Here is a 144,179-nt window from a genome sequence, read left to right on the forward strand (position 1 = left end):
ATGATAATAAATTTGCAAATAGCCACATTTATTATCTGTAAATGACAATAAATAGAAAATAACCAAATTGATTTCTTGTCTGTAAATGATAATAAATACCAAATAACCAAAGTGACAAATGCTGAAAAGTAAGTGTTAAAAATATCCCCAAGATGACAACTACTTGTTGGTATACGGTTGTTGAGAGAAAAATACTGAATTTTCTGTAATGCTCCATTGGTGCTAGTCAGCAGTTCATAAAATGCTATTTATTATTGCTTTTAAACAGAAATGTGAATTTTCCAGAGCGTTTTAAGAGCATATTTCAAGTGCACAACCTAAAATTCCTTTTTTTGTTGCAGATCTGGGACATGAGCGATGATGAAACAGTTTGAAATCAGGTGCTGAGGAGGAGGAGGATGCTCTGGGGTGCAGCCCTGCCTTTTATCTGTGCTTGGAGGAGTTAATGATTGCTTTCCCCTCCTGGCTGCTGGAAAGACAAACAAACAGAGCCCACGTCCTGCCACGAATAACTCCTCTGCAACAGCAGCTCTTCTCTTATGGACAGAGCTCACCATGTTTTCATTTTTATTGTGTAAATAACTGCAGCAATGGCCTTGTGTTTAAACCTGGTCTCTCTTTTTTTTTATTGTTTTTTTTTTTTTTTTTTAAGCTTCTAAATATGGCTTACATCTAAAAAATGCTGCTTAAGTAACTTTGGGTGGTTTGTTTGGGCCAGGTTTTATTTTGCTTCTCAGTGGCCATGTCCAAGCAGCATTTCTGAATGGCTTGTTTCATCTCTCTCAGATTTGGGCCACTTCAGTGGGAATTTGTGAAGATTTCTGCTCTTGGGAGTTAAATTCAGTGTTTAAAGGTGGGGAGGAGTGGGGAAGGAGCTGAACCTGCTGCCTCCACCACAGGAATTATTTGCAAACACGAATTTCAGGTGCAGTTGTTCTGGATGTGTCCATGGAGTTGTTGTTATTCCCTGTGAAGATCCCATCTTTTCATGCTGTGGGAACAAAGCAGTTTGGCTGATTTTTGCCCAGGAAAGACCAAAATACATTTATATAATGCTTAGGCTCCCCTGAAGCTCAGAGAAATCTCTGTTCTATGGTAAAAAATCACTTTAGGAGGTGGTGGGTCACTGATTCAGTCAAATGCTTCAGTGAAAAGAGAAATTTGTTCCCTGACTTTGCTGTTCTTGGGTGTGCTCATGCAGAACCCTGCAGGTGTTCAAAAAGAGAAATTCTCTTTTTGAAATTGGTTGCATTTTTTCAACTGGCTCCATAAGCAAAAACAGGAGTTTGAGAATCCTGGAGTTTTAAAAACAGCTTGAGAAAAATGGAGTTTTGAAATCTCAAAGCACATTTTACTGCAAAATTGAAAGTGAATCTATTGGGCTTAACTTGGAATAGGTTTTAGAAGGAAATTGAAATCCCTTTCATAGCTTTATATTGTGGGGTTTATGAGTTAACTCACTTAGAAGAAATGCAAATCACTTTATCTGCCAAGCAGCCTCTATTTCCCAGATATATTATCAAAATTAGTTGGTCAATCCAATTATTTTAGTTCCTTCCTTAACATAAGCTGTGAATATTTTTATTTTGTAGAGAATTTCCCAGTCAAAACAAGTTCAGTCAGGTCAAGAATATGCAACTCCCATCTTCTCATCAGAAATTATTTATTGAAACCTGCTGAGCTTTGCACCAAGTGTCTAAAATAGCCATTATTGTCTAAAATAGTTATTATTGTCTAAAATAGCAATTATTGTCTAAAATAGCCATTATTATCTAAAATAGCTATTATTTCTATTTATTTATTATCATAATCATTATATTTACATGATTTCTTACCTAGGGGAATGTCTGGTGAAATATAAAAGTGAAAATATAAAAAATATATATGAATGCAAGATATTTGGTAAATCTGAGCTGGTAATCAGAGCGAATCATCTCTTGGTGGTCAGGCACTGAAGACTGACACTGAAACCCTGAAATGTGCAATGTTAAAGCTTTTTTTTTTTTAAACATGGTTTTGCAGCCATGGTTTTAGCCATGCCATAGTCCAGCTGGAGCCACGAGCTGGTGCCAGGAGAGTTTAAAGGGAATAATCTGCTTTTTTTATCTTTGAGAGCTGCTGAGCGTGGAGTGTGAATGGCTTTGCACTTTGGGGTTATCTGAGACTTGAAAGCTGCACATCTTTCTGGGCCTGGTAAACATTAATGATGGTTTGGAGAGCCAAACTCAGCCTGGGAGGTGTCTGTGCAGGGAGGTTCAGGGTCAGTGCCAGGTGTCCTTCCCTCCCTCTGCCACTGCCTGGCCTCTGTCCTGCCCTGATGTCAGAAACTCCTCACTCTGCCTTGGAATATCTGCCCTTGTCTCACTGAAATGTTGTTTTTGTTCTCCTTGTGGCCCAGAATTGTTCTTGTTCCAGCAGAGCTGCTGGGATTGTTTCCTCACTGGAAAAGAGGCAGAAAAGTTTCTATGTCTGTGGTCTTGTAACATTTGAACTTTGGGGTTTGATGGGTTTTGGTGTCCTTTCTTTTCTCTTTCCTTTTCTCCTTTTCTCCTTTTCTCCTTTTTTCTTTTTCTTTTTCTTTTTCTTTACCTTTTCCTTTTTCCTTTCCTTTCCTTTCCTTTCCTTTCCTTTCCTTTCCTTTCCTTTCCTTTCCTTTCCTTTCCTTTCCTTTCCTTTCCTTTCCTTTCCTTTCCTTTCCTTTCCTTTCCTTTCCTTTCCTTTCCTTCCTTTCCCTTCCCTTCCCTTCCCTTCCCTTCCCTTCCCTTCCCTTCCCTTCCCTTCCCTTCCCTTCCCTTCCCTTCCCTTCCCTTCCCTTCCCTTCCCTTCCCTTCCCTTCCCTTCCCTTCCCTTCCCTTCCCTTCCCTTCCCTTCCCTTCCCTTCCCTTCCCTTCCCTTCCCTGAAATTTCCTGAAATTTCCTGAAATTTCCTTTCCTTTTCTCTCCATTCCCAGTCCATCTCCATTTCCAGAGGCAGATTTCCCCCACATTAGCAGGGATGGATTCTCCAAAGCAGGCTGTTGTAAATTGCTGCTTTTTTCTGAATTTCTGGGCATTTACTGAGTGAGAATCCATTCCAATGCATGAATGAATGTACATTCAAATACTAACAACAGATAAACACATTTATTTGCTGCCTTGTAATCACTGGCTGCAGGATTTCTGCACAGAGCCCACTCCAGTGCTTGCTTTTTACTGGGACAAGATAAACTATCCCTTTCCTGGGATTTTAATGTTATTTGTGCTCCACTATGGCACAGGGAAGAGAAAAATACTGAATTCTCTCCATTGGTGCCAGTCAACAGTTCACAAAATGTTGTTTATGATTCCTTTTAAACAGTAAATATAAACAATAAACAGTGAAGAACCTGAACTCCCATTGGAGAGCCCAGCCAGGGCTTTCCAGGTGTTGACCCAACCTGTTGGGAGGAGGGAATGGGAGCCCTCAGAGGATCCTGCTCACATTCCTCATTATCTAATAGGAATTTACTGGCATTTTATGGCAGCCTGCAGCTGTGACACCCCCTTGCCTCATCTGGGGACATTAATTGTGTTAAATTAGGTCTCAGTGGAGAGCTCTGACAGCACTTTTGTACTTGAGCATTAAAGGAACTGATGGAATGAATGGCAGCTCCTGTTGTCATTTCCCGCTTGTGCCAGCTGGGATTTTGCTCCTCCATCACCCCTGCAGTGTGTTCTGCTGCCTGGGGTGTAGGATTTGGGAACCATCCATCAGAGGGAGGAGTGTGAGATTCTGGGGGATGGATTCCCTCAGGGACACCTGGGACTGTCCTGGTGCCACCACAGCTGTGGCCACTCTGAGGCTGGAGCCTTCAGCTCTGGGATATTTGCCCAAATATTTGCAAATCCCACTGAGATCCAGGGAGGAATGTCCATGGTGGCCCAGACAGGTTGGTTGAGAAGGAACCACAGGAGGTCCATTCCCAAGAGGAGATTTTTCCTCAGCAGAAGGTGTTTTGGCACAAACTGCAGTGGTTGTTCCAGGCCATAAAACCATGGAGTTTGAGCTTGGAAAAATGTTTGCCCTTCCCTGTGTCCTCAGAGAAGCCCACTGAGGTAAACTAAAATTCCCATTTTGTCATCTTGGATACTTTCATCCAACTTTCTGCATGTCCCTGCCCATGGCACTGAATCATCTTCAAGGCCCTTTCCAATCCTTTAAGAATATGTGACTCTAATCTTGTTTCATGTATAAATTCTGGCTGCTCACCTTAAACAGATGCAACAGAAGTATTTGCAAAATGGACTGACTCTGCCATCTACAATCCCTTTATTTTAGTTTTTCACTTGTGCTCTTATTTAGAAAACTCACTGAGATGGGGTTTATTTCTGAGCTTTGCCCTGTGGAACCATTTGCTAACTCTTGTTTCTGCCTCTTAGTGAAGCAGTTCCTCCTGAATCTCTGTTAACTTGCCTGACTGGGGTGGGTGATGGAGTGTTTTGGTTTGGAAAGCCAGGAGTCTGCTAAGGAAGGCAGGAGCCTCCCCTGAAATGGAGAATGTGAACCCTCCCCTCCCAATTGCTATAAATTTTAAATTAAGGGGCTCTCAGGCAAAAATATGGGAGCAGGAAATAGCAGTTCTTTAATAGGGAAAGGAAAAAAAGAATAAAGGATAAAATGAACAATGCAGTGCACTAAAACAACACTGACAGAGTCAGAACCCAGCCTGACACCCTGTGGGTCAGGCTGTTGGTGGCAGTCCCATTGGAAATGTGGCTCAGCCCTCCTGCAGTGTCAGGGGTGGTTCTGCTGGAGCAGGGATCCTGTAGAGAAGGATGCATTCTTCCTCTGAAGATCCAGTGGGAGGAGAGGCAGCTGCTGTTCCTCTGGGGAATCCCGTGGAGAAGCCGTGCTGGTGTCTCAAACCTCTGGATTATATCTGGGTAGCAATGCTTGGCTCCTCCCTCTGGATTATATCTGGGTAGCAATGCTTGGCTCCTCCCTCTGGATTATATCTGGGTAGCAATGCTTGGCTCCTCCCTCTGGGCTCACATCTCCCAATGGGATGCTGTAGTTCTTATCAGCCATGCAGTGACATTCAGTAGCTGTTATCAGCAATGTCCCCTCCCCAGGGAGGAGTGAATGTGGTCACTCAGAGAGAGAGATAAGGCAAACTGCCCACGTGGCAAAGGGAATCTGCCATACAGATGGGAATGGATAACATCTGCATGGCAATCTTCAACATGGAGCCAGAGAAGCATTTGGTTGGAAAAGACCCTTTGATCACCAAGGCCAAGGGTCCTGCAGCCCTTCCAGCTCTCCATGCTCTGGGGCTCTTCTGGGCCACAAAGAGTTTACCCAGCTCCCAATTTCCCTTTGAGTTTATTCCCTTTTTTCCAGCCCCACCATAAAAGCAGTGAGATCCTGAGATGGTTTTTGGGAGCAGACTTTGCTGTGCAGGATTCTCACCAGGGCCAGGGTTGGTGAGATCACTGCTCAAGGACACTCTGCCTCTCACACAACCCATGAGTTTATTTTTATATAGCTCCCCTTCAAAGAAGAACCAAATTTAAAGAGTTCCAGGTGAATCCCAGCTCTCAGTTCTGGTGGGAATAGGAAGGATTGTCACATTCCTGCAGAAGGAAATCCATTTCAAGCTGGCACAGCCCCAGCCTGTCTGCTCCCTCCATGTGCTCCAGGCCACTCTGGTGTCCCTGATTGCTGCTCTGGGACTTTGCATTCAGGGTGCACACAGGGAGAGAGAGCAGGAGCAGCTCAGTGGTGAGACTTTACTGCCAGATTTTGGATTTCTTCTTGAAATAACAATGCAAGGCTTTTCTTAGAAACAAGTGAGCACTTATACTCCAAAGAGAGCCATTAAAGAAGAATTTGCAACATGGGAAATTTTAGCTGGCTTCATAAGAAGCAGAGTCTGGAAGATGTCTCCAGCCTGTTACCATTTGGCTTCGTTAATTCCTTTTTTGCTTTTTCTTTTATTTCACTTTCAGTGCAGCTGATGTGCTCGTGCACATCCTGCCAGGATGAAACTTTCCTTTTCCAGAGGCTGTTGTGCACCTTTGCCCTTGCAGAGCACCTGGATTAACTGTTAGGAAAGGTACAAACACTACACTGGGAGGACTTTGGACTGTGCCAGGGTGTAAATCCCCAACCCATGGAAACCCTGCCCCATTTCCAGCTCTCCTGGCCTTCTGCAGAGCCCAGAAACATGCTTTAGGTTTGAAATTCATTCAGGCCATGCTTTAGGTTTGAAATTCATCTGAGCTGCCCTCTCTGCTGCCTCTTCAGCTTCCCAGTACAATAATTTGTGGAAAGTTCATTTTCTTACCTCTGCAGCACCTGGCAGGTTTGAAAGTAAAAATACCCTAACAGTTTATTGATATTTTTAATCTCTCATTTTACTTTTATTGCTAATTTGTCAATAATCTCTCTGAGCTTTGTTCTCAGTTTCCCTGGCTCAGAACTGTTGTTTTGTGGCCATGTTGAAGGCTCAATAACCAGGCTGTGGCTCCTGCTCCCCTTTCCTTCATTGCCACCCAGCAATGCCCATCCTTCCACCAGTCCAGCTGGAAAGGAATCCCTGGATGAGGCACCTGGGGATTATTTCAGCTCCTCCCAGGAGAATGAGCAGCTCCAAGCTGCAGTGGCAGTGCTTTAGGTACCCTCAGCTATTCCATGGCTTGGGGCAGCACTTTGCTCACCTCGTTTCCCAGCCCAGGATGCTCCAGCTGTATTTGAATTAAAGCTTTAATTGCAGCCTCACTAATTACATTATCAGCCTGTTGTGACTTAATTTAGCACTTTCCCAAATGCACTGGGATTATATAGGAGAGATTTTCAGAACCCACCAGTTATTTATCAGAATTTAACCAGCACAGGTTCTTTTTGCTGAATCAAGCCAGACTCTCTTGCTCCTTGGGCTTAGGGAGAAAAGAACATTTTTTTTTTTTCTAAAACCAGCCTGGGCTGTGTTTCCTGGCTGGCAGGGAGCACCAATCCTTCCATCCATGTCCCTAAATGCCTGTTTCCTCCTGCTCCTGCTGCAAGTTTGTGTGGGACACTGATAGGAAGCACAATGGGCTTTGTCTCTGCAGTGAAGGTCACATGCACACACGTGCCTTTCATTTTCAATGTAAAAAAATGTCAAATTGCTTCTTAACAAAATATTGTAGTGAGCTAACAGGAAAGCACAGGAGCAGCTGTGCTGCTCCAAATCAAAAAAGAGTTTTCAAAACTGATTCCTTGTCATTTCCCTCCAGTCCCTTTCTGTTCTTGCATTCCTTGGCTGTGGCTGGCTGCTTCAGTAGTCTGAGCATGCAAAAACTCCGGCTCGTGTGGAACTCCAGCCTTGGCACTGGGACCTGGACTTGTGCGAGGTCCCAGCAGGATGATTCATTGTTGGGTTTGTCAGTGAAATCCCGCTCTGCACTGAGGAACCAGGACAGGACAGACATTAAACTGGGCAGCTGAAGGGTTCTGCCTTCATTTCTCTTTGGTCTAAAGGTTTTCATGGTCCTCTGATGGTCTTGACTCATCCCTCAGGAGCTGCACTGGTGCATCCTGCAGGCTCAAGGCACGTGAAATGCAGGCTGGAGGCTCCTTGCTGGGATGGTTTGCTTCTCAGTGTCTGGAGCGGAGCTGCTGGGATTGTTTCCTCACAAGGAGGGAAGCTTCCATGTCTGTGCTCTGAGAGCGTTTGAACTCTGGGGTTTGGTGGCTTTTGGTGTCCTGTCTTTCTTCTTTTTATTTCTTTTCCCTCTCTCCCCACATCCCCAGTGCTGCAGGCTCCCTGCAGGGGAGCTCTCAGTGACTTCATCTCCATTCCCAGTTCATTCCCAGTCCATCTCCATTCCCAGTTCACAGAATCCCAGAATGATGAGGTTGGAGGAGACCTCTAAGATCATCAAGTCCAACCCATGCCCTAACACCTCAGCTATAGTGTAGCACCAAGTGCAGTGTCCAGGCTTTTATAAAACACATCCAGAGATGGTGATTCCACCACCTCCCCGGGAAGAGCATTCCAGTACTTTATTATTCTGTCTGTGAATAAAGTACTGGAATGTACAGTTCATTTCCATTCCCACCTTCATCTCCATTCCCGTCTCCATTCCCATCCATCTCCATTTCCAGTGGCAGACTTCCCCCACATTAGCAGGGAGGGATTCTCCAAAGCAGGCACGATTTTCCTTGAGGTTTTTCCTTCGTCTGGGAGTGTTTTTATTTTCATTTTGTGCTCCCAGGGCTGCCTTTTCTCCAGCAGTTCCGTAGGTGTTGCCACTTCCTCAGGAACCTGTGAGTCAGGCCACGATAAACGCCCTGACAGCACAGCGTCCCCTGGAGCTGCTGCTTCCCTGCACAGTCCTGGCTCTGCTCTAGCACTGCCAGCTCTGCTCTGTGTCACTGCCACTGTGTCACTGCCACTGTGTCACTGCCACTGTGTCACTGTGTCACTGTCACTGTGTCACTGTCACTGCCACTGTGTCACTGCCACTGTGTCACTGCCACTGTGTCACTGCCACTGTGTCACTGTCACTGTCACTGTGTCACTGTCACTGTGTCACTGTCACTGCCACTGTGTCACTGCCACTGTGTCACTGCCACTGTGTCACTGTCACTGTCACTGTGTCACTGTCACTGCCACTGTGTCACTGCCACTGTGTCACTGCCACTGTGTCACTGTGTCACTGTCACTGCCACTATGTCACTGCCACTGTGTCACTGTGTCACTGGGTCACTGTCACTGTCACTGTGTCCCTGTGTCACTGTGTCACCGTCACTGTCACTGTCACTGTGTCACTGCCACTGTCACTGTCACTGTCATTTTCACTGTGTCACTGCCACTGTGTCACTGTGTCACTGTCACTGTGTCACTGTCACTGTCACTGTGTCACTGTGTCACTGCCACTGTGTCACTGTGTCACTGTCATTGTGTCACTGTCATTGTGTCACTGCTACTGTGTCACTGTGTCACTGTCACTGTGTCACTGTCACTGCCACTGTGTCACTGGGTCACTGTCACTGTGTCACTGTCATTGTGTCACTGTCACTGTCACTGTGTCCCTGTGTCACTGTGTCACCGTCACTGTCAATGTCACTGTGTCACTGCCACTGTCACTGTCACTGTCATTTTCACTGTGTCACTGTCACTGCCACTGTGTCACTGTCACTGTGTCACTGGATCACTGTGTCACTGTCACTGTGTCACTGTCACTGTCACTGCCGCTGCAACAGGAGTATTGGTGATATTTCTGCCTGATGTCAGGGAGGAATGATGCATTTGACTCCATCCTACCAGAAGGCTAATTAATTACTTCATTACACTGTATTATTCCATATTAAATTACATTATATTACATCTACACTGAATCTGCCAAGCACTGCACTGCACAGAATTGCGTGACAGTCAGCCCACAGTCCTGACACACACACCCCTGGATTTAATTGGTCAGTGAATAAAACACTGACACCAGAATCCAATTATTAGAATGTAATCTAATAATCTAATTATTATTATTTATTTCCCTTCAGGTAAAGAATCTTCCACAATGCAATGCACTTGTGAACAACATAGAAGCAGCAAATGAGATAGGAATCATTTTCCTTTCTCTCACGTTCAGAGAATGTGAATCCCAGGAATATTCTTGGGAAGTGACACCTTGGCTTAGATGGATTCAATTGGCCAATGAACCACAACACTCACACGAGAATCTAATTATTAATTCCCTTCAGATAGAAAATCTTGCACAATGCACTCTGCTTGTGAACAACAGAGTAGTAAATGATATAAGAATTTTCTTCCTCTGAGACTCAGAGAATGTGAATCCCAGAAATTTCTTGGGAAGTTGTGTCTTGCTTTTCTCAGTGTACGGAAATGCAAGCGCAGCAGGAGCTGCAGAGGAGGCAGGGCAGGGGTGCTGCCCTCGGCAGGGATGTGTGTGAGTGCCAGGCCATCACCCAGCTGCTCCTGTGCCTGGCCCTTGCCGGGGGCAGCAGCAGCTTTGGGGGCTGGCAGAGCCCTGCAGCCTTTGGGGGGCTCTGCCTGCCCCGTGGGAGCCCCCAGGCAGAGCCTCTGTGCTGGCATTTAAAGCAGAACTCAAAGGGAAATGGGCTCAGGGCTGCTCTGGGTCATGGGCTTTCTTCCAGTGATGCCAGACTCTGGCTCTATTATGAATTAAGGTTATTTTTCAGATGACACGTTAGGCCAAATTTCTTTTTAAAAAGGATCTCTTCTGCATCTCTTTCTACTTTTTCAGGTTTTTTTTAATACATCTCACCTTCCTAAAGTTGCTGTTGAGTCCTGCTGCTTGGGTCCTTTATTTTCTAAATTACCTTATAAATTCCTTTTAACATAAAGCTCTCACTGAAGTCCCACCCAGAGGATTGATCCTATTTCTACATCCCAGTGATTTCTCATTTCTGGCACCAAGCTGGGGACACTGAGATGCAGGTGGTGTGAATGTGATACCATCACCACTATTTACCTACAAAAAGTCAATTTTCCTCTAATTAAAACATTTGCAGTTGCATGTCTCTTGCATGCATTTAGGCCCTATTTGTGATGTTTTCTGGGGCAGTAGTTGGGAGGACTGAGCTGTAAATTCTGCCCTATGAACTCAGTCTTTAGCAACACCACAAACTTAAGCCAGGGTTTTTTAGCCCTGATTTTCAAGGCAGGGATGGAGCAGTCCCAGCTTTGCCCTGGGGCTGGACAGATCCTGGTTTCACTCCCAGCCACGATGGGATCTGCTCATTCCTTTTCCTGTGGATGGTATTTGGAAATTTCATTAAGAGATTCAGTGAGATAACAACTTCAAGACTGCAACTCCTAAAATTCCTGTGGGAGCAGAGAATAACAAAATACCTGTTGATGTCAGATACTGGAGAAGAATGGGACTGAAATGTCACAGGGGGTGACACTCAGGACATGGGGACGTGCAGCACAGCACGATTCAGGGCATGACCAAAGCTCTGCTCTCAGTTATTCCCTTCCTTTAGTTGAGGGTGAATTCAGACATTTTCTAAGCCAAGGTGTCACAGTTTGGAGTGCAATGTCATGAATTACTGAGGTTTTTTGAAAACACTGCTATTTAAAGCACCTCTGTCCTCTCTGTGGCTGCCACAGGAGATTCTTTGTCTGTCCAGAGCTGCCTGGGCTGTGAGAGGCAGGAAAACCCTGAGAGTCTGAGCAGCTTCAGAGGGCTGGGCACAGCAAGCCCAAGCTCATGGAGGCACTGGGCAAGAGGATAAATAATGCAGATTGTGGGGGTGATGCAGCTCTGCCTCCCCCTCACTCTGTTACTGCCCTGCAGCTGCACTGGGACAACTGCTCCAGAGTTACTGGAATTCATTGGCCTCAGTTTTGGATGCCCAGCTTGGGATGCTCCTTGATCGTGTCTTAAACTGGGTTTCAGAGTTCTGAGAGAAGTCTGATGTCAAATGTCAAGACAATCTTCCCCCAAGCATGTATTTTTAAGAGTTCTGTGTGTGAAAGAGGAATAAATAAATAAAGCCGCTCTTACCTTGTCATTGCTCTCTGAGTTTGGTTTTTCCCTGCAGGTGTGTTCTGGGCTCTGTGGGACAAATCAGCTGAAATGGAGTCCCCAAAGAGCTTTGCTGTTCTTATGGAATACAAACATCAAGAAGGGAAATGTCATTTCATGCTCTTGTTTAAAGGGAGTTTCTGGTTTTGAGGCTCGTGGTGTTTGTTCCCCATCTCAGTGCAGGAGTTTGGCTCTGTCCCAGTGATCCCAAGGGGGTTGGGATCCACACTCAGCTGGAATTGGGGTGCTCAGAAACCCAGGCTGAGAGGGCAGGGAATGGAGGCTGAGCCCTCCCAGGCCTGGCTGGCATTGCAGTTTCTGTCCCCAGGAGCCAAAGCTTTGGATCCATTTGGTGCCTTGACTTTGGTAATGGAACAGAATTCAGAAACAAATAATTTGGCTTGGGTTTTTTTAAAATAATTCTTAATTAACAAGCATTTCTTAATGCTGATCCTATATTATAAATATACACCAGAGGAGAGGAAAAAAGGGGGTTTGTTCCCCTCCTGAGTGAACTCAGTACAAAGTGTAAATAAGTTGCCATGACCTGTAATTTGTTGGGCTCTACAGGGGTGTTACTGATATTTTTGTGTTTTACAAACCTTCCCAATGTTGTCATTGGCTTTTCACCAGTTAAACTTTTCACTAAAAAAAAAATACAAAACTTCCATTATGAGAGAAGAGCAAACGAGCTGAGAAATCCTTTGAAAGCCTCACCCACTGCCCCAAATCTCTGCTGCAGCGAAACTCCAGCAATTATTGTTGTCATTCCATGTTCATGTTCTCCTTCCCTCCCTTGTTCCAGCTCTACGTGGGAGATGTGGAGGTGCAGAAGAGGAGGAGGAACCTGGAGGAGAGGCAGGAAAAGCAGCTGGAAGGAGCCCAGTTTGGAGCTTTCCTTGTGGAGCTCCAGTTCATCCCCCAGCCCTGGCACATCCCTTTGTCTCTTTGTCTCTGGGCAGCTCTCCTGATCCTCAGCATCAATTTTATTTTTCTTTTGGGGTTTCCAGATTTTGTGGAGCTACAGGAGCAGCGGCTGTGAGGCTTTGGAGAGTCCCAGGCAGCTCTCAGCTCCTCTGAGCAGAAATGAAATGCAATTTCTTTCTTGTTACCCAGCTCTGGTGCTCTCTAAAAGGACAGGAATCTTCTGAATTTGTACCTACAGAGAAATTAAAGCCACAGATTTGCTTGAGCAGAGTCGCCAGCCCTGAGCTGAGTCAATAAATGCCGTTCTGGAGGGCTCATTTGTGATTTTGGAGCTCAGTGAGCAATCCCTGGGCTCCCAATCCCCATCCCCATCCAGGCTCTGTTTGGGTTTGAGGTTGGGCTGGAGCTGTTCCCACTTTGGGATGCAGAGCTCAGCAGTGCAGGTTTCCTGAGGGGAGAAGCTTTGCTTTTCATCAGCCTGGGGAAATTGCAGCTTTCCCAACTCTCAGAATGCTGCTGCTCTCCCAGAGCTGGGGTTTTGTTCTTTTGTGCTCCTCCAATTCCCGAGGATCTGTTTTCTTTTTTTTCTTCCATTTCAAAACGAACCCATCTGTTTTGTGGCCGTGTCAAAAAAGGCTTGAAAATGTGAAGCTAAATGCCTCAAGAACAGAATTAACTCCAAATGTCAGCATTCAGAATAACCTGATTTCCATTTTGCTCCTGAAAAATTGGAGTGAAATATTGGAGTGAAAAACTGGAGTGAAAAATTGGAGTGAAAAATTGGAGTGAAATATTGGAGTGAAATATTTTCTGAGTGTTGGGAGTGCACAAAACAGTTGTGAGATATCTTCTAGAATTGATCACATGAGTTATATCCCAAATATCTGATGGTAAAAAAGCTTTTCAGGCCCTGCAGCACTTTGATGTTTCTCTGTTTGCTGTCCCTGGTTCTGTGCAGGACAAGCTGCCACAGAGCAGTGGAGATTTGTGCAAGCAATATAATATAATATAAAAGCAATGCTCTGTATCTTTCTTTAGCATTAAAAAGGCAAAAAACCAATTTTTGGATGGCTGGGGAATTGTGTAAAGAAGTCTCCATAGTGCAGAGTGATGTGTGAGCTGATTTAGCTGTGCTGGTAAAATGGTCAAATGGTCAAATGGTAAAATGGACATTTCTCTTAGGGAAATCCATGGGATTTGTTTGGGGATGTGTCCCAGAATGGAGAGGAGATGGATCTGCCATGGGGCAGTGCTAAAAGCAGCAACATTTTCCTCTAAACAAAGAATATTTCCTGCCTCCACTTTGTCTGTAATGATCCCTGATGGGTGGATCTGCATTGGGTTTGATCCTCAGCCTCTGCCCCAGTGTAATTCACATTTCCTGTGAGAATTGCTGGGACCAAAACTGCATCAGCTGCCACAGGGCAGAGCAGGAGGAGAATCCCACACTCCTCTTCCTGCATTTCCAGGCAGAAATTGTTTATTTGTTGGATTAATCACCACTCAGAGGTACAGACGTGTCAGCAAAGGCAGGATCTGATTTACTGCTGCTGATTTTGCATCATCCTCAAAGGTCAGAGCTTGACTCACAGCCTGCATTTGTCAGCCTGGCAGCAACCAAAGCATTATTTTCTGTTGTGAGGAAATCTGGTGAAAATCTTTCAAACCAGCCCTGGGATTGTTTTCAATGATGGCTTTGCAGTTCTTGGGTTTTTTTTTTTTTTCTTTTCTTCATTTTCCCACCTGAAAACTCCATGTTTGAGTTAATTCCATTAATTACTTTGACCAGACCAGGGACTGGAGGCTGAATTAGCTGTCAGAGGAGGGGACAACAAAGTGCTCTGAAATGGGACAATTTATGCAACATTTTTAAAAGCTGAAGTGCATTTTACCTTTCTGGGGTTGATTCTGAACCCTGTCCTTAGCCTGCCACATCTTGATCAGAGCAAAGAAAATATCTGCAGTGCTTTCAGATATTGTTTTCCTCTGGGCACTTTCCTGATGTATCCTTGGGGCTTTCTCTTTTTTATGTACCTGGGTATTAATGTGCTGAGTTCTAGGGAGAAATGAGAATATTGCTTGCATTTAACAATCAGGTCTGCTGGTCATTGCTGTTACTTTATTCATGGGACCTGCAGGTTAATAAATGACCTCTTTTAATCTTGATTTTCCAATTCCTGAGGGAGGTATGAGAGCCACTGGGAAGGAAAGACGAGTGCCAAAAGGTTGGAATTAAGGTGAAAAGCTTCACAGCAGAGGGTGACTTCGTTTTTAGCAGTTCTGATTTGAGGTGTGTTTGTGTCAGGGCACGGAACAGGACAGGGCAGTAAAAATTGAAAAATTGCATCAACCTCAGCCCAGGTATGTCAGGGAAATCAAGAGAAAAGCCTTTGTTCCCTGGGGGGCTGTTTGAAGCCACCCACACTTTCCTCTGGGGAAGTTGATAAACTGAGATTTTCTGTAGGGTTTTTTTAGCAGGAGCCCAAGAATTCACCCCTTGGAAGGGAAAAGGAAAAGGAAAATCTCTTGCTTTGATCTGTGAGTATTGTTAGCTCTTCCCACTATTTTCATCTCTATTTCCCCCGCTAGAAAACCAGGTAAGTGAATATTGCAGTGTGGCAGTGAGAGCAGGGAAATATAATTATATTAATTATATTATATTAATTATATTATATTATATTATATTATATTATATTATATTATATTATATTATATTATATTATATTATATTATATTATATTATATTATATTATATTATATTATATATCTTGGGAAAAATTATTTTTTAAATGTATTGAAAATTTTTTTTCCTCTGAAAGCAAAAACAATCCTGTATTTTTAACTCCCTAGAACTACTCTAACCCCAGTTGTACATTGTTTATATTTTAACAAATATATAATATAATAAAATATAAACACATTGTTTATATTTTAACACACAAGCCAGATGTCATTAACACAACCCAGAGTATTTTGCTGTTTTCAGGAAGCTGGAGATGACAGCTTTGTGTTTTCCTGCATTAGAAAAGGTAACTTTGATTCCCCAGGAGCAGAGGCTCTCAGAGGGGCTCTGTGTGCAGAGAATTTCCCCAAAGTGAGTGAACACTTGGGAGATAAGCAGATTTTGACTCTGAAATGTAGCAGGGTTTGGTGTTGACAGATGCCTTTGTGCCTCCCTGTGATGGAGAGAAGACAGATGTTCTCCCTGGCATTTCAGAAAGCTGCTGCTTAGCAAAATAAGATGTGAAATTTGGCTGAGCAGAGCAGCAGTGAAACTGGCTGAGCAAGGAAAGGCTGAGAGGATCTCGTGTGCCTGCAGTGAGAGGAGGCAGGAACTGCTTTGTCACGGTGGGAAATGAGCCTGTGGAAAAAGAAATTCCGGTTTTTCCAAATGCATTCCAGGGGGAATATCCAGGTGGAACTGATCCCATGCCAGCATTCCCAGCAGAGAGGAACATCCCTGGCTGTGGATGTCCCAGTGCCACAGCAATCAGCAGCTCCAGACCCCTGAACCTGCCCTTGTTGGCTGAACTGGGCTCCTGACCCTTCCCAAAGGAGAATTCCATCTCTGGTGCCGCTGCCTGGGACGGGGACAGTGCCCACCACAGGGAAGGGCAGCTCAGGAGCTGGGAATGTGCTGGGAATGGGCTCCTGCTGGCCACTGGTCCCACTACAGCCTAAAAATCCACATTTACATGATTTTGGCCGTCTTAGACCCAAGCAAGCACTTGAGGCAGCTGTTGCAGAGAGGGGCAGAATGCTCCCATTTCAAAAGAGGTGAAAACAATTATTAATGGATATAATTAAATGGATATAATTATTAAATGGATATAACTTCCATCAAGAGCTGCTCAGGGATAAATGTGCTTTATCCTACCTTGCAATCCAGCTGTGGAATCCCTGTGTGCCCAGGGAGCAGAGCTGGAGACTGGGAGCACACCTGGGGCTGGGACAGGGACCAGGAGCAGGCAGAGGGCTTGGAATTTCTAGAAGGATCTAAAGATGTGTGAGCAGCCCTGGGCAAGGCCGAGGGTGCCACCCTGGGGAGAGCACCAATGGCACTGGAAATGACACTGGAAGTGCTGCTGGGGGTGGCACACTGAGAACAGGAGCTGGTGGCACTGCTGGGACACTGGAGGAGTCTCCATTGACAGGGAGCCTGAGCAATGCCACTGCCAGGCCCCTGAGTGCCACTGCCAGGTCCTGAGTGCCACCCCAGTGCCACTGCCAGGCCCCTGAGTGCCACTGCCAGGCCCTGAGTGCCACTGCCAGGTCCTGAGTGCCACTGCCAGGCCCCTGAGTGCCACCCCAGTGCCACTGCCAGGCCCCTGAGTGCCACTGCCAGGCCCTGAGTGCCACCCCAGTGCCACTGCCAGGCCCCTGAGTGCCACCCCAGTGCCAGTGCCAGGCCCCTGAGTGCCACTGCCAGGTCCTGAGTGCCACCCCAGTGCCACTGCCAGGCCCCTGAGTGCCACTGCCAGGCTCCTGAGTGCCACTGCCAGGTCCTGAGTGCCACCCCAGTGCCAGTGCCAGGCTCCTGAGTGCCACTGCCAAGCCCCTGAGTGCCACTGCCAAGCCCCTGAGTGCCACTGCCAGGTCCTGAGTGCCACCCCAGTGCCACTGCCAGGCCCCTGAGTGCCACTGCCAGGCCCTGAGTGCCACTGCCAGGCTCCTGAGTGCCACCCCAGTGCCACTGCCAGGTCCTGTGTGCCACCTCAGTGCCACTGCCACACTCCTGAGTGCCACCTCAGTGCCACTGAGTGCCACCCCAGTGCCACTGCCAGGACACTGAGGTGCCCTCAGCCCAGGTGGGCAGCCCAGGGCTCACTGCGGGCACTCAGTGTCACTGGGCACAGCCGTGGGGCCCAGGCAGCCACACAGGGCTGGCACCTGTGCCACCACTCCAGGGCACACCAGCACTGGACGCATTTGCCTGCACAGGTGATTTTCACACCCAAACCAGCCTGAAATGCACCCAGAGCACACTCAGGAGAGGGCACTGCCCGAGCTGGGCATCCCTGAGAGTGTTTGTGCTGCCAGCTCTGCTTTCTGACTCCCCGATTTCAACCCAACATGGAAATGGTTGGGCTGAAATCAGCAAAGGTGCCTCTCATTCAGCTCCCAGAAGATGCCACTACAAACACCGAGACATTTGATGAAACACTGAGTGTCTGGTGGTTCCTCCACGGTGCCAGTTGGAAAAGCCCTTTATTCATGCAGGAAATGGAGTTTGCTGTGAGTTACTGACCTGGGAGCCAGCAATGAGCCTGGCCTGTGTCATGGAGCCCCCAGATTTTGGGTGCAGGGACATTTTCCCTTTCCCTGGAGGGTGTCCTTGGTCTGCCTCCCACACCCTCGCAGGGATCTTCAGCAGGGAAATGCTCCAGCTGTGTTCCACCAACCCTGCTGAAGTGTTCTCATGGCATCTCCCTCACCCTGAGCCATGTTCCCAAACCTGCTGAGCCAACAGGAACTTTGTGTCTCCTTCCTTTTAGGGCTTTTTTTTTTTAATTTTGGAGCCCCTTTCTTGCCCTGGCTCACAGGGCTTTCTCAAACTCAGGTAATTAGAACCATTTTTTGAGAATTAACAATCTCCAGTGCCATTTGAATGCTCACCTGGACCAGAGGACAGTGGATGAACCAGAGGACAGTGGATGTCAAGATTTGAATTTCAGCTGTTTTCACCAGGGAGGGATTCCCTGAAGAAGTTGAGGGACAAACAAAATGCCACAAAATTGGTCTTTCCAGGAACAGAAATGCAGCACCAGCTGGTGTTTTCCAAACCAGTGCCTGTCCAGGTGATTGCAACCACTTTTTGAGAATTAACCACCTCCAGTGTATTGGAATGTCACTCACCTGGACCAGAGCATGGTGGGTGTCGATATTGGAAATTCAGCTGCTTTCACCAGAGAGAGATTCCCTGAAGAAGTTGAGGGACAAACAAAATGCCACAAAATTGGTGTTTTCAGGAACAGAAATGCAGCAGCAGGGTTTTTATTGCTGTAAAGGATTTCCTTGGGGTTATGGTCCTAAAAAAGGTAGGGATGCTTGGAAGGAAGACAAGACATGGCCAGAGGTTTGCTTCTGCCTCACACACACCAATTCCTGTCTCAGCAGGCAATACAGAGGCTTAGGAACACACCTGTGATTTAAGAGCACTTTATTGTTCTTTAAGGCTACTTTTAAGTACAAAAAAAAAAGATGGCCTGCCAAACCTTTTTTTTTTTTTTTTTCCAGGTGAAACAAGGCCACAAAAGAATGGTATATTACAGATTTACAAACACAGAGAGAATCTTTCAAACTGACCTGTAGATAACCTGGCTCTGTGAAGAAGATGATGATGAGTTCAGTTTTGTGTCCTTCCACCTCCCCCCAACCCTTTGGCTTTTGTGACATTGTTGTGCCCAGTGTTTGCTTTACTGGACGTAGCACATTAAACTTTATTGCCCTCAAATCCATTTACCTATCTCAGATAAGTAAATGTAACCTTGTAAAACAGCTATTATTGAAAATATTAGCTTTAAAAAACATTATCTTGTGTTTACAAAGAAATAGAGGAGTCACATTTTCCACAGAGTCCATCTACAGTATTAGTATTGACTGTTATACTGCTCAGTAGCCTGTAGCAATAACAAACGAGTGGCTATTAATGCTAATGCAGTGTCCTCATAGAATAACTGTGTTCCTGCACTTTTTACTGTATTACAGACAAATCTACAACAAAAAAAAAAAAAAAGATCAACTTTTTTCTCCAAACAAATGAACAAAAAAGAAAAAAAAAAAAAAAGAATGATTACAATAAAGGAAAAGGGAAAAATTAAATAGCTACATATCATTAACAAATTAATTGTTCCTCAAAAAATACCTACAAATTTCTCTGTACATTCTTTACGCACAGCGTAACGATGGTCTTAAAGTTACCTATATAAAAAAGTGTTCTTTTAACAATCTTCCTACAGAGAGTAGGGTACTGAATGCCAAAGCAAGGAAGCATTGACTACCCAGTAAGATGGTAGTGAAATGTGTAAAACTGGGGGGCTTAGGTGTTGGGTTGGGGTTTTTTTGTGGTTTTTTTTTTTCATTTTTTTACAGAAAATTGAGCAGCCACCTTCTCACCAAGAGTAAGAGCCAATCTCCCGATCTCTTTCTACCCTGCACCTTTTCCAAATTAAATAGCTTAACTTTAAAAAAAACCAAACCAAAACAAAACAAAAGCATAAAATAAAAGCCACAATGGACCCAATACTGTAACATAGTCCTTAATACATCACGTGGAGTTCATCTTCCAACCAGTTCTCACTTCCTACACTGAGCCCATCCTTTCAGGGAGCCCAGCATAAAAACCAAGCCCTGGCTGCAACTGTCCTTGGAAGATGGAATGTACTGGGGAGAGTAGTTACATTTAACAAGAAGAAAGAGAAGCTCTTAGCACTAGCACAGCTGTGGTTTTATGCCTGCCTCTACTGCCTAATTTCTAGTTAGTAGCTATTAATATAGCAAATGATAATAAATGCAGTAATACCTGTATAAAACCTACTGGAGGAATGTATGCTGCGACTCGGCGTAGGCTGACGGATAGGCTTTAAAAAAAAAAAACCAACCAAAACAAAAGAAACAAAGGGAAAGATCATCTTTCACAAACTGTAACAATCTGTTGTCCAGCCAGGATGTGTAAGGGTAGCAGTTCCTGCAGCTAGTTCAGGGTGGGTTACACAGACTGGGGGTTGGGAAGCAGATCCCTGTGAAGCAGCAGTGCTGCACGAGGCCTGTCCTGAGCTGCCCTCGGTGCTGCTGCCACTAAAGTGAATAGCAAATACAAATATCATAGAGTACAACTGTACCAGCAGTAAGTATATCTAGGGTTGTTACTGACAAAAATAAACTAATTCTGAAGAGAAGCTAATAAGTATTATGATTCTTACTGTCTATACATTAATAGATACCAGCTATTTTTCATAAAACATGCATCGTTAAGCACTATGGAACCCTCCAACCTCAGCTCTATTCTAACAAACTGCAGTGTTTAGGAAAAAATGCCCGTGTTCTGTAAATTATGCAGTCCAGTTGCAAGCACTAAGCACCTGAAATCTAAAGAGAGAAAGACCTATAACCTGTATGAGACTTCCCCTTCCAAAGCTGTTTTGCTCTAAGAAAAAATCAAACTGATAGAAATGTCATCCTTAAACCCTTTTTTCAGCAGTTTGCCCTCAAAATATTTAGCCTCTTCCAGAAAGTTGCTGTGCAACTTCAGTCCTCCTCCAATAGTGCAAATCATACATGACAGTTCTTTTCAAGTATATACATACAAAATTACTTCACAGAGGGAAAAAAAAAAAAAAAAAAAAAAGCAATGTAAGCAAACCAGACAAATTCTAGTCTTGAGAAAAGCTAAGAGAAGCAAAAAAAGCACTTGGGTCAACCAACTAAGTGTAATGGCTTTTGTGGATTAGCGTGCATTGTTTTTTTAAGGGGCAGCAGATTTGCATCAGAGGTTTCTTTGGTAATTGAGGCAGGAAGAAAAGGATGCTACATCGTATGAATCTTTATGAAATAGTTCCTGCTATCATCTTTAACGGCACCCTTTTACAAAAAAAAAAACAACAAAAAAACCAACAAAGCGAGTACACAAAACCGTGTGCTGCGAACTGACCTCCCCTCCCCAGCACTAGTGAAGCACTTGTTCCGAGCTCAGTCAGAGCACGCAGCTGCCGGCGGGAAGGGCTCTGTCCTCAGGAGGCCACGGAGGGCGAGTGGCTGTGGCTGACCATGTGTGAGGAGGGCGACGCCCGGCCCCGCCGCGCCTCGGGGCTGCCGCCCACGGCGTCCTTGGCGGCCTTGATCTGCAGCCACGTGTCCCCCAGGGCTTTGGCAAAGTGATCATCCACCGAGCCCGTGATGGACACCGAGTTCGCCACCGGCTCCGGCTCCTTGTAGTTCTTGCCCAGGCTCCTGCGGAAGTGCTCCTCCACCACCGGGTCACACGCAGTGGTGGCTGTGGGGACAGCAGCACACAGGGGCGCTTCAGACTCTGCGCTGCGCCCACAATCTGCATTTCCAGCCTGCTTTGTCTCACACATCTTGGAATGGCCTTAAAGCTCAACCCTCAACTACCCCCAACCACACCTTCCAGGGTTCCAGGCTGCTCCAAGCCCATCCAACCCGGCCTTGGGCACTGCCAGGGATCCAGGGGCAGCCACAGCTGCCAGGGCCTGCCCACCCTCAGGAACAATTCCTTCCCAATATCCCACTCAATCCTGCCCACCCTCAGGAACAATTCCTTCCCAATATCCCACTCAATCCTGCCCACCCTCAGGAACAATTCCTTCCCCATATCCCACCCAACCCTGCCCACCCTCAGGAACAATTCCTTCCCAACATCCCACCCAACCCTCCCCTCAGGGCCTGCCCACCCTCCCAGGAACAATTCCCTCCCAATATCCCATCCATCCCTGTCCACCCTCCCAGGAACCATTCCTTCCCAATATCCCATCCAATCCTGCCCACCCTCCCAGGAACAATTCCTTCCCAATATCCCACCCAACCCTCCCCTCAGGGCCTGCCCACCCCTTCAGGAACAATTCCTTCCCAATATCCCATCCAATCCTGCCCTCAGGGTTGGATGGGATATTGGAAGGAAAAGCCAAACCAATATTGGTTTTCCAATTGATATTGGTTGGAGAAACCAAGCCAATACATAAGCCCCCCAGTTTTACACATTTCACCCTCACAGAAACAATTCCTTCCCAATATCCCATCCAATCCTGCCCACCCTCCCAGGAACAATTCCTTCCCCATATCCCATCCATCCCTGCCCTCGGGGTTGGATGGGATATTGGAAGGAAAAGCCAAACCAATATTGGTTTTTCAATTGATATTGGTTGGAAAAACCAACCCAACTCCTAAGCCCCCCAGTTTTACACATTTCACCCTCACAGGAACAATTCCTTCCCAATATCCCATCCTTCCCTGCCCTCTGGGCCATAGGAAGCCATGCCCCTTCTCCCACCACCCCAGGTCCTTGTCCCCAGTCCCTCCTCAGCTCTCCTGGAGCCTTTTTAGGATCTGGAAGGGCTCTGAGCTCTCCCCAGGGCCTTCTCCTCTCCAGGCTGTCTCCAGAGCACAGGGGCTCCACCCCCAAGCATCTCCCCTGTAGCCTAATGCCCTGTCACTACAAGTCCCCATCACTAAGATGACCTTCCTCACACTCTTACAGACCTAGGAGTGGGCAATGAGGTGGGAAGGAAAGAGTTAAAATGAAAAAAAAAAAAACAATTAAATACTTTTATGTTTCTGTGAGCATTTATATGTAATTGTATTTCTCCCTCAGGCAACTAACAGCTCCAGCTCCAGTTCTATGGAAACCTTCTCCCAAAACAATCACACAGAATTTATATTTAGGCTTAAATGGAGTTAATGATGTAAAGAGTTGTTTAAAATCAGCTCCCAAGCCTGCTGATAGCAGTCAGGTGTGAGGAGAGCCCACCCTAAACTGCAGCATGCCAAAAGTGGGCTCAGGCTTTCATCTCACTCCACACACTTGTGCTGGGAGCAGTCAGGGCTAAATGAATCAGGAGCACTGCAGTAACTGCTGTAAGACTGTTACAAAAGCCTTAAAAGGCAGGTTTTGACCAAAAACTGTAGTAATTCCTCAGACTAAATAGAAGAGCACTGCAATTTTGCAGTTTAGAATCAGTATTTGTGTGTCTTAATAAGAACTGTCTTTCCAAAAATACACGGAACTGTTGGGATCCATGGCACAGCCCTGCTGCTTGATTGATCCTAAAATAAACCCAAGTGTCATGCACAGATACATCTTCACCTGACAGGAACAGATCTTTTCTGGAAACATCCAGCCCTGTTCCCATGCCCACTGGAGCAGCTCTCCTGGGACCAGTAGCACCAGTTTGTGAGTTTTTAACATCTGAGATCCTCAATGATTGATTTCTCCAAGAGTCTAAGGGGCTCCTTCAGCTCCCAGTTCTAGTTATCAACAGAATACTGATCTTTATAAAAATAAAAAAATTACTATTTATAAAAAATACTAATAATTACCCTGCTGTGGGCTTTAGGTTTCTGCCTCCACCATGCTGGTTTTGTTCCATGGACACATCCTGCCCTGCAAGTTAAAGCTCTGCCCAGCAGCTAAAGGACTTGCAGGGGAAGGGCTGAGCTGCCCTGTGCTCTGTGTGCAGTGAGAGGGAGCAGGAACAGCCCAGCTCTCCCAGCCAGTGCTGCCTGAGCAGATTTCATCAAGGCACAAAGCTAAAGCTCCCTGCTTGGGTTGCTGTAGCAACTGCCCTCCAAAGGTTTTTGTGTTCTCCGTGCAGAGCAGGGTGCAGGGCCCAGGCGTTGGGAGGGTGTTTGTGGCTGCAGGAAAGATTTCTGTGAGTGCAGCTGAATCACAAAAGTCTCCTGGCCATTGAGAGAGCAGGGAAACTACAGCTCCTAAAAAAGCAGCGTGGGGGGATCTGCTGGCCCTGGCTGCTGTTTGTCAGCTGGATTAAAATAAACATAATGACTAATTTGTCTGTGTGGGGTGCTTGGTTTTTGTTTTGTTTTTAAATAAGCTTTTCCATGCAAGAAGAAAGAACACCTCTCCCTCCCTAGTTCTGCAGCAGTACCTCCAGCTATGGCACAGGAGCAGACAAAGGGGGGACCATCATTTCACCTCCTTTTCTCCCTGTCAGTGTGGGCACAGTGGGGACCACTCTGCTCTGCTGGGACCCCAGTGAGGGCAGGCTGGAGGGTGGCACTGCCTTGGGGTGCAGTGCAAGGTGTGCTGGGGGTGTGTGTTCTATTGCCAGCTCCTGGAGATGGGACAGTTCTGTTCATTGAGCAGTTCTCTTTATCTCTCCCACAAACCCATCCTCCTTCCAGGAGATATTTTCTGTTAATGGGCCAGTGAGTGTCCCTGCAGGGCTGATAAAATTCCATCATCCCATGGGGAGAAGCTCCGCCCAGGGGAGGAGCCGAGCATTCCAAACCAGATAGAATCAGAGATTAGGAACACCTCAGCAGCCTTTGCCCCCTGCATTGCCAGAGGAGCAGCTTTCTGCTGCCCTGCATGGCCAGAGGGAGCCCAGGCCCATCCCCAGCAGCCCTGGAGCTGCAGAGGAAAACTCCCCCCTTGTGCAGGATCCCTGCTGCAGCAGAGCCACAGCTGGCACTGCAGGAGGGCTGAGCCCCCCTGGGATGGGGCTGGGACACCCCCTGACACACAGGGGGTCAGGGCATGCTCTGACTCTGGCACTGGGTTTGGTTTGTATCACTGCATTTTATTTTCCTAATAAAGAACTGTTATTCCTACTCCCACGTCTCTGCCTGAGAGCCCCTTAATTTCAAAACTAGAATAATTTGGAGGGATTCATCCTAAAATAAACCCAAGTGTCAGGCACAGACACCTCTTCACCTGACAGGAACAGATCTTTTGTGGAAACATCCAGCCCTGTTCCCATGCCCACTGGAGCAGCTCTCCTGGGACCTTCAGCACCCTGGAGCTTCAGAGGAAAACTCCCCCCTTGTGCAGGATCCCTGCTGCAGCAGAGCCACAGCTGGCACTGCAGGAGGGCTGAGCCCCCATGGGAAGGGGCTGGGACACCGCCCTGACACACAGAGTCAATTCCTATTCTGACTCTGGCACTGCTGGTTTGTAACACTGCATTTTACTTTAATTTCCCAAGTCAAGAACTGTTATTCCTACTCCCATATCTCTGCCTGAGAGCCCCTTAATTTCAAAAGTAGAATAATTTGGAGGAATTGATCCTAAAAGAAACCCAAGTGTCATGCACAGACACCTGTTCACCTGACAGGAACAGATCTTTTGTGGAAACATCCAGCCCTGTTCCCATGCCCAGTGGAGCAGCTCTCCTGGGACCTTCAGCGGAAAAGTTCCCCCTTGTACAGGATCCCTGGGAAGCAGAACCACAGATCCCTGCTCCACCAAAGCCACAGCTGGCACTACAGGAGGGCTGAGCCCCCATGGGATGGGGCTGGGACACCTCCCTGACACACAGCATCAGTTCCTATTCTGACTCTGGCACTGCTGGTTTGCATGACTGCATTTTATTTTAATTCCCCTAGTCAATAACTGTTACTCCTACTCCCACATCTCTGCCTGGGAGCCCCTTAATTCCAAAACTGTGATAATTCAGAGGGAAGGGGTTGACATTTCCCATTTCAGGGGAGGCTCCTGCCCCCCTCAGCAGCCCCCTGAACCGTGCAAGCCCAGGCAGGCACTTACAGCTGGAGGGTCTCCTGTAGGCAGCCCCGGAGCAGGCGCTGTGGGCGATGGGGCAGTGGGACAGGTTGCAGTTGCGGTTGTTGGCAGAGGCACAGGTGATCACAGAGGGACGGTTCTGGGGGGACACAAGCACAGGGGCACGCTCAGCGCAGCAATTCAACCCTTTGCATGTTAACCACCAAATATCCTGCTGTTTCTTGGATTGAAAGTGAAAATTCACATCACGTTTCCACAACGGTTCTTATGTACGTGAACAGAAAATGGGCAGTGTGAAGGTAAACCTTAAAAATAACTGTTGCAATCTCACAGCAATTAAAACCATAAACTATACAATTCATATTAAACCTCTAAATATTCAGCTGTTTCTTTAATTAAAAATGAAAATCCACATCACATTTCCGCAGCAGTTCTTATGTATGTGAACAGAAAAATGGCAGTGCGAAGGTAAATCCTAAAAATAATTTTACACTGACTGTTGCAACTTCACAGCCATGACAATTAAATTCATAAACTGTCCAATTCATATTAAAGCCTTAAATATTCAGCTGTTTCTTGGATTAAAAATGAAAATCCAAATCACATTTCCACAATGGTTCTCATATACGTGAACAGAAAAATGGCACTCTGAAAGTAAATCTTAAAAACAATTTTACACTGATTGTTGCAACTTCACAGCAAATAAATCCATAAATTATCTAAATCAAATTAAACCCCCTAATATTCTGCTGGCTTTTTGATTAAAAATAAAAATCCACCTTACATTTCCAAAATGGCTCTTACGTAAGTGGACTGAAAAAGGGCAGTGTAAAAGTAAAACTTAAAAACAATTTTACACTGATTGTTGTAACTTCACAGCAATTAAACCCATAAACTATCTAATTCATATTAAACCTCTAAATATTCAGCTGTTTCTTTAATTAAAAATGAAAATCCACATCACATTTCCACAACGGTTCTTATGTAAGTGAACAGAAAAAGAGCAATGTGAAGGTAAATCTTAAATATAATTTCACTGATTGTTGCAATTTCACAGCAAATAAATCCATAAATTATCTAATTCATATTAAACCCCTAAATATTCAGTTGTTTCTCTGATTAAAAATAAAAATCCACATCACATTTCCACAGTGGTTCTTATGTATGTGAACAGAAAAAGGAGAAAGGAAAAGTGAGAAAGTAAAACTTAAAAATAATTTTACACTGATTGTTGTAACTTCACGACAAATAAACCCATAAACTATCCAATTCATATTAAATCCATAAATCATCAAATTCATATTAAATCCCTAAATATTCAGCTGTTTCTTTGATTAAAAATAAAAATCTACATCACATTTCCACAAGTTCTTATGTATGTGAACAGAAAAAGGGCAGTGTGAAGGTAAACATTAAAAATAATTTTATACTTATTGTTGCAACTTCACAGCCATGACAATTAAATTCATAAGCTATCTAATTCATATTAATCCCCTAAATATTCTGCTGTTTCTTTGATTGAAAATAAAAATCCACATCATATTTCCACAACGGTTCTTATGTACGTGAACAGAAAAAGGGCAGTGGGAAAGAAAATCTTAAAAACAATTTTACACTGATTGTTGCAACTTCACAGCAATTAAACCCATAAACTATCCAATTCATATTAACCCCTAAATATTCTGCTGTTTCTTGGATTAAAAATGAAAATCTACATCATACTTCCATAATGGTTCTTATGTACGTGAACAGAAAAAGGGCAGTGCAAAGGTAAACTTAAAAATAGTTTTACACTGATTGTTGCAACTTCACAGCAAAAAAATCCATAAACTATCTAATTCTTATTAAACTGCCAAATATTCAGCTGTTTCTTGGATTAAAAATGAAAATCCACATCATATTTCCACAAAGGTTCTTATGCAAGTGAACAGAAAAAGGGCAGTGTAAAAGTGAATCTTAAAAATAATTTTACACTGATTGTTGCAACTTCACAGCAAAAAAATCCATAAACTATCTAATTCTTATTAAGCCCCTAAATATCCAGCTGTTTCTTTGATTAAAAATTAAAAATAAAAGTCCATTTTTAAAAATCCATTGCATTTCCATTGAGGTTCTTGTTATTTCAGTGAACAGAAAAATGGAAGCGTGAAAGCAAAACTCTGAAGTGATTTTACAGTGATTGTGTCAACCTCCCTGAGCTCCATATCAACACATGAACTGTTGGTTTCATTCTGTGGCCACACATACAAGGGGTTTGCAGATTTTCCAGGTTTTTGTTGTCTGGGTGTTATAATTTTTATTCAGAAGTTGAGTTTTCCCAGCCCTACCTCTATCCCACAGTGCATCCTAATCCCATGGGATGTACAATAAATATGAAGAACTCTGAGCCTGTCTGGACCACAAATCCCTTCGTGTTGGAACTCACCTGCCTTTCCAGCAGGTGAATTAATTAATACTTAATGCTTAATTAACTTCACTGTCATTCTCAGCACATGCAAATTCCCCAAAATGTCTATTCACAGCTGCATGACATTAGAACTCCTCCATCTGTACTTTAAGTGTAACATAAAATTCTTTTTTCAGAGTTGTTTACTATGGACATTTACACAAAGCCTTGGGAAAAGAAATGTCCCAGTTTCTCCAGGTGGCTGAAGGGAAATAAAACAGCTATTGGAATAAATTCTATATATTTGATGATGCAAGGAGTCCATTATACTCAATGCAAATTAAGTAGTAAGTTCAAAAGATTAACAGAACTGATGGAATTGAATTCCTTGAAAATTTTACCCACAAAAAATCACCTACTCCCATAAAAAGTCAGTGAGAAAGGAAGAAATTTCCCTTCTTTGGTGGTACTTTAGGCAGAGTAAGAGCAAGGCCAGTAAAATAAAAGAGCTGAGCTTTCCAGGGAAGTTTAACATCATTTTTGCCAGGACAAAACAGCAATGAGGTTTTTTACCTCTTACTGCATTGGCAGCAAAGTAGAAAAAAGTAAATAAAGAAAAACAGAAGAATTATTTGATTTTTCTGAAAACAGTTCACATGTGGGAGTAATTATTTTCTGTAGGGGTGAGGATTTTGTGCCTCTCAGAAGTGGTTTTTGAGAAAGGCATGAATTTAATTCTCTTCAGAAGAGTATTTTGGACATGCGGGAGGTGGGGGCAGAGAGACAGGTAATAATACCAGAAATGCACATGCCAACACCTTGAGAACCCAATAAGGGTTCCTTAACCTCTGCTATGGTTCTGTGTGCATAGAATATAGAAACTTTTATAAAAATATTGAGATAAACTCAGAATTTAGTCATAATCACTAACTATATCAGCTGAATAACATGTCCTGCTGCAAATAAGGTATTCTTCTCCTACCTGTTTTATTAGAAATAAAATCTCATTCAACATGTTAAGGTTAAAAAAATCCCCAAAAAAGGAATTATCAAACTAGGATTATTTATTTTTGTCAGTACACTTTTTATTTTGTATGATTCCTACTCTGTGCTCTTAGCAAGGCCTTGCCCCAACATCCTGTTTTCCCAAAAAAATGATTGTAATCTGGTTCAAAATAGAGCAGAGAGGGATCAGGGAAGGCAGAGCTTGGGTACAGGAGCCAGTTTAATTTCTCAGTGCTGCAGCTCATCACAGCTCAATTCTCTGCTTTGTCGCTCCACTTGCAGGAGGGATAAAAGGGAGTCTGGCACATGAGGAAACTGCTCTTGCCTACAGAAATGGCTCAGCTTTGCACTGCTGCAGCAAAACAAATGCCACGTGCAGGATGGCAAAGCAAAAACAACCAACAAAAAATCCTGAACAACCACTCCAGCACATGGAAATCAGCATAAAATAATCAAAAAGAATGACTTGGCTTCAGGAAAAGGGAATGAGTGGTACAAGACTGCTCTGAACAACACAGAAAATGCTTTAGGAAAAAGGAATGAGTGATACAACATTGCTCTGAGCAACACAGCAAATGCTTCTGGCTGGCTAAAAGCACTAAGATCCCCCAGAGTCAAATTCTCCCTTTGGTGTTGTGCCCCTTGCTGAGGGTGGGGAGAGCCGGGACAGGGTGACAGGAGGGGCTCAGGGGACGTCCCCAGGCACTGCCTGGCAGGTGCTGGGCCTCCCTGAACCAACCACACTGAATTCCCAGTGAAAACACAGCTAGTCCCAAATAAAAACTCAGGCACTCCCAAAAACAATTGGTTCATTCTTAAATACAAACTCATGCACTCCCAAATATTCCCAAATAAAACTCAGGCATTCCCAAATACAATTCATGCATTCCCAAATACAATTTGTGCATTCCTAAATACAATTTGTGCATTCCCAAATACAACTCCTGCATTCCCAAATAAAACAACTGCATTCTCAAATAAAATACATGCATTCCCAAATACAACTCATACATTCCCAAATAAAACTCCTGCATTCCCAAATAAAATACATACATTCCTAAATACAACTCATGCACTCCCAAATAAAATTTGTGCATTCCCAAATACAAAGTCATGCATTCCCAAATAAAACTCACGGATTCCCAAATATTTCCAAATAAAACACATGCATTCCCAAATACAACTCATGCATTCCCAAATACAGTGCAAGCATTCCCAAATAAAACTCATGGATTCCCAAATAAAACACATGCATTCCCAAATAAAAGCTCACCCATTCCCAAATACAATGCATGCATTCCGAAATACAGCTCTTGCATTCCTAAATAAAACCTATGCATCCTCAAATAAAATTCATGCATTCTAAATACAACACAGGCATTCCCAAATAAAAACTCACCCATTCCCAAATACAATGCATGCATTCCTAAATAAAACTCACACATTCCCAAATATTTCCAAATAAAATTCATGCATTCCCAAATAAAAACTCCTGCATTCCCAAATAAAATTCATGCATTCCCAAATAAAAACTCCTGCATTCCCAAATAAAATTCATGCATTCCCAAATAAAAACTCCTGCATTCTCAAATAAAAACTCATGCATTCCCAAATACTACTGCATTCCCAAATATTCCCAAATAAAACACATGCATTTCCAAATAAAAACTCACACATCCCCCAAAAAAATTAATGCATTCCCAAATAAAACCTATGCATTCCTAAATAAAAATCACACATTCCCAAATATTTCCAAGTACAATTCATGCATTCCCAAATAAAATACATGCATTCCCAAATACAACTCTTACATTCCCAAATAAAACCTACGCATTCCTAAATACAACACATGCAATCCAAATTAAAACTCACTCATTCCCAAATACAACTCCTGCATTCCCAAATATTCCCAAATAAAACTCCTGCATTCTCAAATATTCCCAAATAAAACTCCTGCATTCCCAAATACAACTCCTGCATTCCTAAATACAACTTCTGCATTCCCAAATAAAATTCATCGATTCCTAAATACAAAACATGCATTCCCAAATAAAAACACACACATTCCCAAATAAACCTCCTGCATTCCCAAGTACAATTCCTGCATTCCCAAATAAAATTCATGCATTCCTGAATACAACACATGCATTCCCAAATACAAACTCATGCATTCCCAAATACAAACTCATGCATTCCCAAATATTTCCAAATAAAACTCATGCATTCCCAAATACAATTCCTGCATTCCAAAGCACAGCACATGCATTCCAAATAAAAGCTCACCCATTCCCAAATACAATGCATGCATTCCCAAATACAATTTCTGCATTCTCAAATAAAACCTATGCATTCCTAAATACAACTCCTGCATTCCCAAATATTCCCAAACACAACTCCTGCATTCCCAAATATTCCCAAATACAACTCCTGCATTCCCAAATATTCCCAAATACAACTCCTGCATTCCCAAGCTTGGGAACGTCACAAGGAATACCACGATGACCCTGTGACATTCAGGGCGCATTTTTAACCCCGTGCTGCCCACGGAGCAGCCTCTCCTCGTGCTGTATCTGTCCCCAGAGCCCTCCCCACGGCCCATGAACCGATCCCGGTGCCGAGCCCGGCGCCAGCGCCGTACCTGCTGCCGCTCCACGCCGCTCAGGCTGGGGGAGATGCCCACTGTCCTGGCTGCATCCAGGCTGTTTTTGGTCAGTGCTAGGGGCTGCTCCATGCTCAGGCTGGGGATGGAGGCGTACATGTGGTTGGCGTGCAGGCTCACGGTGGGGGCGGCCGCCCGCTCGATGGGGCTGCGGCTGCGCTCGCGGTGCTCCTTGCGGTAATCCCCGTTGGCAGGCTTGCTTCTGCAGGGGACAAACGGGGACAAGGGGTCGGTGTGCTTCCGGGCTGGCCTCAGACATCTCGTTCCATCAGCTCTGGCAGGAGCGCACCTTGCCAGGGGAGCCCCCCAACACCCCACACCTGCCAGGTTTGTCAGAACTCGGCGCATCCCCCCGGGCGTCCAGAGTAGCCAAGGAGGCCACAGTAGCCAGGGGGCTCAGAGACCCTGGCTCAAATCCCCAAACCTGAGGATTTGACTCTGACCCCTGAAGCAAGTTGCCAACTTTGTATGAGGACCTGAAAGTCACACATGTTTGAATAGTATAATAATCCGATTATCACAGGGTGAAAATGTAGACTTTATTGGTATGGGGGTTGTGGGGACAAGATGGAAGAACCTGGGCGTGTCCAGCCTTTCTTCTTCTTGTTCTCCATTTTCTGCAGTGCTGTTGGCACTTTGGGATTGGTGTAGAGTAGAAGTGCACTGTCTAACATAGGTGATAGGTATTGGGAATTAAGTGTAAATATGTTATATGGAGTTTGTAGTAAAAAAGGACAACACAGAGTGCCTGTGGCTGCCCTGCTGAGCAGATCTCGGCTGGGCAGAAAGAAAATTTTATAGATAAGAATTAATAAACAACCTCAAGGCTGAAAAATGAAGAGTCCAGACTCACTCTTCAGCTGTGCAGGCTGAAACAGAGACATCCTGCTCATCTCAGGGCAGGAATTAACAACAGCTACCCAAGACCAACCAGCATCTCTCTTCAGCCTAGGATTCCTTCAGATACTCATCCACATGCACCAAGAAACAACTTTTCCAAATATCAGACTAATCCCACTCCATCTAACACTGCAATATTCCCTAAGCACTGTTGAAGCCCAAGAAAAGTTTATTTTACTGAAAAGACATGGCTGATATCAGCAAAAATGCAGGGAATCAAGGCAGGAAGCAACATTTTCAGAGCAGAAAATGAAAGAAGAGCAAATTACACTGCAGTTATCTCAGAATCTTTTATTTACAACTCCTCTATCAAAAGACTAATTTCCAGCTACTCCTGATAAATCCCTGTAGCTGTGCTCACATAATGAGCTCATCATTCACTGCAATGAAAAGAAAGCTGGGTTTGTATCTGTGGATGAGGGATTTCAGCTTCCACACTGCAACAGAATTGTCATTAAAGGCAAACCAGTGACTGAAGGGAAAAGCATTTCTCTTATCAGCAGGTGAATGTGGGCATCCCCAGCAGCCTGGACTCAGCTGCAAATTCCAGCTGCAAAAGCACCAGAGGAGACCCCTGGCTCCATGGAAAATAAAAATAACAACCTGTCTTTGGATCATTCTTTAGTATCAGTGAAACACCTTCTGTGTCCTGTCTATAAGTGTGTGAAATTCAGGGTTGTTTTTCTCCTGTTTTTTAAAGCCTATCATGGCAAATTAATATACAGGAAAATCTTTAAAAAGGCTCTGATGAAAGGCAGAGAGAAGGAATCAATATTCAATGCCGAAATAAGTTACAAGACCAGAAGCTACTGCTTATTTCAATGTCTGAGGAAGTCTCTCCACACACAAGGCTGAGATAAAAAAGTCCTGCCAATGGAGGGAAACAAGGAGCCCCAAAAACACCCACATGGGGTGTGGGGATGTCCCATGGTGATCCTGCCCAGCCCTAAATCCTTTAGCCCCACATCCCCTGGTCATGGACTCCAGGCTTTAAACTTTGTACTTTTTAAAGTACCTTTTCTTCACAGGCTCTTTTTGTTTCTTTTCAACCTAAAATCCAATGGCTTGGATTGCCCTGGCCCTGACTCCTGAATTAGGAGAGAGACAAAGCCATTGCTCCCCTCTCATCATCTTGAACTCCCAAGTTCATCTCTCCAACAAGATTTTATTCCAGTAAAGCTTGTTCAAATAAAACCTGTATCCTTGTCATCTTTGTGTCCTCTGTCAGCAAGAGCTAAAATCCACCTCCTTCCTGGAGATGAGGATCCAGATCTCTGCTGGAATCAGGAACAGCAGTTTGGCTGAACTACTCACAATTCCTCTGTGCTGTTCCTCAGCTTGCTCCAGAACCACTTGGCTGTACAGAAATCATTGCTGCTGTACAGAAATCATTGCTCCTGCACAGAAATCATTGCTGCTGCACAGAAATCATTGCTCCTGCACAGAAATCATTGCTGCTGTACAGAAATCATTGCTCCTGCACAGAAATCATTGCTGCTGCACAGAAATCATTGCTGCTGTACAGAAATCATTGCTGCTGCACAGAAATCATTGCTCCTGCACAGAAATCATTGCTGCTGTACAGAAATCATTGCTCCTGCACAGAAATCATTGCTCCTGCACAGAAATCATTGCTCCTGCACAGAAATCATTGCTGCTGTACAGAAATCATTGCTCCTCTACAGAAATCATTGCTCCTGCACAGAAATCATTGCTGCTGCACAGAAATCATTGCTCCTGCACAGAAATCACTGCTCCTGTAGAGAAATCATTGCTCCTGCACAGAAATCATTGCTCCTGCACAGAAATCATTGCTCCTGCACAGAAATCATTGCTCCTGCACAGAAATCATTGCTGCTGTACAGAAATCATTGCTCCTGCACAGAAATCATTGCTCCTGCACAGAAATCACTGCTCCTGCACAGAAATCATTGCTCCTCTACAGAAATCATTGCTGCTGCACAGAAATCACTGCTCCTGCACAGAAATCATTGCTCCTCTACAGAAATCATTGCTCCTGCACAGAAATCACTGCTCCTGTAGAGAAATCATTGCTCCTGCACAGAAATCATTGCTCCTGCACAGAAATCATTGCTCCTGCACAGAAATCATTGCTCCTGCACAGAAATCATTGCTGCTGTACAGAAATCACTGCTCCTGCACAGAAATCATTGCTGCTGTACAGAAATCATTGCTCCTGCACAGAAATCATTGCTGCTGCACAGAAATCACTGCTCCTGCACAGAAATCATTGCTGCTGCACAGAAATCATTGCTGCTGTACAGAAATCATTGCTCCTGTACAGAAATCATTGCTCCTGCACAGAAATTAGTGCTTCTGCACAGAAATCATTGCTCCTGCACAGAAATCATTGCTCCTGCACAGAAATCATTGCTCCTGCACAGAAATTAGTGCTCAAGCACAGAAATCACTGCTCCTGAATCAAATCTCAGCTCATTTATCACGGTAGAAGTTGGGTTAACACGATGCCAGGCAACCAGTGACTTGGGAAGCTCAGGACACAGGGACTCTGTGCCAAATTCCCCTGGCAGCCTGAGAGGGAAGAGCCAAGAGCACAACAATACAATCTGTAACCCTTTGCATCCCCTTGGCCCTTTTCACTAATTACAAATTAGCAGCTGCAGATTAGGAGAATCCACCGTAAAATCCAACCCTGGAGGTTTCCCAGCTGCTCCTGTGTGTTCTCCAAGCCCATTTTCCAGGCTGGATCTCAGCAGCAGCTCCCAATTCCCCAGGAATCAGTGTCCCAGCACTGTCCCAGTGAGTTCCAGCAGGAAAGTTTGGAATTGCAGCGCTCTGAGCTGATGACTGAGGCAAATGTGAGTTGGTGGCAGCACAAGGGGCTCTATATTTAACCTACAGTAGCTCCTCTTGGATTACAGCATGGAAACAGCTCCTGGATATGGGAATGATCCCACCCCAGCCCTGAGCACACAGGCAGAACCTCACACACAGCCTGGACAAAGGCTGGGAACCCCCAAAACCACCTGAAATCACTGCTCAGCAAATGCTCCTTCTTGGTGCTGCAGTGCACAACCTCTGGCTGCAGCCAAATTCTCACCTCTCAACTAAATATTAGCTGGGCTTCTACAATTAAAATTACAATTTGCAAGCTGCAAAACCACCAAGAGCTCCAGGAGATTCTCACTGCCTCAAACAGAATCTCTACTCAGAATTCTTGTTTTGTGTTAGTAAGCACAGGGTGATTTTCAAAGCAAAACTTTTGTTTACTCTCTAATAAATGCTTATGAAATTAAATAAAACATGTACCTACACCAGTTGTTTGGGGTTTTATGAGTTAGAACTCTCTTTTCAACAATTAGTGTTGCATTTACTGAGGGGTGGGGCTGTCAAGTGACCACTGATGAACAAACTTACTGAAATTCCCAAGCAAAATAAACTTTCCATTTTACACAACAACGCTTATTTCACTCATCCTCCCCTTAAATGAAGAGTCACAGCCCTAAATATTATTGAATTGGCAATTTTTCTGCCAAAAAAACACCAATCCAGCAACAACAACAACAACAAAACCCCAAACAAAAACACAATCCAAACAAAAATTATAAGACAGAAAAACACATCAAAATTTTTCCCTGAAAACTTTTGTAAGAAGAGACTAAAAAACTGGGCAATGGGATAAGTTTGTCTCCAGGACCAAGCCCAGCAGGCAGACCTTCCCTAAAGACACCTAAAATGATTGAGTTATCTCAGCAATGTCAGCAGACCACACCCCAGGCCTTTCTGCAGGCAAATAATTCTCTCTTCTTAAATTAGAACAAGTCCTCTTGCGGGCAGGGAGCTGCTTATGATCCTCTCCCTAAAAATCCTCTCCTCACTTCATCCACCTTCACCTCATACATCTCTGGGAAAACTAAAAAACATCTGAAATTTCTCTTCCACATCAGATATTTCTTCTGGAAATGTACCAGCACTGTGTAGGACGGTGCCATGAAAGCTCTGTCCTTGTGAAAACACAGCAGCATTTGTGAGCCCCTCCTGTTCACACAGAAACAGCAAATCCTACAGATTTGGCAGATTATTTATATTTATTTATTATTTATAATAAATAATAAATATTTACCATGATGATTCTTGTTTTGCTATTAAATATTTTATCTGAAAGGGCAATCACAAGGTAAGTGTGTGAAGAAAATCATATTTCACTGAAGTCCACAAGCTCAAACATTCCCCACACTCTGGCCAAGTTCAGAGATGCATCTCTCAAGTTAAACATAAGGACCCAAAATCACAAAGCAGAATTTCTGACCAAGCTCAAAAAAGAACTTAAAAATATATACTACAAACAAACCCAGCTGTCCAAACAGCTCTGCCATCCCTGGACTCCAGTTTATCTTAAAAATCAGCATATTTTACCAACCCTGAGTCCCTGAGCAGTGCATCACAGCAATCCCAGCTAATTCCAGCTTTATTTGAGCCAAATTAGACATGCTCCTAACCCCCAGTAAATTTCTCCAATCCTTGCCTTAAAAATCAGCCTATTTTACCAACCCTGAGCCCATGAGCAGTGGGGGGAATATCAGAGAATTCCAGGGTTTAAAATCCAGTGAGCCCAGAGCAGACCCAAGCTCAGGGATCCATGCCCACCACTCCCATTCCCTCACACAGCTATCCCAGCTACTTCCAGCTTTATTTGAGCAAAATTAGACACAATCCCACGAACCTCCAATGAATTTCTCCAATCCTTGTCTTAAACACCAGCATATTTTACCAGACCTAAATCCATGAGCAGTGGGGGGGATGCCAGAGCAATTCCAGGGTTTAAAATCCAGTGAGCTCAGAGCAGAGCCAGGCCCAGGGATCCATGCCCACCACCCCCATTCCCTCACACAGCTATCCCAGCTACTTCCAGCTTTATCTTAGAAAATTTATTTACACTCCCAAATTCCAGTGAATTTCTCCAATCCCAACCTCCACTGAATTTCTCCAATCCTTGTCTTAAACATCACAACCCTGAGTCCATCAGCAGTGCATCACAGCTATCCCAGCTACTTCCAGCTTTATTTGAGCCAAATTAGACACAATCCCAACCTCCAGTGAATTTCTCCAATCCTTGCCTTAAAAATCAGCCCATTTTACCAACCCCGAGTCCATGAGCAGTGAGGGGATACCAGAGCAATTCCAGTGTTAAAATCCAGCAATTCCAGGGTTTAAAATCCAGAAATTCCCATGGGTGAGCCCAGAGCAGACCCAAGATCAGGGATCCATGCCCATCACCCCCATTCCCTGCTCACACAGCTATCCCAGCTACTTCCAGCTTTATTTGAGCCAAATTAGACACAATCCCAACCTCCAGGGAATTTCTCCAATCCTGGTCTTAAAAATCAGCATATTTTACCAACCCTGAGCCCATGAGCAGCACATCACAGCTATCCCAACTACTTCCAGCTTTATTTTAGCAAAACTAGACATACTCCCACCAACCCTCAGTGAATTTCTCCAATCCTTAAATCCCAGCCATGCTTTTCCCCAGTGAATCAGAGCACTTACCAAGCATCACGTGCTGGGGTGGCTGTCCCCAAAGGCACAGCCATGGCAGTGAGTATCTCCAAGGTGGGTAACTCCCCTGTTCCCAGGGGTTTGTGCTCCAAAGTGGGTAACCCCCCTGTTCCCAGGGTTTTGTGTTCCCAGGGTTTTGTGCTCCAAGGTGGGTAACCCCCTGTTCCCAGGGGTTTGTGCTCCAAGGTGGGTAACCCCCTGTTCTCAGGGGTTTGTGCTCCAAGGTGGGTAACCCCCTGTTCCCAGGGTTTGTGCTCCAAAGTGGGTAACTCCTCTGTTCCCAGGGTTTTGTGCTCCAAGGTGGGTAACTCCTCTGTTCCCAGGGGTTTGTGCTCCAAGGTGGGTAACCCCCCTGTTCCCAGGGTTTTGTGCTCCAAGGTGGGTAACCCCCCTGTTCCCGGGGTTTTGTGCTCCTAGGTGGGTAACTCCTCTGTTCCCAGAGTTTTGTGCTCCAAGGTGGGTAACCCCTCTGTTCCCAGGTTTTGTGTTCCCAGGGTTTGTGCTCCAAGGTGGGTAACCCCCCTGTTCCCAGGGTTTTGTGCTCCTAGGTGGGTAACTGTTCCCAGGGTTTTGTGCTCCAAGGTGGGTAACTCTCCTGTTCCCAGGGGTTTGTGCTCCAAGGTGGGTAACCCCCCTGTTCCCAAGGTTTGTGCTCCTAGGTGGGTAAACCCCCTGTTCCCAGGGTTTTATGCTCCAAGGTGGGTAACCCCCTGTTCCCAGGGTTTGTGCTCCAAGGTGGGTAACTCCTCTGTTCCCAGAGTTTTGTTCTCCAAGGTGGGTAACCCCTCTGTTCCCAGGTTTTGTGTTCCCAGGGTTTTGTGCTCCAAGGTGGGTAACCCCCCTGTTCCCAGGGTTTTGTGCTCCAAAGTGGGTAACTCTCCTGTTCCCAGGGGTTTGTGCTCCTAGGTGGGTAACCCCCCTGTTCCCAGAGTTTTGTGCTCCAAGGTGGGTAACCCCTCTGTTCCCAGGTTTTGTGTTCCCAGGGTTTGTGCTCCAAGGTGGGTAACCCCCCTGTTCCCAGGGTTTGTGCTCCAAAGTGGGTAACTCCCCTGTTCCCAGGGTTTGTGCTCCTAGGTGGGTAACTGTTCCCAGGGTTTTGTGCTCCAACGTGGGTAACTCTCCTGTTCCCAGGGTTTTGTGCTCCAAGGTGGGTAACCCCCCTGTTCCCAGGGGTTTGTGCTCCAAGGTGGGTAACCCCCCTGTTCCCAGGGGTTTGTGCTCCAAGGTGGGTAAACCCCCTGTTCCCAGGGTTTGTGCTCCAAGGTGGGTAACCCCCCTGTTCCCAGGGTGTTGTGCTGCAGAGCCCTCACCCCAGGCTGCTCTGCCGGCTGGCACCGCCAGGGGGGAATTCACAGCCGGCCCACAGCAACAGGCGGCCCCTGGCAGCTGCTGCAGGAGAAGGGAAAAAGGAGGCCCACGAAGGGGCCAGAGCTGCCTGCACTCACTTGCAGGCTGCAGAGCCCTCAGGAATGCTGCCAAAAGCATTACTGTACCTCCAAGGCAAGGGATCCCAGACGGTTCTCACTGCCTTTGGCAGAACTGAGCGCTGGCTCCAAATGGGAGCTGCAGAGTTTCACTGAACACAAAGAACAAGCACCCCCTTCTCTTCACACACACACAGGGCCTGGCTGGAGAGCAAACTTGTATTCTAATTCCAACATGATTTGAACGTTTTCAGCATCTTTATGATATTTGTTTTCCATCATCTTCACTAGGTCTGAAAGAGGGCAGCTGCTTTTGTTAATAAATTATTTTGTTAAGGATTTCTAACCCGCTGATACAGAATATCTGCTCCACATGAGGAGCATCATTTCCTGCAAAGTAACTCCTGACACACTTTAATTCTGTTACTGTGAGGTGGGAAAACTAGAATTTAAAGTGGTATTTCAAAATGGGATTATATACATCCAAGGAGAAAAATCCTAAGAGTTCCTTACTTAGAATTAAGCAATACAAAATCACTAAATAAAACACACAAAACCCCCAATAAAACCTGAAAGCAGCAGCAATTTGCTCTGAGTCTCAGCCAATTATCTGAAGTATTCAGAACATGAAAAAATATCCCCAGCAGCCCAATGCCCTCCTGAATGACTGTCACCTAAATGTACAGCCCCATTCCATCCCAATTTACCAGCTATGAGCTTCCCAGTTCCTCTGAGCTGCCTTTTCCATTTCTGGCTCAATACTCCATCCCAAAACTTGCAGAGATCCTTGTTTGTGGCAGGAATCACTCCTGCCACAGAACCGGGTACATAATGAATACTCTCCCTCAAAGGAAAGACCTTTAAGTCTAAACCATTGAAAAAACCATTAAAAAGAAATGGGATCATCTCATATAAACAAACACAAGCCAGATTTCTGTATTTATCCTCACCAAAACAGGATTTTTTCAGAGATAAACCTTGGACCAGAGAGTTACTTGCAAATGGAATCAACCAGGAGAACAGATTTCACGGTAGAAGAAATCAACCAATAATAAACTGTGAAACGCACAAAGGAGTGTCCCATTACAGCACCGAGCACAAATCTTCAGATTCAGATGAATTTCCCTTCCTGAAGCCTTCATATTCACAAGTCTGAAAGAATGCAAGAGAACTGCTTGACATAAGAGCTCACTGCAAAGCCAAAGGCACAGAATTGAAATCTAAATCTAATGTACAGTAAAATCAATTAACACAATCTCAGATCCTACTCATTTTTCTCACAGGATTCTTTTTTAATGGCTGGCCATCTTTGCTCCAACACTCAGGATTGTTTTAGAAGACAGCCTGGTTGCTTTATAACAGCAAAACTCAGGGATTTATTAAATTAAAAGTTTTGCCACTGCTGGAACATGTGTACAAATACAAAGCAGAAACAATGACAAAGTGACCTCACTGCAATGGGTACAGACTGCAGGTTACCTGCAATTCAACTTTTTTTTTTAAAAGGGAAAAAATGTCTCACTAATCTCTCTGTCCTGCACTGCTGCTGCCTTGCACAGCTCCAAATATACTCCAACTCCAAACCTACTCCAACTCCTGTGTTCAGCTTCTCTTTTGCTGGCACACTTGATGGCTCATTCTAAATTTCCAGCATTTTTTGAGGAGCCTTTATGTGAGGCCATTGCTGAGACACAAACAACAAAAATTTAACTTATAATAAATACACAGGAATTTAACTTATAATAAATACCCAGGAAACTTCTGAAATGGTAACCAATGTCATTAATTCTACTGAGGTACAAAATTTAGACTGTAAAGAAAATTTTGGAAATCATGCATAGCTCAAAAAGTGGAGCTAGAACAAGAGAAAGCTCCAGATTTCAGGGTTACCACAAAAAGTGTCTAGGTATAAGTGAATATTGCAATCAAAGTTTCCCAAAATGCACAGTGATTTCTGGACAATAAATATAACTGTTCTCCATATCTTCAAAGTTTTGTTTAATTCTGACAAGGTGGGAACCAGCTGTTGACTCCCATCAGATCCAACTTACTTTTCAAGGATTGAGGACAAAAAGTCAAAAAGTTTCAGCCTCCCACCAATCCCATCAGTCCAAAAGGAGAAACTTTTTGATCCTCTAACCTGCAGCAGGGCATCTCTGCCTTCCTTCTCCCAACTCCTGCCCAGGAGCAGAGCAGCCCTTGGAAAGGAGAAAGAAAAAACAACCAACTGTGTGGGATTGATCTGATTCAGCCACCCCTCTATAACTCTCTCTTCAAAGAACAACAGGAGCTCCAGCTGCCTCTGGAAAATGCTGCAGTGCACACCAGAAAAATGCTGCATGGAAGGATGATTTCTGGAGCAGGAGACAGGAGTGGCTGGGAAGCTGAGAAAGCCCTGCAGAGGATGTGGTCTGTGCTTGGGACATGCTGCTGCTGCACTTTGGAGAGAATTTGTTTAGATGGCAGTTTCAGCAAAATTCAGAGACATCAAAGTGTGCCAGGAACTCCATCCTACAGCTGCCAGTCTGTTGGGATCTTTAGCTTGTCAGAGTGAGCCTGAGATGTGTTAGAATGTCTCGTTTCCCAGCCCAGCACTCCAAGAAGGAGTCAGAACTCTTCATTTCTCAGTCTCAAGGTTGTTTATTGTATCTCATCTATAAAATTCTTTCTTCTGACCTGCCTCTGTCAGACAGAGGCACTCTGCCTGCCCCCAGGGTGGTGTTGTCTTTTTATACTAAAAACTACATATACAATATTTACAATCACTTCCCAATACCTGTCACCTATGTCAGACAGTGAGCTTCTACTCTAAACCAATCCAAAAGCGCCAACATCACCCAGAAGATGGAGGCCAAGAAGAAGAAGGAGAAAGGCAGGACACACCCAGATGTCTCCATCTTGCCCCCTGGACCTCCATTCTAAAAACCCCAAAATCTACTTTTCCACCCTGTAATAAATTCACTATCCTTCTACTTAATTTGTCATGGCTTGCAGATCTTCATCTGAGGTTGGTAATTTGCTCCATGGGGCATAATCAAACCCACAGGGGCATTCTGGGCTCTGTGCCAGGGTCTCTGAGCCCCCTCAGGGCAGCCAGAGGGATGTCCTGGCTCCTGACACCAGCCCAGCCCAGAAATCAGGTTTCCCTTCTAGCTCAAAAGTCTCAGCCTCCCACCAACGCCATCAGTGCAAGAGGAGAAACTTTTTGATCCTCCAAGCTGCAGCTTTTGATCCTGAGCCCTGCAGAAGGCAGCACAGTGCCTGGCTGCTCTGAGGCACCTGAGGCATCAGACAAAGCTGGGTAAGCACAGGGAGCGGAGCAAGGCAGAGAGTGGAGGTGAACAGGATGGGATCCAGAACAGCAAATCACTGCTGAAGGGAAAGGAAAACTATCCTTGGAGAATTCTGAGCTGCTTCAAGTGCTAAAGGCTTGGAGGGGAGAACTTCCAGGAGAGCAAAGATAAAAACATGAGGTACAAGAGATACTCCACATTTCAAACAAGCAGGAAGGAAAAGCTGAGTGCAGGGAAAGAGCAGGGAGGCTTTAATGGAAACATCTGCAAGGTCAGAGGGTGTGAGGGGATTCATTTGTACCCCTGCAGTGCCCACCCAAACACCTCTGGCTCACTCTACCCATCCATCAGAGGGGTCACGTGCAGCTTCTTAATTCCTTCTGAAGTCAAACTTGGCACATGCAACCAGTCACTGGAAAATACCATAAAAACTATTTATGGTCACCCAGAGAACACCCTGGGCCAGTGTCAGGGGAAGGCTGCACATCCAATGCTGCAGTGGGTCGTGGCCCAGGGCACCGGGATCAGCCATGGGCACTGCAGCCTGGGCTGCAGGCTCTGGGAAAAGCTGCTGGTGCCCAAACTCACTGCTGAAACCTGCCAGGAGTGTTAGAGGAAACACAAAATGCCAGTTATGTTCTCTTACAGGATTCACAGGGCTGTTCCTTGCAATACTTTTTATTTTTTTAATTTGGAAAAAGCACTTTTGATCATCACCCAATGCCTGCCATGGAACTGTTTTTGTAAAAGTTGGTACCAGCTTGAATCAATCCAAGAACCCCAAATTCTCACAAGTCTGTGGCATTTCCCCCAGTTCCATCACCTTTTACAGCAGAGGAGCAGATTGATAATTATCTCCAAATAGATGACAGGGGAAGTGAAAGATATCAACAGCATGAGCATGGCCAGTGAATTTGGTGAGAGCTTTAACAAAACAAACCAGGTCACAAATAAGGTCACAGTGCTGGATTTACTGGGCTGTTCCTTGCAATACTTTTCACTTTTTTATTTTGGAAAAAGTATTTTTGATCATCACCCAATATCTGTCATGGAACTGTTTTTATAAAAATGGAATCTTGACTCAATCCAAGCTTGAATCAATCCAAGAACCCCAAATTCTCACAAGTCTGTAGGTTTTCCCGCAGTTCCAGCACCTAAAAGCCTGCATCAGGTTGAATTATGCAGCAGAGGAGCAGATTAATAATTTTCTCCAAATAGATAACAGGGGAAGTAAAAGATATCAACAGCATGAGCATGGCCAGTGAATTTGGTGAGAGCTTTAACAACACAAAGCAGCCTCTGAAAATAAGGTCACAGTGCTGGATTTACTGGGCTGTTCCTTGCAATACTTTTCACTTTTTTAATTTGGAAAAAGTACTTTTGATCATCACCCAATGCCTGCCATGGAACTGTTTTTGTAAAAGTCAAATCTTGAATCAATCCAAGAACCCCAAATTCTCACAAGTCTGTAGGTTTTCCCGCAGTTCCAGCACCTAAAAGCCTGCATCAGGTTGAATTATGCAGCAGAGGAGCAGATTAATAATTTTCTCCAAATAGATAATAAGGGAAGTGAAAGATATCAACAGCATGAGCATGGCCAGTGAATTTGGTGAGAGCTTTAACAACACAAAGCAACCTCTGAAAATAAGGTCACAGTGCTGGATTTACTGGGGTGTTCCTTGCAATACTTTTTACCTTTTTTATTTGGAAAATCACCCAATGATTACTTTTTTTATTTGATCATCACCCAATGCCTGTCATGGAACTGTTTCTGTAAAAGTCAAATCTTGAATCAATCAAATCTTGAATCAATCCATGAACCCCAAATTCTCACAAGTCTGTGGGGTTTCCCCCAGTTCCAGCACCTAAAATCCTGCATCAGGTTGAATTTTACAGCAGAGGAGCAGATTGATAATTATCTCCAAATAGATAACAGGGGAAGTAAAAGATATCAACAGCATGAGCATGGCCAGTGAATTTGGTGAGAGCTTTAACAACACAAAGTAGCCTCTGAAAATAAGGTCACAGTGCTGGATTTACTGGGCTGTTCCTTGCAATACTTTTTACTTTTTTAATTTGGAAAAAGTACTTTTGATCATCACCCAATGCCTGCCATGGAACTGTTTTTGTAAAAGTCAAATCTTGAATCAATCCAAGAACCCCAAATTCTCACAAGTCTGTAGGATTTCCCCCAGTTCCAGCACCTAAAATCCTGCATCAGGTTGAATTTTACAGTAGAGGAGCAGATTAATAATTTTCTCCAAATAGATGACAGGGGAAGTAAAAGATATCAACAGCATGAGCATGGCCAGTGAATTTGGTGAGAGCTTTAACAACACAAACCAGGTCACAGTGCTGGAATTGACTGCGCCAAATCATCAGGAGGAAATGGGACTGCACAGCCTTCCCTTCCAGCTTCACTGGGTCTAATAAGAGAGAAATCCTTCAAACTTACAAATTATGGTCTCTATCCATCAGATACACACTGTAACATTAGCTGAGGTGAAGCAGGAAAAGCTGAGAAATTACAATAACTCACTTCCAGACATGTCAAAATTTTTTTAAAAAAACCCAGGCTCTTTAGGCCTTCAGACCAAGAGCAGTGTTTAAACAACTGGTTTCAAGAAATTAGACTTTTTCACAGGCTGTTTTAAAGAAGGAATAAAGATTTCATTAAAAGTTTATTGAAACTGTTTGTAATCGCTAATAAAATCTGAATTACTGAAAGCTCTAGAAGCACTATAAAAACAGCAACAGCTTCATTGTATATTGCACAACCATTCAGACCAATCTAGTAAAATATTTCCTTGGAAAGCTGTAACCAATGGACCCCAGCAGCACCAGATGAGTGTTTGGAGGGCATTTCTGCAGCTCAGGCACCCCACACTGTGCAGCCAACAGTCTCCTCCCACAGCAGCTGCTGGTTTAGGGGAAAATTGGAAAATTTAGAAAAGCAAAAATGTTTGGGGACTTTGCTTACTCCCTTTTGAAGGTATTGGTTTGTGAATCATGACAGTTACTGATTAAAAACATGACAAAGGTTTATGAAGCATCATTTGGGCAGCAGAACATCACTCATGTCAGTCATGTCCACGTGGGATCCACCCCAGCTGTGGGTTCAATGCCCATGCACTGAATGAAGAGCTGGCCCTGATGATCCCTGTGGGTCCTTTTGAACTCACAATGTTCTGGGGCTCTGTAACCCCCCCACAGTGGGACCAGCCCAGCTGGGGACTCACCCACACCAGGATCCCCCCCATGGGATCCACCTCTGCAGAATTCCCACTGGCAAAGGGACCCCAAACCCTCCAGACGCCAATGGCAGCAAAGTCATTTTATTCCCTTCTTTCTTTGAGGATAAACCCCAAACCAAGCCAGCCCCAGAGCTCAAGGATTCCCTGGGATCCCTCAGCCTCCCCCTCCAGCTCACTATTTGGGATTTCCAGCACCTGGCAATGCTGCAGGAAGGAGTGAAACCTGCCAGGCTGTGCCTGCTATCCCACAGCATCAGCACTGCCAGCCTGGGGAACAGAACTACTGATTCAAGCAGAAATTAATGTAAGGTTTTATTCCAAACCTTCCCCTCACACAGTCATTGTCTATAGCAACTGTGTCCATAACACTCTCGTTCTCAGGAGCACAACTTTCTAGTAAAAGGCACATCTGTCAAACTGCAGGAAACATCTGGGAAAATGGTTAAATAGAAAGAAGTGAGATGAAACCTTTGTTTCCATGGGATTGGATATACATCCAGAGTATGTTTGCAAAGGTTGCTGGCTCTTTTCTTGCTTCTTTCTAAGATCTCAGGATTTTGGATTGGTGCTGAATTTCACCCCATGGAGACATAATTGATTCACACAATGTAAAATTTTGCTTTTACTCTGGGGTAAAAATCCAACACCAGAGCTCGAGGGATTCCCCATTCATTGAAGAGTTGGATTCCATGATCCCTGTGGGTCCTTCCCAGCTCAGAATATTCTGTGATTCTGTGGCTCCCACTGCACCCCTGAGTGCACAGGGCCCCCCAAATGCCCTCCCTAAGTGTGTGATCAAACCCCTCTGTGCAACACTAACACAGCTCTGCCCCGAGAGGCAGCTTGGAGCCCTGCCACACCAGGGAAGGGTCATGCTCCTCCACAAAAGATGGAAAATGAAAGTGGAAAACACGATATCAAAGCAGAAATCTGGAGCTGGCTAACAAACCCCTTCTGTCTGCAAGTGGAGGAGACACCTGAGCTAACATTGCCTGGTTTTTCAAGTGCCTCAACATCTCCCCAAATTTTGACAGATAGGTCTTTTTGTGAAGTACTGATAAGCTATCAATCAAATTGCTTTTAGCCCTGAAACTGTTCCTAACAAACCTTTCACATGTGCTTCAACTGAAAGGGACTGGAGTGCTCTCTGAAATTCCCCTGTGGCTAAGAACTGCACAACTCTGGGTTAAATATTAACTCACATATGGTGGCTCTTTCAAGTCTGCCTCTGAAGGTTCCATTGAACATATATTCCTTGAGAACAATTTCATTTTGTGCAGCGTGTGATCTCCATTAATAAATAAGAAAATGTCTGATTCACTCCATCATTCAAGCAACGCAGACAAGGAAAGGAAAAAAATTAGGAAAAGCAGTTTGAAATTTGCTCTGTGATCCTTTGTCCACATAATCAACAAGAGCCACATGGGTTCAGTTCCACTGAGGAGTTCAGTTCCAGCAGGACTGCTCTGAGAGCCCCAGGTGAACCCCAAAATCCTTCAGGGGCACATCTGTGCTGAGCACTGGGTGAAGATGCCTCACTCAGCACATGAGAGACACTTTGGGTGTTCTCAGCTGTGCACTGGGGTTTTTTCCCAACTCCAATTTGTCACAATAAATGACAGTGGGAACATATTTCTCAATACCACATGAAGTTTGGAACCCAAAGAGCAGCAAAGAGCTTCTCTGACAACTCCCACGCTACCTCTGGGAGCCAGCTCTGCATCTTTTCAAGCCCTGCTGGAGCCACGTTCCTCCACAACAGGGCCCTGATTTTCTGCAGAACATTTCCACCCTGTGCTCTCAGCCAAGCTAAGGAGGAAGGTGACAAAAATGCTCTGATGAGGAACTTTATTTACTCAATATTTCAAATCTTACTCAAAATTTCTCCCTTTGAGCAACTCTAAACTCACTGAAGATGCAGCTGAGCCTGCTGTGAGCAGGAGGTTGGATGAAATGGTCTGTTCCAACCTGAATTATTCCACAGTCTTCAAATAAAGGTGACAGCACACTTTTTTTAAAGGATTCCCCACTAATTTCTATCACAGTGTCATTAAAGTGAGCAAATGGCATTGGATATTCATGGTAAAAAAACTTCAGGAGTGTTTTGGGTGGGATTACCATCATTCTTCAGTGTAACAAAACTAAGACAGCTCAGAATTTGAAGAGTCTGAAACTACACATTTTATTCATTCACTACAGTAACTTATTCATGTGCAGACTTTTTATTACCAGAAAAAGCCAAATTATTTATCACACAAACCAAGAAACAATTATTCCCTCGACTTCACAGCTGTGAACATTTAGCCACAGGAAGATTTTTACACAGAAATGAATTCCCATCACAATCCTAACGCCACCAAACCAAACGGGAACGAGGGGAAAATTCCCAAACGCCAGCTTGCAGGCTGACGTGCTCGGCACAAGGAACAGAAATAATGGTCCCGGCTGAATTGCAAAGGGCATTGCTTTGGAAGGGGCAGCGCCGTGCCCGCTGGCCGCGCTGGGGACTCTTAGGGCGGCGGGGCGGCCGGGACAAGGCGGCCTTTGTGTGCCGGGCTGCGGAACGGGAGGGACGGCAGGGGGAGGAGAGACACCGGGGAGGGAAACAGAGCCCGGCAGGGAAGGAGGGAGAGAGGGAGGAGGGAAGAAAAGGGAGAGGGAGCAGGAGAGCGGGGAGGAGGGAGGGAGGGGAGCGGGACGGAACCAGGGAAGGAGAGAGAGAGGGAAGGAGAGAGAGAGGGAGGGACGAGAGAAGGGGAAGAGGGAAGGAGAAGGGAAGGAGGAGAGCAGGAGTGAGACAGGGAAGGAGAAGGGGAGAGAGAAGAGCAGGAGGAAAAGGGAAGCAGAAGGGAAGGAAGGGAGGAGAGCAGGAGAGAGGGAGGAGAGCAAGAGTGAGACAGGGGAGGGAGGAGAGCAAGAGTGAGACAAGGAAGGAGAAAGGGAGGGAGCCAGGGAAGGAGGGGGCCCGGGAAGGATCTTGAGAGGGAGGGAGCTCGAGAAGAAGCCAGGGAAAGAGGGAGGGAAGGCAGGAGCTCGGGAAGGAGGGAAAACAGGACAGGGCAGGAGCTTGAGAGGGAGCTGGAGCAGGAAGGAGAGAAGGCTGGAGCTCGGGAATGAGGGAGAGAGGGAAGGGGCCAGAGAAGAAGGGAGCTCGGGCAGGAGGGAAGAGAGGGAGAGAGCTCGGGCAGCAAGGAGAGAAGGCCGGAGCTCAGGAATGAGGGAGAGAGGGCCGGAGCTCGGGCAGGAGGGCTCCGAGCATGAGGGCCCCAGACCCGGCCGCGCTACCCCAGCGCTCCCCGGACGGTCAGGACGAAGGCAGCCGCCCCTGCACCGCACACAATTCCCGTGTAATCCTATTTCCCAATCACTTTGCTGTAAACCACGGTGGTTATAATGAATTCACGGGAAAACAAAGCCATGTTTCGAGCCGAGCCTCAAAACAAGCTCCCTTCTCCACAGAGCAGCACAAAGCCAAAAGCACCTTTTACTTCAGCAAGACTTAACTTCAGAGAGTGCATTTAAAGTTAAACACCTGAGGGACACACCAGAAAAATAAGACAATTCTATATTACCTAAGACTATATTTTAATTAGGAAGTATTTGTTCTTCCCAGCCGAGGAGTTTATGGGTGTTCACAACTTCTTTCACAACAAAAACACAGAAGCTATAAAAGTACATGAAAGAGAGGCAGTGTCACATGCTGTTTTCTTTTTTTTTTTTTTTTAATTAATCCACAGGCTCTCAAGTATATTATTATCCTAGCACTGAGAATTCTCTCCTTTGAAAAAGCACATTTGATAAAGTGTTCTTTGCACATTCATTCCATTACACATCTGAGGATCCTGCTAGGCTTGCCAGGGCATTTGATTCACTCTGCTCCAGAGACTGCACTCCAATAGTTGTGTTTTTCCACAATAAAAGTAAACAAACCCGAGTCCAGCTCACAAATGATCCTTCAGGGAATTACACCTGAGCAGGGAATGTCTCCAAGCACTCCATTTCCCAACAAAAGGCTGACGTAACTGGATTTCTAACAACACATCCAAAGCCTTTCAATGGATTCATTCCTGCTGAAGCACAGTGGGGTGCTGCTACCTCAGAGTAAGGATCAAATTGCTACAGAAAAGGTTCCACCATTTATAACAAACCAAACACACAATTCTTGGCCTATTTAATTACATTTCCAGCCACAAGATGCTGGTGTTAAGAGAATGAACACACAACTGCTTCCCAGTTCTACCAGCACCATCACAAAGACCCAAATGCCCAAACAAGAGCTGCTGCTGGAGGTTATAAAGACTTCTGTCAGCTGTGCCCAGGTTTTGTGTCAGGAACACTTTCATCCTGTGCTTTCAGGGAACTTGGCCCTGAAAAATTCAAAACACACAGCCTCAAACTAATATTTACAGTTCCAGTCACAGAGATGTCTGACACCACAGACACCATGGCACCTGATCTCCACACTACACATCTCTCACACATTTGGATTTCTAAACTGAACTTTGTCAACCTTACACTTCCAGAATCTCCAAGTCACTACAATGGCTGCCATTATCATGCTCCAGAAAATAATTCTTTCCCCAAATCAACCATGTTTTCTTGGGTGTGAACAAGCCAAGCTTCCACAACACATTCTCATCTCCCAACTCAAATTCTCTGCACAGATCCACAGGGCTTGAGTAATCCAATTCTACAGTTAAACCAGAACATCAGAATCAGAAAAAGATGGAAAATATGAAAAACAACCAAAAAAAAACCCCATTTGAGGCAGTGACAGGGAAATGAGAACAAAATTCAGAGAATGTTTGTGAACTTTTCTGATATATCTGAAATACACAGAAATCCAGGAATTTTAGATGAACCACAAACTTTAATGTGGCCAGATCAAACTTACAAAATCAAGTAGAAAAAGAAATGCCCTCATGGATGCTATTTTAGATTCTAATTCATCTGCAGCAGATAGTTTAATTGAAACAGATTAATTCACATGAACCCTGGGCAGAACACCTGTGCTTTTTATGACAAGAAGAAAAGATGAATGTCTCATACACAAAATCACAGAAAGAATCTATTGAAAAAACCATAAAAATGTACCACACTGGAAAATATTAGCTCTGACATATAGCTAAGAGATCACATGAAAGAACTGCCTGCATCTTTTAGTTTTGAGCCTTGGTTGCACATGAGTCTGTTGATTCAGACTTCATTATTTTTATGGCCTCCGCTATATAAAGTGTTATAATGTACGTAACTGCCAGCTGTGTTTTATTTCATCAGTAGAAAATGAGCCTTTAAAAAAAAAAAAAATCACACTTTTCCCCCATAAAGTTACATAACATTTCAAAAATGCCATAAAGCCCCTCAGTTGTGTCATGCATCCAGAAATGCAGCGCAGGGTTCTTTCCAAGCCCTCCTGGCCCCAGAGCAAGACTATAAATAGTTAATTTTTCGGGGAGAGGAGGAGGTATGCTGTAAATGAGAAGGGAGCTTTCATTGTTTTGCATTACTTCAGCGCTGGATTCCCGATTTGTAACAAATTCCAAGGCTGCAGACTGCGGGCCCAGCCTGTGAGTAAGGCTGCGGTGATTTATGGCAGGATAAATCCCTCAGTCCACATCCCATGACTGCGGAATGCGCGGAATGCCGGGGCTGCAGGAGCTGAGGCAGCAGCCACAGGAGCTCCATCCATCGCTTCCTCCAGGCAGGAATGCCAGGAATTCTGCAGCAGTGCCAGCCAGGCTCGCATTCCCAGCAATGGCATCTGCTGATTGCCCAACAGGGCTCATCAACGCCTTACCTGGCCGGCACATTCCACACCTGACTGTCAGAGCAGGAATGTTTAGCAACAACTGCAGCTTGCCCAGTTGTCAAGGCAGCCCAGGAAGCAGCTGGCTCGGAGCTGCTGGCCTCGGAAAAATGCAAAGCACTCGTGTTCCTCCTGCTGCTGCTGCTGCCTCCCCACCCCCAGCCAGAGAGCCTGAGAATGGGGGGAAGTGAAAGGAGCGCCTTACAAAGAGCGAGGGAACAATGCTGCAGGAATCGCAAGGTGAATACGTATGGCTTGCTATAAATAGTTAGGCTGAGCTAATTCCTGTTACTTCACGCTGTACAAAAACAAAAGAAAACATGAAAACCCATCTAATCGCGGCGGCTCTTGTGCAGATCTCCCACACAAACTGGAACAAAGGGGAAAAACCGAGCGCAAAGTTGGAGCCAGGACACGATTTTAGCAGATTTTAGCAGGCAGCGCTCAGCTCCGTGCAGGGACAGACACGAGGCACTTACAGATGCGGGTTGAACATGCGGCTCATTTTGGAGACGTGGTCGTTTTCACAGTCCAGCTCCTCGTCCCCTTGGTCCATGCTGAGCTTCCTCTTGCTGGGGCTGATGGGCGGCGGGCCCGTGCGGTGGTTGCTGAGCGCGGGGGATTGCAGGGGCTGCATCCGGGGCTCCCCTCTCAGCGCCGCTTCACCTGCCCGGGGAGACACGACAGGGGTCACACCACGGGGACAACACTGACAAACACCCCTCGAAATTCCCCAGTGACACCCCCTGAAATTCCTCAGTGACACCTCCCAGACTGCACATGTGGGATGCGGTTCTAGAATGGACAAGGCATCCCAAGCCACACTTTATGCTGGAACAAGCAGTGAGAAAAGGCACCAGGAGAGGGGTAGCTCACCCCAGATGATCTCAAAGGCTGAACTAAACCATCTTTGCAGCAGCTTTTTCACTCAGATCCCCCCCTCAGCTTTTTCACTCAGGTTTTCCCCCCTCAGCTTTTTCAGATTCCCCCCTCAGCTTTTTCACTCAGATTCCCCTTCAGCTTTTTCACTCAGATTTCCCCCTCAGCTTTTTCACTCAGGTTTTCCCCCCAGCTTTTTCACTCAGGTTTTCCCCCCTCAGCTTTTCCCCCCTCAGCTTTTCCAGCCAGGTTTCCCCCCTCAGCTTTTTCACCCAGGTTCCTCCCCTGGCAGGCTGCAATCCCAGCGCCGGGCTGTGATTACCTCACTCTGCAAACCATGACTATTCACAGAGAAATAAAAGCTTTGTTCCTCTTCTTACAGTCGTGGTTATAAATTCCAGGGCTACAGTTCACGTTAATGCCAAATATTCCAGATCTAAAACTGAATAAACGTTCGAATGATTCGGAATCATTCTCAGATGATTCCCTTTATAAAATGCTGTCCAAAACAAGCTTGTCTGGTATAAGTATGCAAGGGAAGAATTAGGGGGGAAACTGGAACTTGCTGATTCAACTTTTAAATATGTCCCTAAACGTCCTTCTCTATACTTTAAACATATGTTTGGACCCAGGAACAAAAGAGCACAATTCTTCAGCAGGGAATCACAGAAATGCTAATTTCCAGCTGGGGCAGGCTGAGTAGATGGTGAGTTCTTATATAATCTCACAGTTCCCAGAAAAGCCACTGCAATATGGGAGCTGTGTCAGTAACTCCAGCGATGGCACAGTTGCCTGGGCAGAGCACAGGACACATCCTTGCTAAGCAGGCGTTAAAGCGTGACCAGGCTTTCCCCATTTCCATTAAATGTCTCACTACTCCTATAGCCTGGAGCACAGTACTGCACTTCACGGACTTTACTGGAACTCACATCCTCTGGTCGGATTTAGACCTCATAGGGATTTAAAGATGTAAAAAAAGTGCTTTTGGGGCTCCATCAGGGGCTTGGAGAGGAGCTAAATTAACCAGGGTTACCTATTCTGGTAATATTCCTGAAATAGCCGCATTTGCTGGAGTTTAGACTTTGTATTTTTCCTACTCTGCCAGAAGCATTTTGTTTTTTGCACAGCCATAATTTCCAGACCTAAAATTAGGCCGAAGTTAACTCCATCTAGAGCCCTGTGGTACCTGACAATGGAAATCTTTGTGTGCCACCACACATTTTCACATCATCACCGAGGCAGATGATTTATAAAATGCTGCCTTAATTCCTACACACGACAAATAACATTTTGTTGGAAAAAGAAGGAGCGAGGAGAAAGCCTCCTGAATGTTTACCAGTAAAAATAAGCATTCTGCCAATTTAGTCAGCATAATATAAACTAGCAAATATACGCTGACCTATAATACACCACAAGCCATGATTTCTATTAAAGACTCTGGCACCAAATCTAAATAGGAACTTTCCATCTCAGCTCTAAATAGCAAAAACTGTGCCCTGCTAAATGCTCTGGGACAGACACCCAGAGCTCTCCTGTTCCAACCTAACATTAATTGAGAAGCACCCACAACCACCCCAGTGCCACGAAAAAAGCTTTTATCCACACAAAATCTTTTGGGAATTGTTTTCAGATCGGTGCATTTGTGCATTTTTCCTTTGTATTTTGCCAATAGAAACCCCCACCTACAGAGCGTTCACGTTCTAAACTTTCAAAGCAAACCATAACACAGCAGTTCCTCTCCATGAGGAATCTCCCTCACTCGTGCCTTTGAAAAGGAATAACCTAAAAGCAATGTCAAGAGATAAGGCTTTCAGCACCTGAGGCTGGAGCTTGTGTCCTCCCACCCATGCACGATCACTCTTCCACCTCCCATCACTTCTGGGGACTCCAGCACAAAATTCCACAACAGCAATTACAGATTCCACGTGGGCACCTCACCCCCACTGACTCCTGAGCAGCTCCTAAGTGCCCTGGGCAGTTGAAATACCCAGGTAAAGCTAACTTGGGTGGTTACAAAACACCAAAATTCTCTAGGCATTCTTCAATCCAGTAAATCAGAAACTTGCCCTTTTTCCTTTAAACAGGACATTGCTACTATACAGTTACCAAAATTGGGACTTTTTTGTTTCAAAACTAAAATACTCATTTCTTCTATGTGTGGTAAGAACAGCATTTATACATTAACATTCAGAATGAGTATAAAACCTGGTTAAAATGCTATTGAATGCTTGAAGAAACTTATTTTAAGAAGTTTAACAAAGAAGGGCTTCTAAAGAAAGCCTATCCAATATAAAAATGTATTTTCCTGATTATGCAGGGAACACCAAGACTTCAGCTAAACATTGTGGTATCTGACCAGCACCACTGGGCCAAAATTAATCAAATGAACCAAACTTTGAATAGGGGGGCAGCAGTGAGAGTCTCTTACAGGACAGTTCAGTTTGTACAGCTCTTCCTGCCCACACCAGACAGGAGAACAACGCCAAAGAGTCCAGATAACAAGGAAAATTGAAGAAAAAAAAATCTCTTTACATTGTTTAGAGGGATAAAATGCAAATTCCTATACTGGTTTTGCACAGCTCCCCGAGTTCTCATGGGGCCTGCACATTTGATTAGGGCTAAAAGTGCTCTTCATTTAAATAACATTCCTCCCCCACTACTTTCCTCCTTACCAAACATGAATTTAAAGCAGAGAGAGAGAAACCACAGAGGAGACTATGGCCCCAAGTGCTGTTTTAGGGACTCGATTTGTCTCCCCCAGCTGACCACACTCCATGGAAACCAGACTCCCATCACACAGCTGGCAAGGCAACACACTCTGATAAAACAACTGTGTTTTAGAAATTCCCCAAGTCCAAACTCCAGGCTTCAAAATTCATTACTGTGACGGCTTGTGTCTGCCCTGCAACTGAGAGCAGAGATAGCAAACACATTTCTTGTGCCTCTCATAATGCTCCTCTTTGTTTCAGCCAGCAGCTGCTGGAAGGCACTCCAGATCTGCTGCTTTCAGATACCTCTACTTACAACTATTCATACTAGGCTTTTTTTTTTTCTTCTTTTTCTCCTCCTCCTTCTCTTTTTTTATTAAAACTGTTGGGCATCATGATAAAGCACAGACAAGCTAAACAAAGATAACTCCGTGACGTAGCGTCTGCCTATAGAGCAGCTCTGCTCTGGCCTGACACCAGCCAGTGCAGCCAGCAGGAACGTGCTTTATTTTAACCCTTTAGGAGCCTGCTGCAAGTGTTTCCAGTCAGCACAATGCCTGCCAGGCCGGCAGGGCTCTCCCCAGCCCTGGGACAGCTCTGTGTAAACAGAGGATGGCCAGCTCTGTTTGCCTTTCTCTGGCCCCAGCGGAACATCCTCAACAGCAAAAGTGGTGTTTGAACGAGTGTGCCTTGCCAGAGACACCCCAGAGGGCTCTGAGATCTGGCTGAGAGCTCCAGGAGCCACCAAAGACCGGGAGAAAAATAATATACCCTGCTCTGGCAAGCTTCCTTCCTGTGGCTCGGTACGGGCTGCAGGGACAGGGCTGCCACATCCTGTCCCCCCTCCCAGCTTCCTCTGGTAACGCACAGTGTGAGCGTTAATCAGAGCCCAGAAAGCCTCTCGTGCCTTTGTCCTGCAGAGCTCTGGCTGCACCCAAGGTCTGGCTGCACCTATTCCAACCTTAGGTTAGACTAAAACTCCTCAAAAGAAAATCTCAGCACCGCCCTCACCCTGTTGTCATCTTATCACAAAAGCTCCCGTACCTTCTCAGTGATTTCGCATAGACAGCTCTTCACAGCACTGACTTTTCCTTCCTCACAGTACAAACAACAAATTTCAATTTTCTCCACAGCACAACTCCCTAACCCACTCTTTTGTAGCACTCATTTTCTCATTGGACACAGCTGTGGCCTATTAAGGGCAGGCTTGTTATTAATCTTTGTGATTAGTACAGCTGAAACCCTTCAGGTGTGAGACTACCTTTGCACTGTCATTATTTTCTTACATTCTATCCCTCCACATCACCCCTTTTTTGTTCTGTGTCTGACAGATGGATTTATCCACAAGGGTAAATTCCTGACAAGTTTATTAACTTTCAGGAAAAAAAACCCAAACCCTTAGAATTCTTCAGTTGTGGTGTTTGTCATCAAGGTCTTCGATTGAATTACTGTGACCTCAGGCCACTCTATTAATTAAAAAATCATGGGCAAGAGCATTAAACAGACTTCAATTAATGAGCATCACACCTTTAATTACCTTTTCCAATACCTGCAGACAAACTCTCATTAGTGAGAGGAGTTGCCTCATGTTCCTAAAGCCAAATTCCCAGGAAACAGTAGTGCATGAAGACCTTCAAGGGCAGCTTTTCCTACTGACTCAGGGTCAACATTTACTTGCATGGCATATTGTGAACAGCCAAGATCTTTACAAAAGCAATAAAGACATGAAAAAGACACTATAAAATAAAATTTATTTGATTTTCTATCACTATATTCTAAAAATCATTAGGAGATGAAATAACAGATTGGAACAAATTTCTAAACTATGGAATATTCTGAAAAGCCAAGATCTTCACAAAAGCAACACAGATGTGAAAAAGATACTCTAAAATAAAATTTACTTGATTTTCTATCACTGTGTTCTAAAAATCGTAGATTGGAACAAATTTTTAAACTATGGCATATTCTGAAAAGCCAAGATCTTCACAAAAGCAATACAGATGTGAAAAAGATACTATAAAATAAAATTTGTTTTATTTTCTATTACTATGTTCTAAAAATCATTAGGAGATTGAATAACAAATAGATTGGAAGAAACTTCTAAACTATGGAATATTCTGAAAAGCCAAGATCTTCAGAAAAGCAATACAGATGTGAAAAAGATACTATAAAATGAAATTTATTTAATTTTCTATCACTGTGTTCTAAAAATCATTAGGAGATTAAATAACAAAGAGATTCAAACAAATTTCTAAACTATGGCATATTCTGAAAAGCCAAAATCTTCACAAAATCAATACAGTGAAAAAGATACTATAAAATAAAATTTACTTGATTTTCCATCACTGTGTTCTAATAATCGTATATTGGAACAAATTTTTAAACTATGGAATATTCTGAAAAGCAAAGATCTTTAGAAAAGCAATACAGATGTGAAAAAGACACTATAAAACAATTTATTTGATTTTCTATCACTATGTTGTAAAAATCATTAGGAGATTGAATAACAAATAGATTGGAACAAATTTCTAAACTATGGAATATTCTGAAAAGTCAATCTTCACAAAAGCAATACAGATGTGAAAAAGATACTATAAAACAAAATTTATTTGATTTTCTACCACTATGTTCTAAAAAATCATTAGGAGGTTGAATAACAAATAGATTGGAACAAATTTCTAAACAAATTTCTAAACTTGAAGGTTTTATTCCACTATGGCAATGTGGAAGGTTTTATTCCACTATGGCAAACACTGAAATCAGTCTATGCCAACATAAATTGGGATAAATGGCATAAAAATTCCAATTGATGCAGAAAATAAAAATAACCCCCATGACTGGAGCTATCAAATACCACGCAGGGAAGGCAGCACAAGTTCCTCAAACAAAATCCTTTATCCCAAACCCAGCATTCTGCACCACTACTTCATTTCAGGGCTGCTTCTACAGAAGTTATGATTTAAGATGAGCTTAAATAAGATTTAATTCTGGGAAGCAGTAGATCAACCACTATAAACAGAGCCACAGTAGTCTGTATTTCCTTCAGAGTACATTAAACAGGCCTATCTGGAGAGCATAATAAAACAGCAAAGTACAGAACAACAAAAATTAAGTATTAATGGCAACAGCCTGATTAAAACATGCTGCTGAGACATCAGATCTTGGAAATATTCTTTATTATAATTGACAGATTTCTCGCAGCAGCCAACCTACTGATTCCTTTATCTGCCACATATTTTACTGACTTTCTGCCACGATAACAAAAAGCTAATTTAGGAAACCAAAAAGTCACATACACATGTGGAGAAAAACTGGCAAAAAGCCTCTTCTCCTCCGTTTACAAAACGTATGAGCAGCACTTACTCCTGGAAGCGAGCTCTGGCTACCACTGTGCACAGACCTGCGTGCCAGAAAAGCCATGGCCAAACCCAAACGCAGAGATTGAAGTGACAGCTCTGGGCTGGCTCCTGCAGCTGGCCCTGCCTGCCAAGCAGGGACACGTTCTGCTCACAGGGACATGCAGTGGTGACCTCTGCATTCAATCACCTCCACCCACTCTGCTCCTCTGCCCTTCAAAAGCCTCACAAAGGAGCCAGAATTTGGTGTGGCGGCAGCAGCGCTGGCAGCCTGCAGCAGGCTCCTTCCAAAAATGTCTTGTTCATCAAAATTAGAGAGAATTTCTATTCATTAGGTCCTGAAAACGCTGCATTATGTACCAAAAACTGCAGTGCAACGGGCTGAAAATGGCAAATTTGCCTCCCCCAAGCCAACATCACCCCATTTGCTCCTTACTCATCTGAAATTGTCTCTCCTCACACTTTGTGAGGAGTTGTTTTGTGTAAAAGCACAGCTGTACAAAACGCCATGGCTACAGCAGCTGCCTTGCCTGGGGAACTGCTGCAGTTCCACAGACTACTTCACAAATACATAAGATGAATAAAAAAATCTTTGCTGAGCACTTCCACAATGGCTGAAAATGTTCAGGTAACCTGGTATTTTCCCTGGTACCTAAAAATACCTGAGGGAGTGTCCTTGGTAGGGAGGTAAGGATTGATGGCATGGGAGCAAACATGGCAGCAGACGTGCCACAAAGAAACAGCGTGGAATAGATTTGAATGCTGTGGTCTGGCAGAGCTCCTCAGTATTCCCTCTGTCCAAGTGCAGCTCTCACACCTCAGCAGCTGGGACATGAGGCTGTGCTCACTTCCAGCCCAACAATAAACCCAGCCTTGGCTCTACCTTTGGACCATGAGATTATTTCATGGATTCCCAGCTCTCACTAAGATCACGTCCCATTTAGGGAACTCTTACAAAACTGAAAAAAGCGTTGATTTTTCTGCTCAGGGTACCTGTACTGTGGCTAAAACAAGATTTCGGTTATCTGGCAGGCACAATTTGGATACAGTCAATGTAAAACTGCACTGATCTCCAGGTAAATCACACCAGGGCTGGCTGCAATATTTGTTAACATCAATATCAGAAAAGGATTTCTCTGGCAGAGGATGGGTTTGTGTCCCTGCAGCCCAGGAACAACCTCTGAGCCTTTCTGCCACTCTCCCAGGAAAATCCTGCATCAACCACCCAAAGTGAGTTAAAAGGGACTAAAAATTGCACAATTATCATTTTGTCTTTGCTCAGAGAGGAACCAAGGTCTGGGCCAAGCCCAGCTCCTGAGTCCAGCCAAGGGCAGCAGTTTGGGCATCCCAAACACAGCAGGGGAGGAAGGAAGAAAGGGAGAAGAATCTTCTACACTGCATGCAGAAAACAGCCAATTCCATATTCATTTTTATTTAGCAAACATGACATTCCTCTTTACTGGGCAGCAAAAGACACGTGTGATAATGTGATTCTATTGAAAATGTAAGAGAATTATCAAAAAAAAAATTTGTGAGTGAAATATAATTCAGGGAACATGTTGAAGATGTTGTTTCCCAGACCAAAGGTGGTTTTAAATCCAGGTGTTCTTTCTTTGGTCACCAGAAAGAACAGGGGAACCTTCCAGGGGAAACCTCACCAAGACTGAGAGTCTTAAATGACTTTGTTACATAAAATATGGCAAAGTTAAACTAATCAAAGACCAGCTGAAATAATCCAAGCCAGAAGCCCTGCCATCTATTCCAAAAGTAAATCAAAGTCACAGCAAGGTCACAAGAAGAAAGTGCAAAATTTGGGCTAAAGCTGTATTTCAAGAAATAAATATTTCACTAAATCCTACCTTACAGCTGAGCTGTCATGTGATGGCAAAGAGAGACAAATTCAATTTGTGAAAGCTCAGATTTGAATAATTCCCCCTCAAGAGAAAATATTTGTTACCTTGCCTCTGTTTGGTTGGTTTTGGATTTTTTTTTTTTAAATATTATTTCTATTACTGGACACTCAAGTTTAACCCCCCTGCTCCAATGGCTGATATTCCATGGCTGTAACACAAATCAAATTCTGGGTGTCCAGTGTCCCTTGTGGGTGTGAACACAGTGCTACAAACATGCTCCAAATATTCATTCTGAGATGTTCACACATTAAAAATAAATCCAATAAATTGTGCACACTCTCCTTCATGAGGGTTTGGAGCAAAAGGTGCAATAGAAAGGTAAAAAAATATTCCACTTATTTCAACTGCAGCCTATTTTTAGAAGTACTACAGGTTTTTATTGCAGTTTAATATAAACATGCTCTGAACACCTTTTCTCACATTATCCTCCTTTGCTACATGTGGAAAAATTCAGATCATCAAGAAAATGAGCTCTCTAAAAGAGCTGTGAAATGTGATATCCCACTTTCCAGCAATGTTCCTTTAATTCCCATTTTATTTCTCCCCAAATTCCCTACCTGGAAGGTAAAAGAGCCCTCAGGAGAGGATAGAAATGAACAGAGGAGGAGATGGATTTAAAATGTGAGGAAAAGACATGGATGGGTGGGTGCTGCCTCTGGAATAAAGCAGGGTCACTGCTCAGGGCACTGTGCAGGATCCTGAGGGATCCAAGTGACCAAATTCTCTTCCTAAACCACAATGAAATGAGAAAAAAAATCACATTTGGCCCCACAAACAGAAGAAAAATTGGATTTCCACTTTGGTTTTGCTACCTGACGTGCAGCCCCATGGTCTCAGCGCGAGGGACACTGAGCCCCTCCAGCCCAGCTGCACAGAATATCCAAGATTTCAACGCACTGAGAGCAGAACAATCCCAACCCATCTCCCACAAAGCATCCATTGAGGAGAACAGAACCTCTTTGTCCTTCACAAGGGAGGGGGCTCCAAAATCCCTGGTGCAGAGGGACAGCAGAGAGGGACAGGGACAACTGCACAGGGCAGGGGGACCTGGGAACCCTCAGGGAGGCAGGGGGGGCTTCCAGGGGGAACCTGATCCTGTCTGGGCATGGCACAGGGGCAGATGTGCCACATGTGCCAGCCTGGCCCTTCAGATCATGGCACAGGGGCAGATGTGCCACATGTGCCAGCCTGGCCCTTCAGATCATGGCAAAGGGGCAGATGTGCCAGCCTTATCCTTCAGATTCTGTCTGGAGCATGGCACAGAGCCAGATGTGCCAGATGTGCCAGCCGGACCCTTCCTCCTGGGCAGGGCTCACACAGGGCCCAGGCACTGCCCCAGACAGGAAAATAAAGCAGATTCAGCTCAGCACAAGCCCTGGGTGGTGCCCAGTGCAGGACCTTCAGCCCTCTGATCTGTGTTATTGTGAGGTACAGCTCAACACTCCCTCAGGTGCCGCTCTCATGCAGTGTTTTATCATCCAGGAACTTCTAGAAAAGTGCAGCTCATTAGATTAAGAGAAAGGATTCCATCTAATTTCTCCATTTTCTAATTTTCTCTGGTATAAAGAAACACACAAAAGCCAAAATATCACCATTGTTCCTGACAGGACTGGCTTCCAAAACAAACAGCACCACTAAGGAAAAAGATAAAACTCAATCTGTGCCTCTAACAGAGCAGTTTTTAATCTTGGGTTCATGACGCACAACTACATTGATTTTACTGGGGAAAAAGAAAATGAAGAGATGAAGAGAAATAAAATTATGAAGAGATGTACAGAAATAAAATTAGCTAACCAGAGAGCACCAAAGCTTTCAAACTGCTGCTCCACTACAAGGCTGAGCTGTGCAAAAGCTGGTGGACAATGAATCCCTGCCCAGAAGGACTGAAGGGCAGGGGAGGGAGAAGGAGCGGAGGCTGTCAGGGAGGAGGGGTGGCAGCACTGGGCAGCCCTGGCTGGGTGTTTCACAAGCACAGGCTGCTTTGTGGGGCCAGGCTGCACGGCCACTCCAAATCAGTGCTCTCTCCAAGGGGAAGAGAAGGCAGGGCACACAGAGGGAGGGACTGTGCTCGCTCCCAAGAAATGACATGCTGCCTGCACAGCCTTTCTCACAGTTCTCTGGGCACTGAGGACAGGTTTTCCAGAGCTCTTGGAAAAACAAGAACAAGCAGAGGTTCTTGTTTTTGAAGTTTTCTTGACAGTCATGGGGTTGGAAGGGGTGAGCAGCACCAAAGTTACACTCTGCCTTTAACTGGGGCTGTGTCTTGCTGCCCTACACCTACCAGTCCTTACCTGAATCTCATTTTTAACCACTCCAGTTCCTTCTCTATTTATTTCAGAGCTGCAGAAGCACCTCAATCCTGACAGAAGCCAGAAAAGAGCAGAAGTGCAGATGGGTTGGTAAAACAAGGGTAACAAAACCAGCTGTGTGTTTGTGACCCACCACTCACACCACACTGCTCCCACAGGAGAAATCAAACCTCTCACTGCATCACTGGGATGTAATTCCCCAGTGAATCATCTGTTAAACCTTCCCCATCTCACTTGAAAAACATTTCTGCAGCTCTCTACCCCCTTATCACACATTCAAGGTGTTCCACGCCATAATTAAGCAGTTTGTGAAGTTTTTAATGGGGCCAAAGAGCAGTGCTGGGGGCAGTGAGACACTGAGGATTAATTAAAAGGTTTAAATGGGCTCAGCCTGGCCTGCACTGCAGGAGCACAGCTGGGCTGCTGTTTCATTGAGTCTCTGATCCCAACTCATCCTGCAAAGAGAATATAAAAATGAACATCTGTGGGCACATTCCTTTTATCCAGCTCAACGGGCTCTGATCTCAGGGAACCGACCTGGGGAGGTCCTGTGGCTCAGACAGGGAAACTTCAAATTCTCCCCAGCATTGTCTGCAGGGCCTCATTCCTTTTCTCACCTCAAAAGTCTCAACTGCATCCACAGAAGGAGATTCCATCACCTCAGCTTGGGTGGGGTCACTACAGAGGGACCAAAGTCCCAAGATTTGGGTCCAGAAGCTCCTGTTTCCCCTCCATGACTGCTGAGCACAATGGAAGGATCAAGTCCATCATCGTTCTTACCTGCTTAGCTTATTAATGACATTTTATTTGAACATCTCAAACAGCTAAAAGCAATTTTCTTTACTCAGAGGTCACAGTGAGGTTTAGCAGCTGTGACAAAATATTCCAATGGAGGCACTTGGAATGCTGCTGTCAGCTTTATCCCAAACTTCTGTGAATTCAACCAGTTCCAGCTCTTTATTCCCCACTGTAAATAAGGACAACAGCCAGTGTTTATTTCACAAAGTTGCATTAACTGGGCTTCTGTGAGAGCAAGGATTGTGCAGAGAGGATTAAAAATCTATGCAGATGTGAGCATTAAAACGTTTGCTGTCATACTTGTTGCTAAACACACCAGTTGAGAAACACTTGGAACTCCAACAGGGCAGTGTTCAATTTACTGTGCTGCAAAGAACAACTCAGAGCACCACAGATCAGCTGCTAGGGCAAGGATAATGTACCTCAGAGCAGTCAGTCTTAGATATTTGCACTTTTAAGAGTTTTAGGATGTATGTAATGTAGTGTTTTAAGAGTTAAAATTCTTTTAAGAGTTTTAGGATGCATGTAATATGTTTTAAGAGTTAAAATTCTTTTAAGAATTTGAAGATGTATGCAATGTAATGTACCTCAAAGGAGTCACAGTCAGATATTTGGACTTGTAAGAGTTTTAGGATGTATCTAACGTAATGTCTTAAGAGTTAAAATTCTTTTCAGAGTTTTAAGATGTAAGTAATGTAATGTTTTAAGAGTTAAAATTCTTTTAAGAGTTTTAGGATGTATGTAATGTAATGCTTTAAGAGTTTTAAGATTAATGTAATATACCTCAAAGTAGTCATAGTCTTAGATATTTGGACTTTTAAGAGTTTTTCAAGAAAGACAACAATTTTTAAAATATTTTATTTGTGACAAGCTGTGTTAAATACGTGGATTATGTAACATCAGTGAGAGAAGCATTTTTCAAGCTCAAGAACCCATCCAAGGCTCTGTAAACATCCCTGCTAATGCTGAATTTCTACTTTTGCTACCTTCAGTCTTAGATATTTGGACTTTTAAGAGTTTTTCAAGAAATATAATAATTTTTAAACTTTTTTTTTGTGATGAGCTGAGTTAAATACATGGATTATGTAACATCAGTGAGAGAAGCATTTTTGAAGATTGAGAACCCAGGCAAGGCTCAGTTAACATGTTTAACTGTGAACATCCCTGCTAATGCTGGAATTGCTATTTTTGCTACCTTCAGTCTTAGATGTTTGGACTTTTAAGAGTTTTTCAAGAAAGATAACAAATGTTTACACTTCTTTGTTGTGCTGAGCTGAGTTAAATATGTGGATTATGTAACATCAGTGAGAGAAGCGTTTTTGAGGCTCGAGAACCCAGGCAAGGCTCAGGTAACATGTTTAACTGTGAACAGCCCTGCTAATGCTGGAATTGCCATTTTTGCTACCTTTGGTAAATGGCTCAGTGTGATGCCTGCAGCAGGACAAGAGCAGGGCGTTCACCTCAGGGTTTGGAGTGTTCAGCAGGAAAAGCGTTCGGTCAGCAGCGCCTGAGGAGCCCCAGCCCACAGCAAGCACAGAGCTCTGAGATGGCACAGCAGGAAAACTCCAGCCTGGGGGGTTAAACAAGCACCACTGCTCACCAGATGGCTGAGGAGCACATCTAAAAAGGATCCAGAGCATGAGGAAGAATATTAAATTTAAAATAAAAAAAAAAAAATCCCCTTCAATGCCATAAATATTTATATTAAATCCAAGGAACTGGCCGAGTTCAGACTTGCCTTACATGAATCATGCAGCACTTCCCTCATTTCATGTTCTGCAGAAAAGCACCACAGAGGAGGTGCCACACTTGTGTCAGCTGCTTTGCTCTGTACTAAGAGCAGTTTTGTCTTTAAAGATGTTGCTTTCCAAAGAATATAAACAGAACCACTGAATAGTCCTATTTTACTTGGCATGCACTGATCTTCCCAGATCATTCAGATTCATAGAAATGGTTTCCCTTTGCCTGGACAGTTTAATTTTCTTCACAGGGATATTTAATTACAATCAGCAGAGCATCACAGAAAACAACTCCAATGTTGTAATCAGGAGCCAAGAAATCACATTTTACTGAAAGGTTCTGCTCTGAAAGTGTCCAAACTTGCTACTGTCACAAATATCTTAATTTACTCTCAGAAGTAAACATTAGCAATTAAATAACAAAATTAAAAGCCTCAATATCATCTCTAAAGTGCAAGCACAGTGTGTTGACACCATTTACAAAAGAAATAAATCCCCACTCAATCCCAAAAGAACAACAGCTACTCAAAAAGATCCATTTGGGTTTCACTCTTCCATTTGGGCAGTTTTGGGTTTCACTTTTCTCATGCAAAAGATGGCTGAGCTGGACACTTTGTAGGTCGTAACTACAAAGGGTACTGCCAATCTGCTGATCTGAGATTTTGAGTTAAAACTAAACATAATAAATGTTCCAAATTGGTTTATATTCCCATACAACAGTGTCATTTCTACCCTGGGAAAAAAAAAATTTACTAAATCTCTCTCACATCTAGCTACAACCCATATTCAAATGCAAAAATCCCTATTTCTGCATGCTGAGAAGTAAATATGAAACCTCCTAAAGCAGGAAAGTGCAGTGCTGAGAGGTTTCCATGCCTGCCCTGTCAAATGGGTTTCCAGGAAAATCTACTGCTTTTTAAACACAACTGGTTCCCGCCTTTCCCTGGGAGAGCAAATCTGTTTCCTGGAACCTGCCAGCAACATTTGGAAGAACAGGAGGAGAGTTGTGCACTGCACTGCCTGCTTCTCACAGCTGACAGGGAGCACTCCAGAGACCAGGAGTGAGAAGGAACATGGCTTTAAATCATCACAGGCTCTGGTAATGAGGGCAATCAGGAGAGGACAGCAGCCATAGGTTCTGGGAGGGAGCTGAGCCTGCTGAAGGCAATTTCCCTTCCTCCCTGAGTGCCACCAAGGCTGTAACATTCCACTTTATCCCAAATATTATCTGCTTCTGTCCATGAACACTGCTGTGGGTGAGCTTTTTCTTAAAAACCAAAATGAGGCACAAAGTATCACACAACATTTCAGGGGTGAAAACTGAACTGCACCAAGTGCTACTATGTGTAACAAGTTCTTGCTTTTAACACTGGCAACAATCAAGTTTAAAAGAAAAGGGAAAAAGTGTTACTTAAAAAAACAGTTACCAAACAGTGCCATGAAATTTAGGCAAGGAAACACTCTATAAACTCCTGTTTAAAAATAATCTGATACCAACCAGCTGTGGAACTGAGATAAGGAATGATTCCAACCTCAGTTACACACTTTTGTCCCCAGCACCCACATCACCCTGAGATTTAAGGACTGCCATTCCTATAAAACAGGATCTCTGATGGAGTCCCATCACCTCATCCAGGTTTCTGGTGACTTTAAGGACTGCCATTCCTATAAAACAGGATCTCTGAAGATCTTTGATGGGAGTCCCATCACCCCACCCAGGTCTCTGGGTGACTTTTAGGACTGCCATTCCTATAAAACAGGATCTCTGAAGATCTTTGATGGGGTCCCATCACCTCACCCAGGTTTCTGGGTGACTTTAAGGACTGCCATGCCTATTAAAACAGGATCTTTGATGGAGTCCCCATCATCTCATCCAGGTTTCTGGTGACTTTAAGGACTGCCATTCCTATTAAATCAGGATCTCTGAAGTCCCATCACCTCACTCAGGTTCCTGGGTGACTTTAAGGACTACCATTCCTATTAAAAGAGGATCTCTGAAGATCTTTGATGAAGTCCCATCACCTCACCTAGGTTTGTGCATGACTTTAAGGGCTGCCATTCCTATTAAAACAGGATCTTTGATCGAGCTCCATCACCTTACCCAGGTTTGAGGGTGACTTTAGGGACTGCCATTCCTATTCAAACAGGATCTCTGATGAAGTCCCATCACCTCACCAGGTTTCTGGGTGACTTTCCCTTTGGCAGGAACCAATGCTGTGTTGGTGCTGGGTCCCTCAGCCTCCCCAAGGTTGCACAAGAAGCTGCACTGAGATGTTTCTTAACAAGAATGACCTTTTCTAAGGGAATGGCCTCAAGTTGCATCAGGGTGGATCTCAGGGAAAGGTTCTACCCCAGAGGGTGCTGGGCACTGCCCAGGCTCCCCAGGGAATGGGCACAGCCCCCAGAACTCCAGGAGCTCCCAGGGATGCCCAGGGTGGGATTGTTGGGGTCTGTGCAGGGATAGGAGTCAGACTCATGGTCCCCACGTGTCCCTTCCGGCTCAGGACATTCTGTGAAATCCCCCAAGCTCACCCTACCCTCCAACCAGAGCCAGCTACTCCTGCTATGAAGAGCAAACCCCTTGCAGCTCCATCCATCTGTGACATAAGGATTACAAGTGGGCAGAGATAACCCTAATTAAGAGCTCAAGTGCCCCCAGCCCTCCCAGGACATCCCCCAGTGCTCCCTGAGCTTCCCTCACCCACTGCAGGCAGGCTGGGAATGAGAAGGTGTGAAGGAGCTGGCAGATGAAGCCCAGGGGCGATGTGAAGGTGCAGAGGAGGCTGCTGGCACTGCTGCTGTGTGTCCATGTGCCCCCAGCCCTCCCAGGACACCCCCCAGTGCTCCCTGAGCTTCCCTCACCCACTGCAGGCAGGCTGGGAATGAGAAGGTGTGAAGGAGCTGGCAGATGAAGCCCAGGGGCGATGTGGAGGTGCAGAGGAGCCTGCTGGCACTGCTGCTGCTGTGCTGCCCCTCAGCCTCATGGCACAGCCATCCCCAAAGGCAGGGACAAACAATGCCCCCGTGTCTGAGCTGCAGAGCAATTTGCAGGGGATGATGCAGGCTGCAGGAAAAACTGGCTGCCTGTAAAGAAGGGATTCAAGCCCAAAGCCCTCCAGTTCTCCGAGGCTGAGGAAGCATAAAGCCATTCTTGTAAACACTTCTCCAGGAACTTGTGCTCAGCACTACCTCACACCATTATCAGGGAGAAATGATCGGCTGTGTCCTGCTGGATTATTGTTAGTGTAAACAACTTTGCTCAATTGCTTGGCACCGTGTGTGCGTGCAGCATGTTCAAACTCTGCAGCCTATTCAGCCAAAATCAAATATAAAGGCCCATCTGTATTAAAGCTCAAGAAGAAATTAATAGAAGGCTATTTTCATGCAAAGCAGATATTTAAAAAAGGCAAAGCCAATACATATGGATGAACTTTTTCATTCATAATTTTAGATGCCACACAATGAAGACTGTTGTTGAAGCTTTATTTTTTCTCTAACAGCTCTCCATACAATGCGGGGCATTGTTCAAACTCTGGAGCAATTTAAGCTTTTTCAATGTCTCCTAAAATCCCTGGATTTATATCCAAAGAGAGCTGGCACTGTAACAAATTTGACTTGTGAGTAACAAGTTACAGCCTTTAAGCAAATTGCTCATTAACACAGACTTCAACTTACCGCTACAAACCTCACTACCTTTTATCTCAGGAAAAAAAATATGCTGCCTATCTTATCTACAGCAAGCTGTGGGATAACACTCTATTATATTTGGGTTTTTAATTTCCTTGTTTGAGTTCTCAGTACAAATGCTGAACTAGCATCCAGGGTGAGAACAACAGAACTCCAGGGGAAAAGAAAAAAAAAAGTTCAAGTATGACCTAAATCTATCCTGCCTTTGATGGAGGAAGAAAATAAACTGAATTTTGATGTCAGCCCTAAAGAGGATATTCCCAACTTCATGCTAGGAGGAAATGAGCAAGAAAAGCCCAACTGTGAAGCTGGGGCTCTTTGTTGTTTTCCTGAAGATGAAAGAGATTGAAAATGCAAAACCCACAGAATGTTCTATAAATGGGGAGCTGTTCTGTAGGTGCATCTTAATTTCCATGGCTTTGAACAGAAATTTTACACTGTGTTACAAATAAGAACACTTAATTTGCCATGAAGGAGATTCTTATCCAATTCTCAGCAGAAGAATAGTGCTTAAGTCATTTTACATCTTTAGAAACTAACCCAAACTTTGCAGTTAATCGGAGAAACTGATGGTAGAGAAAGAGAAAAATGCAAGGTCAGCAGAGAGAGCTGATGGAAACTCTTTTTTAGAACTTAAGAAAACATGTTGCATTTCATGAAGAAGCAAATGAAGTGAGCAGGATCTGACAGCAAAGATCTGAAGTGCCTTTTGGGGCAGGCACAGACATTTTCAGGATGCTCTGAGTGCCCTGAGAGGACACCCAGCTCTGCAAGCCAAGGAACTTCAGCCTCACAGGAAGTCAGTAATAATTATGTAATATGCCACTAACTAATAAAAGCTGTCCTGCAACCCAAAAGGGGTGTTTTGCTAAAATCTGGATCCAATTTTCTTCGTTAAAAAAAAAATTAAAATCCCAGTCTTCTGGACTATCCAGAGAACTCTGCATAACTATAAGTAACATGCCTGGGGGATTTCTTAGCATCTTATTGCATTTCTTTATACCTTTCCCAGCACAGCAGTTGCAGCTCTGAGAACGCAGCAATAACCCAGGGAGAGGGAGAGGAAGGAAGGCAGAAATGTGCCTTGCAAGCCAGCACCATCTGTGACAAACACCAGAAGGAAAGGGATCTGCCTGGAGACTGCTCCTCCTCGTGCATATTCCGTGGGAAAGCGGGAGAACGGCCCCGGAGTGCAGGAGCAGCATCACCTGAGCTCTGCTCTGTGTCACTCTGAGCACTGCATTGCCTCAGCAGCGGGCTCTGAGGGAACACGGAGCTGCAGCTCAGCGAGCTTCCAGCACAGAACGAGGCGCAGATGCTGCAGCCTCGATCCCTGTCAGCGGATGGGGAGTGCCAGCCTCCCTCAGAGCGCTGCTGCACCTCAGCCAGGGCTCCCGGCAGCTTCCCCAGGGCGCTGAGCTCGTTAGGAACGGAGCAATCAGCTGAAAGCGCCGCTCATTAAACTGCCCATTGCTGGGAACCGGCAGCAAATGCCGCGGAGAAGAGTATCAGATGTATTCACAGAATCACAGAAGTTCAAGACTGGAAGAGACCTATAAGATCATCAAGTCCAGTCGATGTTCTAACTGTTCACTAGATCATGGCAGCAAGTGCCACATCCAGTCTTTTTTTGAATTCTTCAAGGGATGAAGTTACTCCACCACCTCACTGGGTAAATGATTCCAGTAACTGACCACTCTTTCTGTGAAATATTTCCTTCTTAATTCTAACTTACATCTCGCTTGACACAACTTGAGACTGTGTCCTCTTGTTCTATCTGTTGTCGCCCGGAGAAAGAGACCGACCCCCAGCTCACCACAGGCACCCTTCAGGAAGTTGTAGAGAGCGATGAGGTCGCCCCTGAGTCTCCTTTTCTCCAGGCTGAACAACCCCAGCTCCCTCAGTCGCTCTTCGTATGGCTTGTGCTCCAAGCCCCTTATTAGTCTCGTTGCCCTCCTCTGGACACGCTCAAGTGACTCGATGTCCCTCCTAAAGTGAGGGGCCCAGAACTGGATACAATACTCCAAGTGAGGCCTCACCAGTCCAGATGCCAAGGCAACAATTCCCAAATTATTGCTTCTTTGCACCAAAACTGTTACAACAAATTGCTTGAAATGGTTGATCGTCGCTAATATAACTGTCCTTTTCCAAGCATTCCCATTTGAAGGATTTAAAAATTTTCTTCCAAATGTCTTTTTTATGCAATTTGTTAAAAGAAACCCCACCTCATTAACATTCATTTTTCTTCCAAAAGCATCAGTTGGATTTGAGATTACCATGGGGCATCATGAGGGCTCAAAGGTAGTAATGAGATGAAGAAAACCCTCCAAGGACACAAATAATCAGGGTAAAAGCAACAACCTTGAGGAAAGGAAATGGCTTTATCCTGTGCTTCAGAGTTATGGATCCCTTTTCTAAAACTCCCCTCATTTCTGGTTATAATCCTTTTCCTGGTTGTTTTAATTGCATGAGTGTGCAGAAATTTCCAAGAGGCTACAAAGGCACCTTTGGAGGTCATTTAGAAACCTCCTGCTCAAAACCTCAGGCAGGGTGGGATGCTCAGGTGGGATTTGAGTATCTCCAAAGGTGGAAACTCCACGGCCTCTCTGGAGAACCTGTGGCTCACCAACCTCACAACAAAAACTAAAAGAAATCACCCCATGTTTGAGAAAACAGCTAACCCCAGGTGGGGTTTCACCTGCAGCACAGCCTCACTTTTGGACAGCTAAAGGGAGAACTCCCAGCTCTCCCACTCCCAGCCCAGCCCCAGCAGAAGCACAATTTGCTGCCCACAAGGCTGATCCCATCTGTGTTATCACCATTTCTTCTCTTCTCACAAAATCAGAGATGTGATGAATTAATGAATTAAACAGCACCAGTTTCCAAACCCAGAGATGTTGAATGAACTTAGCAGCCCAATATTTCCATGCTGGGAGCTCCGTGGCTGGAGTGTGACCACGGATGGCACAATTTAGGAGCAGGGTGAGATGAAGGCACAGCTGAGGCTCCTGGGAGGTTCCTGCCCCTCTCAGGGCTGGCATTAACTCAGCAGCCTGCAGCTCACACACAACAAATTGCTATCTGGGACTCTTGCTGGGCAAGGAAAAGCAGGGCTCCTCTCAGGATGCAAATCACACTCCTGTGCTCCATGTTCAACTGAAGGGTTGCCAGTGCACACACTGGAGGAACTTTTCCTACTTCTTGGGTATCAACACATCTCTGATGCACAGGCTGTTGCAAATCCAGCAGTTCCAGTGCCAGAGGAGTAAAATCACCAGTAAACTGCATCAAAACATGCTGGCATAGCTCACCAGCATAGAAATCATCTCACAAACCAAAACCAAATGTTTCCAGAGGGACTCTAAAGGCACAAGGAACCCATCTATTTCCTGTGGCCTGTAGGCCCATCACTCTTGCCTCTGAAGTTTCAAACCTATTTTTATCTTATCCTGCATCTTCAGAAGCACTTTTCAGGAAGGCATCAATTTATAAGTAGCTCAAGTGTGGCCTTCAGTAAATCCTAATTAACTGAGTGTGAGAGGGCATTTTGCTGTCAGTGCAGTTCCTACTGCAACAGCGTCCCTGGAAAGACAAATCCATCACTGCTGACACAACTCACTTCTAAAATAAATCCCATGGCAGAGGCCAGGAGGATCTGTAGGCATCTCTGAAACACCCTTTGAGTTCAGAGCAGATGTTGCCAGTGTTTACACTTTTTAAACCATCGGGATATAAACACCACTGAAGTTTTGCTTTTCTTCTCTTCATTTTGTGCGTGTTTATTTTAGTGTTAAAAATGTTGACTTCCAGAATGAGGAAAATAGCAACAGATGGTTAACCTAAACAAAAGCTGCTCCAGGGGAGTGTATTCCTTAAGCTCTTTTGAACTATTAAAGCTAAGATTTGGTTAAATAACAATTACTGGAGAAGGGGGTGGGGAATAAAAAGGGGACTGGAAAGAATATTCCATAAATATTAGGCATAATTACAATGAATTGAACTAATGAGCCAAAACTACAGAGCAACAAAACTTAGTGAACAGAACGCTCAGAAAGATGAATTATGTAAATAAAGCTCTGCATAAAATTTCATGGTCTTCATCAGAAGTTACCAATGCCTTCCAAAGAAAACACTAATTACTGCAGAGAGCAGTGAACAAGTTAAAGGACCCTGAAATGAAAAAGTTAAAGGATCCTGAAAGTTTTTTTTTAATTATTTTAAAAGAGTTTTCTTGCTCTAACAAAGAAAGCATGGCATAAGAAAGAAGTTGGGAAGTCAACTTCATGGAACTCCAGCTCCGTATTTTTCAGCTCAATCTTCTGTAAAAGAGCTTAATCCGAATTAATATTTGTGCAGGAAAGAAAAAGCAGGAAAAAAGGAGAAACAAAGACATTGAAAGTACAACAGGGAGCCCCTCCACTTCCTGAAGGGAAGAAAAGTGGCCATGCTGGTTCAGGGATAGAAGGGACTGTAATTTCCAAAGTGAGATTCAGCTGTCTGCCTCCTGGCCTGGCCTTTTTCTGAGCAGAGATATCCCCTTGGCCTGTGTACGCTCCTCATTGTTTCTTCCCTGACAACTCCAGCAAGTTTATTTTCTGAACGAACATGGAAAGCTGAATCAGGAAGAAAAAAAAAAAAAAAAAAGCAAGCAGCTTTTCGCGGCGCTGGTGTGTGGCTAGAGCAAAAGCAGCGCCGCTGCCAAGCCGAATTAGCTCAGTGGTGCCTTTCTGTGCAGGCACAGCCAAGCCATAGCCGCTCCTCGGAGCCGCACGTACAGAACTCGGCGCACACGAACGGGGCCATCCTGCCCGGCTACCAGCGGGGCTCTGAGGGGAGACCGGGGGAGGGCAGCGAGCCCCGGCCCCGCCGGACACAGCGGGCTCGGGGCTATGGCCACGGGGGACACCCGGCCACGGGGGACACGCCGGACACTCGGGGACACGCCGGGCAATGGCCACAACCCCGCGGGGACACGGCGGGGACGCGCCGGACATTCGGCCCCGGCCGGGCCCACGCGTGTCCGGCCGCGGCCCAGCCCCGCGGCGCCGGGACGGACCGACAAACCCCAGAGGGACAAACCCCCGCCTTTAGCGCCACCAGGGAGAGGGAAAGGAAAGCTGGCGCTCAAAACGCGGATTGTGGGGGGAAAAATAATGTAAAAAAGAACAGGAAAAAATCACAAAGAAAGAAAGAAACCCCTGCCCTGTAACAAAGCTCTGACAACAGCCCGCGGGGCGTCCCGCACCGGCGGTGTCCAAAAACATCCCCGCTGACAAACAACAGCGAGCACGGCTCGGACAAGGATCCATCCCTGGAAAGGATCCGTCCCTGGAAGGATCCACCTCTGGAAGGGATCCATCCCTCCCCGTGCCAGGGATCGAGGGTCCGTCCCCCACCCCATGCGAAGGCACGATTGATTTCCCGCGGCCAGGCGCTGTTACCTTCGTAGCACAGGATGCCGATATTGTTGTTCATCTTGTCCAAGTACTGGTAGTTCAACAGGTCCATCCTCATAAACAGCATTTATCGGGCTGGCGGAGACGAGCGGCTCCGGGAGGGGGAGGCAGACGGTGCCGAGGCGCTCCCGGCTTCCAAAGCCCAGCAGAGGCCCAGCCTGGAGCGGGTCGGGAAGGGGGAGCGGGCTCCGACAGCCCGGGGAACGCGCTGCGGGCCGGGGGGGAGCGAGCGAGCAGCGCGGGGGCTTCTTCCGAGTTTGTTTTTTTTTTTTTAAATAATAACAATAATAATTAAAAATAAGAGCGTAAAAGCAAAGCGGAGGCGGCGGGGCAGGGCAGGCAGGGAGGAGGGCGCAGCCTGCTGCGAGCGCCGGCGCTGACAGCGGCAGTGGCCGGCACTGCCCGCCGGGCCCCGCTCCGAGCCCGCTGCCCTCAGAGCCCGGCCCGCCCCGCGCAGGCGCTGCCGGCCGGCCGCGGGTGCTTTGTGCTCGGCAGGGCCCGGCGGGGAGCGGGGGAAGGAGGGAGGGCAGGGCCGCGTCAGAGCCGCTCGCACAGGAAACAGCGGCGGCAGCAGGAGGAGGAGGCGGCGGCGAGGGGAGGAAGCGGCGCTGAGGGGCCTCCTCCGGGCACGGGCGGGTGCTGAGGCTGCTGTTTGAAACCAAGCCTGCCTCTGTGCGCTCCCCGGCGCGGCCTCAGCGCCTCACAGCGAGCAGCAATGCGCTGCTACAGCAACAGCAGCCGTGGAATCACGGCCTGGCATGGCAGGAATGACACATGGAATCACAGGAATGAGAGAGACAAAAGGCGTGAGGCAATGGCCATTGCGCCGCGCATGTAGTTTATATATAATTAGTTTTAAAAGGTTTCTCTGTCTCTCCATATAAACAGGCATCGCACACATTGCTACAGCTCCATCAGGGCACAGCCAGATCGGATTTTTTAAGGGCTATTAGTGGTTAAACATTCCGGGCTCTGGCTCTGTAGCAGCTGCCAAAGCTCCGGCTGAGATGACAGAGGCGGTGGAGGCTGGTGCTGCTGCAGCTCTCCCATCCCTGGATGTGCTGCCCTTGTGCAGCTCTCTCATTTGGGGATGTGCTGCCCTTCTGCAGCTTTCCCATCCCGAGATCTGTGTGCCCTTGTGCAGCTCTCCCATCCCGGGATGTGCTGCTTTTCTGCAGCCCAGAGCTCTCAGACAGATGTGTGCCACTCATCCTGGCACAACAAACATCTGGGCAGGTGGCATCAGTTCGCATTTCCTGTGGCTCATCAGCACCTGAAATCTTGGGCTGATACAAAAAGAGAAATTTAAAAAGCTAATGGAATCTTAATTTCCCCTCTGCCCTCTCCAGCTTGGAGCACAGCTCATCCCTGCCCATCTAGGATGGGAAATCTTCATGGTGCACACCAGTAAAAAACTTCAATTTCCAATCTGAGAACTTCTCCCCTCAGGAAGGGGATGACAAGATGACAAGAACTTCTCCCCTCAGGAAGGGGAAGGGATGACAAGACAGAAGCAACTCCCAGAGAGACACTTTGTGATGGCACTTTGAGAGTCACTGCCTGAATGCTCTGGGTATTTCAGTAAGAACAGGTAGCTTAAATTTACTGCTGGTGTCTGCTGAATATTCCAAGGAAGGTTGCCTAGAACATAAAAAAGTATCTCCCCACTTCAGATATACAATGCTGAGGTAACAGTACATTTCTTGAATAAAAAGTTGCAGTTGTTTTGCAAAAGTTGCAACCACACAGACCAAAGCAGCCCATGCTATTTTCCAGAAACAGCAACATCTTTAATAAAGGGTAGTGTATGGTGATTTTTTAAGCAGGGCATAAGGAGTTTTGCATATTGTGCATACCCTGAGATATTCTACACCAATCCCTCAAATTAAAACAGCCATCTAATAAAGACAGCAAGAGAAATCTGAGCCCTCTAAGATATAAACAACAATAAAAACCCACACCTACAACGTTAAAAAAAGAGAGGCCCGTTCCTTCAGCATGAAATGCAAGTTCCTCACCAATTTTAGGGACAATATTTTGATTTGTACAGTTTATAACACAGAGAGCATCCCAGAATTCATAGGAATGCAACACATTTATTGGGTGCTTGGGAAGGACAAGAAGATAAGTATTTGATTTTTTCACTTTAAAATACTTAGATTTTTGTGGGAGGTGCAGGTGATGAGGAAGAAAACACAATTTAAACTCCTTTAGAGCAGTGTTCTACAAGACAGGGGTGCACATGGGCATTACAATTCCCAGTCCAATTTGAATTCTCTATATTCAAAGTTACAGATTTCTTCAAGCTGTTTGGAAAAGCATGGTTGGGTGCTTTCCAGAAACCACTGACTACTCAGGAGTGCTGTCCAGACACTAATAAAGGAGTTAATTCTTCTTTATTAGACCAGCAGTCACTGGTGTGCAGGATTTTAGGCAGTAATGATCCTTGTTAGGTGAATGGCTTTCAGCATTTCAGTACAAACTCTGATTGGACTTGTCAAATGTTGCATAACGAGCATGCTTCACAATAAATAATAATAAAGTGTACCAAAACACCAAGAGCTTTTTGAACCTCTAAATTAAAATATCTTCTAAATTGAAATATCTTCTAAATTAAAATATCTTCTAAATTAAAATATCTATGCTGCAAACAAGGCAATGCCTAGTGAAAGAGTGGAGGGGAATTATCAATGCAAACATATCCCTTACATTGCATTTTAAACCTTAAATCCATTCTTAGGAAAACTTTCTTTGACAGAAAATTGTATCAGCTCAACAAAGCCAAGTCCAGCAGGCATTAACCTCAAATGCTGACAGGGTCACTGTAAAGTACTTGGTTCCTGTCAGCAAATTCTCAATTCACATTGCTGCTCATCACTCTCAGAGACCTTGCACTGAACTGAAACCAATAATCAGTGAATCAGGGGCTGGTAAAAAAGGCTGTTTTTCATCAGTTCCTGATATCTGCAAACACAGAGCCGAGCTGAGGCATCTCTGCCTCTCCCTGTCTGCAGAATTTCCTCTGGGATTGCACCTTCCCTGCTCCTGCAGTGAATCCCAGCCCTGGGATCTGCTGGGAACACGCTGAACTTTAATTTAACACAACAGCAGCCTCTAGAGGTAACGGGAAAGGCTCGGGTGGGATTGACGTGGGATTTATTCTGATTATCCCTCAGAGCAGAGCCTTCACCTCCCAGGGATCTGCCTCACTTGTACTCAGAAAGCAAACCCAGTCTGCACACAGCAACCTCAGAGCACACAAAAAGCAAAGCAAGGAAAGCAAAAAGAGCAGGTGATTCACCACTGTAAATCACCACTTAATATAAAAGTAAATCCTTGCAACTCTGTACTATTCACCTGGATTTTTGGAGGGAAAACTCTTGATATCTCAGGTCTGTGATGTCAGATTTGACAGTGAGTTTAGATGGGTTTTGGAGCATTTGAACAAGCACTGAGCTGCTTTAGAGCATTACAAACACACAGGGAGCTGCTTTTTTCTGTGCCTTTTCTCTGCCCTCCTCAACCCTCTCCTCTCTCACACGTGCTGCTGCCTCAGGCAGTGCTGAAGAGCCTGAGAAAATCAAATTCCTTTGGTGCCTGCACTCCACATCATCTTCCAGGGGGAAAATGGGCAACACTGGCTGAGAACCAACCCCACAGATGGGACACAACAGAAATTCCCCCACGAAGATCATCAGCAGGGAGTAACTATTGAAACAGTGACCAGCTCTGCAACTGAGAGAAAACATAGTCTCTGTAGGGGTGGGACACACTCTGCTGTGTCTGTGTGCTCAGCATAATCCCATTTTTGAATGGAATCTCTATTATTATTATTTCTGAGCTGATAATTGTCAGCTGCAGCTCCTCAGGTCAGACAGGCACCTACTGGAGCCTCAATGCACACTGAGGAGGAGGTGGAGGAATAAAGCAAGAACAGTTCAAAACAGGTTTTACCTTTCTTCTTGCCCTAAGAAAAGAGCAAATTGGAGGTGAGGGTTGCTAGGTGGCGATGAAGGAAAAGGCTTTTCTTTTTCCACACACTCCACAGCAGTGGATGGGAAAAGCTGCTCTCAACATCCCTGTTCTTATATTTGTTAGAGTGCATTGCACAGCAAAAAGGCAAAACAGAAATTCCCCTTGAAGCAGGATGGGGTGTTTGCTTTGAAATGCATTCAGGTGTGCTGAGGAAATACAATTAGAAGGGACTGGACACGCAGCAAGGCCAGAAATGGATGACAAGGAAAATGACATTTCAAGTTCCCTGCAAGCAGCAATCTCCCAGCTGTGCCTCTGAGATCCACAAACACAACTCTTCCCTCAGTGACTCACATACCACAAAAATAACTTTACACGCTCCTTACAAAGCATTGAGCACCAGTGAACAGACAATACCAAAACACACACCATTCCCATGTGCATTCTTCCACTTTTTTTTCCTTAATCATAAAGTTGCATTGCAGATAGATTTTAATCACAACTACCTGTTCCCTTAAAATAAATTAATAATTAAAGAAAGCCCCATCAGGTAGGGCATCTCTGAGCCCAAGCTGGTGCCTTCCTGTTTGACCTGTCCCCTAGTTAAAGGTTTCAACCATTTGCCAGACATTACAGAACACAAAAAATGCTTTTTTAATTATCCCTGGAGCTTCTCAAGCCTGAAATAGGAAACTTACACCCAATATTGTAACATAAGAGTTTGTGTATCCTATCATTCTTGTCAGAACCTAAACTTAAAAATGTTGCTTAAAAACCCCAAACACAGCATTATCTAGTGAGGAAATGTGTGAGTGTCACAAAGTGCTGGGTAACTCACACTGGAATCCCCAGAGAACAAAATGCCAGGAAAACCAAAAATACAGAGATGCCTCAGAGTGTCTGGAGTTGCAAACACTTGTAGGGCCCAGGAAGAGATGGGAATGGCTTGTCTGGACTGGAAGATGGACTTTTTAAATTTCTTTTTAATTTTTTTCTTTTAAATGCCTTGCTGTACTGCAGTTTTTATTCTGTACTTCATTTCTTATTCTGTACTTCATTTCTTATTCTGTACTACTCACTTCTTTAAAGACACACCGATTTCACCACCATCTCACCGTGGTGATAAATAAAAACTTCAGCTCACTTGTTTGTAAATATGGAGTGATTTAGGACCAGCTATTTCATACCAGATCAGAAAATTCCAAGGTGTTTATCAGCTCTGAAAGCTTTTGGTGAATGAAAACCTGCCCTGAGCAGCAGGAATCATTTGCCTCCCACCCCAAACTAAACACACCTGCTGTCCTTCCACTGCCTTGTCCAGGTGGGAATTTGGGCCAGGAAAGGCAGAATCCAAGGCAGGGCACACACTGAGATTCCCTTGTAGGTTTTTTTTTTGCAAAAAACCACATTTATTTCTGTGTGAATATATAAAACAGGCACAAAGATCCTGGGTGAGCTGTCTGGTTTATCGAGGACATTTTCCATTTCTCACTGGTATCTTGCAGCGCTCAATTTGCTGCTGTTTTTCTTTTTGTTTTCTTAGGCTGGGCTGAGAACACTTCAAAAATACAGTTAAAGCACACAACAGATAAATCTAGTTTATCTGGGTGGGAAAATTGTTATGTGCTAATTAAAAACTTGATAATCTTTTTCTGTTATTTGCATACTAATTTAAATTTCTGAAGGGTTGATGATAATCACAAACATAATTCAACTTGAACTACAAAGAGTCTCCAGATGCAAACAGTGAAGTGCAAACCTTGCCATGTCCTGACATTGTGTGAGCAGGGCAAAAATTACTTTATATTCTTCAATTAGGAGAAATGAGAGGATTAAAAAAAAGAAAATTAAAAAAAGAGAGATTACTAAAGAAAAAAAGGCAATTTTAAGTCAGCTTGATGCTCAGGCATCTAAACCACTTTTAACTTAGGAAAATGAGGAGCCAGACCGTGTTTAGAGGTTAGATTTCAAAATTACCAAGTGTATCCCTGAGCTTTGGGAAGAAGCAAATCCAGTCTCCAGAAGCCACTAATTGCAGGGTTTAGAAATAAAGCAGAGAGCTCTAAGATTGCTCAAGTCTTTGAAAACATTTCCCCTCATAGCTCGCTTGGCAAGACATGAAATACACTTTTTTATATAAATACATAAATATATATATATATATAAATGTGTATGGCCTAATTGAGCTTAGGTATTAACATGTGTAAATCTGTGCAGCTCACCTTGCTGGCACACAGACTGAACATTCCAATAATTATAATCACCTTGCAAATGAGATAAAACCAGGATTCCCAATGCTGTCCCATGCACTAAAATCAATCACAGCTTTTCTTAAAGAATGAAATAATTTTGGCTTCAACACATCACAGCAATTACTTATCCTAAATTTTAACATTAAAATATTAAATAAGGAGCTATTGCAAAACCCAATTATGCAACTTGCAACTTATTCCATTAAATTAAAATGAAATTTCATTCAAGCTCTAAGGCTATTCTTTTCCAAGTGAGGGTCTTGTTCTCTATCATTTCAAAAGTATTTGACCTTAATAAGATTTTTTACCACACCTTAAAAAAGGAAAAAAACAACAAACAAACAAAAAACCCAAAACAAAAACAAGCCCAACCTTAAACACATTCTCACTTATCCCAAATTTTAGTGCTCACAAAAACCCAAAACCTTTGCTCAGGATGCTGAGGGGTGTCCTCTGGATTATTGGAAGAAAAAAGAATGAAGAAAACAAGAAAAAGAACAATGCCCTTGCATTATTTAAAGTATTAAAAAAAGAATTAATTAAGAATAGCATGTTTTAGTATATAAATATATAAAATTGCATATTATTTATTCACACACATGGATGTGTGCAGGGTTCTGTAGGGCACAAGTGGAATGTGATAAATGGTCCTAATCCCACTAAATCCTGCAGAAGATGCCTGTGCTGTCCAGAAGTACAAATTCAGGTCTCAGAAATAGAGAAATAATAGGGAAAACCTCACAAAAGCAGTGCCAAAAGCCCTCCCTGTTCCACAGCACACCCTTCCAACATTGCTGCTCCCCAGGCAGGACCAGGCCTGGCACTGAATGGAACTGAAATCCTTTTTCCAATGGATCAAAGTCACCATTTCCAATTCCACAGGTATATTTTCCTTCCAAAAATGAAACCCAGAGAATGCTGAAAATTCCTCACCAAAACTATTTTTCAGTGGAATCAACACTAGCTTTTTTCATTGGGCTTTTGCTGTTTTCACTCCAAAAAGAAATAGGTGGTGAGCTGGGCTAATTACGTAAATCAAATCATTGCCAAAAATTCTGGGCTTGTTGCTTGCAGAAGTTGGAGGAATTGAAGTGTCATGAAAATGATTGTTGGGGCTGGGCCAGCACAGTGAGAGGAGGAGTCACATCCCTGTGTGAGGCACTGATTTGCTGAAAGGGTGATAAACAGAGACACAGCATGCACCAACACGAATTGCAGCAGCACCAGAGCCTGACAAAGCACTGAGCCCCACCAGGAAAACCTGCCAGTTTATAACCTGAATATTGAGTTTGGTCAGCCTCGGAAATGGGGCTGTGACCACCTAAATACTGAATTTGTGTCAGCCTGGGCCATGGGGCTGTGACCACCTAAATACTGAATTTGTGTCACCATTGGCCATGGGGCTGTGACCACCTAAATACTGAATTCGTGTCACCATTGGCCATGGGGCTGTGACCACCTAAATACTGAATTTGTGTCACCATTGGGAATGGGGCTGTGACCATCTAAATACTGAATTTGTGTCAGCCTGGGCCATGGGGCTGTGACCACCTAAATACTGAATTTGTGTCACTATTGGCCATGGGGCTGTGACCACCTAAATACTGAATTTGTGTCACCATTGGGAATGGGGCTGTGACCACCTAAATACTGAATTTGTGTCACCATTGGCCATGGGGCTGTGACCACCTAAACACTGAATTTAGTATATAGCAATACTTGGCCATGGGGCAGAAGCACTGGGGATCTGCTCCAGGAGCTCCCAATCCCACACTGGCCTTCTCTTTGGAAAGATCAGCAGCAAAAAGGTTGGCTGCAAAGCATTTCACTTAATAAACTAGAAACTATATAAATAAATAAATATACATAATAGAAATTTATAATAGTAATTATTTATATATATATACATTAAACTTTTATTTATATATTTTTATATATAAAATATATAAGTAAAACATAAAATACATATATATATAATATACAATATAGAATACATAATAAATATATACATATATAAATAATATAAAAGTATCTATAAATAAAATATTTTATATATTTATATGTAAAATATATAAATAATATAAATTTTATATTTATTTATAAAACATAGAAATAAACATATGAACAAATAGTATAAACTATAGATATGTTAAAATATAAACATACAGAATATAAAATTATAGCTAAATATATAAAAATATATCATATCACTAATATAAAGAATAAATATATACAAATATAGAATTAGAAATTAATAATAAATATATAAATATATAATGTCCATAATATATATATATGTAAATATAAACTATAAAAATAATTTCTATGCAACTATCAAAATAATTAAATGAATTAAAATTAATTTTATACAATTTAATAAATGTTTTATAACAGTTTTTGATTTATTAATAAACTAAATTTAACAAAGCATCCAAAATCCTGAGCTGGAGACACTCTACTCTTTACCATTACATGTCTTAGGAATCAGTTGTCAGGATAAATATTGTAAAGTATTATTTTATAATACAGAAATGTTTAAAGAGTACTGCTCCTTTTTTTCTCCAGGTTCTTTACATTGCAACTCCATCATATCGCAAAGTTTTGCAATGCTGATGCTTCTCTTAAAGGCCCCTTTCTCCCATAGGCACCTGAAGATATTGCACACAATTTCTTTTTTTCAGCTTTTGAATCTCACATATTTTTTTAATCACGTAAATTAGGCCTCAAAGTGAATCCACAAGCTCAGAACTGGAAATTAGAGGAAACTTTTGAACTGAACATTTTTGAAGGCCGATCGTGAAGTGCCAAAATATTTTAGGTTGGGCAGAACATAACTTTTTAAAAATATAGATGGATAAAGGCTGTCCCAAGTGTCAAAATACATTTTCTCCTTTGGTGTCCCATCCATCAAATGCACTCAGCCATGTTGAGCTCTTCTGTCTCAGAACAAATTCACTATCTTGAGCTTTCCCTGGTCACATACTTGGGCACCCACTACACAATGGAACAAATTATTCTATTTTTAATTCTATGTAAAGACAAAAATGCACCTGAACTGAAGCCATGTGATCAGTATTTTTACTTCTAAAAGGTGAATTTTCTAACGTTTCATACAGATGATGGATTAGAAATACTGTGCGTGCAGAATTTCTATCTGCAAGGAGCCCTGCACACAGGAATCCATCCAGTTTTCACCTGGGGCAAGGATCCAGCTCCGTGGCAGCTGCAGAAATCAGGGAGGAAGATGAGATTTCCCTGAGGGCACAGAAGCCAGTCAGGTCCTGACTCTCCAAGGACCACACCTTGCTTTCATCCACGCTCAAAATTACAAATAAAAGAACTTCTGCTCTGGATATTCCTTTCAGGCAGAACCTGTCTGGCCTGTTAATGCACTGACAATGGGTTTTAAACAGCAGCAGCCTTCATTAAAGTGGTATTAAAGGAACCCTGGTGGAACACCCACCTCCTTCTCCACACTCTGCTCAGGCTGCAAACTGGTTGGAACCCTGGAAAATGAGAATTTCAGACTTTCTGTGCTGCCACTGACCCCCAGGAGAACACTGCACTGACCTGAGGCTGTGGAGAAGCTTCCAGAATGGAATGACAGAACGGGGATTGTGGGTGTGGAGTTTGAATAGAAGTGTGTGATACCACAGGCTGGGAAACTCAGAGTTTAAGGGTTTAGAATATAGTAATAGATATAAAACTATCTATTAGTTTTGGGGCAGTGGTTGGTCCTTCATCCTCACCTCCTTCTCCAGGGGATTGGGTGGTTTTGTGTAATTGGATAGGCATGGGTGGTTGGTTATTGGGTTAAAGGTAAAAATAATTTGGGTGTCATTTCTTAATTGGACAGTTTATCCTTAAAAGGCCTTGTAGAGAGAGACATAGCTCCATTTTTTAGTTTGTAAAGTACTGTAGAACCCAGGGTTTGTGAGACTGTGACATAGATAAGAACTAACAAACATCTGAGTCACAACAAGAAATTCCATCTCACATTTAATCCCATCCCTGGCAAAAAAGAAGCAAAGACTCACACAAACTCCTCTCTTTATCTATGGAGGATATAAATTCAGATTCTCCCAGGAAGGTTTGATCTCACCAGAAAGTGAAGCATTTCCCCCCTGCATGAGAGAGAAGCAGCCAATTCCTGCCTGTACAACTGCAAGCCCAGCATTACAGCACCCAAAACCTTTTGGGAAAAGCTGGGTGAGTTGCACATCTTGGACGTTCTGGGGTCCTTGTGACCCTTCACACATCTCAGTGAGCACAATCTGCTCCTTAACTTGAGCTAAAATCCCCCCCAGCCTGACCTGGGGCTCAGGAAGGTGTCCTTGCACAGTTTCTCTGATCTATATAAGAATGAGGACTCCACATCCACGAAGCTCACAATAATTAGCATTAATTACTGTTCCTGGGAATGAGCCCTGGCAAGACAGCAGCCCCAGGAAGAAATGTGCAGAGCAGATGATGCCAAGATCAAAGTTCACCTGGCAGAGCCATCAGCAGCAGGATCAGCCACAAAGGGAACCTCACATCAGGGCTATCAGATATCCCAGAGACTCTCCCTGTGCACACATCCCTCCTCAGGCAGCACCAAAGCAACACAAACCAGCTGCCTGCTGATTTTCCTCAGCAAACAACCCTCCCAGCTCCACAGCCTTCACATTCAGCCATGGTGCAGCACATTTGCACCAGTAAATTCTTGTCACTGATAACAAAGTGGAGATCAGCTGTGGAACAACGCTCACACATCATCCCGACAAAACTTCTGCATGAAGTTTTACTTCTATGGAATTTCATGCCACCAAGAAAATCCAGCTCTGGTGAGCTTTATCCCATCTCAACCTTCCCTCCTTTTTGCCTCTGTGTACATGTGGAACATGAATTTTCAAAATTAAAATGAAATTTCAATCAAGCTCTAAGGCTATTGTTTTCCAATTGAGGGTCTTGTTCTCTATTATTTCAAAAGTATTTGACCTTAATATTCTTTTTTACCACACCTAAAAAAAGAAAAAAAAAAAAAAAAAAAAAAAAAAAAAAAAAAAAACCAAATATCCCAAACTAACAAGCCAAACACAAAAACAAGCCCAACCTTCAACATACTCTGTTGAATTTTTAAAGTTGAAGCCAACCTTCCCAGCCTGGCAGTGCTGCTGCTCCCACTACAGTCACCATTCTCAGATCATTCTTATTTACTGCTAGGCAAAACATGGATTTTTATACTTTCCCCTCAGGCTCTCCACAAACTGAGCCCTCAGAGCTCTGTCAGCCTCACAGGTGCTGGCAAAATGTGCTGAAGTTTCTCAAAATGTGCTCAGTTGTCTCTGAAGTTTCAGACCAACTCCAGAGACAACCATCACAGCCCAGAACATTTCAACACCATTTCTGTTGAGCTAATTTAGATTTTATTTTATACTCCCAGACAGTTCAAGCAGCTCAGCCTAAAGCCTGCTCCATCCAGCTTTCCTCCGCTCGCTGGAAGATTGAGTTTGTGTCAGGAGTGTCTGTGCCGTGAGACAATCCCAAAGAAACCAATTAGCCACGCCAGGATTCAGCAGCTGGAGTGACAGCTGAGCACGGCCAGAGGTTATCAAAGACCCAACAGCTTGCAAAGTTGCACAGAAAAAAATCACTAAAAATACTATTAAAAATACTATAAAATAAATAATAATAAATTTAATAATATATATTATTAAATTATTATTAAAATACTATACTATATTATATATATATACACAATACTATGTATATATACCATATGTATATATATATATTATATATTACAGTACTATATTCCATATAACATGTATATATTATATTAACTATAACTATATATTACTGCCCCCTGATTTTTTCCCCCTTTTCTCTTATGACTTTAAATTTAATGACACATTCATGGAAAGGTGCTCCAGAACCCTTCAAGATTATTTTTGTATTTTTTATATTTCGCAAAATATATGGTAAATATAGTATAATAATATATATCATACATAATAAATATAATATAGTATTATAGTATATATAGTAAGTATATTATATTAATATACATACTATATATACTATAATACTATATTTACTATCATATACAGTAAATATATTTATATAATATAATATATAATAAATTAAAAATATAATATATTAACACATATTGATATATATTAAATATATGAATATACTATATACTAAAATACTGTGTATAATATATAATATATAATATTATAGTATATATATTATATACAGTATAAAGTATATATAATTATATTATATATAATACATATTAATATTTTATATATAATATAAATATATTAAATATATTATTATACATATACATTATTTCTGTTTATATATATGTATATATATGTATATATAGTGTATATATATAGTGTGTATATATATATATATATACACATACTATAATACTGTATTTAATATAATTTTCAAAAATACTCTAAAATGGGAACACAAGTCATTTGGTGTGTAGTGTAACAAAGGTTGAAAATAAACCCTGCGCCTCTGGGTGCCAGAGTTGAGCAATGCCGTTCAGGATAAGCTCAGCCCAGCAGTGATTGCAGACAGACAGCTCCCAGGGCAGGGTGTCAGCAGGTGACATTCAGCACACACAGATCCTGACAGAAACATCAAATCCTCACCTTCTCACACTCACATGTCTCGTCTCGTATATATTATAAGGATTATATATTATATATATTATATATATATATATATAGTGTATTATATATAAAGATTAATCTTGGTCTGATCTGTCTGAACTGCAGTATGAACTCTAAAGATTGGGATCAATAACAATTCTTTATATTATTAATTTTTTAATTAACCATATTAACGCTTTATTTTGTTAACCATAGCAGTGAACTCACTAAACTGGTGCTGCTGGGCCAGGAGAACTTCCCCAAGCTGTTCCCTGAATTGGTTTCCAAGGAGAATTGATAATGCACAGCCTGTAACTGAGAACAAGCTTTTATATTGATGCCAGCAGCATTTGTCAGCTCTTATTTCATCCCTCAATTTATTATTTTATCCCAACATTGCACAGCACAAACTGTTGTCACTGATTTAAATCACAACAGCTCCAACAGCTCCTTCTCAGAACAGTGACAAACCCAAACTCAGGCTGAAAAAAAGCAATTAGGGGTAAAATATAATTTAGCAGACTTCAAGAAATGATGTTTATTATGGTTTTTTTTTTATTTATGGGCTAAAATATGATTGTAGCAGACTTCCAAGAAATGCAGTTACAGATCTTAAAGGAACTTTTAAGTTGTCAATTCGTTTCTCCCCAACCTCCCGCTTAATTCCCTATAGAATTCCCAATTTCCTTCTCATACACTTACTTCAGAAGCACCTGGATATTAAACCTTATAAAATATCTCTATATCTAAACCCTTATGAATTATAGGCTAAAACAATGATTCACACCATGGCAAAGAAATTGTGCTGAAAATGTTGGAGCACAGGACAGCCTTGTCCTTCCTGCAGCCCCAATTTCACCTTTTCTCACCTCTTCTTTCTAACTCACTGTTAGAATTTTCCACCTTTGTGTTTCCACCTTAGTGTTAGGATTTTCCACTTTTGGAAGAGCAACTCTCAAATTGCAGAAGAATATTTCAGTTAAAGCTGACAACACAAATCTCTAACTGAAACAAAAGCACCTTCCAATTTTTCCTAGCTATTTCAACAAAATGCAAAAGCAATTCTCATTAAAAAATAAATTAACTATTGCTTAAAAGCTTTAAATACATTAAATGTTTTATTACATTAATAACATTACATTAATTACATTAATTTCTGTGCAATCAAAATAATCTCTGTTACTTCACAAGTGACATGGTGTGGGTTTCCTTACAGCCATACAAAATCAAGGATGCCATTAATTAATGGAATATTTAATTAAATAGCTGGCCCATGGAATTTAATGAACTTAATTCCAGCAATAAGTTGCACACTCATTTGCAGCCTCCAACCCATTACCCACCCACCGGGGCCTTCATAATGGCAGGTAGAAAGAAAATTAAAAATAAGACCTCAGAGAACACAGAGAGTAAATTGAAAGAGACCTTTAAAAAAAAAAATCCTCATTTACAGCTTCTGTTTCTCAAAGGAAACATCAGTTACTCTACAGAGAAATTATTTATCTTCTCTGTGCTTTAATAATAAAAAAAAAGGTCACAAGGTAGCATCATTTGCATAAATATTTTCCCTTTAGTTCAATGAACATGCAATTTCAGCCAGTTAAAAAGGAAAATTATGATCCCTTGCCAACTTAATGAAGAACAGGAATCCAAAGAGCAAAGGGAAACAAGGAGTTTGTAAAAATATATTTGGAATCTGTCATGTCAGAAGGAAAAAACTGTTCCAGCCAAACCCAGGACAGAATCCAGTCTGAGACATAAATAAAAGTTCTTCCACAAAACTCCTTTAGTACTTTACACATGTTAATGGAATTCCTGGAGTGCCAGCAGAACCTGCTGTAACCAATAACTGAAATTGTGATGGGGGCACAGGTTGGAACAGAGTAGGGCAGGAGGAAAGCCACAAGAAGTGGTAAAAATCCACATTTTTCTGTTGTCAGCCTTCCTCTTGTTCCTAATTAATATTTGAGCATGAGAAAGTGGCATTAATGGGACTGCACTGGGGTCAGAGGGACAGCTCACAGTGCCACTGGGCCCTGCTTCTGAGGGGGAAAAAGAAAAATAAATTCAGGGTAGAGCTGCCAGATGATCAGACAGACACAGGCATGCAAACCTTAACAAGTGGGAACACATCAGAGTGCAGGCAGATAACTATATTCAAGTCTCTATGACAATTTTTATTTAGTTTTATTCAAGATTTTATTCCAATATGACACTGCAGTTGTCACATGGGTTTGCCAGGTTGCCTCTGCTCTGCCTAAATATCTACTTAGAGATGGATAAATTTAATCTTGGGTCAATCTAATGGGTCAATCAAAAAGGGATCAATCAAAAAGGGGTCACAAAGGGATCAATCAAAGGGATCAATCTGATGGGTAAACCAAAAGGATCAATCTGATGGGTAAATCAAAGGGGTCAATCAAAAAGGGATCAATCAAAAAGTGATTCCTTTGATTTACCCATCTGATTGATCCCTTTTTGATTGACCCCAGGAATCAATCTGATGGATAAATCAAAGGGATCAATCAAAAAGGGATCAATAAAAAAGGGATCAATGTGATGGGTAAACCAAAAGGATCAATCTGATGGGTAAATCAAAGGGATCAATCAAAAAGGGATCAATAAAAAAGGATCAATCAGATGGGTAAATCAAAGGAATCAATCTGATGGATAAACCAAAGGGATCAATCAAAGGGATGAATCAAAGGGATCAATTTAAGGGATCAATCAAAGGGATCAAAAAGGGGTCAATCAAAAAGGGGTCAGCATCAAAGAGATCAATATCTAATGGGTCAATATCTAATGGGTCAATATCTAAAGGGTCAATTTAATGTTGAATTCCTGCCAAACTGCAGCCCTTCAAAGCACAGAGATTGTGTCCCGAGCCCCTCAGAGCCCCAGCAGCGCTGGTTGCTGCCGCCCCTCTGCTCTGACACACAATTCCCATTTCAGTCCCTCTCTCCCAGCTGGCCGGGGGGCTGTGGGGACCCGTGGAAGTGCCCCAGAAATGCCGGGAATTTCTCTCCTTGCTGCTGGCAGCGCGCAGAGCCAGCCTGGCACCGAGCCCCAGCGACTTTAAAGGCAAAACATCCGCAGGGATCGGGGCAGGCCGGCTCTGCCGAGCGCCCTGAGCTGCCACGGACACCAGGAACTGTCCTTTTAAAAATGAAATGAACCAAAATCTGAGGGTTTTTTTAATTTTCCAAATTTTTCTTCATTTCCACAGAAGACAACGGTGCAAAGCCCCATTATCTTCCTTCATACCCAAACATGGACACACAAGGTTAGTTACCTGTTTCAAACGGGCTTTTAATGACACTAAGCTAATTAACTTCATTAAAAATGACATTTTAAATAAGCTGTGCACCTATTTTATACAACAATGAAATTCATGCTCAACATATTAATAAATTATGAATAATTAAATAAATATTATTAAAATAAATATACAACACATGAATAAATTATTGATTGATAATTCTGTTAAGGACTACTATCAGCCTTGATGTATTTAAAGCTAAGTAAATACTCAAATATACTTCTAAAACTGGAGCTTACTTTGGAATAAAAGAATTAACGGGATAGGTATAAATGTAGCATAAGATTGTGTCATTATAGTAACTAGCAGCATTCTGCAATAAATATATTGTGAAAAAATATATTCTGAAAAAAGTATTGTGGAAAAAACAATATTCTGAAAAAAAATCCTGAAAAATATATATACTGAAAAAAATGTATATTCTGAAAAAAATATATTCTGAAAAAAAATATATTGTGAAAAAAATATTCTGAAAAAAAATATTCTGAAAAAAAAATATTCTGAAAAAAAATATATTCTGAAAAAAAATATATTCTGAAAAAAAATATATTTATAATCTGAAAAAATAGACATATTCTGGAAAAGTAGATATATACTCTGAAAAAAAGTTACATGTATTCTGAAAAAAGATATATATACATTCTGAATAATAGATATATTCTGAAAAATATGCAGATCTTCTGGAAAAAATACATATACTCTGAAAATGTATATAAATATATATTCTGAAAATAATATATATATATACATTCTGAAAATAAATAAATAAATAAATAAATACATATAGTCTGGAAATATATATATACTTACATACATATATACATACATATACATATATATATATATATTCTAAAAAAAAAATTATATATATTTATATATTCTGAAATTCTCCCAAACAGATCCTTGCACAGCAAGATCACAAATTTCAACACTGCCCAATCTGAACATATTGGAATTCCAGAGCTCCACTGGAAAACCATCACCTTGTCTGCTGCTGAGGCAAATCTGAGGCTAAAACCAACTGAAATAAGTCCTTAATAAATGTCACAATTTGGAGGATGTTCAAGTGGGAAGCCCAAGTTTTGCACGTTGATAAAATCCAACCCATTCCAGGCTAAGCAAGAGCAGCAGCAAGGCCAGAAGTGGGCCTTGCAAATAAAGGCAGGAGATTTGCAGGGATGGAGCCACAGCTGGAACACACAGATGTTCTCACACAAACCAAACAAAAATGTGGCCATGACCCAGAAAATAAAAAATAAAAGCAGTTACTGCTCCCAGCATGGCTCCAGAAATACCCCAGTGCTTGGGCTAAAATTGTTCCCTTTGAGACAAGAAAGCACACAAAGGGCCATTCCTGGCCAGCTGTTCAGAATTAAACCTCAGAATTTAGAATATGTTCAGAATTAAACCTCAGAATTTAGAATATGTTCGGAATTAAACCTCAGAATTTAGAATATTAGCAGTAAATGTGTATCTAAAGCACGTTTATTCCAGTGCTGTGCAATTCTCATCACCCAGTCCAACGCTGTTACAGGGGATGCACAAAAATACCCCTGGAGGGTTTTGGGGCATCTTTCAATGAATGTGTCAATAAACTTAAAGTCAGAACAGAAAAGGGGAATAAAAATCAGAGGGGAGTAATAAATCACTGTTCAATTTGCTAAATAAGAAGCATTTCTCCCTTTAAGCCCACGGATGGCAGAATTTTCTGTAGTGACATGGTTTATAGCTGCCCTGCAGATCTGTACCCAGAATTCTGCTTCCACAGGGAATTGATTTTTGAGTCAGCAGCAAAAGAGAGGGTGTGAGAAATGATTTGTAGAGAATTTTTAAAGTCTGATAAAAATATTATAATATATAATATATTGTAATGATGAGTATATAGTCATTTTATTATTTATTTATTAATAAGTATCTATTGTTATTAAAATATACTGTAATTATAACATATTGTAATTAAGGGATAGTTAACTTCTGCTTGTGCTAGCGTGAATTATAATATCTATATTGTCTCACCCTTCACATGACACTAAAAATAGAATAAAAGTCTTTAAATAAATAAATATAAAAGTTTTTTATATTAATGAATTTATTATTTTTAATTATAATTTAATATTTATTTATTAAATAAATAACAAATATAAAAATTTTAATATTAATTTATTATTTAGTAATAAGTATTTATTACTATTAGAATATACTGCAATTACAATATATTGTAATTAAGAGATAGTTAACTTCTGCTTGTGCTAGCATGATTTATAACATCTGTATTGTCTCACCCTTCACATGAGACTAAAAATAGAATATAAGTTTTTAAATAAATAAATAATAAATTAAAAAGTTTTAATATATTAACTAATTAATTTTATTTATATTTTACTAATTATTAAATAAATAAGTAATAAATATAAAAGTTTTTATATATTAATTTTATTATGTATTTACTAATAAGTATGTATTACTATTACAATATACTGTAATTATAATATATTGTAATAAAGAGATAGTTAATTTCTGATTGTGATGGCATGAATTATAACAACTGTATTGTCTCACCTTTCACATGAGACTAAAAATAGAACAAGTTTTTAAATAAATAAATAATAAATATAAAAGGGTTTAATATTAATTAATTTATTTAATTTCTAGTTATTTATTAATAAATAAGAAATAGAAAAGCTTCTATAGATTAATTTTATTACTTATTTATTAATAAGTATTGATTGCTATTACAATATACTGTAAATATAATGTAATTAAAAAATAGCTAACTTCTGATCGTGCTGGCATGAATTATAACATCAGCATTGTCTCACCTTTCACAAGAGACTAAAAACAGAATAAGTTTTTAAAACGCCTCTCAGTTACCCCATCTCTAAGTCAAAAAAACCCCCATATAATCCATCAAGGAGGAAAAAAAAAAGGCAAAAAAACCCCATATAATCCATCAAGGGGGAAAAAAAAAAAGGCAAAAAAACACCATATAATCCATCAAGGGAAAAAATAAAAGCAAGCCCTTTTGGTGTTTGCTTCTTGGAGAACAAATAAGTTTCTGTCCAGGCTGCAGCAAGGCATTGCTGGGTTTTTGTCCTTGTGGAAGAGCAGAACCAAAGGCAGGAGCCAGAAAAGCAGAGCGTTAATTGACTGCATCCTCCCTTTGTTTCTCAAGCCATTCCGAGGACTCACCTTGGGCTGCAAAATCCGTGTGCAGCCCCCTCCTGCTCCAGTCAGGGTTTGAATGGCACGCTGTAAATAAAGTCTGCCTTCCCAGCCAGGGAGAAATGGAAATTCCAAACAGGTGCTCATCAGCCAAGGGCTTGCATGTCGCCTTTCACAGCAGAACTGTAAAATTTCCATCATCATTCCACTAAAGGCTGTGTGACTGAGCAAGGAGTGAAGGTTGCATAGGACCACCTCAGTTTTAACTTTTAATTTACAGGCAATTTTAACTGCTGCTGAAAGAATTGGGTTTATAATGTTGAGCCTGGTTTAAGACACGCTGTTAGAGGCAATAAGGAAGTTGCAAAGTGCTCTATTCCAACCCTTCAGACACTTTATCAAGTGCTGAAATAAGCACCTACACATAAAAAAAGAGTAGAGAAAGTGGTAAATGCGCCAAATGCAAATCCTGCTGCAATATTTCAACTCCTTTCCTCTCCCCAGTTGTGCCTTGCTGCCATTTCCAGGAATGTCCTGTGTGCTCCCTGTGCTCCTGAAGGACATCCTGGAAAGCACCCTGTAGTACTTCTAATCAACAAAGAACTTTTTATTTCCTTTCTAAAACCAAATTAAACACGCCAAATAACGCGTACCACGGGAAGAATGGCCACATTGCCACTATTCCAGTTTCCATCCCCAGCAGAAAGCTGCACAGACAAACCCCAATCAGGGAATAATTTCCCTGCATTGTTGGGGAGTTCAGGCTGTAACAAACAGGAATTCTGCTTGTGCAAACCCAGGGCACACAGGGAATATTTCTCTGTCTGCTCTGGGGTGCCCTGACCCCCAGGGAAGCTCTGACTTTGACCCTCCTCCATGGAGAAAGTTTCCCAGACTTCAAGATAAACCAGAATCCACAAAAGTGCGAAATAGATTATAGAGAGCAGTGTAGGTGTATCACTTGGTGAAAAATTTAGTTTTGGGATTTTTAGTGTGTTGTGGATGGCAGCAAGATGGAGGGCACAGGGTGTCACCCTGGGTTTCTTCTCCATGCTTCTTCTTCCTCCTTCTCCATGGGTTTGGGTGGCATTTTGTAATTGGGCAGAAAAGTCCACATTGCAGCTCTGTGGGATCAGTTATTGGGTTAAAAGGGAAAATAATCCAGGTGTCAGTTCTTAATTGGATAGTTTAGTCTTAAAAGACCTTGTAACAAGAGATTGTTGGCCATTTTGTGCCTTCTAATGAAAAGCTGCCGAACTCACCGTAATGAGACTGCTTTACTGATAAGAAATAATAAACACTTGAGTCTGAACATGAACTACCATTCAAATGCCTTCAATCCAGACCCAGAAAAACCAATAACTGGTAAAACCCCAAGGGCAGCATGTGAGAAATGACAACCAGGGAGCAGCAGAAATGGAACCATTTGTGCACTGACAATGCCCATGCGCCATCCCCTCAGCAGCCTGCAATTCAGCCAGATGGGATTTCCAGAGCCCTGCTTGGCATCTGATGGCAAATTCCAACATCCAGAGAGATAAAATTGCAGCAAACACCATTTACTGGGGGGGAATGGCAGCAGCCCCCCCATATTTTATCCCGAATTAACTGCAAGGGGGTGAGGAAGAAAAGGCACAATTGTGTGGCTGCTGCTGCTGCTCAGGAACATCTGGGAAGCCTGAAGGATGCTGTGACTGTTTGCAAACTGCAGGCAGCTGAACTTTTGATAAAAATAATTCCAAAGGAACACGCAGGCCCTTTGTTCCTGCAGGAATTTCCACCCCTCCAGCGGCTCTGCTAATGGGGTTCCCCTCCCCTAAAACACACCGAGGCGCCAGGCACACAATTGCCCCATTTTCCAGCCTATTTAACACGTTGAAAACATCCTTTTATTTTCTTGCTACAATAAACTCGGAGGGGAAAAAAAAAAAAAAAAAAAAAAAAGGGGTGAAACTTCCCGGGGATAAGAATAATTCATTGTTTTTTTAAAACAAAACAAGCCAAGCAAGCAGTTGTCCTATGTAACACTGGTGCTTCCAAGAAAATCCTAAAATTAATGGGATGGCCCTGACAGCACTCACAGGAAGCTGCTCTGTGAGACCCTGGGTGATACAAACAGCTAAAGGTTTGGGAAAGACAAAAAGCAGAGGGTCAGAAGTTCAGCCATTCAGATATTTTACTGAAAAACAGCTTTACTGATATTTTAAATAGTGGAGATATTAGGATTTTCTGTGGGGCTCAATTTAAAAGCAGAACACTCTGCGTGGTCTCACTCAGAGTTTTATTATTTCAAGCTTTTGGTATTTATACATCATCAGATGATTCAGGCTGCATCCCCAGGACTGAATCACTTCTGGTTTTTCATCACATTATCACTGTGCTCAAACATCACATTTCCATACTTTTCCCACTTCCATTAAAAAAAAAAAAGGATGATTTATGTCACAAATTCCACTCCAGAACTAACTGGACTCCCTCCACCATTGATCAAGCATTACTTACATGACAAACTGATAAATGTACTTTTAACACCTCTCATGGCTGTTTAGGGATTACAAATGTAGATTTTTGCTGACACTGCTCCTCAGAAATGAGAACTTTCCTCCAGGAAACTTCAGTTTCTCTTTTGCTGGACAGCACAGATAAGCTCTGACAACAAGCACAGTTGCTAAATCATTAAAATTGTTCCATTGCTGAACTAAACATTAATTTCCACAATTAAAGGATCCAGGGTATTAAAGTGAGTCGCAGAGCACCACCAGTCTGATCACACCCCTAATTTTTAAGGGCAGGTTTTTGTGTATATCAAATATCTGCCTCTTCTCTGAACCAACCTGGCAAAAAGATGACCAAATCAATTCTGAAAAATATATATATATTCTAAAATGTATATTCTGCAAAATATATGTATATTCTGCAAAATATATGTATATTCTGCAAAATATATGTATATTCTGCAAAAATATATCTATATCCTGAAAAAATATATCTATATTCTCTGCAAATATATATATTCTGCAAATATATATATGTATTCTGCAAAATATATATATATATTCTGCAAATATAAATACATATATATTCTGCAAAATATATATATATATAATGCAAAAAATATATAACCTGAAATTCTCCCAAAGACAGATCCTTGCACAATAGGATCACAAATTTCAACACTGCTCAACCTGAACATCTTGGAATTCCAGAGCACTGCTGGAAAACCATTCCATTGTCTGCTGATGAGGCAAATCTGAGGATAAAAACGACTGAAATAAGTCCTTAATAGGACTTATTTAAATCAATCTTAAATAATATTAATAGGACTTATTAAAATCAATATTTTAATTAGCCATAAAAGAAGAACCAAACATCCATGTGGTTAATCCATCCATATTCATATTAGATATTATCCTGGAAAAATTCTCACCTTCCCCTCAACCCAAGTCCTGAAGAAGTTGCCAAGCTCTGAATGAAAATTTGTGCTGGGTTCATTGATAAGAGACACCCAAGAGCTGACAGACCCTAAATAAAAACCCCTGAACTCTGAAAGCACTCAGAAAAAACACACACACACAAAACACTGTTAAATTTATCTACAAATGCAAAATGAAGATCTGAATTCAAGTGGTTGTGTTGCCCTCAACCAAGCAGGATTGCAGCAAGCACTGTCCAACAAAACAAAAAACTTCATTACTGGAGGAGTCCTGGAAGTCACAGGAAAGGAGATTTTTAGTAGAAGCATCATATCCAACATTTCCACGGGAAGGTAAATTCTTACTTAGGCTCACTGGGAAATGCCAAACCAGGGATTTTGTCAGTTCTTGTAATGACTCCCAGGTAAAGGAACAGAGCCCAGCACTCTCCAAAGTGAGGAATTTTGAAAGACACAAACTTATTTTGAATGTCAGAAGATCCCTAAACCTGCTACAGGATGCCCTTATTAAACCAGTTTGATTCCCCTCCACCCCAAAGCAAAAGTTCATGGATGAGCAGCAATACTGAAATCTCTTAATTCAGGATCCAAGACCTTTTCCATTTATTTCTTTGCCTCAAGATTTGCTGGTTTTGACCCACAGGTGCAAATAAAATGCAGAGGGAGCATCACATGATAAGATTGGCTTCTGCTGAAAATCTTTCCTTGTTTTGAGTGATATTTTGGTGTGGAATATTTTCTGTCCTTACACTACAATTCCTCCCAGTTCTACTCAGAATGGTGTACAGAAAACACACAAGGATTGTGCCACAAAACTGCTATTTCACACCTGGGCAAAAATGCTGTCCTGCTGCCCATTTTTCTGATGAATCTCCAGGGGAAAAAAAAAAAAAAAAAAAGGAAAACAAACAAACAAAAAAAAACCCAAAACACAGAACCAAACTAACACTGGCCAAATCTCACAATCCTCTAAAACCAAACTGCAAACGATCCTGGAGATTTCCCTTGTACCAACTGCATTCACAGATCAAAATCCATCCAACTCCATCCAACTCCATCCAACTCCTCATTTTGAGTCACTCAGAAGCCCTTCAGGCCGGGGGTGTTTGCAGTGCTGATGGAACTGCTGCCACAGAAGGATGGAGGCTCTTTCAAGTCCTGCAAACATTGAGTTTAGATCCTGCCTCAGAGGAAAACAAACAAATAAAAAACCCCAAAACACAGAACCAAACTAATGCTGGCCGAACCTCACAATCCTCTGAAACCAAACTGCAAACGATCCTTGAGATTTCCCCTGTACCAACTGCATTAACAGATCAAAATCCATCAAAATCCTTCAAATTCCATCCAATATCATCCAATTCCATCCAACTCCTCATTTTGAGTCACTCAGAAGCCCTTCAGACCTGGGGTATTTGCAGTGCTGATGGAACTGCTCCCACAGAAGGATGGAGGCTCTTTAAGGTCCTGCAAACATTGATTTTAAACCCTGCCCATCATTTGCCACAAATTTACACAACAAACAGCAGCAGCAGAGTGGGTGGAAAGTCCTGGTGATGCTGGAAATATTTCATCATTAATATCTTCAACACAAATAACAGCACTCAAGTCTAATTCTGCTATAAATCCTGCTTGGTTTTCATTTAAATCAACAAGCTCACAGAGCCACCATCTTCTTCAATAGTGCTAAAAAATAATCAATTCTCCTCAACCCAGCCTTGAAATTTTTGGGCTCAGCTATCCAAAACAAATAATCATTGGATATTTATTCATCAGGGGGCGGCAGCCAGCACAAAATCTGTGCTCCTAATGAACTCCTGATATCAGAGAGGAGCAGTAAAAGCTGCTTGGTGGCTCTTGTCTACACCAGGATTTTATTACAAAGCAGATTAGGGCAGGGATTTTAAAGCACAATAATTCTTCTGTACTAGAAATATCAACTGCATGGTCTGGCTTAATTATTTGAAGTGGATTAAACTAAACCACATAAAAGCAACTGTTGCCAAACAATCACAGTGTTCACAGGCAAGGAGGGTGGAATTGCAGTTCCAGGCTGCCCTGCACACATGAGACTGATGGCACATGTGCAAAAAGCATGGATTCATCAAAGATAATTCTGGGGTTTTTTATTTAATGTAGTTCTCTATCAGTTTTGCAAAACATAAATCAAGGCTCAGCAGGTGTGGATTCGGTCCAAAGCATTAAAATGCAAAGTTTTACCCAGGAATTGGTGGTGCCATTTGTGAGCTGTTCCCAAACCTTTCATTTCCAGAATAAGTTCAAGGATAACATCTAAATCCAAAATTTAAAACTAACTTCCAAATTAACTTTCTTTTACCCAAAATGAGCTCAAAGATAACTGCTAAATTCAAGATTAAAACTAACTTCCAAACTAACTTCTTTTTATCCAGAACAAATTTATGGATAACAGCTAAATTAAAGATTAAAACTAACTTTCTTTTTTACCCAGAACAAGTTTAAGGATAACAGCTAAATTCAAGATTTAAAATTAACTTCTTTTTACCCAGAACGAGCTCAAAGATAACTGCTAAATTCAGAATTTAAACCTAACTTCTTTTTACCTAGAACAAGCTCAAGAATAACACCTAAATTCAAAATTTAAAACTAACTTCCAACAAGCTTCTTTTTACCCAGAACGAGCTCAAGGATAACAGCTAAATTCAGAATTTAAAACTAACTTCATTTTACCTGGAACAAGTTTAGGGATAACAGCTAAATCCAGAAATGTAGATTTTCTCCTGCTTGCCCACAGCAGCCTTTTCACTACATTACCCTGAGAGAGTGAGAGAAGTCATGGTTTTTCTCATTCTTTACCACATTTTTAAACTGGGCTTACATTCTGGAGGGAAGTGTAAATAAAGTGTTCCTGTAAATCCACACACACAAAGTGCTTGCAATAAAATCTGCAAGCACAAGTCCTGATCAGTGTTTTCCTTCACTGTTCTCTCAAAGTCACGACTATGCTTTTAAAATTCCGTTTGTGCCTGAAAGACCAGATCCCAAACCCCTTATACCAGACAAATAAAAATGGGAAATAAAAATGGGAAATGGAAGGAAAGAATGGGAAATGGAATGAAAGAATGGGAAATGGAATGAAAGAATGGGAAAGAAAGAATGGAGAAAAATTGCGAAAAAATAATCCTCCTCACTGCTTGAATAGTTACTCAAACCCTACCAGCTCACCCTGTGCCCTTCCAGAAGCGGCCAAACTGAGCCCTGAGCAGGTGAGAAACCAGAACAAACCCAGGAAGAACAGTGCAGGGAGGGAAGAGGAACGAGTGCCAAGAATCCCATTGGAAGCTGCCAAAATCAAGTTTACAATCACGCACCTTCTGTGAGGTTTAGGGCTGTGACAACAATAAAACCCAGCGTGGGTGCACATCACAGAGATGGTTATTTCTTCTAAACCCCATCCCTGAAAAGACCCAGCAAAACCTTCCAGGTGCCATTTAGAGGGGAAATAAATGAAGTTGCACATCACCTATAGCTCCTCATCAGGGCAAACAGATTTTTATGGCCTTTCCTCCACCATTGACAAGCCAGAAATTAGTGACCATGTCTGGCTGATAACGACATCGTTGCCTGTCTTTTGTTCAGCCTTCTTCTGCTTTTTAAAGTAGAATAAACCTAAATAAGTGCTTCCATCCCCGCGGCAGGAGTTAAAATCCCCAAGTGCAGCAGCCATTCCTGCTCCATAATTAATCCTTCCCCTGACACAGCAGCTAAACAAATGTGCTTCATAAATCCTCATTGCTAACGAGCGCAGGGTGATTTCAGCTGCTGAAATTCAGTTTATAGTTGCTGAGCTAAAGCAGAGCTGGGGCTGAAAGCAGCACCCAGGGTTAACTTGGCACTGCCCAGGATGGAAACTGGGCATCAGCTGGGGATCACCCATCCATCAGCGCTGGGCACCACTCAGCGGCTCTGCCCTGGGGTCTATTCCTCCCTCTTTCCCCTTTCTCTTTGCTTTATCATAAATATAACATTTTACTTCAATAATTAAATTGTTCTGGCCTCAACCCACAGGTTTCACCCTTTTTTTCTGATTCCTCACCCTTTTTTCTGATTCCTCACCCTTTTTTCTGATTCCAGTCCTTGCAGAGCTGGCAAGAGAGGAGCTGTGTGGCCCTTGGTTGCTGGCTGAGGTTAAATTCATTTTTTTAAGTGCTGCTAAGTTGAAAGGTGTTTGTCTGAAAGAGCCCATGATTTGTATACACAGAGACACTCCGGTGTTACTCAGCCCTGCAGTGGATCCTTCACATTTCAAAGCATTCAATTCATAAATATTGGAGATATTGCTGCACTCCTGGTCATTACTGGGATATTGGAAACACGGCAGAATTCTGGTTTAGACAAAGTTCAGAGACATCCAAAGATTTCCATTTATCATTCCACAGGTCAAGAAATCACAAAATTTCCAGTACCACTGCTAGAACCTCACTGAAAGCTTGAGGATAACAGCTAAATTCAGAATTTCAAACTAACTTCCAACTAACTTTTTACCCAGAACAAGTTTCGGGATAACAGCTAAAGTCAAGATTAAAACCAGCTCCCAAACTAACTTCTTCTTACCAAGAAAGAGTTCAAGGATGACAGCTAAATTTAAGATTTAAAACTACCTTCTTTTTACCCAGAACAAGTTAAGAATAACTTTAAATTCAAAATTTAAAACTAACTTCCAATCTAGCTTCTTTTTACTCAAAATAAGTTTAAGGAAAACTGCTAAATTCAAGAGTAAAACCAACTTTTTCTTACCCAGAACAAGCTCAAGGATAACAGCTAAATTCAAAATTTAAAACTAACTTCCAACTAACTTCTTTTTACCCAGAACAAGCTTAAGGAAAACTGCTAAATTCAGAATTTAAAACTAACTTTTTACCCAGAATGAGCTCAAAGATAACTGCTAAATTCAAGATTAAAACTAACTTCCAAACTTCATTTTACCCAGAACAAACTCAAGGGTACCTAGTAAATTCAAGATTTAAAACTAACTTCTTTTTACGCAGAACAAGTTCAAGGATGACATCTAAATTCAAAATTTAAAACTAACTTTTTCTTACCCAGAACAAGCTCAAGGGTAGCTGCTAAATTCAGAATTTAAACCTAACTTCCAACTAACTTTTTACCCAGAACAACTTTAAGGATAACAGCTAAATTCAAGATTTAAAACCAACTTCCAACTAACTTCTTGTGTTCCCAGAATGAGCTCAAAGATAACTGCTAAATTCAAGATTAAAACTAACTTCCAAACTAAATTCTTTTTATTCAGAACAAATTTATGGATAACAGCTAAATTTGGAATTTCAAACTATCTTCTTTTTATCCAGAACAAGCTCAAAGATAACACCTAAAATCAAAATTTAAAACTAACTTCTTTTTACCCAGAATGAGCTCAAGGATAACAGCTAAATTCAAGATTAAACCTAACTTGCAACTTAACTTCTTTTTACCCAGAACATGTTTAGGGATAACAGCTAAATTCAAGATTAAAACTAACATCCAAACTAACTTCATTTTACCCAGAACAAACTCAAGGGTAACTGCTAAATTCAGAATTTAAAACTAACTTGCAACAACTTTTTACCCAGAATGAGCTTGAAGATAACTGCTAAATTCAGAATTAAAACTAACTTCCAACTAACTTCTTTTTACCCAGAATAAGTTCAAGGATAACAGCTAAATTAAAGATCAAAACTAGCTTCCAAACGAACTTCTTTTAACCCAGAACAAATTTAAGGATAAGAGCTAAATTGAAAATTAAAAACTAACTTTTTCTTACCCAGAACAAGCTCAAGGAAAACTGCTAAATTCAAGATTTAAATCTAACTTCTTTTTACCCAGAACAAGCTCAAACATAACTGCTAAATTCAAGATTTAAAACTAGCTTCCAATCTAACCTCTTTTTACCAAGAACAAGCTCAAGGATAACAGCTAAACTCAAGATTTCAAACCAACTTCTTTTTACTCAGAAAAAGTTTAAGGATAACAGCTAAATTCAAGGTTAAAACTAGCTTGCAATCTACTTCATTTTACCCAGAACGAGTTTAGGGACAACAGCTAAATTCAAAATTTCAAACTAATTTTTTCTTACCCAGAACAAGCTCAAGGAAAACTGCTAAACTCAAGATTAAAACTGACTTTTTTCACCCAGAAGGAGTTGCCAGAGGAAGGCACAGGCCCAGGACATCCCTCCCATTCCCTTTTTCCCCGCAGCTGCTGCCACTCTGGGCTGGAGGGAGCAGGGCAGGCTGCACACAGCACAAGCCAGGAGCTGCAGAGTGGCATAAATCTAATTAATCTAAGTGGAAAGACCAAAGGAATGCAAATTAGAAGCAGATCCACATCCCTCACAGACTTCCTCTGGATTCCCCAAATCCAGCATCCCTACCCTGTGGAGCTCAACATCAAGCTACAGTCTTAGGCAAAAAGAACGCATTGAAGCTCAAGAAAATTGAGAGAATAAATTACAAAATATACTTTTTTAAATGTAGCCAACAGGAATTCCCCCTCCCCCAGGTACAAAATCATTGAAATTATTTCCTCAAGGAGTTTCAATGCTGTTCATTTTACCAGAAATGGTCAAGAATTGAGGCAAATGAACCAAAGCATCCCTCCACAGTGGCACCACTGGAACCTGGAGCTTCTCCAGAGAGAACATGCAAGAACAGCAAAACCAACCTTCCTGACAAAGCAGATCTGCAGCAGCAAAACAATTATTTTATCCAATATTCAAGGCTAATCACTTTCAAAAATATATACAGAACAAAGGAAGAAAAGGAAAAGGTGATTTTAGGCACAGAAGTGACTTGCAAAAGCAGTTTGAAATTCAAAAATGCCATTTTCTAGTCAGAAGCCCAAAATGCCATTTTTCCTCATCAGAAACCCAAAATGCCATTTTTCCTCGTCAGAAACCCAAAATGCCATTTTTCCTCGTCAGAAACCCAAAATGCCATTTTTCTCCTGAGGCTGATACCCAAAGTGCACACACCACTCAGAAAGCGCCCAGGACATTTCTTACTGAGCATGCAGGGAACAATCTGATCTGTGGAACTGGCACTGCAGCTTGGCAGACTTGAAATTATTACTCTAACAAGAGTTAACCCATCTGGAACTCTTACCATGAATGGCAACAGCAAAAATATTACCAAATAATACCAAAAATATTATCAAAATATTACCCAAATAATACCAAAAACTATTATCAAAATATTACCCAAATAATACCAAAAACTATTACCAAAATAATACCAAAAATATTTCCAAAATATTACCCAAATATTACCAAATAATTCACCCAAATAATACAAAAAATATTACTAAAATAATACCAAAACTATTACCAAAATATGACCCAAATAATACCAAAACCATTTCCAAAATATGACCCAAATAATACCAAAACCATTTCCAAAACATTACCCAAATAATACCAAAAGCATTTCCAAAATATTGCCCAAATAATTCCCAAATAATACTAAAAATATTACAAAAATATTACCCAATTAATACCAAAAATATTACTAACATATTACTAAAATAATACCAAAAATATTACCAAAATATTGCCTAAATAATACCAAAACTATTATCAAAATATTGCCCAAATAATACCAAAACTATTTCCAAAATATGATCCAAATAATACCAAAAATATGATTTAAAATTTACCCAAATATTACCAAAACTACTACAAAAATATTACCCAAATAATACCAAAACTATTACCAAAATATTTCCAAAATAATGCCAAAAATATTACCAAAATATTATGCAAATAATGCCAAAAATATTACCAAAATATTACCCAAATAATATCAAAACTAATACCAAAACATTACCCAAATAATACCAACAAATAATACCAAAATATGACCCAAATAACACCAAAACTATTTCCAAAATATTACCCAAATAATACCAAAAATTTCTAAAATATTACCCAAATAATACCAATACTATTACCAAAATATTACCCAAATAAAACCAAAACCATTTCCAAAATATTACCCACATAATACCAAAGCTATAACCAAAATATTACCCAAGTAATACCAAAAATATTACCAAATAATACCAAAGCTATAACCAAAATATTACCCAAATAATACCAAAACTAATACCAAAATATTACACAAATAATATAAAAAATGATTACCAAAATATTACCAAATAATACCAAAACTAATACCAAAATATTACCCAAATAATACCAAAAATATTACCCAAATATTACCCAAATAAAACCAAAATATTACCAAATAATACCAAAAATATTACCCAAATATTAGCCAAATAATACCAAAATATTACCAAATAATACCAAAAATATTTCCAAAATATGACCCAAATAATACCAAAGTATTACCAAATAATACCAAAAATATTACCCAAATATTAGCCAAATAATACCAAAATATTACCAAATAATACCAAAAATATTTCCAAAATATGACCCAAATAATACCAAAGTATTACCAAATAATACCAAAAATATTACCCAAATATTAGCCAAATAAAACCAAAATATTACCAAATAATACCAAAAATATTTCCAAAATATGACCCAAATAATACCAAAGCCATTTCCAAAATATTTCCAAATAATACCAAAATATTACCAAATAATACAAAAAATATTACCAAAATATTACCAAAATATTACTCAAATAATGATCAATGTGAGCCTCTGACTATTAAACTGCTCCAGTTCCATTTTGCCGGCAGAGAAGGGCAAATGAAGAGCTCATTAACAATGATAAAATCAACCTGAGAGTTTTTATCAACTGAAATCCTCACAGCCCCTGGTGCCCACCCAGTTTTGAGTTTTTAAATGAGATCCAACCAAAATTATCTGGGAGCCTCAACCTGGCCTGAGTTTGACACCACAACTTCTTGTCTGCCAACAATGCAAATGGGAAAAGGGAGGCACCTTGAATTAAACACATTTTTACAGAAATTCATATTTTTGTATCTGTTTGTATACATTAATTTTTTTAATCCAGTCATTCTCTCGTGCCCAGTGGCCATTTCAAATGCAAGGGGTTGGGGAAAACGAGCTCTGGAGGGTTTTTTGCAGATCTCTGTGGCTCTGAAGAGAGATTGCTGCACATTTTGGGCTCAGGGAAATTGCAGCTGGGCAAACACAAAGCTGCTGGCTCCAGCAGGGCAGGGAACTCACGTTTCTCATCATCAGCATGGACCAGGGATGCTGCTCGGGACAGCACATCCAAGGGAGTCTCCATCCCTCTCTGGACCCTGCAAAATTCACAACCAAGGTTCAGAGAGCACCCAGAGCACACACACGCCCCAGATTACAGCAACGCACAACAGCAAAAAAACCCAAAAATCCAAATTTGTGCTGCTCTTTTCTCGTTACACGAGCACAGGACAGGCGCAAAGTGTCACTGCTGAAACAGCAAAATCAATGCTGGCATTGCCTTTCCCACCCAACACGGCAGAACAGCAAATTTCCATCATTTTATTATTCTAGTTATTAAAATTAATTTATCATTTATTATTTCTCATCTTATTTATATAAGCGTTATCTAAGTACTTCATAATGTTTATATAAACATTTATATATCTAAATAGATAACCCAGGGTATGTGAGAAACCACAGAACTGGATTTTTTTTTCAGTCAATTCAATTTTTTTTTCAGTCAGCTACACCACAGTAGCTGCTTTTCCCTGGATTTTGCCCCTTATAAATTCTAGTTAAAAAAATGAATTCCCACCACATTAAAAGCACTTATTCCAGCACTACACCAATAAAACTCCCACAAATCCAAGGATTGCATTGCAGCTCCTCAAAGTTTCACATGAATGACTTCAAAACTAAAAAAAAAAAAGTTTCAGTATGAAATTCCAAAAATATGGAAGGAAAAGGAAGAGAATAACATGTTGTCAAGATGTTTTTTACAAGGCAAACAATTTATGTGTGTTTCAAATAAAAAGGCACAGGCAGAACTGTTTCAAAATGGAGGAAGAGAAAAAACCCAGAACAACTAAATTTTGTTGAGGTTTTTCCACAAAAACTTCTCTCATAAGAGCTGTTTACTGTAACTCACTTTACAGTATGATCTTAAAAAAAATTAAAAAAAAAACAAGGTAGTGGCAACTGCAGAAATGTCAAACACACGTCCAGCATGTAGACTGCCTTAACAACAAGCACATGTTTGGGAAGCAATTTCCGTGACTTTGCACTAAAACAATAAACCTCACCATCCTCTCTCCCTCTTCCTAAATACTCAGACTTTAATCAAAGATTTTAAAGCACAAGAGAAAGGATTATGAAGCATTTATAGGTTGAAAATGTACTTTTAAGGTTAAAGTTTGTGTTTTTAAGTTTAAATAATGAAATCCAGTAGGATTTCCATAGAGCAAAGTAAGAAGAAGAGATAAATTTGAAATAACCAAGTGTATTGAGGATTAAAAAACTGTTCCTCCCTCCCTGCCAGAATCAGCTGTTGCTCAAGAATATAAGTTCAGTTAAAATAAAGTCAATTAACTCTAATTTGAAGAAAATACCTGCAGGGAAGAGGTTCTAGAACACAGGATCTTAGATTATTTAACTATTTTGTCTTCATTAAACATTTCTTCCTTCACCTGGCCTCATCGTCCTCCAAAGCAAAGCAAAGATTTGGACAGGGAATTCCCTGAATCCCTTCAGCACCATCCACTTGCATCCCTCACACCCTGATGCTCCATTTCTTTCAGATTTTCTGTTTTCTTGGGCTTCTCTGACCCTCTCACAAAAAACTCCTCTAATTCAGTTAAAATCCAGTCGGAAAAATGATTTTGATTTTTCTGATCAGGGGATGCAGCTACAGCAGACCGAGATAACTCAGGGTTCAGTGCTAAATTCATCTTACACTTCAAAAAGACAATAATACAGATATTTTTTGGTCAAGTCTTTAGGATAAAAATAATCAAGCTTTGATAAAGACCAATGTAAAGGATAGTAAGAGGTTTTATTAAAAACAAATTGACTACATTAAGTTAAAAATTCTTAACTACATTAAGAAAATTGATGTAGTTACGACTACATTAAGAAACTTAACTACACCAATTTTCTTAATGTAGTTAAGAATTTTTTTTGTACAATTTTTAATGGAGTTTCAATTTATTTTTTTTCTTTCAGCTTTCCAGTAATTTTTAAATAATGGGAGTAGCAGATGCCCAAAGCCTTGCCAGCCTGTGCTCCCAGTAAGAACGAACTGGTGACAGAAACCCACACTGGGAGAAGGGAACAGGAACCAAGCCTTGGTGCAGTTCAGGAAATTGGACACTTTACAAACAACTTGAATAAAAGTGGCCTCAACAGAGCTTTGCAGCTTTGTGTATCATTAAATTCTATTATTAAATTCTATTATTAAATTCTATTATTAAATTCTATTATTAAATTCTTCACATCATGGGAGAGCTGCTGAGGCATCAGGGCCTTGTGTACATTCAAAAACTGCAATTCCCAGGCTGGAATCCCAGATATTCTGGCACTATTTGGAACAGGGAACGAAAATTACCTGCAAGGAGCAACACACTGCCAGATTGTTCTCCAAATAGGGTTAAATATCTCTTTATCTCTAAATTAGACTGACAAATCAGTGATTCTAGCTCAGGAAAGAAATGCAGGTTGCTCACGAGAGAGGGAGGGAGGGAGGGATCCTCTCTTGAGTCCAAGTTTAAATCCCTGGTTTTGGCAGGACAAGGTCTGGAAATGTGGACAGAAGGAAAAGGGGGGAAAAAGGAAAAGGGGGAAAAAAAAGAAAAGGGGGAAAAAAAGGGAAAGGGGGGGAAAAAGGAAAAGGGGGAAAAAAGGGAAAGGGGGAAAAAAAGGAAAAGGGGGGAAAAAAGGAAAAGGGGGGAAAAAAGGAAAAGGGGGGGAAAAGGAAAAGGGGGGAAAAAAGGAAAAGGGGGAAAAAAGGAAAAGGGGGAAAAAGGGAAAGGGGGAAAAAAAAGGAAAAGTGGAAAAAAAGGAAAAGGGGGAAAAAAGGAAAACGGGGAAAAAAAGGAAAAGGGGGGAAAAAAGGAAAAGGGGGGAAAAAAAGGAAAAGGGGGAAAAAAGGGAAAGGGGGAAAAAAAGGGAAAGGGGGGAAAAAAGGGGAAAGGGGAAAAAAAGGGAAAGGGGAAAAAAAAGGAAAAGGGGCAAAAAAAGGAAAAGGGGGAAAAAAAGGAAAAGGGGGAAAAAAGGAAAAGGGGGGGAAAAAAGGAAAAGGGGGGGAAAAAAGGAAAAGGGGAAAAAAAGGAAAAGGGGGAAAAGGAAAGGGGAAATTAAAAACCACAAACACAGAAAACCACACAAAAAAACCACCACCAAACAAAAACAAACAAACAAAAAAAAGAATTTAAAAAAAATCCCAAACCAAACCAGTTAATAAGGAGATTCCTGACCAAACCCAGCTGATTCCCAGTTTGACACAAACCTGTCTGCGCAGCACAGCCCAACCTGGAATTTCTGTGTGTCCCCAGCAAAGCAGAGCTCTCAGTAAGGGAAAGGCAGGAGCAGCGAAACTCAGGACAAATGTGGATTTCCCCTGGCCGCAGCGGAGTTAAACACCCTGGAAACAGTTTCCCAGTAAATCTCACAAATCCCTTTGTAACCAATCTCACTGGTTACAAAGTCTTAACTGCTGGACCCAGCAGGCAGCGGCCAAAAGCACTTTCACAAGCATTTTTATCTAGTGTTATTTCAAATATTAGTTTAATATCTTCCAAAGTGCTCTTATTTATCAGTCACTGCTCCCACTCAGCACTGCCCTGTTCTGTCCTCTCCCTACACAGCAGCAAAGAAACATTCTGCAAACAGTGAAGACAAAAAATGGGAAATCAGAGATGCCTGAAACGCTGATCTAAACCCTGACCCACCTGTCATTTTTTAATGTAATACAATATCCATCAGTGTGAAGAAACAGCAATTCATTTTTCCTGTTCTCCACTTCATTTTCCCTCTCCTCCACTTTATTTTCCCTTCTCCTGACATTTTTGCCAGACTCGGAAACACAAAGTGTACTCTCAGCTTTACAAATAGTTGCTAATATTTTGAGGGTTTTTTTGGTTTTGATTTTTGGTGGGGTTTTTTGTTTGTTTGTTTTGGTCGTTTTTGGGTGGGTTTTTTTTGTTGTTGTTTGTTTGATTTTTTTTTTTTTGTTTTTTTGGTGGGTTTTGGGTTTTTTGGTTTTTTTTTGGTTTTTTTTGTTGTTTTTTGGAAGGCTCTAGGGAAGTGAAAGCTTTAGAAAACGAACTTTAGAAAGTGTTTTCAGGGATTTCTGCAGCACCTTCCAAGCATCAGCAAGGGACAAACCCTGAGGTTGCTTGCTTGAAATTCAGGTCACCGGAGCTCCACTCACTCAGCCCAAACACAGACACAATTAATTAATGAATCCTACCAAAGTTCACATTCACAGGGGGGATGTCAGGGAAAAGTGAGATTACAAATATTAGTTTAATATTACAATGGAATGGAATATAATGGAATGGAATGGAATAGAATGGAATAGAATGGAATGGAATAGAATGGAATGGAATAGAATGGAATGGAATAGAATGGAATGGAATAGAATGGAATGGAATAGAATGGAATAGAATGGAATGGAATAGAATGGAATGGAATGGAATGGAATGGAATGGAATGGAATGGAATGGAATGGAATGGAATGGAATGGAATGGAATGGAATGGAATAGAATGGAATAGAATAGAATGGAATAGAATAGAATGGAATAGAATAGAATGGAATAGAATAGAATGGAATAGAATAGAATGGAATGGAATGGAATAGAATAGAATGGAATAGAATAGAATATCATGTAGTGAATATCATGTAGTGAATATCATGTAGTGAATATCATGTAGTGAATATCATGTAGTGAATATCATGTAGTGAATATCATGTAGTGAATATCATGTAGTGAATATCATGTAGTGAATATCATGTAGTGAATATCATGTAGTGAATATCATGTAGTGAATATCATGTAGTGAATATCATGTAGTGAATATCATGTAGTGAATATCATGTAGTGAATATCATGTAGTGAATATCATGTAGTGAATATCATGTAGTGAATATCATGTAGTGAATATCATGCAGTGAATACAATAAATATCATATCATATAATAGTATAACAAAGAGAAGAACTTCACATTTTATTTTTAAAAAGGGAGTGCCAAAGGGAAAGAAAGGAAAGAGAAGCAAAGGTGATGTTTGGGCAGTGATCTCATACAGAGCTACGATGGGTCTGGGACAGACCTGGGGCCAAAAGTGGGTGACGAGAAGAGACGGGAGTGCAGGAACCACAAAAAGAGAAGAATTTGGGTACAATTTAGATATGGAACCCCAAAGAGAAGTCAATGGCAACAGCAAAAATATTACCCACATAATACCAAAACTATTAGAGAAGCAAGGGACAAATGGCACTGCCTGGGTGGCAGTGGGACAGACAGAACACCTGAGGGACACCAAAAGCAGCCTCAAAGCTGCTGAGACACAGCTGCACCTGCCAGCAGAGAGAGAGGGACAGAAAAACCCGGAAACTGAATTCCCATCTGCATAAATCACACAGATAACACTGAAGGGAGAAGAGCAGGATTAATAAACAAAGGCCACTAATTACGGCAATTCATGAGTAAAAAGACACTTGAGCAAAGTGCGGGTAAACATAAGAGCAGGGAAAACAAGGTTAATTGAAAAGAGTGGTCAAAAGCAGCTCCCACCTGGGGAGAGACAGCCCCAAATCTGCCCAAATTCACCCCCAGAAATGCCAAAAAGAAACAGACTCTGCTGATTTCAATGGGAGAGAGAGAAATTGAAGAGGAAATTCAAACAAAATTGATCAGCACGGTCAGTAAATCCACACAGGGATGGAGGAAAAAGCAGAAGTTTGATGCAAAATAGGCAAATACTGTTTATTTTTATGACAGGAGAGAGTAAGGCATATTTGCCCCATGAATGAGAACAATGACAGGCACATTGTAATCAATAATTTTTTCAAATAAGCACAATAGACGTAAATTTCTTCAGATAAAATGTATAAGTGCTCATTTTAGATCATGATTACCAAGCAGCACTGATCATTCCCTATTTACAACTCCAAATCTTGAGAGTAATTTCAGCCTATTTGGCTAAATACCAATTTTATTTTGTTTTTTAAAATGTATTTATCCCCTGTTTTGGGGTTTCTTTAAACCATGCTTGTTATGCATGTGGAAAATGCGTTTGAACAGGCAAATCTTCAGCCAGAAACAAGGATTTAACTCATCACATAGAAAATTATAAGCTTAAAACAGAGCTTTGGTATTTTACCTCATGCTTTTTGTTGTCTTGTTACATAAATCCACCTTAACAAGACAACATTTTAAGAAGCAAACTATCAGTAATTTTTGAAAACTAAGAAATTGAAGGTGGGAAAGTCCAAGCTGACCTTGGCCTGTACCTACAAGACCACTCAGAGCATCCTACAGGTTACCCAATCTGCTGCAAAGATATTATGAAATATTTAAGCACAGTAAAAAAACTGAACCAAAGCTCCCTTTTCCAACAGAAAACTTCCAGGTGTGTCTGGAAACAAACCAATTAACCCCTGAAATATGGAGGTGCTCAGAAGGTTATCAAAGCTGCTCATGTGTAAATAAGAAACTGATGGTTTGTGGTGTGGATGCTCCTAATTAACCTGTCTGTACAGATCTTTTCTATCCTATTTTAGTTACTGGGTTAATTTTATAGCGGGTTGTCAGATCTCAGCAGCACGCCTGGGTGTTCAGCTCCTGCTCTAGGGTGGGTCTAAAAGCTGACCCCACCCCACAGAGGGGTTCCTGAGCAGGGAAGGAAGAGCATCCTGCCCCAAAATACCCATCCCTGCCCCAAAGCATCCATCCATCCATCCATCCATCCATCCATCCATCCATCCATCCATCCATCCATCCATCCATCCCTGCCCCAAAGCATCCCTCCATCCATCCATCCATCCATCCATCCATCCATCCATCCATCCATCCCTGCCCCAAAGCATCCATCTATCCATCCATCCATCCATCCATCCATCCATCCATCCATCCATCCCTGCCCCAAAGCATCCATCCATCCATCCATCCATCCATCCCTGCCCCAAAGCATCCATCCATCCATCCATCCAACCATCCATCCCTGCCCCAAAGCATCCATCCATCCATCCCTGCCCCCAAAGCATCCATCCATCCATCCATCCATCCATCCATCCATCCATCCATCCATCCATCCATCCATCCCTGCCCCAAAACATCCATCCATCCATCCATCCATCCCTGCCCCAAAGCATCCCTCCATCCATCCATCCCTGCCCCAAAGCATCCCTCCATCCATCCATCCATCCATTCATCCATCCATCCATCCATCCCCTGCCCCCAAAACGCAAATGTACAAACAAAATGCAAATTTAGTTTAGTGCAGGGAAACAGCACTAAACTAAATCTGGCAGGCCCAAATTCCACCAACAACTGGGAAAATGCAAATGTACAACAGGCAGCCCCAAATTCTGCCAAGAGTTAAGAGGTCAGATCTGTATCTCACCTGTGAATCAAAGTTCTTGTACCTGAACCCCGAAAGCCTCACAGCCTGACCCCCAAAAACCAGATTATAACTGTGTATCGATAAGAAGAGATGTAGAGAATTTAAGCAAAACACATTCCACATTAGAAGTCTTGCAAGTTCACAGATAGGAAAATACAAATTAAGGGCCTTCAAGGCTTTGAAAAGTTTATTATTAAGGCAGGAGGGGGATATTGCTGCCCAATTTTAGACAGTTTTGGATCTGAGCGTTCTCAGCAGCACTGCCTGCAAAGAGTTTCACTCAGGTTTCCCAAACTGCAGTTTGCTTCCCTGGGAGGAACACTCTTTAAACAAAGAGTAAAACTAACCAGATAAATCACCCTGCAGGAGAAATCCTGGAACTCTTGATCAGCCAGGTCCTCTTAGGTGTAATTAAAAAAATTTCTTGTTCCTGATAATCCTGAAGCACCAACACAGAGAAAGGAAGCGAGCTGGCTTTATGAGCGTTAAATTCCCATTCATGCACTCTCAGCAAAGGGATGCACTGGCACCAGCATGGACAGCTTAACTCATTAATTAATTACAGCTGATCCCATCTGGGGAACAGCACGGCGCTGAAGGCTACAGAAACACCCCAGCCCACGGAACGGAGAAGCTGCAGCGCCAGGAGCCGGCACAGCGCTCGGGAAGGATTCACCTCCCCGCCCGAGCGGCACCGGGGATTCACCGGGCAGGAGAAACAGAGGGGCGGGAGCCAAGCGGGGAGATCCGAGTAGCGACAGCGGGGCTGGGATAGCCGGGGAACGATCCTGCCGGGCCGGCTGCTCCGGGAGCTGCTGCCCGAGGGACCGGCACCGGCACCGGGGAGAGAGAGAGCGGGACCGGCCCCGGGCCACGGGCACTGAGCGGGACCGGCCCCAGGAGAGAGCGGGACCCATTCCGGACATGGGGAGCGGGTCCTTCTCGGGCCACGGGCACAGAGCGGGTCCCACTCCGGACACGGGGACCGGCTCCCTTTCCGGGCATGGGGAGCGGGTCCCTCCCCGCCCGGATCCCGACACCGCCGGGAGCTTCCCCGGCCGCCGGCAGCGCCCGCCCCGGCGCGGCTCCGGCGGGGAAAGCCCCGCAGCGCGGAGAGGACGGGCCGGGACAGCCCCGTCCCATTCCCGTCCCAGCCCCGTCCCGCCCGCCAGCGCCGCTCCCTCCGCCCCCGCGGCCACCTGTGCGCGCTGTCCCCGCGCTGTCCCCGCGCACTCACCGCGCTCCGGGCGGTGCCGGTGCCGGCAGCGCGGCCGCGGCGCCCCGCGGGCCGGGCCGGGCCGGGCCGGGCGGAGGCAGCGGCGGCGGTGCGGGCCCGGGGCAGGCTGGGCTCGGCTCGGCTCGGCTCGGCTGGGCTGGGCTGGGCTGGGCTCGGCTCGGCTCGGCCGGCGGCGCTGGCCCCGCTGGCTGCGCGGGCCCGCCGAGGAATCCCAGGAATGAGGGAATTCTGCGGCGAGCAGGTGGGGAGCGCCGCCCGCCCCCATTGGCCGCCCGCCCGTGACGTCAGCGCAATTAGGGTAATGAGGCTCTGACGTCACATCCTCGCAGGTAGGGAGCGCGCGGGCCCCGCCCCCGGGGAGGAGGGACGCGGGGCCGGAGGGTCGCGGGTTCGAGACCCGGCAGCGACACCGGGGACAGGAGAGCACGGGAGGGGAAAACGCTGCTTCTCTGCACCCCTGCTCCCCGCGCAGGAAAGCTACAGGGAAACAACAAAACCCCTCTCTCAAGAGGAAAGCACTTTTACAAAGCAGAAACGCGTTCCAAATTAAAGCACGCTGTCACAGCCTGTGACAGAGCGGCTCGGTGTCCCCAGCACACCGAAACACGCACGAGTGAGGAACGTCAGAGCTGCCGTGAATGGACGGGCTCACACCCAATCTGACGGGAACTGCTGGGAGCAGCTCCGGCACTTTCCTGTTTACGGCTCGCCCTGCAGCGGGGCTTTACCGAGCCCTCCTCCCGCCGTGACTCAGCCTGGGAGGAGCTGCCGGCTCCGGGGGAGGGCAGGGCCGAGCCCTCCTGGTCACCAGAGCACAGCCGAGCCCTCCTGGTCCGCAAAGTGCTCCTGTCCCTTCCTCCCGCAGGGCAGGAGCTCCCGGCCCCGCTGCACACAGCCGGAATATTCCCATTTCCATCCCGGCATTGCTGCACAAATCCGAAATATTCCCATTTCCATCCCAGCCCCTCTGCACAAATCCGGAATATTCCCATTTCCATCCTGGCATTGCTGCACAAAGCCGGAATATTCCTATTCCCATTTCCATCCCAGCCCCACTGCACAAAGCCAGGATATTCCCATTTCCATCCAGGCCCTACTGCACAGAGCCGGAATATTCCCATTTCCATCCCGGCGTTGCTGCAAAAACCCAGAATATTCCCATTTCCATCCCAACACTGCTGCACAAAGCTGGAATATTCCCATTTCCATCCCGGCGTTGCTGCACAAAGCCAGAATATTACCATTCCCATTTCCATCCCGTCCCCACTGCACAAAGCAAAATATTCCCATTTCCATCCCATCCCCACTGCACAAAGCCGGAATATTCCCATTTCCATCCCGGCATTGCTGCACAAAGCTGGAATATTCCCATTTCCATCCCACCCCGCTGCACAAAAATATACCCATTTCCATCCCGGCCCCACTGCATAAAGCTGGAAAATTCCCATTCCCATTTCCACCCCGTCCCCACTGCACAAAGCAAAATATTCCCACTTCCATCCCATCCCCCCACTGCACAAAGCTGGAATATTTTCATCCCATCCCCACTGCACAAAGCCGGAATATTCCCATTTTCCATCCCGGCCCTGCTGCACAAAGCTGAAATATTCCCACTTCCATCCTGTCCCCAGATGCTGGGGAAGGATCATGCCTGAGTGCCCATGCCAGGGGTGCCACTTCCATCAATTCAGGAGCAAGTCTTGCTAAAAAGTGCTGGAATTTTGGTCCATGCAGTTACTAGGGTAGATAGCTTTAGGACTTGGATTGTGTTTAGGGTGAGGAAAACGGTTGCAGTTATTATAGGGTATAGGTAGAAGTTGAGGAGGGTGAGTTTAGGGTTGTAGATGATAATGATTGCTATTCAGCCTAGGTGGGAGATGGAAGAAAAAGCTAGGATTTTTCAGATTTGTGTTTTGTTGAGTTCTATTCATCCTCCCAGGGCTGCTGAGAGGATAGGCAGGATAGTTAGGAGTGTAGGCTTTAATGAGGGTGAGGCTATGTAGAGTAGTGTGGTTTTACCAAATCAAGCTGTCGGGCAGCTTGTGCACCTGGAGGAGCCACTTCCCCAAAGCCAAGGTGAGGTTTCTCCAAGAAGAACCTGGGAACGCTGTTCTAGGCTCGCAGAAATGAGCTCCAGAGCAGGAAAGTGCTGCAGCGATCTCCTGGTGGCCACACTGAACTGGAGGAGCCACTTCCCCAAAGCCAGGGCAAGGCTTCTCCAAGGTACCCTATTAATCCAAATACCAAATCAAGCTGTTGGGCAGCTTGTGCACCTGGAGGAGCCACTTCCCCAAAGCCAAGGTGAGGTTTCTCCAAGAAGAACCTGGGAATGCTGTTCTAGGCTTGCAGAAATGAGTTCCAGAACAGGAAAGTGCTGCAGCGATCTCCTGGTGGCCACACTGAGCATCAGTCACCAAACTGTCACAGACATGTTTTATGAAAAATCTTTATGCTAAGAATTTTTTTCTCTTGAGAAACTGAGAGGCCTCAGAAATGAAATGTAAACAATAATTGTCTGCTGCAGTGGAATGCAACAGGTGCATCTGTTATTGGTTTTATGCATTTGTTTTTAATTAATAGCTACTCACAGTTTAGCAGTCTCAGACTTTCTAGTCAGTCATGAGATTTTATTATCATTCTATTCTTTTCCTTTCTTAGCTAGCCTTCTGATGAAATCTTTTTTTTCTATTCTTTTAGTATAGCTTAATATAATATATATAATAAAATAATAAATCAGCCTTCTGAAACATGGAGTCAAGATTTTCATCTCTTCCCTCATCCTGGGACCCCTGTGAACACCACCACACCAAACAGTCCCAGAATGGGGCATAAAATCCTCATGAGAACCTGAGGTGGCCCCAGGCACCTCTTGGAGTGCATTGCAAAGGCAAACAAAAGGAAAATAAATCAATCTGAGCCCCTTGAAGAGCCTTAGGGCTGCAGCTTTGTGGTGGAACCCAAAAAGAGCACAGGGCAGCAGAAACAGAGAACGTTTGTGTGCAATTCTGCTCAGGGCATTTCTCCTGAGCTCCTCCTCCCTGGCCGGGACAATAAATGCACAAGAACAGAAAAGCAGGGTTTGCTCCAGGAAAAGCAGCACTGGGGAACAGCAGGGCTCCTTTGGATGCTGAGAGTGGGATTGGTGCAGGAAATGCTGCAGGAAATGCTGCAGGAGCAGGGCTGCAGAGCCAGCAGGGCTCCTTTAGAGTGGGATTGGTGCAGGAAATGGTGCAGGAGCAGGGCTGCAGGGCCAGCAGGGCTCCTTTAGATGCTGAAACTGGGATTGGTGCAGGGAATGGTGCAGGAATTGCTGCAGGGGCAGGGCTGCAGAGCCAGCAGGGCTCCTTTAGAGTGGGATTGGTGCAGGAAATGCTGCAGGAGCAGGGCTGCAGGGCCAGCAGGGCTCCTTTAGAGTGGGATTGGTGCAGGAAATGCTGCAGGAGCAGGGCTGCAGGGCCAGGGCTGTGGGAGGTGCAGGCAGGGAGCAGCCAGGCTGACCCCACACACCCTGAGCTTGGATTCCTGGAGAGATCCAGAGCCCTGAAGGCTCCAAGCTCTCCAGTTCCCATCTCAAAGTCCATCACAATCATGCTGACACCGAAGTATTTTCATATCCTTGCAAGGACAGGTCATGAGATCTCCAGGCCACCAAAAGCTAGCCAAAAGCACATTCCAAACCTAAATTAAATCCAGATTTAGACTCCACACACTCAGGATGTCTAATAGGAACACTTCAGTTGATAAAACAAATTAAATGCATGTACTGTCAGAACAACCATGGACATAATTTTATACATGTTGCAAAACCTTCATCTGTGACATCTATAAAATATAATTTAAAAAAGATATTGTATTAATAGACTACTGGAGATTATTTTCATTGCCAGCAAGCAAGAAGAGGAGTTTGATGATCTAATATTTGGGAAAAAAAAGTAGTCAAAACAGTAATGTAAAACTTGTTTGAGAAAACAAGATACTGGACAAGAAAAACACCATGAACTGTGGAAAACAAAACCACAGGCACTGAGAAGAGATCTGAACTAGACATTGGAACATATCTCAAGAATTAATTGCTGCAGACTAATTACAAGGCTTTTCAATATGTATCTCTGAGAAAAAAGCCTGCCACTCCTGTTTCTGAGTGCTGGAGGGAAGAGGTGGGAAGGGTTTTCTTTGTTTAACCAGACAGAGCTCCTGGGATGAGGAGGAGCTTGAGAAAGGAGAGGCCAAAACAGCTTTTGATCCTTTGGAGCTGCTGCTGCTGCAGCTCCCAGCAGAAGTTTTAGGATATTTATGAAACATCTCAGGAGCCTGAGGAGCATCAGCCGGCTGGGAACAGTGACCCTGAGCATTCCCTACTCCACTGCAGGGAGGTGACAACATCTGTAAAAACCAGAAAGAATGAAGTGCAACTTGTCAAACGTTGGGAATCTTGGAAGGCAGATCTTAACACAGCACAAAAATCCTTGTTGGGGCTGCTGAACTCAACACATGCTGCTCACCAGGCAAATTCACACATCAGGAAAGCAAACCCGCTCTTGGGTGATGAGCTGCATTTTGTTTTGCTGGGGTGTTAAAATTTGGTTTTCATTTAGCAGGAACGTTCTAACCCAGTGGTATCAAAGGCTCTTTGCTGACTCAGATAGCAGCAAAAATTTCCTTTGCTGAAACCCAAAAGTCACCAAGATAGCTGAGGGTTTGTGGCTGAACTAAAATCAAAGCTGTGCTTCAGCACCCAGGTAAGGATGCAAATCCTGGGATGCCACTCCTGTTCCAAACGCACATTAATCACCAAAAATTAATTAACGAATCACATTCTTCACAAAGTATGGCCAATGCAACAGAAGTTTAACCCCTGTGTGAGGGATCTGGGATTGTGGCTGGCTGTGGATCTCAGCTGCCTCAGGACAACATTTTATGACTTTTTTGGGTTTTTTTTTCAGTATAGAGGCAGAAAAGGTCCCGAAACCAGAGGGCAAAACCCCATATTCTAGCAAAGTGCAGTCTGCAGGGAGATCCCATGGCCTAATCTCTCTAAAAGGATATTCAGGGGTGAGCTTATCACTCTCTACAGCTCCTGAAAGGTGCCTGTGCTCAGCTGGGGCTGGGCTCTTTCTCCAGCAGCACTGACACAACCAGAGCACACAGCCTCGAGCTGTGCCAAGGGAAATACAGGTTGGATAGCAGGAAAAAGCTTTTTACAGAAAGGTGATAAAGTTCTGGAATGGCCTGGAATGGATGGAGTCCCCATCCCTGGGTGTGTTTAACAAAGCCTGGATGTGGCACTGGGGGCCAGGCTTTAGTAGAGCTGTTGGGGCTGGGTTGGACTCCATGCAGTGTCTTCCAACCCAGTCATTCTGTGAATTCTGTAATCCTACAGCCCCTACTCAATATTAATCCTGTAATTCTTATTGGAATTGCCTGACATCTGTTCCAACCAAGAAAATAAAGCATCTCCACTATAGTAAGAGTTGGTTACAAATGCCCTGGGCAAGTTTCTCCCTCCCCAGCAGTGGCACACCTCGCTTTTGGGACAGGCTGCAGTGTCCCCCACCACAGGACCCAAACCTGGCCTGCTGAACTACTTCTGAGTGATTTCAGGCATTTCTAAGAGGGCAAAGGCTGTGTGGCTTCAACCAACAGTGCAAGTGTAGAGCTGCAAAAAGCTCTGTTGTCCTTAGGTGCCCATCTAAGGAATTTGCCAGCTGGCATCACTGCATGTAAAAAAAATGAATTTATGGAAGTTTTTCCGGTTTGTTACTGCCATCCCATTTTGGTTTTCAAACAGCACCAATACAGATACTTCAATATTTCTCAATACAGATACAACAAATCTTCTCTTCCACCATCCAGGAATGCCTGGAGCTCCCTGGAGCCTGCAGGGAAGTTCAGTGAGGACCAAACTGTGCACAAAGACGATGCAGTTGGTGCCAAAAGCAAACAGTTTCTCCATTATTTGTCCCAGGTTTAATGAGGCATGGCAGTGCTTTGCCATCTCTGTCAGTCCAATTACAGTGCATGCTTCCATCCATCCACACCTTCTTTCAGAAAACAGGTTAATTTTACACCAAGTGACAGCAGCTTTTAAAATCAAGCTCAAAGCACGTTTTAGCACACACAAATTAAGCGGATTCAGAAGCAAACATCTTTTCAGCAGTGAAAAACTCCTAAACTTTGATTCTAAAACTCTTCCTTGCTAAAATCCACATCCAGCTGCACTGCAGCTCAAAGCTGCCTTACATAAAAACACACCCAAAATTCAAAATACGTAAGATCTCTTTTTTTTTTGAAGATAGTTTATTATTCATGACACCACAATGTGTTAAATTGCAGTAATTCCAGCCAGACAAGTCGATCCAAACTGTAAGTTGATGGAGATGGTTATTTATTACCTGCTTCAAGACAAAGCTTGCCCTCTTCATAATTGTCTGCCCCATCATCCAAGGAAGATGAAAAGAGACAGAATAATTTCAGTTGGAGCAGGGTCAGAACAGCAGCATCATCTTCAAGCAAACAATGAGATACTTTCAGACTCACACAGAACATGAACACCACCAACTCTGCTCTTTCAGAACATTTAACCACAGGTACTTTTTCTTGCTTTGTTCTAGAAAAGATTTCACCCCATGGAGGTTCCCATAAGATGGAGACAGACAAGATAGCTGAAAAAAATTAAATGCTAAAGGAGTGTCAGATTAACAAATTAAAAGCAATCCCTGGCCACAACCCACTGGTTTTAATTTGTTAAAGTTTTGTTAAGCACTGATAAAAAGACCACAGATGGTTCAGAGCAGAACTCTAAATGGCAAATTTAGTGTGAAGGAGAGGTCAGTACAGTGAATGATCCGCAGCTGAAGGTAAATATGCAGAGTAACCTCTTCATTATGCACTTTTCCTTATGCAGTAAACATCCACATAACAGATTTCACTCCCTATTTGATTTGTATCCTGTCTCTCACATAGGACCAGAAACTTCAGACCATGTGGGATCACTAAAATCACAAACAGGTTGCAGCTCAAGATGAGATGCAAAGTTATTTTCAGAATTTCCACATCAATTCATGGTAAGCTCCACAACTTCCATACATTTGTGGGCTGTAAGCAAAGGCTCTTCATCACCAGGACTCCTTCCAAACCAAAGCCACCTTCAGCAGGTCACTGGACAGAGGAACTGGGCACCAAATGGTGCCCAAAGCCCTTTGGAATGTCCATCTCTCAGCTAGGGATGCCCATGGAATCTCTCTGCAAGAAGCAAGCCCAGTCACACCTGCTGGATGCAAACAGCACCCTGACTGTCCTGGGGCCACACCCTGCAAACACCACACTGCTCCTGGGGCCAGCTCTGCAGCTCTTGCAGCCTGATTTAATTAATACAGGCTAATTACTGAGGACTTGGCACTCTTCCTGACCGGGCTTTCTGCACTCAGCTCACTCATCTCCTCAGGACAAGTGGGATCTCCTCAGCTTTCCAGGTGGGCTTTTTTTCCAAATGGCTCCTGCCCCCAGGGAACAGGGACAGGACAGAGGAAAAGGGCTCAGGCTGTGCCAGGGCAGGCTCAGGTTGGATATCAGGAGGAGCTTGCCCATGGAAAGGGAGCTCAGGAATTGTAAGTGCCCAGGGAGATCTGGAGTGCCCATCCCTGGAGTGTCCAAGGAATTCCTGGATGTGGCACTCCTGGGCATGGGGCACAGCCTGGACTCAGTGGTTCTGGAAGGGCTTTTCCAACCTGAATTATCCTGTGATTCTCTAATAAAAATAACACACCAATTTTCAATTCTATCCTGCTAAAATTAGTCACAGATAAACTAGACAAACAACAGAGGAGACACTCTTTAAACAACAAAAACATAAAGGAAAATAAACCAATCCTTGCTGTAAAAGCAGCTGTGCAAATACAAACCTTAAATATAATCCAGTTAAAAACGCTGTAAGAATTGGAAGTGCAGTGATGGATTTCATCATCCATCTGATTTTTCTGCAGGGAACTCACCTTCAAACTGCCAAAGTGCTGCTGACTCAGTCTCCTCCTTGGCAAGCACCTAAGGCAGGACTGCAGGGACAGAGTTAACAGGGCTGTGCAGGATGAGCACAAGCTCACCCAGCCCCAGACTTGGGAGGGGAAAGAAAGAGAGAGAAAAAAAAAAATTGTCTAGAATTTCTTGTGCAAATAATCTGGTTTTAAAAAGCTTTGCCCCAGGCTGTAAAGCCAAAGCAGTGTGACAGCATGGTAAGGCAGACACTGGGAGCTGCTCTGTGTCTCTTGAAGCATCCTAGGAAGGGAAAAACTTCTTGGCTCTCACTGCAGTACAGAGAGTGAGCCAGACTCTCCACCAGTGCTGAGAGCAAGGCAACTCAAGGATGGCAATATTAAAAGAAAAAAACCAAAACCACAAACAAAACCAAGAAACCCCCACTGAACACTCCCCTCCCATGGTTCACTATGAATTTTAAAATAGGAGGTTTGGAGGAGCTTTGGCAGCAGGGAGAGATTAAGTAAATAATCACTGTGTGGGAACACAAGCTTTCCAATTTACCAAGTGCACTGTGGAGCTGAAGAGATCCCATACAGAGAAGTAACACAAATTAATTCAATAATGAGATGTTTTACTATTTACTTGGCTTATTTAATTGAGTAGGGGAGGTATCTTAAATACCAGGTTCAAGGCTTTTAAAGAGGGTATCAGTACAACAAAGGGAAGTGAAGGAACCAAAACACCGAGTGGTTGTTCTTGGTCAGTTTTTGCTTTGTTTGGCTTTTAAAGACAGCTCCTTGTGGCTGCAAACTCCTCAAGATCAAATTTAAAATTAGGAAGAGCCCTCTATACCCACTACACTTGTAGAGATTTTCATTCTGTCTTTGCAAGACCTTCCATATCTCAGAAAAAATTGTGCAAAACCATCCAAACAGTCCCCACCACTACTGGAAAGGACTTGGCAGAATGCTGGATTATGAAGGTAAAAACTGCATGGAAGTTCTTAGACTAAGGATGTAAATAAAATATTTGGAATTTGCATGAATAATTTCAGAATGTATAGTCTGAAGCTTCCTGTTCATATAGTAAAACTTAATCCATTTCTAAACATTTCTGATTGAAGCAGGCTGAGTAAGAGGTTAAAACATGCAGGAGTAAGGTGATTACTGCCTCTCCCTAAGGCAGTCAATAAAGTTCAGGATCAGCTAGCAACTGTGGTGGAGATTTTTATCTAGAAAAGCAGGTAAATAAAGTCACAAAACTCTGTGAAACCACAGTAGCAAACGTGACAGAGCAACTGTCGAGCCAAACAAAAAGCAGAGCAGAAAACAGCTCCATGGAGGGAATGTCTCTTTCCTGCAGTAAGAATACAAAAAAATTCATTTTCTACACAGACTCCACAGCCAGCAGAGTGAATTTGAAAATTAAGAATATTTTGTCCTCTCTCAACACCTTACCCAGGAAAAATCACCAGAAACACACTGCCCTGATATTCTGACCTTCAGAGCATATTTCAACTTCAATTCTATTTTTAAATGAATTGCTGGGAAAAGGCATGAGTCACAGCCCTGCTTGGATCCCCTGCACTGGACACTCACCAAGGGCTGTGCTCATTCTGAACTTTCCCAAGTGCAGCAGCTCCTGCTTTAGCACCTCAGTGTGAAGAACAGGAATTCCAGCCAGGAATCCTGGATTTTGTGCCCACCTTGATCTTCCCAATTCTGGCACAGATGTTTGCTGCACACATCAGGGAGCTCTGGGATGCTGCAAAGGGTTTCTGCCAGGAAGGGATCCCAGCTCAGCTGCACCTTCCCTGTGCTCAGGCTGCAGTGTTGACTCCATTGAAGATCAACAAAACCTACAGAGAGGCCTCAGGGAAGCACAGGTGAGAATTCAGGCTCTGCACTCACAGCTGGAATTTGGAGGGTCCCACAGTCAGGCACCTGGAGAAACTCCCTGTTCCAGCACATGGAGAAGGGGAAATGTGCAGGCAGTGAGGAACACATCATCCATGTGCTGATGGAGGGCAGCAGCCTGTGTGCTTCAGCTTTGTGCCCTCCCCACACCGAGTTTAGGAGCAGCCAAATGATTATGTATGCAGTCACATTTTGGATTTTTTGATTTCCTCCTCTTCCTGTGTCATCCAGTTCATTCCCTGCTCCACACTCCCCTGGCACTGTGGATGTCAGAGGCAGTGAGGCCCATGCTGCTGACTCACCTACACAAACCCTCAGCAGTTTGATTGGGTCCAGGCTCTTCATTACAAAGAAGCCTTTTAAGACATCAGAAATAAATCATCTGCCTGGTTGCCTTTAATGAAAGCTCTGCTACACAGGAAAAAGGGGGAGGGAGCATGAAACAATATCCACGGTGGAACAGCCAAGGCAGAAAAGAGGGATGTCTGAAGAACAGAATAAAAGACTTAATTCTCAAGTCAAGAAGAGAAACAATAAAGTATGGAAATGGAGCAGGAAGGTGTAAACAGGAAAGTTACAAATGGAATAAAAGGCTGAAGTGACTTGTTTTTGGTGAAAGAACAACCACACCTCATCAGGACAAAGAGGCAGTAACTTATTCCCATGTCCCAGCTTCCCGTGCAACAATCCCCGGTTATTTTACTGGATTACAGCTGTAAGAGCACAAAAAATCATTTCCACACAACTGCTGGGGACTTCAAAAGCAGCTAACAAGGCTGAAATCAATCTCTCTTCCCTTAAAAGTTTTACATAGCAAAGCTCTGTAACAACTGCCCCAAGTAGTCTCTTAACAATGGTGAGGAGTTCACAACGAGCTGCTCAGGGCTATGATTCATTCGTGGCTCTCTGCCAGAAAAATAAATACATTCAAGCCCAGTGGCCCCGAGGGGAAAGGTAGGCCACTCTTAAAAAGCTCAAGATGAATGATTTACAGAGCAGAATCCACTTTTCAGCCCATATGGATGAGGAGGAAGGACTTTTTTACATCTCCCAAAGATTTAACGCACAGTCTTGGATACTGGCAGTGCATCAACAGATGGAACTATCGAGCTGGGATTTGCAAAACTCACTCCAAAGAGCAAGAAATGACTTCTTCTATTGCTGTGCACAGAGTTCATAAAGCCAAGCCGAGCCCTGCTGTGGGTATCCAGCAACACAAGGCAAACAGAGGCGGCTCAGGTTACAGGAAGTGCAGTGAAGTCCCACCTGTGCAGGACACAGGGATCCTCTGGCACGGTGACAGTGACAGCTCAGGGCTGGGCCCGACTCCACACAGCATCTGCTGCACATAAAAAGGGTTAATTGGCTGCTAAACAGCCAGCAGGGCTTCACTCTTTTCCCTTCTCCCCACAAGAACTTTATTTCTGGGTAAATGCTCAGGCAGCAAGGTGCAGGATGGAGCCTGGGCTCTCACTGTGGCAGGGAGCCCCGCTCATGTCACCAGCCTGGTGTGTCACTGCCCTCTCACGCTCTGAACCTCCATTTCAGCAGCCTTCAGAAGCACCAAACCCCACTTTTAAGTGTGGCTTTAACATCCAGAACATTCTCTTCAACTGTATTCCAAAGGCCTTTTAAAAGAAAGCTGCTTTGAAATGCTACCAACTGCATTGCAGCATTAAAATTTCCAGATTTACCTGGAAATGGCTTAAATCCCCTAGTTCCATTTTTTATAATAGAAACTTTTCAAACTGGGGACTGTGGCCTCTTACTAATAGGGCCAGAGAATGCCAGGGCCATACAAACATTCTTTGCCCCCATAAAAAGGTTGTGCCATCAGCAAAGGGACATTTGAGGGGATTTGTTTCACACATTCTATCACCAATGGATAATGCAAAGTGTGAGAAACCTGCCTCTGACCTTAGAAAGTTTCCCAGTTATTTATTTCCTATTTCAGAGTAATTATTTCCTGAGTCTGGGTTAAAATTTCAAACTCAAATATTTAAAAATAATCAATACTTAAAAGTTTCCCTGTGATTAAAGCAAGTCTGTATGAGTCCTATTCCATACAACAATTTATTTTTTATTGTCTTTCTTAAATTTATGCTCTGAAATTCTCTCTGGAAACAATTATCAGACAATTCCAACTGAAATAATGTATTTTTTAAAGTGAGATCACTAAATCACATGTAGCTTTGAGAGATGGCCCTGGTGATCACATAATACACAAGGAAAAAACCCAAACATGCTGATCACGAAAGATACATTTTATTTCCTTTTTTTTAACCATTAAATTATTTTTATCATTGACAGTCTCACAAGGAAAATGAAACCTTACCTGAGTTTATTTCTATTAAGGAAAATTTCCCAAATTAGCAAACCCACCTGAGTCAGTGTGAAAAATATTCTATTTATAAAAGATCCTCCCAGTTTACAGCACCAGACATGTCCATTCTTCCATGGCATGATTAATGCAACAAGTCATGTAAAACTTCAATTCTCTTTGGTTTAGCTCATTTAAAGGGAGTTCAAGTTTCATCTTTGTGGGCAGTATTTTAAGGGGAAAAAAAAGATAATCAAAGAATTAACCAAGCTGTGCTTTTGTTCATAATATTCCAAATTTTCAAGTGTTTTGGTGAAATCTGCCAAACAACAAATACTGCTTAAGTCTGCCTAAAGAGATCCATAGAATTCTGATTTTCCTTCCAACTCTGGCCCTCATGACAATGCCCAAGAATTGGGCACTTTTCATCTCAGCCTCACAAGAGGAACGCACAAATTTATTATTATTAAATATCCTTATTAATTAACATTATTAAATATCCTTATCAAAGGATGTGACACCTGCCAAGCTGCTCTTTCCCTCTCCCACACTGGGGCAGATTTTGGGATTCAAGATGCCACAGGGAGCATCCTCAGAGGAATTCCAAGGATGAACCTGGGGGAATGAGAGCAGGAATGAACCAGGGCAGGAATGTCAGAGGCCAGTTTCATATCTACTAAAATCTCAATGGATTCTTCAGTTCTAGAAATCCCTGAAAGAACTAAATTTGGGATATTGACCATTTTGAGACTCTGAGGGTATTTTGGGAAGTAAAGTTACCACCACATAGAAAATTAATCACTTTGGGTTTTAATCCATCTGTACAATCAATCTTTTTTACTTAATGTTCTTCAAAATCCACAGGAAAATTCATTTCAGTATTTACAGAGTATAATTCCTTTGCCCTATTGCCAACAAACCTCCATTAAAAAAGTTCTTATTTCATTAAGAAAATTGGGCATGTAAATCATCAGAACAGACTTTTTAAATACACTGGAATCTTCTCAAGTATGCAAAGTCACATCTGCAAAACATTTAGAGAAAAAGTACCATTTATTTACCCATACACAGTATGTACAGACTCAGGATGGCTTCTTTAACTCTCCTTTTGCCATCTTATATAATTTCTTCAAACTGTAGATCACAGATTTCTTTGCCCCTAAAAAAAGAAGAAAAAAGAGAGAAAAAAAAAATCAACATTTAGCAGAAGGTGCATAGTGCATCAAATGTAGGATTTCCCCGGGGGAATGACAGCCTAATGCAGCAGGCAGACATGCAAATAAACTTCCTGTCACAGGCACAGCACAGTAAATAATGCCACCAAAAAGACTTTTAATGCCATCAAAGCAGAGCAAATAGAGCAGAATTCTGGTAAATTCCATGCCATGGCATACAATAAAGGCAGACAATCTGCAGAGCAGCAGCAGTTGTGGCCTCCAAGCATTTATGAGTTTTAGATATGATGGGACTGAGGATGACTCCTACAAAATTTGTAAAATGTATCCTTGGAATAATTTCTGAAGTTCTCTTACAGACCTAGAGTAAAAACCCACAGCCTTTTGCTGGGTTTAGTCACAGAGCATTTATAAATTTTACAACAAATCACTGTTAGTCTTGGCATTTCAGGGGGTTCTGAGATCCCAGCCAGTGCAGCAACTTGCTTTTCCTTTTTTGTTTAAAAAATCACCCCAAACCAAACAAATAAACCCAAAACTACACAGAGTGATTGCTCAGATTACAGCACAGTCTAATCACACCCTCACAAATTCAGAACTGAAAAGGCAACTTTTTAGTAATGCACAGAAAGCTCTAATTTTGACACATGCACAGATTTAAGGTGTAGTAAATTATATTTACTACAATCTCTCCTATGTTTATTTAATTGAACACCTGACAAAACTGACTGAAAACACACAAGGGATTTAGCCAAAAGTCACACAACATCACAGCCCAGAACACAAGGAAAGATTTGCAACAAACAAGGAACCTCAACCCAAGTTTAGCCATGTGCTGCACTGTCTTTAATTTTTTGGGAGATGAGTGGGAAGGGTATAATGAAACCTGATTTGGAAAGACCTCAAGAAAAAGGAAAGTGAAAGAAAGAAATCAATTAAAGATATAATATTTTAAGTGATAGATGCATTCAAATTCAAGTTGCAAGAAGACAAATGAGTTGGCAGCAAGAAGGAAAGGGGCACACTCATTTCTGAAGGAATGTGGCACAGTAAGAAGCCCCTGATAACAAACAGACTGCAGAGAAACAGCTCTGCACTTCTCTTGCCTCCAACTGAAATTTAAATCAACTCAGCTTCACCTTGGGTAGGAACACATCCATCCATGTATTTTGAACTGACAAATCCATGTGTATCCCATGTGCAAGCTCCAACTTTTCCATATTTACCAGGTTTTTGTAAAATCAAGTGCACTAATGAAGTCATGACAGGCTTTTCCTTGCAGCATCTCAAATAACAAATAAATAACCAAGTGCCTGAGAAATCTGCATGGAGATTGCACACAGAGCAACAATTCCTGCAGCAGCACAAAGCCAGGCTGGGCTCTGGCACAGCACAATGAGAGAAGTTAGAATTGTGTAAGTGTGGCTCTGGAAATGCCCAAGCTGCAGGATGCAGCTCCCCTGAGAGAGAACTGCTGCTCTGCCAATGCAGTGAATTCCAGCTGCTTCTGGAAGTGCAGTGCAGCGTGTGGGAGATCCAGGATCCATTCCCTGCTGCAGGACTGCAGGGAATGCTGCAGGTACTGCAGCCTGCAGGGACACTGCTGCTGCTCTCAGCTGCAGGGACATTGCTGCTGTCAACCTGCAGGGAATGGTGCAGGTACTGCAGGGACACTGCTGCTCTCAGCCTGCAGGGAGATTCCTGCTCTCCCCCTGCAGGAACACTGCTGCTCTCAGCTGCAGGGACATCACTGCCCTCAGCCTGCAGGGAATGGTGCAGGCACTGCAGGGACATCACTGCCCTCAGCCTGCAGGGAATGGTGCAGGCACTGCAGGGACACTGCTGCTCTCAGCTGCAGGGAATGGTGCAGGCACTGCAGGGACATCACTGCCCTCAGCTGCAGGGAATGGTGCAGGCACTGCAGGGACATCACTGCCCTCAGCTGCAGGGAATGGTGCAGGCACTGCAGGGACATCACTGCCCTCAGCCTGCAGGGAATGGTGCAGGCACTGCAGGGACACTGCTGCTCTCAGCTGCAGGGAATGGTGCAGGTACTGCAGGGACACTGCTGCTCTCAGCTGCAGGGAATGGTGCAGGCACTGCAGGGCCACTGCTGCTCTCAGCTGCAGAGAGATAAATCGCTGCTCTGGCCTGCCCACCAGCACATCCCTCCCATCCCTCAGAGCTCCACCCAGGGCACAGAAGGAGCTGCTGGCCCCACCACTGCCCAGCACAGGTTTGTCCATCCCGCTCAGCCTCTCCCCAGAGCAGCCCTCAGGCCGATGAATCCCAGCTGCAGGAAAAGTTAATGGCTGTAATTACAGCTCTCTCTCAGAATCTGAAGCACTTGGACCACACGAAAATGTCTGTTACTTCAGCTCTGAAGCTGTGACTCGCTGGTTGCACCTCCCCTTTAGATTTTTCCACTGGAGGACACAGAACAAAGCCCTCATGCACATGGGACGGAGCCCACAGTGCTTGTGTAAACACAACCCGTGTCTGGTTTCACTTAACCATCCACACTGAGTTTTTTGCAAGACAGGGTTTGTCTGGGAGTCCCCAAAAGTGTCCTGCTAGGACTACCTGGCTGCAGTGTCCTGGACTGCCTTTGGATGGATGTGCTGCTAGACAAATATATAATTATTTGTTGGAGCAAATAATTCTATATTTGTAGTGTGGCATGCACAGATACATGCATATTTACAGATATTTACACTGAAGCCAGCACATCTCTTCCTGCCTACAAGTCATGCCACAACACTTAAAGTGATGGAACACAGAGGGATAACAGTGTGGATTGATAATACAGAAGGAAAGAAAAAGGAAAGATTTGGATTTTTTTGCCTTTCACCCAAGATCTGGGTAGTTTTCTGGCTATTATGACCTAAAAATTTCTGTTTGGGGAGAAAATTGTCACAGAAAATCTCTATAGGTCTATGTGAGGATTCAAATTAGAATTCAAACTAGAGCTCCAAGTAGCTCTTGGAGTTGTCTGTATGGATCCCTCTTACAGGACACATATATTCTGTGAAATCAAGACTTTAGCTGATAAAGAGAGCAGTTATCACAAAAACTGAATATCTGATATGTAAACCTGCTCCTTAAAAAAAAAAATCCTTGAAAACAAATGCTCTTCAGAACATCTGTGCTACCTTAAAAATATCTTGGACAAATGAAACCTGCTCCTTTAAGAAAAAAATCCTTGAATTCTTGAAAATAAATGCTCTTCAGAACATTTGTGCTACCTTAAAAGTATCTTGGACAAATGCTTCAATTGATGATTTATGCTGTAAGACTGTATTTATAGAAAAATTTTCAAAGCTTGCAGCATTCCTTGAGTAAAATATATGTCATGTGGAGCAAATCATATATATATTTGTAGTGTGGCATGCACAGATGTATGCATATTTACAGATATTTACACTGAAGCCAGCAGTTATCAGCTCAGACAGCTGATGAAGAGAGCAGTTATCACAAAAACTGAATATCTGATATGTAAACCTGCTCCTTAAAAAAAAAAATCCTTGAAAACAAACGCTATTCAGAACATTTGTGCTACTTTAAAAGTATCTTGGACAAATGAAACCTGTTCCTTTAAGAAAAAAATCCTTGAATCCTTGAAAATAAATTCCACTCAGAATATTTGTCCTAACTTAAAAGTATCTTGAAAAAATCAAACTTGCTTCTTTAAAAAAAAATCCTTGAATCCTTGAAAACAAATGCTCTGTAGAACATTTGTCCTAACTTAAAAGTATCTTGGACAAATGAAACCTGCTTCTTTAAGAAAAAAATCCTTGAATTCTTGAAAATAAATGCTACTCAGAATATTTGTCCTAACTTAACAGTATCTTGAACAAATGAAACCTGCTCCTTTAAAAAAGGAAATCCTTGAATTCTTGAAAATAAATGCTACTCAGAACATTTGTGCTACCTTAAAAATATCTTGGACAAATGCTTCAATTGGTGATTTATGCTGTAAGACTGTGTTTATAGAAAAATTTTCAAAGCTTGCAGCATTCCTTGAGTGAAATATAAAGAAGAAAGAAGCTAAAGAAGTATCAACATTTTCAGAGGAGCTAAATATAAGAGTTGCAGAGTGAGTTCCCAAAGCCCAGGCAGGCTCTGGCTATGTGGGAAAACAAATGCAAGCCTGGTGCCATCTCTAATGGGAAACAGAGAGGCAACCTCACCACAGCCTCAAAGAAACACACAGGCACATTCTCAAAAACTAAATAGGGCATTTAACAACAAACAAAAACACAGAGCTGGGGCTCCACTTGGAAACCACACTGGCAGAGAAAGATGAGAAAAGTTCTCTTAAATGGGTTGAAATTCCTTCTTGTGCTCCTTGCCAGTAATGTTCATACCCAGCATGGCATCTGAGCACAGCTATTGCTGATTTACCTCTGAATTTAGAAATGCTGGACATTGCACTGCCCTGCTGTGGCCCTGAGCAGGCATCTCACCTTTGCTGGTGGTGTTAAGATAAAATAATCAGCTAAAGAAACCAGACTGTGTTCCCTAGAACACTTCAAGAAGAGTCATGGCCAGCTAATGAAAACGTTTTTTTGCAGCTTTACAAAGTACTTGTACAGTTATTAGGAACAGCGATAAAAAGTCAAAGCTCAATGGAGCCACAGATTTCATCATTCTCTTTTATTTTAAGCTACTATTCCTGACATAAGCACTGCAGAAGGTCAGAGCCTTATATTATTCCTAAAGTCTTTACTACAAAGTGTGAAAATAGGTCTTGGGGGAACAGAATATTAGACAAGATTTGGAAAAAGAGTAAAGAAAGAAATGCAGCATCCTTAGGGACTGGATTTAAAGCTCCACATTTCCCTGTAAAACACATTCCTTGCCTGAGTCAAGCAAATATTTCCATGCAGGAGCCACATTCCTGATTTCTCTGTGTAAATTCTGTATCCTATGAACATGGAGAGCCCCAGGAGCTGCCCCAGTGATGCATTTCAAATTAAGAAACCATGACTGGGAGAAAATCTTCATTAGGAGATACGGACAGATTTAAAATAAATGCAGATTTAATGTAAACTCATAAGTGTTTGGAGAAAAATATTTTAAAAAATATAAAAATTGCAAAATGTTTTTGCTAATTAACTCTAAAGCCATGGACACCATCCCTGCTCAATTCCAGAGCAGATCACACCAACACCACACCTCAAAAACAGTGAGGTGACATCCTTGAGCAGTGAAATTTCACTCCTGAATTCTGTCACTCATGGTTTTGAGCAGATTCCGGCAGACAAGTGTAAATACATAAAAAATAAAACCCAAAAAACCCCAAAAACTAAATAATGGAAAAAGTAAGAAAAATCCACCCTCCCAAGCCTCCTTGCTTAAATTTGGCTTGTGCTGGAGGCAAAGGCCCAAAATTGCTTTGCTCTACCTAAACCAAATCCCAAAAATATGTTTGCACCACAAAAACCACTAGTAGAAAATAGTTTTTACATGCAACTCTACACAACTGATTAGAAGGAAACTACACTTTGTTTGAAGGAGAAAAAAGCCACTATATACAAAGCAAAATCAGTTAAGACCAAGGGAAATAAAAACATCTCCCAAAGAACTGATTTCAGGTGCATGAAGCAGAATGATAAAAAATGACAATAAAATTACTATAAAAATGATCATAAAATGATGATAAAATGATAAAAAATGAAGATAAAAATGCCAAGTGTTACTCAAAGATCCATGAGGACTCCCCAGAGTGTCAGTGATTGAGTGCATCACACAAGGGGAGCTAAAGAGCCTCAGAGGTGATTTATAACCCCACAGTTTAACCATTTCTGTTCTACTCCTGCACTTACCTGGCTATGGGACACCTTGAATTTAAAGGAATAACTTAAATTCAACAGGAATAACACTGGAGGGGTCTTATCCCTCTCTTCCAATTCTTTTGCTCCACAAAATCTCCTCTGCCCAGCTCCAGAACAGAGAAAATGAAAGCTGATGCTGTTGTTTGGTTTGTTAATTTAAGTCACACAGACTCCAGCCTCATTCAACATTTTATAATTTTGCAAGAAAGCCTCTGCTTTAAATGTTGCTTTTATTTTCCAGCGACTTTTAGCGAAACACATAAAAATTTTATTCTTTAAACCCCTGTAAGATTTTTGCTGTGTGAAATCAGCAGGCCCACGCTGACAGACACCCCACACATTCTTACCAGCTGTCAGGATGGTTTTAGCACTCTGCACTATACTGGAGGATCTCACAATTGCTGAAATGCCTGCAGAGGGAAAAGCACACAGATGTTACCCGTCCAGCACTTGTGTGGGGATTCTTTGCCCCTCCACCATGCACAAGTTAAATATTGTTCCACTTATACAACCAAGCCAGCCTGAAAGTAAAGCATACACTGAGAAAATTTGGGTTTGCTCTGCTTTTTCATACTAATTAAAAGTATTCCCTAAACTATTTTAATTTATTTTATATGTAACATAGAAAAAATCCCAAATCAGTACTAAAACAGACAACAAGCAGTAGGAATTGATAAAACCCATTTATCAATGGGTTCCCATTAAGTGTTAAGTGTTCCCATTAGCTCTCTGCTAAGATGATTAACCACAAAGGATTCAGAGTTGTTTCATCTAAGGTAAATTAACATTCTGGAGCAGAACAAATGATCCTCCCTGTTTACTTCAACATGAAATTGGGATTTGGCACTTCTCTGATCAAGCAGAGACACCTCTATTGTGCAGCTCTTTCCTGGCTTTCCTAAATTACAGCTTTTGGAGATAAGGCTTGTTTATCACTGCACTGTGGCACATTCAGCTGTCATTGTCCAGGGGTTCTTAATAGAACAGTTTAAAAAAAAATCTTAATTTTTTTTCAGAACTATGAAGTTGTATTTGTTCTAACTCACATAAAAGCATATTGATATGTACAAAACTATTTACATCACTAAATAATTGAAAGAAATGCAGAGCTGCAGCAGTCTCAGAGCTAATCTTCCAAACTGACACAGTCTGCATTGGCCCATTCAATAAAATTTCAAATATTTTTAAATCCTGCATCCACACTGAAGAACAAAGCTTAGCACAACCCATGTGTAAGTAAGGATACAATATTCCACTGTAAAATCATGTGAGGGGTAGGAATAGGAAAGGGAAACAAATTGTGTTGATGTAGCAGAGTATCTTGGGACAACACAATTCAACTTCAGTAATCAGCTCTGTCTTGTAGGATTCCCAAATGGCTTGGCCTGGCCTTTACCCAGATTGATAAATTAGGAAAATGCTTTGGTCACAAAAGGGAGAGAATATTTTTATGTGTTCTGCGATGGGTTTAAAGTGCAGGGCTGAGAAGATGTGCCCAGTCTGCTACAGAAACACAAGCACAGCACCATCAGAGCTCTGTGTGCAGCTCAACCCTGCTCTGTGTGCAGCTCCAACCCTGCTCTGTGTGTGCAGCTCCAACCTGCTCTGTGTGCAGCTCAACCCTGCTCTGTGTGCAGCTCAACCCTGCTCTTTGTGCAGCTCCAACCTGCTCTGTGTGCAGCTCCAACCCTGCTCTGTGTGCAGCTCCAGCCCTGCTCTGTGTGCAGCTCCAACCCTGCTCTGTGTGTGCAGCTCCAACCCTGCTCTGTGTGCAGCTCAAACCCTGCTCTGTGTGCAGCTCAGCCCTGGTGTGTGTGTGCAGCTCAACCCTGCTCTGTGTGCAGCTCAACCCTGCTCTGTGTGCAGCTCCAACCCTGCTCTGTGTGCAGCTCCAACCCTGCTCTGTGTGCAGCTCCAACCCTGGTGTGTGTGTGCAGCTCAACCCTGCTCTGTGTGCAGCTCAAACCCTGCTCTGTGTGCAGCTCAAACCCTGGTGTGTGTGTGCAGCTCCAACCCTGCTCTGTGTGCAGCTCCAGCCCTGCTCTGTGTGTGCAGCTCCAACCCTGCTCTGTGTGCAGCTCAGCCCTGCTCTGTGTGCAGCTCCAACCCTGCTCCTGCTCCCAGACCCAGCTTTCAGCCCTTTGCTGCTCCAGCCCAGCCCAAGAGAAGCTGAAAGCTCCATGTCCAGGTGCAGCTCATCCCAGGCTGTCCCTGGAGACCTGCAGCACCCAGGAGCTTCGTTTCCCCCACAGAAATCAGGCTGAGAGCTGCCTCAGCTCCCCTGTTCATGTCTAGTGGCTCCCAGGTTTCCTGGGGATTTTTGCTGTGCTCAGGGAGCTTGCAAAATTTCCTTGCACATTTTCTGTTCCAGGTTCTTCAAATGCACAAAGGACCCCAAGTACCAAACTTTCTCATTTTCCTGCAGTGTAGCAGAGCACTGGTGTGTGCAGCATCAGCTTGAACTTGCTCATATGACATAATGGTGCCTCAGAGCAGTTGTGCTGATGAGAAGCACCTCAGCCTTTCCCCTCCAGCTGCAGCTCCCTGCCAGGGCTCACATGTCTGGGCTAAGCACCATGACTGCCAAGGGAAATGTCAGCAAGGCACAGAATTACCTCAGCCCTGCAATCTCTGACTGATGAGGTTTTGCCTGAAAATGGAAGCACCACAGTTAGGTGATCTAAGCAGGCCACACTATTATTCCTTAGGATCCAAACCAAAACACATCCTTCTGTATTGATAATATTTCAGAAAACCTGTCTGCAACCAAATCCAAACTCAGGCTTTCAGGAATGGATTTCATTACTATCTCCTGGATTTTTTCACCCTTCTCTTTAACTCACCCTCCTCTTTAACCCACCTGAAACAGGAGAACATATACAATAGATTTGTGTATCTATCATGTTTTAAAGGAGATCACAAACACTGGGCCAGACCTACCTTGATGCACCAGATATCCACAGTCAGGGTCATGGGCAACTTGCAGTAAAATTTCTTCCACGTCTCTGTTCTTTCCAGGAGGGTTTACCAGAGCAGTTATCTGTTGTTGCAGAGTCTTTGGCAAAGCCATGAGTTGTGTAAACTGACCTTCTGGACTTTTATCAATCTGAATGTTATAAAAGTAAGACATTAAAAACATTCAGTTCTCTTTTTTCTTTTTTTTTTAAAGAAGTTAGAAAATTGACCTCTGATAAATCTCACAGAACCTGATCCATTTCACTAGAAAAGGTCCTTGACAATGGTAATAAAAACTTCCCAAGAACAGGGAAATGCAGCATCTCAGTTTTCAACTTGAAGAATGAGTCACTGCAAGGGTTTTTATTCAAAGAAGACACACATGATCTTGCTGTGTCTGCAAGCAAATGTTCATTGAAATTGTATAATTTCTGTTGTATCCAATTTCCTCTGGAAACACAAGCACAGGACAATAAAAAAAAGCTCCCCAAAGACCCCTCAGCTGAGTTTCTTCTGCCTGAATATAATCAAACTGCAGACACACACACACTTCAAGTTTAGCTAGAAAACCATTTTCTCTGCTTTAAACTCCAAAGCACATCTGGTTTGTATAATCTGAAGCAAACATTCATCCCACATTTTGCAATCTAAATCAGAAATCCAAGGAGCCTTTTTTGAATACAATGATAGCAACGTGCAGGCCTGGACAGATTTCTCCAAACTGCAACGCACCATGGGGCAGAGCTCTCCAAGAGAGGAGGAAAATCTGAAGAGCTCCATTCCTCCCACACAAGGTTTTAGCCACTTCATGGAGACATCAGACAGGAGCCTGATTGCCCTCTCCACTCCCTTTTGTCAGTGTGGAGAAAATGATCTCCAGATGAGTCAGCCACAACTGCAGAGGCAGCGAGAGGGAGCAGCTCTGAGCTCTGTGTGGGAGGAAGCAGAGCCTGAACCAGAGCTCAGGGCTGGGCTCTGCCTCCCCTGCTGCTGAGGGACCCCTGACCAAGGAATTCTGTCTGCAGCTCTGCATCTCCTGAGAAAGGGGTTCCATCCTGTTCCTGCACCCCCAGCAGCACTCAGCCAGCCCTGACCAAGGAATTCTGTCTGCAGCTCTGCAGCTCTGCATCTCCTGAGAAAGGGGTTCCATCCTGTTACTGCACCCCCAGCAGCACTCACCCAGCCCTGAACAAGGAATTCTGTCTGCAGCTCTGCATCTCCTGAGAAAGGGGTTCCATCCTGTTCCTGCACCCCCAGCAGCACTCAGCCAGCCCTGAACAAAGAATTCTCTCTGCAGCTCTGCATCTCCTGAAAAAGGGGTTCCATTCTGTTCCTGCACCCCCAGCAGCACTCAGGCACCCCAATAAGCACAGCAAGGTGTGAGCAATAAAGCATTAAACGCTTGATTAAATGCCCTCATTTTGCTGTTGATTTGAAGCAGTCTTGATGACTGTTATGGGATTGTGGAGAGATTTATTAGCCAGCAATAAATGTGCAGTATGCTACCAGCATTTGTTTAAAGGAAGCATTTGCAATTCTTTCCCAAATTCATTTAAATATTTCTTGCACCAAATTGTTCACAAGCAATAAGAAAACTTGGAGACAGCTGCAGGATAATCCAGGTTTGGCTGTATTTTACCCCAAAGCATTGCAGTGAAACTGTTTACTGTACTCAAGCCTGCAATTAAATGAATTTCTAGCAAAAACACATCCTAAAAGGTGGCATTTGGGACAGAATTACCAAGGCTTGAGGATAAAGAGGTGCCCACATCCATGAGACAAGTGGTGCTATTTGTGACTTCACCATGAAGTTTATATCACACTTGAATATTACAAAAGGGAAAATTGCTACTGACTGTGGCATCTCTCCCCTAGCTGCAATGTTACACCAGAAAAATGGAATTCAAGATATTGATCACTTTGGATTTCCTAAAAAAGCTAAGGAAAAATGGTTTTGTATGGGTATTAGTGCCAGAATTTCACTTGGGTTTAGTCAGATGATATTCATAGTTACAACTTGAGGATTTTTGGATTTCCCAAAAAGCTAAGGAAAAATGGGTTTGTCTGGATATTAATGCCAGAATTTCATTTAGATTTAGTCAGGTGATATTCACAGCTGGAACTTGAGGAGGTTTTTTGTGAGATGCAGTTTTTGATTGCAGAAAGCTGCACCTCTGAGTTACAGCCTCACCCCTCTAACACAAACCATCTGTTGATCCCTCGCTTCCTAGCCTGTCATTTCCATGTGGAATCCATTAGAACACAGGTTTTACTGCTCTGCTTCCCCTGCTGGGGTCTGTTCTGTGCTCATACTCACAGAAAATGAGCAGCAACTCCTCCATATAAAAACCTGGTATTTAAGGCAAGTCTGCTGGCTGCAGAATTAACCAAACAACAGAAACACAACAAAGAGCAAGCACAGAGCCTACCACTGCTCTCCTGGTGCATGGCACAATCCCTGCCTTCTGCCAGTGCTGAAGCCTTGTTAGAAAGCTGTTTCAAGGAGAACACTTGCCTCAAGCCTTCCCTGCTGGTGCTTGTACACCACTTGAGGGCAGCCCTGCAGTATGGAACTGTACAGCTTCTGGAAATGGGCAATGTTGGGCTTCACTATGTTGTGCACTTTGAATCTGTCTTCTCCTATTATCATTCTGAAATCACCTAGGCAGGAAATGAGAGAGTTAAGGCATTAGGAAAACCCCAAAACGTGAAGGAGAGTACAATAGAAATTAACACAGTATAGAGCTGTCATTTAAATCTCTGCTCTCCAATATTATGTATGCCAATATAAGAGTAAAAAAAAACTATTCAAACACCTTCGAGCACAGAAAAAACGTCCTTGAAGGCATATATATATATATATATATATATATATATATATATATAACCTGTGATACAATGTCATCAGCCTACCTGTCCACATCTTCACTTGGAAACAAAATAATTCCAGCTGTCAAGTAACAGTTACAGTCTTTGCAAACATAACCTCAGTCTCAACAATTACTAAACAAATTGCCCAGTCCTCATACTTTGTATCCATAAGAAAATGAGCTGAAATGTTCCAATCTCAGAGGTAATAATTTGCATTCTGCACTCCAAGGGCAGCACCTGCAGTTCAGCTAACAGCAGTCACTGTAAGATCACTGGATGACTTTTTCTCTTAGCCAAGCATCGTGTCAGTAGTTCCAAAAAGCAATTCCTTTTAACACCACTGTTACATTACTGGCCTTTACACTTTCTTTTCAGCTACATAACTGAGAAGTTTCAAAGAGAACAAATGAAAAGCCAGTCAGTCTGTATGAAAGCACTCCACTACCTCTGTGAGGTACCAGCCTGGCTGCCTGCAGGGTTTCCAGCCAGGAGCTGGATGCTCAGTGTAGCTTGTACCAACCAAAATTCTGAATCAATTCCTTTTCCCACTTCCCACATTCAGGAGAGAAACGTTGTTGAAAGGTGCCAACTTGCTAGCCTTCCTTAGTTTATTTCAGTTTATACAGAGCCACAAAACAAACACTTCACATATAAATGGTACTGACTCAGTGCTCTCAAAAAATGCAGGAGAAAATAAAAGATAAACATTTTCTAAATTAAAGCATTAACAACTCTTCTCAGCAGTCTCCAAGGAGACTGATTAGAGTAACACATAAAATCAATTTTGTCTACTAGTACAGCCTCTGAAAGACTGAAGGAAATGGCAGCAAAACAAATATCCACCAGCAGCCTTTTCCTTGTGCATTCCCGGCTGGGAGCTGTGTGGCTGCAGCTTTGCTCACACGGCACAGCCAGTCTCAGCATTTCACTGATTTTTGTTTAATTGCACTGTTTCGAAGAGTAAATAAAAAACATTTTGGTAAGTGGTGCCCAGCAAGAACCCAGTGCCAGTTACAGGTGGGCAGATGAGCACTGAACATCCCTGGCTGGCAATCCCCCTGTCAGCACCCTCCTCCTGGTGCTGTAAAACAGGCTAAAATTCAGGAGAGAGCTGCTCTGGAAAAGCAAGCTGCAATCTGAACTGCCCTGAGAAGTGTTACATAAAACAGTGACACTCCTGAGTACAGCCAGGCTGCAGCTTAGACCTCCCTGTGCTTCCTTCAAAAGCCAAAAGTGCATTTCTGTATGAGCCAGGGAAGTGCTGTGTAAAGCACAACTCCAACCAAGCTCCTTCATGGTAATTCCAGTAAGGATGTCAACATTTAAAAAGCACTGCTGAGTTAAACTGTAACAATTACATCTTATACTGAAAAACCATTTGCAGTAGTTTTTTCAAAATTTTTCCTTACCAATTTCCTGAAAAAAAAAGAGAAATTCAACAAATACCATGCAGGAGTGTTAAATGTAAATCAAAGAATCATAATCAGGATCTTTGAGTTAACTAAGTAAGAGCCTTTAACACAGCACACTCAACAAGAGATGACAAGCTATGAGTCAGACTATCAGATGACTCAACATTGCACTGAGTGCAAAGAAACATTTTTTTTCCCAAGGTTTTGAAACATTCCACCAAAACACAATCCATGCAAACAGGAGAGAAGCCCCATTATTTCATCATATCCAATCACTCCCACGGAGCTGCTCAAACCAAGCAGGTACAGGCAGCATTGCTGAGGCAGCTGCACCTATTTCCTGTGAATAAACCCAATTACTGGGGCTGTTACAGAACCACAGTCACAGAGAATTCTGTGAATGCAGCACTGCAGGCCCAAAGCAGGAAGGGAGATGATTGATCACACATGAGACTCCAGCTCTCCTCAGGCACCTGAGAGCCCCAGACTCACCAGAGTAGGAGAGGCCAGCAATCTGCAGGAAAAGCTCCTCTTCAGAGAAGCTCTCTGGCAGCATGAGGAAGGATGCCAGCACTGCACTCTTCAGGTTGCTGACAAGAGCAGCCTGCAGCCTGCTGTTCTCATTCTGGGCCAGGATTTTCACCTGCAAAAGCAGAGACATTAGGAAGCAAGACCACAGCAAAGTGCTACTGAAGCTGGAGCTAGAAATGTTATTTATTTTTTATGCTGGATTGTGTAAGAAATTAATTTAAGAGTAGATCTTACTGGCATGGTACAACAAGTACTAGAGTATCCCCACCACATGAGACAAAACAATGTGATTTTAAGAATTAACACTCTGCTAGAAAAAGCTGTTTTCACACACTGGTTTGGAAGTGCTGTATGCATCAGACATGAGCTAGTCACCTTTTCATACTTGTGAATTTAAGACTAATCAGAACAGGAAATATGAATGCATCAACAGATGTGTGATTGTGCAATAAGAAAAAAGACTATACTAAAAGAGAACAGAACACCAGACAGAAATAAGTTTTCCTATTCATCTTCATTCCTTTTTTTTTTTTTTTTTTTAAATAGAGGACTCCCCTATCAAATGCTTCAAGCAGTTTCTCAGCCAGGGGCTGTGCTAGAGGAAGCAGGGCTTTATTTCTGCATTTTGCTTGAGGGGATCTTCACTTACCCATGAGGAACAGATCACTTGAATGCCTCTACCTGCCACTAGAAGTGTTTATTTTTAGGAAACATTGAAACTGTTCAAGACCAACTAGAGAATTCAATCACCCAGGGTATGGAAACACTCTGCAATAAAAAGCAGATCTTGGGTAAGAACTGAAGACAGAAACACTGGCAGATGAAGGGAAGCTGGTTTGGGATGGATAACTGTGCAATTCCAGAAACAACTCCCCTAGGAATCCCTGCTTGCTGGGAGTTTGTCTTTTTCAAGGGTTCTGGTTAAGCAATCCTGTCTTGCTTATAAAAGGCAGCTTTTAATATTTGTCTACCCTAAAACACCTTTGTGAACAAAGGTAGTGCTCTTGCTTTTTCTCAAATCTCATCAAGCAATTTGCTTAAATGCACATTCCTAGCTTGTTGCTACAGGGAAATCTAAGGGAAGTCAGAACAGGAAAATCTGTGGTGGCATCCCAAGCAGTCACACAGGTGACTGCAGTACCTCAGGATTGCCATGGAAACATCAGCAAGTTATGGACACATTAAGGACACCACAGTTAGAGCCTTTAAAACACAAAACTCAGCAGAGATGCCATTGCTCCTCATGGAAGACACCTTAAAGAAGCAAAAGGAATAACCTCCTCCTCTTCTAAACCCCCCCTAATACAAAGCAGGGTTTTTTGGAAAGAATATATTACAGCAGGCTTCAAAATCTGAATGTCTGAAACACTGATAGCATTTCTGAACAAATTTTCAATGGTTCAGAGAGATGCAAATCTCTCAGGAGGTCAGAGTGCAATGGTTATCCCCTGGTAAAACATGAATGTTGATTCTTGGGGTAAATCTGACAGAGCACCACAGTGAAGGAAGGCTTTTTCACAGTACACAGAATTTATATTCACTGTGCCATGCCACAAATCCAAGCAGCAGCAAATGCAGTTGCACTGAAAACAGCCATTCACCATTCACTGCTGAAGTGCCATCCAGAATTTTCCTTTCACTTATCTTTCTCAATGGATTAAGTTTCATCCTTTACAGAGATAACAGCTGCTCTAACCTGGCTCATGCTGTAATTCATCTCTGCAGATAAAGCCAGCACTCTGAGACAATCCATTCAAACTTTCACTCCAAGTTTTTTAGCTAAAGCATAATTAACTCCTCTTCCAAGACCTGAAGAGATT

At 42.9% G+C, this 144,179-nt stretch overlaps 3 protein-coding genes across 4 annotated transcripts in view; 1 reads left to right on the plus strand and 2 right to left on the minus strand.

Moving 5' to 3' along the window:
* ATG7 (autophagy related 7) overlaps positions 1-593 on the plus strand; it is a 94,414-nt gene extending 93,821 nt beyond the window's left edge. Inside the window, exon 19 of the mRNA XM_059480052.1 lies at positions 342-593. Coding sequence (XP_059336035.1) covers positions 342-374 — 33 coding nt within the window. The 3' untranslated portion in view covers positions 375-593. The remainder of the gene's footprint in view (positions 1-341) is intronic.
* Positions 594-18,587: 17,994 nt separating this feature from the next.
* Positions 18,588-75,090, minus strand: VGLL4 (vestigial like family member 4). The gene is made up of 5 exons (XM_059480253.1): positions 74,759-75,090; positions 52,408-52,594; positions 31,690-31,912; positions 25,685-25,799; positions 18,588-21,436 (listed from the first exon to the last, which is right to left on the minus strand). Exons 1-5 carry the CDS (start codon positions 74,838-74,840, stop codon positions 21,174-21,176), a joined length of 870 nt encoding a protein of 289 aa, XP_059336236.1. The 5' UTR covers positions 74,841-75,090; the 3' UTR covers positions 18,588-21,173.
* Positions 75,091-127,501: 52,411 nt separating this feature from the next.
* Positions 127,502-144,179, minus strand: part of TAMM41 (TAM41 mitochondrial translocator assembly and maintenance homolog) — a 19,704-nt gene continuing 3,026 nt past the window's right edge. The window contains exons 4-9 of one of the 2 annotated variants that reach the window (XM_059480041.1): positions 142,321-142,471; positions 140,067-140,206; positions 137,531-137,702; positions 134,938-135,000; positions 128,640-128,737; positions 127,502-127,794 (exon numbers count right to left, since the gene is read on the minus strand). In XM_059480041.1, the coding sequence (XP_059336024.1) occupies positions 128,661-128,737; positions 134,938-135,000; positions 137,531-137,702; positions 140,067-140,206; positions 142,321-142,471 (603 nt within the window). In that variant the 3' untranslated portion in view covers positions 127,502-127,794; positions 128,640-128,660. Of the gene's footprint in view, positions 128,738-134,937; positions 135,001-137,530; positions 137,703-140,066; positions 140,207-142,320; positions 142,472-144,179 lie in introns of both variants that reach the window. The other variant, XM_059480040.1, reaches the window with a different exon arrangement.

The sequence above is a fragment of the Ammospiza nelsoni genome, chromosome 11 (assembly GCF_027579445.1).
Source record: "Ammospiza nelsoni isolate bAmmNel1 chromosome 11, bAmmNel1.pri, whole genome shotgun sequence".
NCBI lineage: Eukaryota > Metazoa > Chordata > Aves > Passeriformes > Passerellidae > Ammospiza > Ammospiza nelsoni.

Coding starts and splice junctions, on each gene's coding strand:
- VGLL4 (XM_059480253.1), bottom strand. CDS start 74,840: ATGCTGTTTATGAGGATGGACCTGTTGAACTACCAGTACTTGGACAAG. Junction 52,595..74,758: donor CGGCATCCTGTGCTACGAAG/GTAACAGCGCCT, acceptor CTCCCCGGGCAG/GTGAAGCGGCGCTGAGAGGG. Junction 21,437..25,684: donor CTACAGGAGACCCTCCAGCT/GTAAGTGCCTGC, acceptor CTGTCCCCACAG/CCACCACTGCGTGTGACCCG.